This window comes from Populus nigra, chromosome 10 (genome assembly GCF_951802175.1).
Source record: "Populus nigra chromosome 10, ddPopNigr1.1, whole genome shotgun sequence".
NCBI classification, from domain to species: Eukaryota; Viridiplantae; Streptophyta; class Magnoliopsida; order Malpighiales; family Salicaceae; genus Populus; species Populus nigra.
In genome coordinates, this window is record NC_084861.1 from 13788809 (window position 1) to 13922284 (window position 133476).

The 133476-nt window shown below is 35.4% G+C and overlaps 15 protein-coding genes, 1 long non-coding RNA gene and 1 other non-coding gene across 33 annotated transcripts; 8 read left to right on the forward strand and 9 right to left on the reverse strand.

Moving 5' to 3' along the window:
• Positions 1–5954: 5954 nt before the first annotated feature.
• LOC133706113 (U2 spliceosomal RNA) lies at positions 5955–6150 on the reverse strand. The gene has a single exon (XR_009844457.1). It is a non-coding gene; the product is annotated as a U2 spliceosomal RNA (small nuclear RNA).
• Positions 6151–13024: 6874 nt separating this feature from the next.
• Positions 13025–13571, forward strand: LOC133704686 (uncharacterized). Its single transcript, XR_009844110.1, has 3 exons — positions 13025–13096; positions 13194–13332; positions 13417–13571. It is a non-coding gene; the product is annotated as an uncharacterized LOC133704686 (long non-coding RNA).
• Positions 13572–16145: 2574 nt separating this feature from the next.
• LOC133704051 (uncharacterized) lies at positions 16146–17063 on the forward strand. The gene has a single exon (XM_062128785.1). It carries the CDS (start codon positions 16269–16271, stop codon positions 16866–16868), a length of 600 nt encoding a protein of 199 aa, XP_061984769.1. The 5' UTR covers positions 16146–16268; the 3' UTR covers positions 16869–17063.
• A 1657-nt stretch (positions 17064–18720) lies between these two features.
• Positions 18721–28575, reverse strand: LOC133704633 (SAC3 family protein A-like). 3 transcript variants are annotated; one of them, XM_062129521.1, is made up of 14 exons: positions 28208–28575; positions 28029–28106; positions 26589–27551; positions 24858–25289; positions 23961–24062; positions 22908–23005; positions 22597–22756; positions 21965–22456; positions 21196–21336; positions 21046–21105; positions 20209–20339; positions 19857–19990; positions 19545–19777; positions 18721–19246 (listed from the first exon to the last, which is right to left on the reverse strand). In XM_062129521.1, exons 2-14 carry the CDS (start codon positions 28092–28094, stop codon positions 19145–19147), a joined length of 3114 nt encoding a protein of 1037 aa, XP_061985505.1. In that variant the 5' UTR covers positions 28095–28106; positions 28208–28575; the 3' UTR covers positions 18721–19144. The 3 variants fall into 3 exon arrangements, with proteins under 3 accessions (XP_061985505.1, XP_061985504.1, XP_061985506.1); XM_062129520.1 differs by having other exon boundaries at positions 28029–28575; XM_062129522.1 differs by lacking the exons at positions 28029–28106; positions 28208–28575 and having other exon boundaries at positions 26589–26957; positions 27056–27260.
• A 5111-nt stretch (positions 28576–33686) lies between these two features.
• On the reverse strand, positions 33687–40042 carry LOC133705950 (uncharacterized). 2 transcript variants are annotated; one of them, XM_062131409.1, is made up of 4 exons: positions 39879–40042; positions 38884–39123; positions 36185–38787; positions 33687–36055 (listed from the first exon to the last, which is right to left on the reverse strand). In XM_062131409.1, exons 2-4 carry the CDS (start codon positions 38905–38907, stop codon positions 34756–34758), a joined length of 3927 nt encoding a protein of 1308 aa, XP_061987393.1. In that variant the 5' UTR covers positions 38908–39123; positions 39879–40042; the 3' UTR covers positions 33687–34755. The 2 variants fall into 2 exon arrangements, with proteins under 2 accessions (XP_061987393.1, XP_061987392.1); XM_062131408.1 differs by having other exon boundaries at positions 33687–36079.
• Positions 40043–44011: 3969 nt separating this feature from the next.
• LOC133704371 (histone H4) lies at positions 44012–45442 on the reverse strand. The gene is made up of 2 exons (XM_062129180.1): positions 45297–45442; positions 44012–44842 (listed from the first exon to the last, which is right to left on the reverse strand). The coding sequence occupies exon 2, from the start codon at positions 44818–44820 to the stop codon at positions 44509–44511; it is 312 nt and encodes a 103-aa protein (XP_061985164.1). The 5' UTR covers positions 44821–44842; positions 45297–45442; the 3' UTR covers positions 44012–44508.
• A 693-nt stretch (positions 45443–46135) lies between these two features.
• LOC133704874 (ribulose-1,5 bisphosphate carboxylase/oxygenase large subunit N-methyltransferase, chloroplastic) lies at positions 46136–53301 on the forward strand. 3 transcript variants are annotated; one of them, XM_062129914.1, is made up of 16 exons: positions 46136–46471; positions 46548–46660; positions 48108–48171; positions 48271–48381; positions 48551–48610; positions 48785–48892; positions 49479–49548; positions 49902–49942; positions 50054–50134; positions 50483–50518; positions 50964–51047; positions 51347–51480; positions 51829–51917; positions 52028–52176; positions 52580–52655; positions 52721–53301. In XM_062129914.1, exons 1-16 carry the CDS (start codon positions 46325–46327, stop codon positions 52735–52737), a joined length of 1380 nt encoding a protein of 459 aa, XP_061985898.1. In that variant the 5' UTR covers positions 46136–46324; the 3' UTR covers positions 52738–53301. The 3 variants fall into 3 exon arrangements, with proteins under 3 accessions (XP_061985898.1, XP_061985897.1, XP_061985899.1); XM_062129913.1 differs by having other exon boundaries at positions 52580–53301; XM_062129915.1 differs by having other exon boundaries at positions 46137–46471; positions 46548–47675; positions 52580–53301.
• Positions 53302–53990: 689 nt separating this feature from the next.
• LOC133704875 (protein MAEA homolog) lies at positions 53991–58382 on the reverse strand. The gene is made up of 7 exons (XM_062129916.1): positions 57963–58382; positions 57374–57568; positions 57161–57283; positions 56053–56238; positions 55164–55297; positions 54578–54764; positions 53991–54489 (listed from the first exon to the last, which is right to left on the reverse strand). The coding sequence occupies exons 1-7, from the start codon at positions 58272–58274 to the stop codon at positions 54388–54390; spliced, it is 1239 nt and encodes a 412-aa protein (XP_061985900.1). The 5' UTR covers positions 58275–58382; the 3' UTR covers positions 53991–54387.
• Positions 58383–64492: 6110 nt separating this feature from the next.
• Positions 64493–72010, forward strand: LOC133704103 (uncharacterized). Of its 5 annotated transcripts, XM_062128848.1 has the most exons (7): positions 64493–64719; positions 65476–65574; positions 66395–66604; positions 66680–66863; positions 67019–68993; positions 69221–69427; positions 71437–72010. In XM_062128848.1, the coding sequence occupies exons 3-7, from the start codon at positions 66496–66498 to the stop codon at positions 71752–71754; spliced, it is 2793 nt and encodes a 930-aa protein (XP_061984832.1). In that variant the 5' UTR covers positions 64493–64719; positions 65476–65574; positions 66395–66495; the 3' UTR covers positions 71755–72010. The 5 variants fall into 5 exon arrangements, with proteins under 5 accessions (XP_061984832.1, XP_061984831.1, XP_061984836.1 ...); XM_062128847.1 differs by lacking the exon at positions 65476–65574; XM_062128852.1 differs by lacking the exon at positions 65476–65574 and having other exon boundaries at positions 67022–68993.
• A 2810-nt stretch (positions 72011–74820) lies between these two features.
• LOC133704766 (deaminated glutathione amidase, chloroplastic/cytosolic-like) lies at positions 74821–78573 on the reverse strand. Its single transcript, XM_062129731.1, has 9 exons — positions 78321–78573; positions 77807–77943; positions 77515–77643; positions 77289–77347; positions 76538–76650; positions 76366–76458; positions 76181–76283; positions 75844–75926; positions 74821–75149 (listed from the first exon to the last, which is right to left on the reverse strand). Exons 1-9 carry the CDS (start codon positions 78549–78551, stop codon positions 75108–75110), a joined length of 990 nt encoding a protein of 329 aa, XP_061985715.1. The 5' UTR covers positions 78552–78573; the 3' UTR covers positions 74821–75107.
• A 2214-nt stretch (positions 78574–80787) lies between these two features.
• Positions 80788–85489, forward strand: LOC133704444 (probable protein phosphatase 2C 38). Of its 2 annotated transcripts, none has more exons than XM_062129267.1 (6): positions 80788–81192; positions 81364–81427; positions 81948–82436; positions 83662–84044; positions 84375–84611; positions 84761–85489. In XM_062129267.1, the coding sequence occupies exons 3-6, from the start codon at positions 82112–82114 to the stop codon at positions 84989–84991; spliced, it is 1176 nt and encodes a 391-aa protein (XP_061985251.1). In that variant the 5' UTR covers positions 80788–81192; positions 81364–81427; positions 81948–82111; the 3' UTR covers positions 84992–85489. The 2 variants fall into 2 exon arrangements, with proteins under 2 accessions (XP_061985251.1, XP_061985252.1); XM_062129268.1 differs by having other exon boundaries at positions 80790–81192; positions 83677–84044.
• Positions 85490–85874: 385 nt separating this feature from the next.
• On the forward strand, positions 85875–88855 carry LOC133704446 (protein IN2-1 homolog B). 2 transcript variants are annotated; one of them, XM_062129270.1, is made up of 10 exons: positions 85883–86327; positions 86695–86769; positions 86938–86998; positions 87111–87197; positions 87269–87367; positions 87450–87549; positions 87633–87709; positions 87914–88021; positions 88195–88275; positions 88388–88855. In XM_062129270.1, exons 1-10 carry the CDS (start codon positions 86113–86115, stop codon positions 88397–88399), a joined length of 915 nt encoding a protein of 304 aa, XP_061985254.1. In that variant the 5' UTR covers positions 85883–86112; the 3' UTR covers positions 88400–88855. The 2 variants fall into 2 exon arrangements, with proteins under 2 accessions (XP_061985255.1, XP_061985254.1); XM_062129271.1 differs by lacking the exons at positions 88195–88275; positions 88388–88855 and having other exon boundaries at positions 85875–86327; positions 87633–87837; positions 87914–87944.
• Positions 88856–89415: 560 nt separating this feature from the next.
• On the reverse strand, positions 89416–92421 carry LOC133704445 (CDP-diacylglycerol--glycerol-3-phosphate 3-phosphatidyltransferase 2). Its single transcript, XM_062129269.1, has 7 exons — positions 91689–92421; positions 91171–91268; positions 91030–91080; positions 90802–90915; positions 90387–90443; positions 90165–90250; positions 89416–90015 (listed from the first exon to the last, which is right to left on the reverse strand). The coding sequence occupies exons 1-7, from the start codon at positions 92242–92244 to the stop codon at positions 89895–89897; spliced, it is 1083 nt and encodes a 360-aa protein (XP_061985253.1). The 5' UTR covers positions 92245–92421; the 3' UTR covers positions 89416–89894.
• A 3774-nt stretch (positions 92422–96195) lies between these two features.
• LOC133704375 (uncharacterized) lies at positions 96196–105714 on the forward strand. 3 transcript variants are annotated; one of them, XM_062129183.1, is made up of 18 exons: positions 96204–96584; positions 97172–97241; positions 97543–98148; positions 98243–98419; positions 98550–98663; positions 99375–99433; positions 99653–99719; positions 99844–99895; positions 99989–100081; positions 100245–100343; positions 100446–100840; positions 101626–101687; positions 102718–102787; positions 103117–103197; positions 103304–103405; positions 104093–104223; positions 104659–104776; positions 105331–105714. In XM_062129183.1, exons 1-18 carry the CDS (start codon positions 96532–96534, stop codon positions 105430–105432), a joined length of 2451 nt encoding a protein of 816 aa, XP_061985167.1. In that variant the 5' UTR covers positions 96204–96531; the 3' UTR covers positions 105433–105714. The 3 variants fall into 3 exon arrangements, 2 of the variants coding, with proteins under 2 accessions (XP_061985167.1, XP_061985168.1); XM_062129184.1 differs by having other exon boundaries at positions 100245–100328; XR_009844054.1 differs by lacking the exons at positions 103304–103405; positions 104093–104223; positions 104659–104776; positions 105331–105714 and having other exon boundaries at positions 96196–96584; positions 101626–101793; positions 103117–103184.
• Positions 105715–106150: 436 nt separating this feature from the next.
• LOC133704376 (probable serine/threonine-protein kinase PBL7) lies at positions 106151–110670 on the reverse strand. Of its 3 annotated transcripts, none has more exons than XM_062129185.1 (5): positions 110454–110670; positions 109185–109396; positions 107850–108039; positions 107216–107607; positions 106151–106837 (listed from the first exon to the last, which is right to left on the reverse strand). In XM_062129185.1, exons 1-5 carry the CDS (start codon positions 110533–110535, stop codon positions 106574–106576), a joined length of 1140 nt encoding a protein of 379 aa, XP_061985169.1. In that variant the 5' UTR covers positions 110536–110670; the 3' UTR covers positions 106151–106573. The 3 variants fall into 3 exon arrangements, with proteins under 3 accessions (XP_061985169.1, XP_061985172.1, XP_061985171.1); XM_062129188.1 differs by having other exon boundaries at positions 109185–109348; positions 110454–110669; XM_062129187.1 differs by having other exon boundaries at positions 109185–109375; positions 110454–110669.
• A 7105-nt stretch (positions 110671–117775) lies between these two features.
• On the forward strand, positions 117776–120215 carry LOC133704796 (elongator complex protein 6). Its single transcript, XM_062129790.1, has 5 exons — positions 117776–118110; positions 118559–118631; positions 119071–119276; positions 119394–119540; positions 119775–120215. Exons 1-5 carry the CDS (start codon positions 117874–117876, stop codon positions 119898–119900), a joined length of 789 nt encoding a protein of 262 aa, XP_061985774.1. The 5' UTR covers positions 117776–117873; the 3' UTR covers positions 119901–120215.
• Positions 120216–121864: 1649 nt separating this feature from the next.
• Positions 121865–130384, reverse strand: LOC133704946 (two-component response regulator-like PRR73). Of its 2 annotated transcripts, none has more exons than XM_062130015.1 (9): positions 130185–130384; positions 128571–129076; positions 126221–126382; positions 125971–126104; positions 125497–125658; positions 124006–124195; positions 123464–123908; positions 122632–123376; positions 121865–122260 (listed from the first exon to the last, which is right to left on the reverse strand). In XM_062130015.1, exons 2-9 carry the CDS (start codon positions 128920–128922, stop codon positions 122153–122155), a joined length of 2298 nt encoding a protein of 765 aa, XP_061985999.1. In that variant the 5' UTR covers positions 128923–129076; positions 130185–130384; the 3' UTR covers positions 121865–122152. The 2 variants fall into 2 exon arrangements, with proteins under 2 accessions (XP_061985999.1, XP_061985998.1); XM_062130014.1 differs by having other exon boundaries at positions 130103–130384.
• Positions 130385–133476: the final 3092 nt, after the last annotated feature.

The following is a 133476-nucleotide window of genomic DNA, read 5'->3' on the forward strand; positions in this document are numbered from 1 at the left end:
AGAAGGAAGGTAATCCTGGAAAAGACAACATCCGATTCAAAGCAAGATTGGTAGCAAAAGGCTATGCTCAGAAGGAGGGGATAGATTATAATGAGGTATTCTCTCCAGTTGTTAAGCATTCATCAATTCGTATTCTGTTAGCCTTGGTTGCACAGTTTGATTTGGAGTTAGCCCAACTTGATGTGAAAACTGCCTTCCTACATGGAGATTTGGAAGAGGAAATTTACATGTCTCAGCCAGATGGTTTCAAAGTCACTGGGAAAGAGAATTGGGCTTGTAAACTGAAGAAGTCATTGTATGGATTGAAACAATCTCCTCGCCAGTGGTATAAGCGATTTGATAAGTTCATGGCAGAACATGAATACACACGGAGTCAGTTTGATCACTGTGTATATTTTCGCAAACTTCTTGATGGTTCTTTCATCTATTTGCTCTTATATGTGGATGATATGTTGATCGCATCGAAGAGCAAGGTGGAGATTGATAGACTGAAAGCTCAACTGAGAATTGAGTTTGAAATGAAGGACCTTGGAGAAGCTAAGAAGATTCTTGGCATGGAGATTCAGAGAGACAGAAGAAAAGGCACAGTCTGTTTGACACAGACCCAATACTTGAAGAAAATTCTACAGAGATTTGGGGTAGATGGTAAGACCAAGCCTGTAAGCACACCTTTAGCTCCTCATTTTAAGCTAAGTGCTTCAATGTCTCCACACACAGAGGAAGAGCGCAAACAGATGGCTCAAATTCCTTATGCAAATGCAGTTGGTGCATTAATGTATGCAATGGTTTGTACGAGACCAGATATTTCACATGCTGTCAGTATGGTGAGCAGGTATATGCATGATCCTGGAAAGGGTCACTGGCAGGCAGTTAAGTGGATTCTACGGTACATTCATGGCACAACTGATATTGGTTTGAAGTTTGAGAGGGATGATAGACTCGGACAAAATTTAGTTGGTTATGTCGACTCGGACTATGCTGGTGACTTAGACAAGCGTCGTTCCACAACAGGCTATGTGTTTACACTTGCTAAAGGGCCTGTAAGTTGGAGGTCAACGTTACAATCAACAGTAGCTTTGTCAACAACTGAGGCAGAGTACATGGCAGTAACGGAAGCTTTCAAGGAAGCTATTTGGTTACATGGGTTGATTGAAGATTTGGGAATTGTTCAAGAGCACGTGGATGTCCATTGTGATAGTCAAAGTGCTATTTGTCTTGCAAAGAATCAGGTTCATCATTCCCGCACCAAGCACATCGATGTTCGATTTCATTTTGTTCGAGAAATTGTGGATGAAGGGGATATTCTGCTACAGAAGATTGGTACCGCAGATAATCCAGCTGACATGCTCACAAAATGTGTCTCAGGGATCAAGTTCCAACATTGTTTGGACTTGGTCAACATCTCTCGGTGTTGAGCACCTTCAGGGTGCAGCGCCATATGGCGCGTTAGAGGCAGCATTGATTGATCACGAGGATTGGATGGAAAAATCTTGCCAAGGTGGAGATTTGTAGCAAATTGTCAATATTTTTTCTCAACAACCCTCAACCACCCTCTCCTTTCCAACCACCCTCTCCTTTTCAGCCATTATATTGATGCTTCCCCTTCTCAAGAAGATACAAGAGAAAAACAAGAAAGAAGAGAGAGTGGAGTGTGTGTGCAGAGGAAGAAGAGAGAGTGCAACTGTGTGAGAGAGAGAGAAATACTGAGAAAAGAGTGAAACACTGGGTTTGAGGAATTGTACTGGGTTGAGTTGAGTGTTTGTATCATTCCTCCATTAATATACAATCTGCTGCCTCCGTGGACGTACCCGGTTTTGGGGAACCACGTAAATTTGCTTGTTTTGTGTTATTTTTGTGTTTGCTTTCGATCCAGTATGCACAACAGACTTGTGCAATGAATTATCAAAACTATAAACTAGCATGCAATGGTGTGCCGGTTAACTTGCCGGTGTTGATCAACACTGGTAATTGTCCATACATAGCATAGCATTTTCAAATTACTTGATCGATGGATTGATAAATTAAAACTGGATTCTCGATGCTATTATTATCGAGCATTTTGGATTTATTTTTTTTTAATCGAAGAAGTAAATTGGTTTCATGTTTTTAAATCGTTTTAATATAATAATATTAAAATAAATTTTAAAAAATTAAAAAAATTATTTTAAAAATTAACTTTTACCATACATTCGAACCGTAAATCCCATAAAAAAAGAAAAAGAAGAACACCAAGGTCAGAATCCTAGTGCACAGGTTTGGATCTTAGGTGCAAGGATTTTTCGGCTAAGCAGAGTAATAATAACTTGATGGAGATCTAGCGGTACTTATTATTGTACCTAATTTGAGGGTTGCGGGGGTTTTTTTTTTTTGCCTGTTCTTTTACAGATTAATGGTAAGATTTCATTTTTCCTTTTTTTTCTGTATCTAGCACATTTAAATAAAAATATAATTGGATAAACAGGACGTGAGGACCAAAGAGCAAACGCAAGTGGATTGAACATAGCATCCCTTTGTGAGCTTACCCTATACCATCGTCGCCCCTAAAAACTAGTACCAGTATCATATATTTATATAACCTAAGTAATTAATTTCCATGTTACAAAAATCCAATTATAAATCCACGTAGATTAATTCAGATACACAATCCATAAACATTTTCCACGCTCTATTCTTCCGTTTCCAGCTTGCTATTCTTCAATAATAACCTGCATGAATCCATAGAAGACTTGAAAAAAAAGAGCTGCAGCTGCCGATCATTTGCCTAAATCGTCTTCAAGGAAACAAACATTGAATGCAAAGAACAATAATCTTACACGTCGCAACCAGTAGACGTCAATATATCTATATCAGTATATCCCACTTTTTTAAAAAAAACTTTGCCGAAACTGTACCCAGGTCAGTATCTCCCTGGCTTCAATTGACGAATAAGTGGAGCTTTCGTGACCAAGTACCATGGCAAAATTGTGATACTTCATTTTCACCCTTCTTATCACGTCATTAATGTCAAGTTTAAGTTGCATTGGTTTGGAAAGGAAAGACTTTGCGCACCATTCATTAAATGAATATGTCCTTGATCTTTAATATGTAATTAATTAATTAGATACAGGTAGTTGGGAGTTTATTAATAATAATTAGTCAAGCGGCGGAAGTTATCGGACTAGAGCAAATAAACAAGAGGTGACAGTGCCTTCGAGACTAGTAGACAAGAAAGCTAAGTTGATGAGCATGCATGGCTAAGTAAGATCATGCCAAATAACATGTATATAATTTTATTTTTTTTATTATCATGAATGTTCGGACCAATTTGAATATATTCCGACTAATCCCATAAATTTTAATGTTAATGACCAAATAAATCTCTAATGACTCTGAGATTCGTAAGACTTGAACTGGTGATCTTAAAAAAACAAATTTAAAATTTAATAAATTGAGTCTTAGAATTAAAAGTTAACATGGATATAATTAACGAGGCAGGTAAACGGGAAAAGATTTGTTACATATTTATGATTTTTAGGCCTCGTAAGGTAGACCTTCCAATGGGTTTGGACCAAAAAGAAAAGAAAAAAATCCTTCACAAATTATAGTTATCTTTAATTTCAGAGACCAGTACACACCATATATTCTCGATGTGTAACTGTACCCAAAAAAAAGCACATAAAAGAGTGGTCATTCATTCATTGTTTTATTATTTCTTTATTAGATAAAACACATAAAAGCACCTCAAATAAATTTAATAGCAATTATATTTTATATTCTTTATTGGATAAAACAAAGAAAATCACATCAAATAAATTTATTATATTCATTACTAGATAGAACACGTAAAAGCACTCCTCATAAAAACACATAAAACCCATCTGTGCAATAAATCAGATCGAAATGTTTTATTGTTAACTCGTTGACAATACCTCGTGCTAGGCCCAAACTAGTTTTTGGTGTAAGAGATGTTGTGTTAATTTGCTTAAGTTCGAAGACTGGCCCAAACTCCCAATAATCTCGTGGAAGCTAAAACATGTGCAGCCCAAACCAATAACATCAAGCCTTGTTCTAGGCCCATCCACTGTATTTTGGGACTCCTAGACCCGCCCATTTTAAAATCAATTATTATTTTTTCACATGTGATTCGACTAGTAATATTTTTTTTCCAATTTCTAACAGATTGTTTAAACTTATTTATAAATTATCAATTAGATTTTTTTATTAAATATCTTTTAATTTTATATAAATTTTGAAGATCATGATTAAATTAATTTGATTAATGTTTAACTGAAGTAAATATTAGGTACATGAGTTGAATTATCTTTCAGATTTTTAAATATATATAACAATTAAAAATCTTAATTCTGAAATATTTTCAATTGATATTATATTTTCACGCCTTTTTTATTTTATCTACTTTTTTACAATTATATGCGACTTGATTTTAAATTAACAATAGATAAATGAATATGAATATTACAAGTTGAGCTTTTAATAAATCTTCCGTAGTGTTATCAGTGTTTGTCAAAAGTAAAAAATTAACCTATAAAAATGGATAGAGAAGGCAATTTAATATGTTGATGAATTTCAATGTAATATAATTATTACTTGATTCCAAGTCTTGATATGGTTAAAATAAGTTTCCAATATGGTATTGTATAATTCAAGAGTGATTTAAGTAGCTTATTTTATGTCTTTCGGTATCATATAAATTAAAATATTTCTCCAACTAAAATAAATATTATATTACAATAATTTTAAATCGCTTTTATTTATAAGATTTTGTTTGTTCATATAAAATATATTAATAACATGAATACATAAGTTGTGATGTGAATAAAAAACTTATTTAGAACTCTGTTGACTTTTAACTTAATAATCTAGGCATTGTGAATTAAAGAGTTCATTTTTATTATATGTGAGGAATATTAAAGATATGGGTATGGGTAAAAACTTTGTTACATGGGCTACATAGTCAAGGTCTCCTTTAATAATTCACTAAACTTTAATAGAATTTTTATTTCATTTTAATTGGACGATGAGTGGATAGAAAAAAAACATACGGGCATGAGAAATTTTATGAACCATCGCCAGTACATTTCATGCCTTGACAGATTTTTTTTTTCAATGTTAACAATTATTATAAAAATTAAAAATATAATAAAATAGACTATTTATTTTCAAAATTTCTTGTTTTCAAATACGAGGATGTGTAACGCATACGATCCTAGTTGCGGTCTACAAAGAACACTCAATTAAAAGATATTGAAAGGCACATCTATTCGTTGTCATAACAGAGATCAGACAAATTTTATTGGCCGCTTCAATTTCTATTTATACGTGCGGCTCTCAATATTACCTCTTGTTTCCCCGATGTGGGACTGAGCACCTCTTAATTGCATTGCTTTTTCCTCCATTGCCGCTTTGTTCATGACTCGTGATTTGCTGCTATTTTCTCGTTCCTACGATTATATACTTGTATCGAAAGAGCATGTGATTAGCTTGGAGATACAATCTAACCTCGTGCATTTGCCTTGATAGCTTTTGCTTTGAAGGCAAAATTATGGGAAGTCCTAACTTTGAATGGTCAAACGATATAAAAAAAAAATCACACATGTAACTCTGACAAACCTTTAGGATCCTTTGATATTCGCGCTAAATAAGGTAGGTATAACTTGATCAAAATATCCATGTTTGTTAGAAATTCAATTCATCCATTAACTGGTCGAAGTTATCTTGCAGTAGTTCTAGCAGGGACGAAAGTCGACTTGCAAACAATCGGTGTATCTTTATTATTTAGAGCTGAACAATGTCTTCGGCGACCGAAGCCTTTAATTTTCTTTTGAAAAGTCAAGTCACTCATCTCACGGTTCGAGATGACGGAGAATTTTCCCCATTTCAGCGTCTCAACAGCAACCATTGATTTAACAGATAACGACAAAGCTAAATATAAAATAAAAATTCGACATATTATTGGAGGGCGCGCCAGGCCCTTGCAGAAGTGCAACGCATGGGCGACGCTTGAGAATCCCAGTAGCAAGCTACTGTAGTGGACCCTCCCCTTTAAAAAATTAATTTAATATCGTGTGGACCTATGGCCCACGTATCAGATATTAAACTGATAAGAACAGATACTACACTTGATCTTAGCCAAAAGGCCGAGAAAGGTATGATTTGAACGTCCGCTTCGATTTCTTTTTATAGGCACAGCTCTCAGCAGTATCTTATGTTTTGTCGATATGGGATCACCTACCAACCTTTCTTTCATTTCTTCCTTCTCTGCTCCTTTGGAGTCCTCCTGTATTAAAAACATATTTTTTTATATCAGAAAATAATATAATTACATTGGAGATGTTAATCTGGCTTTTAGTATTCACTTTGATAGCTTGTTCTTAAGGAAGAGAAATTAATTAAAAATCTTGGAAGTTGTAAACTTCTTATAGATGGGTCTCACAAGTTATAAAATCCATGCTAAGTGTCATAGGTCACTACCAGAAAATCGGAGAAAAGCAACGGAATTACCGACGGAATTTTTCCGTCGGTAATGATTACCGACGGAAATAATTTCGTCTCAAAATCTGTCGGTGTATACCGACGGATTTATTCCGTCGGTAATGCCGTCGGTATCTACCGACGGAACAATTCCGTCGGTATATACCGACGGTTTCGCCAACGGGGTATACAGTTCGTCTGGAAATATGCAACAGCGTGGTGACGTCATGTGATTTTACCGACGAAAAGTACCGAGGGATTCAAACTGAGATAGCCGTACAGTGACGTGGCGCTGTCACCGACGGCATCACCGACAGAATCACAGACGGCAGGAGGCCGTTGGTGATTCCGTCGGAAAAAACCATTATATGCACCGACACTCTCTTCCTCTGTTTCTCCTTCTTCTTCTTTCCCATCCCACCTCTCCCCTCCCAAACTGCAGCCAAACACCCATCCCAAACTCTCCACTATTCTCAACACGAGCACTCAAGTTTCTTATATCTTGTACGTGGTCACAATATCCGTTTCTTGTAGATTTTATCATTTTTTTGTAAGTAAATCTATCCTTTTTAGTTTTAATATTTAATTGTGAATTTTATTGTTTTAGTATATGTATTTTGTTAATGTTTGTACTTGTTTAATTGTTATTTGTCAAAGAAACTTGTAGTATGAATGTATAATTTTATAGTTGTTAAATTGTTTGTATGAACGTTGATAGTTGATAATGAATATTTAACATAAGTGTTGTTTTAGTTTGTTGGATAATGTCGGGGAAAACCAATATTTTTGTTATGTTTTATAGAGGTTCAATAGAAGTCATGGATGATCGTTCATGGATGTATCGGGACTCACCCCAAGGATTGCGGAGGATGGATTATTGTAACGGTGTCCAGGGTTTTATTAATTTCGCAACATCTATTCCGAGGAATTTTACTGATGGCGGTATTAGGTGTCCATGCAGGAAGTGTAAAAATTTAAAGTTTCTGCATCAAGATGTTGTAACGATGCATCTTCTAACCAAAGGGTTCATGGAAGATTACCTGTGTTGGTATGCTCACGGAGAATTATTTGTTCCTGATGAGAGCATGGAAGAACAGGTGGTTGGGTCAACTTCTAGTGCTAGCAACATGCATGAAGTTGGAAATGAGAACAGTAATCCTTACAGGAATATGGTTATGGATGCAATGAGAATGAGTGAAGGTAATGTCAGGGAATGTCCAATCGTAGAAGAAGAACCTAATGCAGATGCAGCAAGGTTTTTTGATCTGTTGAGAGATTCTGACGAACCATTATGGGATGGCTACAGGAACCACAGTAAATTATCAGCCGTAGCACAGGTGTTCACCATCAAGTCAGATCACGGGTTGAGTGAGGCCGGTTATGACAAGATTATTGAATGGGCAAGAAGCATTTTACCTGAAGGGAACAGGCTGAAAGAGAACTTCTATGCTGCCAAGTCCATGATGAAGCCCCTCGGTTTAGGATACCAGAAAATTGATATATGCCCTAACTTCTGCATGTTATACTACCTTGAAAATGCTGAGATGACCGAGTGCATGACATGCGGGCATTCCCGTTACAAACCCAGAACTGGTAGAGGGAAGACTCTCGTGGCATATAAAAAACTTAGATATTTCCCAATCACACCTAGACTGCAGAGGTTATTCATGTCACCAAGGACTGCTGAGCACATGACATGGCACCAATCACACCATGCGGTTGATGGAGTGATGGTTCATCCTTCTGACAGTGAAGCCTGGAAACACTTTAACAGTATGCATCCTCCCTTTTCAGCTGAATCAAGGAACGTGCGTCTTGGGTTGTGTACAGACGGATTCAACCCATTCGGGTCATTTGCTGCTCCTTATTCTTGTTGGCCGGTCATACTGACGGTTTATAACTTGCCACCGGGGATGTGTATGAGGCCGGAGTTCATGTTTTTATCTATGGTCATACCAGGTCCGAGCAGTCCGGGGCGGAATATAGATGTTTGTCTTCGTCCGTTGATTGATGAGTTGACGCAGTTGTGGTCCCCTGGAGCTTTGACTTATGACATCTCGAGGAAACAAAATTTAGTTATGAGAGCGGCTTTGATGTGGACTATCAATGATTTCCCAGCTTATGGAATGGTTTCTGGTTGGAGCACGCATGGAAAGCTAGCATGTCCATATTGTATGGAGAACAACAAGGCATTCACGCTAACAAACAGGGGTAAAGCTTCTTTTTTTGACTGTCACCGTCGTTTCTTGCCACATAACCACAGGTACAGAAAGAACAGAAAGGATTTCTTTGTTGGTAGAGTTGAAAATGATGTTGCACCCCCGCATCTTGCCAGTGAAGAATTGTTTGATGTTGTGTCAGAGTACGGTGAAATTGTGTTTGGTCTCCAATCAGGTAAGCAGAAGTTTCCTGGTTTTGGTTTGACCCATAATTGGGTGAGGCGAAGTATATTTTGGGAGCTTCCTTATTGGAAGACCAATCTTCTCCGCCATAACCTTGACGTCATGCACATTGAAAAGAACGTGTTTGAGAACATTTTCAACACTGTCATGGATGTGAAGGGGAAGACAAAGGACAACATCAAGGCTAGATTGGATGTAGCGCTGTTCTGTAACCGTAAAAATATGGAGTTGGTTTATGATGGGTCACGGGTCGCAAAACCAAGAGCAAGCTTCGTGCTAGAGAAAAACACACAACTACTAGTCTACAAATGACTTAAGAGTCTGCGTTTCCCCGATGGACATGCCTCGAACATATCAAGGCTGGTTAATACGGAGGAATGCAGATTATATGAAATGAAGAGTCATGACTGCCATGTGTTTATGCAAACACTCATCCCATTAGCTTTTCATGATTTGTTGCCAAAGGGGATATGGGATGCACTAACGGAGATTAGTCATTTCTTCAGAGACATATGCTCCAGCAAGTTGAATGTTGATCACATTGAAAGGCTTGAAAAGAATATCGTCGAGACAATATGCAAACTTGAGATGATATTCCCTCCATCATTTTTTGACTCAATGGAGCATCTACCCGTACATTTACCGTTTGAGGTAAAAGTTGGAGGACCGGTCCAGTACAGATGGATGTATCCATTCGAGAGGTTAGATATTACAGTTGTTATGACATTTATAATTAAATGTTTTTATTTTTATTTTAATGTTTTTAATTGATAATTTTTTATTAATATATATATATACATATATATGCAGGTACTTGTTCAATCTTAAAAAAAAGGTTAAGAACAAGGCGCATGTTGAGGCGTCAATATGTGAGGCGTATATTGTTGAGGAGATCTCAACATTTATCTCATACTATTTCGAACCTCATTTGAGAACGAGGATAAACCGTGTTCCACGACATGATGATGGTGGTGAAGTGCATTCAAGTGGGAACTTGTCAATATTCTCCAATCCTGGACGACCCACACCTAAAAATGCCGTGAGGGGAAGATATTTGTCTGAAATAGAGTTCAGACAAGCACACAATTATGTCCTATTTAACTGTGATGAGCTTAGACCTTTTATTAAGTAAGTGGATGTTCGACTTAAACTTTGTCAAGAGTGTACTATTTATGTTTTGTGATACCATACACTCATATACTTTGGAACAACCTTGCAGGCAACATCGATGATACTTACTGTCCAATAACTCACAGCTGACCGAATCCCAGATCTTTCAATTACAAGATGAACAATTTGCCACATGGTTTAGAACACATGTAAGTCCTATCACAAACTCATTATCTCTTGCAATGTAATTAATTGTAGTCAATGTTATATAATATCCGTTTATTGATTATTGTTGTATTTAATTTACAAGCTAGGTTTATCAAATGGGAGGTAGTGCTGCTGTTTCACTGTCTTTACTATGTCTGGGCCCTGAAAGAAAAGTCAAGTGCTATAATGGATATGTCTTTCATACTGAAGAATACGGGCATGGAAGAAAGACATACAACAGCGGTGTTTGTATTAAGGGATCGACTTCTAGTGAGTTTGAAGTTGACTACTACGGTAGATTGGAAGAGGTCATCGAACTGCAATATAATAGCGAGCAAAATAGAGTGTTTTTATTCAAATGCTATTGGTATGACACAACTGACAGAGGAATCAGAGTAGATCCTCACTATGGTCTCGTTGAAATCAATTCAAAAGCTAGACACCGCAACGTAAACGACGTCTTTGTTTTCGCAAAGCAATTCCAACAAGTTTATTACACATACACCCCTTCCTTTAGAAAGGACCGATCAAGAGTTGATTGGTTATCCGTTTTAAAAACAAAACCCAAGGGTCGTGTCGAGGTTGTTCAGGATGAGAACGAAGACACAAGTGTGATAGATGAAGTCTTTCAAGCTAGTGAGTTGGTTGAACCATACCGAGTTGCTCCGTCGATTGACTTAGAAGAAAATTCGAATTTTCGTGTTTTCAACGATAGTCTTGTTGATGTTGACGCAGAGGAGTTGAATGTTGTTCTGAGCTCTACTAGTGGAAAAAAGAATGTTGTTGAAGAAGATGATAACGAAATTGAAGAGTGCGATGAAGCTGATGATAACAATTCAATAGAGGACGAAGATGAAAATTCCGACTAACTAAACATGTTATAAAGCCTTATTTTTATAATGTAATAATTTGAAACATGAAATATTTATTCTTCTTTAAGGGTCAGCCTTTGTTATTGTGTTGTGTGTGTTGTAAGATTGCAATTCAAGATTTTTTGAGAGGGTTACATTAAAAAAATAAGAAAAATTTACCTTTTCACCGACGGATTTACCGACGGCATATAAACCGTCGGTATTTCACAGAGAGTTGCAAAACAAATTACAGGATTTTGCCACATTCACCGACGGATTTACCGACGGCATATAAACCGTCGGTATTTCACAGAGAGTTGCAAAAAAATTACGGGATTTTGCCACATTCACCGACGGATTTACCGACGGAATATAAACCGTCGGTATTTCACAGAGAGTTGCAAAAAAATTACGGGATTTTGCCACATTCACCGACGGATTGCCGACGGCTTTCTGACGGCATTTCCGACGTCCACTACTGACGGAATCACCGACGGCTTGTCCCATGTCTGACACGTGTCCGTCTGCACTATTACCGACGGACTTTCCGACGTCCATTACCGACGGCATTACCGACGGATCGAAAAGTTTGGCGGGATTTCCAAACTTTTTGGTGCGAATTTCAATTAATTTCCGACGGAATTACCGACGGAAATTAATTGCACCGACAGCAATTAATTTCCGTCGGAAATTCCGTCGGAAATATTGCTTTATATACCGCCCATCCCCCCACTTTGTTCATTTTCTCCTCTTCTCCTCTTCTCCCTTTCTCTTCTCCTCTTCTCCCTTTCTCTTCTCCCTTTCTCTTCTTCTCTCATTTATATTTAGCTTTTAGAAGGATTTTATTGTTTTGGTGGTAGTTTTAAAAGGTATGTATTTTTTTTCTTTATCTTTTTATTTTTTTTATTTTAAATATGATTATTTTTTTTGGTGTTCTTTGTTTTGTATATTGTTTGTAGATAAAATCTTAAATTCAACACATTATTAAGGTAAGCATTTTTTATTCCCAAATTTATTTTGAATTGATATAATGTTTTTTAGTTTTGTGTATTGTTTGTTTTGTGTTTATGTTGTGTGTTGTGTAGTGTTTTTTAGTTTTTTAATTTGATTTATTAATTTTAGTTTTTTAGTTTTGATATTATTGTTTGTATTGCTATAATTGTTATTGTTGAATTTTATGTTAAAAATGTTAATTTATAAATATAATTGTTATTGTTGATTTATTTTAAAAATGTTAATTTATATATATATAGAATTGCATTTAATTAGTTTATCATATTATTGTTTGTATTGCTATAATTGTTATTGTTGAATTTATGTTAAAAATGTTAATTTATAAATATAATTGTTATTGTTGATTTATTTTAAAAATGTTAATTTATATATATAGAATTGCATTTAATTAGTTTATCATATTATTGTTTGTATTGCTATAATTGTTATTGTTGAATTTATGTTAAAAATGTTAATTTATAAATATAATTGTTATTGTTGATTTATTTTAAAAATGTTAATTTATATATATAGAATTGCATTTAATTAGTTTATCTTAATTTAGGATATTTGTATGACTTAAATCTAATGTTAGTACCAATTTAACAATGAATGTTCATAGTTGTAATTCTATATGATGTTATTGAATAAAATGTTGTGTTGATGATGATGAGTTGGGTTAAGATCCAGGATGATTGGATCGGGATGTGAAATAAAATTGGAAGTGTAATATGATTTTGTCGACAACTTGGGACCCTCCAGTACAGGGGAGACTCTGTCGAAATTTTTTTTAAATAATTGAAGTTAATTATGTAATTATTCGTATACATTTGTGTAGATGCGTAGAATGAAATCTACAACACGTCGTCAGAAGACGGTTGCAGCTAGTTCTTCTAGCAGCGAGGAGGACGTATCCTTAGGTGCTGATCACAGCGAGGAATCTATGCCAACTTGTGATGCTGCCTCTTCTAGCGCAGTTTCACAGCGCAGAAGCGGTGTGCCTTCACAGCGGGGTCAATTCACCCGCAAGTACCAGGCACAATGGAAGGATGACCTCTCAATGTAAGTTTGTTTAGGTTTTAGTTTTTTTTTTTATATACTTATAGCATAATTTATGAACAACTAATTAATATTAATTACTACTTTTATTTAATTTCAGGTTCACAAACATTGAGGCTGCAAGGACTATAACATTGGCGTTTAAATCGTCGATGGAGATTCCATTGTTTCAATGGAGCCAGGTTTCCAAACATCCTGAGTGGAAACCTAATATCGATGCATGGTTTAAGCGATTTCAGGTCGGTGTTAATTTTTAATAAATAATTTTTATAATTTTATATCTTGTACTATTTTTATTTTATATGAATTATTTATATACACAGAACAAATTTGAGTGGGATAGGGCGGACAACAATGTTGTGAGGAGGGTATGGGAGAATCACGCGGCAACTAGGTAACATCGAAAATAATATTTATTTTTGTTTTATAATTTTATGTTTTAAATTCTAATTTGTTACTATGGAAGTAGGTTGCGTGATTTTTGGTATGACACCCAAAAAAAATCAAAAAGACATGCGAGGGATAACGGTCTTGAAGGATGGAATGAGGTGGCGGTTTGGCAGGAATTCAAACCGCCATTCATCTCGGGGGAAATATGGACGGCATATATTGAGCACGTGACCTCAGAGCGGTTCTCACGGCACTCACAGTTTGGCGCCGACAACCGGAACCGGCAAATTTATGGTTCGGTGACCACGCACACTGGCGGATCCGTCCCATTCAGCGCACATGCAAAGCGGATGGTAAGATTAATTTTAATGAAATATATCATTAATTAATTTGTCGTTCCTTATAATATATTTAACTTTCAACCTATTTTTTCCTTACAGGCTGCGTCTCTTGGACGTGAACCGAGTCCAATGGAGCTGTTTCTAGAGACGCATGTGCGGAGTCAAGACCGCCAAAAGGGGGTGCAGCAGTTCGTGGACAACCGTGCTCAGCACTTCGTGGTATGTTCGTTCATTCATTTTATTTTGTAAGTTATTATTTTCTTGAATTGCATCTTGAATTGCATTTGATGATTTTTTTACCGATGGAATTTTCAGGACACCTATAATAGCCGGTTGAGGGAGAGATATGAGGACAATCCGTTGACCCATCCAGATTTCGATCTAGATTTGTGGATGGAGGCGGGATCGTCTGGTGGACTCGATAAAAATAGGGTCTACGGGCTCTCCAACACTACGGCTGACAACTTGCGGTCGACTCGTAGTGTCTCAACTGTTGGAAGCTCTCCATCAGTATCGAACACCCAGTCTGAGGAGTTCATTGCGTTGAAACAACAATATCAACAACTCTCGACGAATTATGATGAGCTCCGTCAAATAGTCATGGAGATGAGATCAAAGATGGGTGACAATACTTGTGCAGCTTCTTTTTGGCCGTATGGTCCCGGGAACAACCAGCCTCCTCCTCCTCCTCCGCCTCCTCCTCCAGCTCCGCCGCTATTCTAGTTTAATTTTGCTTTTTAAACACATTAAATTTGTAATGAATATTATTTAACATTACTTTTACATTATTAATGTTTAATGCATAAATCTATTTGTTTATTAAGGTTTTTTACAATTAATAATTTTTTTATATATATATTTTAAATACCTACCGACGGATACTATCCGTCGGTATTTAACAGAGAGTTGGCGAACAATTACCATCCATGCCATCATTACCGACGGGATTAAATCCGTCGGTGATTAAATTCTGACGGCATTACCAACGGATAATATCCGTCGGTATTACACAGAGAGTTGCACAAAAATTACCAGCCATGCCATATTTACCGACGGACTTTCCGTCGGTAATGCCGTCGGTAATTACCCTTGACATTACCGACGGATTGATTCCGTCGGTAATGTTCCCGCGGGAAACTTTTTTTTGGGCGCGCACGTATCCGTCTGTAACCCGTCGGCGTTTCCGTCGGTGGGTGGTTTTTTTTATTTACGACAGAATTAGCGACGGAAATGGGATTTACCGACGACTATTTTACCGACGGACGTGTTCCGTCGGTGAGGCCGTCGGTATTATTTTCACCAACGGACTTCATTGCTGTCACCGACGGAATGAGTCCGTCGGTAACACTGGATAATGTTGTAGTGGGTTGTGTATATGTTTTGAATCCTTTAATGACTAACTCATGAAGGAGAGGTTCATGAAACTCAAATCAGTTGAAGTAATGATGATAACATCTTAAGAGTGATTGGCAAAGTTTCACTTAAATCGATCTTCTTTGCTGCCATTGTTTTTTGTTTAACATCTCTATAGCATGCGGCTATATGTAGGCAGTAGTGTCATTGCAAATAACTTCCAACAAGAGGCTGGAGGTGGTTGGTGTGGCTCTATAATTTCAGTTATTAGAACCCTATTGTTTCCCGGTTAGTGTCAAATCTGATGCATATATTTTGTCAACACAACAATTGGATCAGATGCAGCCCTGCGTCTAGGATTCTTACGATTTGTTGAGTTGGGAGGTTGCCGGCCCATGATCATCGCAGATAGGTCCCTTCTGCTTCAGAGTTCGAAATGCCTGCTGTGCTAAAAGTTTCGGTGAGGTAGTCAGTGAGACTGCAGGAGTGTTGCTGATTGGATTGCAATAAAGGTAATTAGAAGTAATATAGTGCCTTAAAGGATGACTGTTTGTATATGATTTCTCAATTGAATAAAAGGATACAGCTCAAAAAAGTATGCTGTCAACAACAAATTTCCGTCACAAGTTCTAGGATGGCTCAATTACCAACAACTGCTTGGCACTTGGGTTACTTCATTGTACATCCACTCTCCTTGTTCACATGTTATAATAGTTCAGGATTGGTGCTAAATCTACGACAATCCTCACGCCACAGGAATCTCTCAGCTCTCCAACCCTGACATTGATGCAGGTATAGAAGAAGACTCTACAAATGTGTAGGCTCAATCCTCCTTGCAAATGGTACGAAGACCAATACCTATTGCATCAAACATCTTAGTAAGTCCATTTAAATACATTTGTGAGAGTAGGAAGACCATGACATAACCACGAGAAAGAATTTCATGACGACAACACTACCCATAAGCAAACACGCAACTCTCACTACGCCATTCACCAACGAACAACTCCCGCCACAGAAAAGAAAACGACAGGCTTATCCAAACAAAACAACACAAGCTAAGAGATAACACTTCCACCATAAATTCATCAATGGCTGCGCTACCATCCTCTCCTTCTCTGCAACTCTCAACAACAACCATATCAGCAACCCATTTCCCTTATCCACGTGCCGCGTTCCCAATCAAACCTCACGCGCCCAAACAATCCTCCATCACCCGCGCCACCACAGATGACAACAAAGGAGACACTACCCAAGAGCCCGAGTCGAAACCCGGATCCGCATCCGACGACCAATTTGAGAGCCGCCTGTCCCAGGTCCGACTCCGATACAGAAGCGGGACCGGCAAGAAAGCGGAGCTCCGGAAAGCAAAGAAAGGGAAATCTGGGTCCGGGTCAGGATCGGGAATGTACCTGCCTCCAGTTCCTTTAAAGAAATCGGTTTCTGATGGGTTAAAAGTGGAATTCGGGTTTAGCCCGTACAGTGAAAGGGTAAACGGGCGGATCGCAATTCTTGGGCTATCAGCTTTGTTATTAGTAGAGCTTGCAACGGGTAAAAGTGTAATTAATTATCACACTCCAGCAATTGTGGTGGTTCAGATTTATTTTGTAGCTGCGGTGACTGCTTTGTATGTTAAGTACGAGAAAGAGAAGGTTAGCATCTGGCCTGAGTCTGCTCCTAGTGAGGAATGAATGAGTAAATTGTTAGCAAAGAGAAATGATGTTTTAACACCTTTTCTTTTCTGTAATATTAGTTTGTTTTGAAGCCATGTTTAGGTTACGCCAGTTTTTAATTTCATTGTTTATTCGTGTATGAGGCAGATGAATTATGATTTTTTTTTTAAAAAAAAAATGACTTGATGGAAATAAATTTTAGACATTTTCATCTGAGAAAAATTACTTGGCGTGTTCTATTCTTTGAATGTGTTTCATTTGGAATGCTAGACGTTCTGGATGGAAAATGTAGGACCTATACGTTTCTGGAATGCATTCCCTCTGTTTACGGATTCATCGGATGAAAACAGGAATTAAAAAAAAAAAAAACTATGCATACTGGCAAGATCGGGAGAAATGCTGCAAAAATTACCCAGCATTTGACATATTTTAAGGCCTTCAGGTTATTAATAATAATAGAGACGGGTTTCTTAGGTGCTTCTGCGTCCATCGTTTTATTCCCAGTGATATTCCTAATAACGTAGATTTAGCTCAGAACCCAAGTTTCAATCACACACCATCAGATTGTGTTTGATATTACATTAGTTTTTATGATTGTAATTTTAAAAAAATTATTTTATAAAATATTTTTAATTGATGATGGTTTGATATTTATATATATTTGTTTAAAACTATAACTGAATTTAAGGTTGAATAAAAAGTAGTTAAATATATTTAGTTAAATAATTACTTTTCAAATTGAGGTTATAAAATAATTAAAAAATATATTTATTAATATTGATGGTTTGGAATTTAAATATTGTAGATTTAACTATTGCTATTATATCATGAAATAAATAATACATTATATAAAATATTTTTTATTGTTCAATTAAACTATCTACAATTCTATCACGTATGAAATACATCCGACAAGGACTATAATTTTCTTGGTTTTTTAAGTGCGCAACAACATCAAGGAAAATATAATCAGGAATAAAATCAAGATTGCAATCAAATTCTACAAATACTTCACATCAATAAAACATAATTAAAAATAAAAAATAATAGAGTTGGTTTGCGGTAATATTTCAGTGTTAAACACTAGCTAAATTTTGCAAAGCAGAGGTTGTTTTAGCTAGTGTTTAACATCAGGCAATTTGTGTTTACAACGAGAAATATTTTGATGGTCAAACCATCTGGACTTGAAAATAAAAACAAGAAGAGCATATGAACATTTGTAGGAGAAACAATTCTTCACCAGTTTACAAGGTCTTTGGAATTGCTTCTTAACAAACTGCAGTGCACAAAACAAACAAACAAAAAACAACAAAGAGTTGCGTCCATACCTTCGACCAGCTAATATCTTGGTTATATTTTCTTTGTTGTTGGTGGAAAAAACATCACTTCAGTCACGAACAATGGAGAAAATGGCGTCAACTCTCCCTTGATGGCCAATGCCTCTTTTGATTAAAAAATTGGAAAGAGGTTTTTGTTATTAGGAGTTTTTTTTTTTTGAAATATTATTTTTAATATCAATTCTAATGACCCTCTGATCAGTTTTTAGTAATTAAAATCCATTTAAAATTCAAATCAATACTTTTAAATCAATCGAGGATTCTAGAGAGCATGTTTCAGGCATCTAGGAATGATTCTTCTGAAATATCTTGTAAGGGAATTTTTTTACCGGATGCGTCACAGTCCAATCAGTAGGTAACAGGGATAGTTTATGTTGCAGGGGAACAGTGTAAATCATGTCATCGCAAAGACAATCAAAGGCATTGTAGAAGAGGGCTTCCCTAAAACTGACGTGGCACTCTCTTAAACTCGTGCAATATAAGGAGGAGGTCATCTTATAGAAGAAGCAAATCAAGCAACCATTGCATGTGAATGCCCAAAAAAATCATTGACTTTCATTAATATAAAATACAACAAAATTCATGTTTCTTATTTCCCTTCATCATCAAGTATATTTAACATGTTTTGTCTTCCCCGAGAAAGAATGAATCATTGTTAACAAAAACAAACAATCTAGTCATAAGTTATAGTGCCAGTTCGGTGCCCTCAGCAACCCTAGGCATATCATTTCCGAGGGGAATTTGTGTGCTCTATTTCATTTTGTGTTCCAACTCTATACATCTGTGATCTACCCTCTCTAAAGTTACAGGCAACCTCCACAAGCTTGAGCTAAACTCCTCAGGCCAGAAAATAGCCCCGCCCCGCCCCGCCCTCGCCCCTGCTTGTTGAAGGCAGCATAGATATTGCCATGGTTTTCTTACCATGCTGTCTATATAATTAATTTTCAATCACCTTGGCTACAAGGATGTCCGTGTCAGAAAATCATTGACAGCCAGATTAGCATCTCCATGGGCCACAGCATCTTCAGGTTCTGGCATGTATAGACTGGAGGATGAAGCCTGCACATCAAGAATCCAACATTTGGTCCTTATGAAACTAAAAAAATGTATAAACCAAGCACCCATAAGCTTCTATTGTGTTCGGTCCTTTTTGTACAAAGTGCAAACCAGAGAGTAAAAATTATAAAATGGACCAAAAAAACATGCCAAGGGAATGCCTTAGAAATTTAAGCTTTCTTTTTCACTGGGCAAGTGATGGGAAATAAAGAAGCATCCTTTCTCTGTGCCATGGCTGTAATTAGGCACCAAGCAAACGTTATTTGTTTTTGTGAAAATATTATGGTTCGATTGAGGATACCTTTGTATCAAGCTGAATCTCTCCACTGTTATCTGTGGTAAGGTAAGCACCATGTGTATTCATCCATTCCACACACTCCACTAATCCTGACCCATCCGAGTCCTTCTCATCATTTCCATCACTTGTTCTGGAGAAGCCCAAAACCTGTGCAATGTAAGAAATAGGTATTGTAGGGCGATATGACCGGGACATGCAACTCACAGCCTTGTAACGCATCTTTTCAACATAGAGATCTGTAAGAGGACAAAATTTCTTGTCAATAATGAATTGTCAATGTGAAATTTTGAAAATAGGAGAGTTACTAATGCCCACCCATAAGGCAGGTGTTCAAGTTAGGAGCCTCCTTGTAAAGTCTGAAAAACATAACATAGTTTCCCAAAGTGACAGCTGCACGAACAGCAAGAGCATGTTTAACAGCTTTATCCTTCTTCGCCCCCTCAGTTAATCTGAAAAATCAAAACAGTAGCATTTAAATTATAGAAAAATCATTTTGAGTCCATAATATATGAATCAAACTGATCTACATTGATTATCCTAGAGTCAGCAGGTGGAAATTAAACTTGGATGCAGTTACCAATAAAAAAGCTAAGTGTGCAATGAAAGGACAATTCAATACATAGAACATCAGTATAACCAAAATTCTCATTCAGCAAATGTCACCAACCTTGACATCGATGATACAAGATCTCTGTGGTTATTTGAGTGCAATATAACACATAGTAAGTTATAAGCTGCGAACTCCATATGACATCCTTCAATTCCTTCAGCATAGAGGGTTTTCAACTGCGATTGACACTGAAACAAAATAGAGAAAGTAAGCAAAAAATTATAAGCAGCTAAAACAATCACAATCATCATATGCAAAGAAAATTTAACATGGAATTGGAGAAACAACTGCTTCATTGTTTCTGATACCCCATTTACTTCAGACTCAAACTGCAACAAAGTACAAGCTTCTACACTATCAGAGACTTGACATGAACCAGAAAGAAAGAAACACTAATATAAGAACACCATGTCAGAGTAGAAGTTGCAAAGCAATACATGTAAATAAATTAAAGCAATGGGGTATGGATATGTCCACAATGAAAAGTTTCATTGATGACAGAACACACAACGAAAAGCAGCATGGTAGATAAAAGCTATAAAGCACCATTTCTTTTCAAATCGTTCAGCCACTATTAACGTAACAAAACATCATTTTTCTAACTAGACAAATTTTTATGGTCTTGCATGTAATGCTTAGGCATAACTATTAGCATGCAGACTCTTCTGCAAAGTGCACTATCCCAAAGGAAATTATTTGGCTGATTACTTGGAACAAAAAAAAATGTGCAAACAGAAAACCACTTCTAGTCTCAGGAAGGACATGGATGAATGAGTAACGCAGCATGTCCTCAACAGGGGTTTGACAAAAGTCCAGCCAACACAATGAACTAAAGAAAAACGAATTAAAAAAAGTGGTTTATCCGTTTATGGCCATGTTAATAGCCTCACCAACCTGATTATACTCAGGCAAGTCCCCTGCTTCCAGTGATAATCGAGCATGCGTTTCATACACCTGAATGTACAAAAACAAAACTAAATAAAGACTCAAAAAAAAAAACAGGAAAGTTTTCATGTTGCACGGCAACATAGGTATCATACATACCTTAACTGTTAGCTGATTCTGTATTCGTTGAACAGTTAGATCTTGACGAATAGACTTCAACTGATCGCATTTATACAGGTAGTTCTTCTGAGAATTCTGAACCATAAGCAGAGCTTTTTCTAGCACTTCTTCTGGTCTCACCTGTAAAGCAGTTTGGATTTAGACCAAACAAAACACATTGTGTGTGCATGTGCGCGCGCAACTCATCTTTCGCTTGAAATGTGAGAGGAAAATGAATGGAATGGAAAAGTATGAGAAATATTTTCTCCTTAACTTGCGCGCACGCGCGTGTTTGTGTGACTCATCTTTTGCTCGAGAGGAGAGAGGAAAATGAATGGAACAGAAAAATGTGAGGAAAGCCTTCTCCTTGGATCCAAAAAAGCCAACCAATCCAATTGGGAAAGAAAATGAGGAAGAGTTTGATTCAAAAAGATAGACTTCAAAGTTTAACTTGATTCTAAATTCAAAATAGCATCTCATGGGGAAAAAAAAGTTAACAGTAAAGTAAATCCTCCCACCCAGAAAACAAATTAAAAGGGAAAAAATCCTTCCCTTTCTTCTCTACAAACAAGGGAAAATAAATTTTGTCCTTCACTCCTCCCATTTCCCTCTCTTCCAAAAAAAAATAGGAAGATATGAATATTTTCCTCGTCTATTTTTCCCACCATTTTCCTTCCTCTCATCTTTCCTCTCTCCCAAAAAAGAGGCAACTTCTATTCATTTAAGGATGCAAAACAATGGAAACGACATAAAGATGTTAGATAATTACAGTGGAAGGATCAGGTGCAGAAGTTAGGCGCAAATAACGTTTCTCAATTTCCTGGCAGGTACCCTTGACAGTTAGTGCATCCCAATCAATGTCTTCAACGGCTTTGCTTCCACTGTCATCAAAACTTTTGTTAAGCATCAACGCACTAGCCCGCCTACCGTACAAGTTTCCAGCACCAGCTTTTTTTTGTTTGAGGTAATTAATTTCAGCTCGATGTCCTTGTCCTTTTTCAAATCGCTTAGTTCGACTTTCACGTCTCTTTTTTTCCTCTGGTGTATTTGCAATTGATATTGCACTAGAATAATAAGCAGTTAAACTTTGCTCCTTATCACTATCACTTGATGCGTCATCATTAGCAGCATTCAAACCATCAGCTAGATGCTGCCTCTTAGCTGGCCTCTGAGTATTTTTACTTGGAAATTTTTGCTCCGATAAAGAAAACTTCATATTATTCAAAGCATTCCACTTGCTCTCAGAATTCACACTTGGAGGCTGCATGTTTAAACAAGTTAATAAATTATTTAAACAAGATGCAGAGAACACTTCCACGCTGAAAATACAGAAGCCAACAATGACTCCAAAAAACTAATGAGTGATGAGAAGGGAGAAAAGATGAGAGAAACAAGATGTACCTTTCTTTCCCAACCATCATATTTTACAATATCATTACTGATGGAAACAGGCTTATCAACCGATTTCTCTTCTGGTAAAGGCTCCCATCTACTTTTAGATCGTCTACCTGGACTCCTTTTATACCTTGGTAATGAAGAAACAGGAGTGGGACATTGTGAACTGCAACCATAAAAGTTCAGCAAATATCTATTGGTGGATTCAAAGAAATTGCATATCAACCTATAATTGCTAAAAGGTCAGATATGAGATAGATCACAAGAATTATTTCAGCCGTAGTATTAAGAGGAGAGAGCAACTAAAATGGTCATACTCCATATTGACAGCCTCAGCATTTGGTATTGCAAAAAGAGGCTCTGCATCCCAGTCTCGAGTGTTAAGTGTACCATCAGCAGTTGCCTTCGTAATGATCTGAAAAAAAGAAAAAAATGATATACTTGCTATCAAAAATCAGAAAGAAGTAGCAAACTAGAAACCGTGGCAATTTAAAAATCTAGAGGAAAACCAAGTTACTGAAGCTCAATAAGACAGAAGACCGGACAGAATATGATGCAACAGAGAAGTTTCAGCAGATATAACCTCAAAAAGTTTAGAGATCAAATCCACAAATAGCTTTTAGAATACGGCACCTTCTGGATTTCGATGATTCAAAACTAAAATGAACAGACAGTTGATAAAGATGCAAGGCAGTTAGCAGAAATATGGCATTAAAGACTTGTGGAGTTAGTCGTGGACACTCCCAAAATAGTGTATCAGACTTCATACCAGAGTTTCAGATGGATGAGGACAAGCATCTACCTATAGTCCACTATTCTGAAATCTTATGATTTCTTTATATTTAATCAATTTCAGTGATTTATTTGAATCTCTAGCCACTATCTCACTTATCATAAGTCATAACACATATTGGCCAAGACATGGGCAGATAGATCATAGGGGAACAGGCAGCCCAACAAAATTTGAAACTCTATCAAATTTCTTCCTTGCAACAAGATGACTTCTTTCAAAATGCAGCCTCTAGTTCCACTATAAGATTCTGCTTGTCTAAAGGAAGGTATTTTTTCATCTTAATATGTCAATTTTTAAATAAAGTTTTAGCATCAAGAAAGACTTCTTTCTCGCTGTCCACGTGCATTATATATATACACACACACACCATGTTAAACCGTATGTTGACAATCTATTCGTTCCAAGTCAGGATGAATGGATTCCTAGAGATTATATAAGTGCTGAAGTATCAATTTCAAACTTAAAAATCCTTCCGAAGGAGAAAACGAAGGTGAAAAAAGGAAAATGAGCATATGCTATTGCACACTTTAAAGGCAACAGTTGATGCCAGAATAGCTTATAGACAAATGCAGTTTACCTCCTTCATGATAGCCTGACAAGCTACCCTTTGAGTATCATCTTTACAGAGATTGAAAGCTCTTTCAACATAACGACGCAGTGAGTTAGGAAACATTCCAGGCTGCAAGAAACAAGAAAGTGATTGATGCTGCATGAAATCAATATTCAGACAATAGTTTTTACAGAACAATGAATGATAAAAGACCATTTGTGAAAAAAGAAAGCTGCTTGGAAAAATTCCTCTTTTTCCTTCTTTTGAGGAAAAAAAAAGGTGTTTTTTTGTCACTGCCTATGGACAAAAACATGAATCCTTGTACATCTTCAAAGCATCATGCTTTATACCAAAAGCATAGAGGTTTAGTCTAAGTATGGAATGTGAACAGAGAAAGGAAACTTCTCTCCATAAAAATTGGTTAAGAGGGATTAAGTCGGGAATTGTTCTGATATGCGTATAGAGAGACATATAGCCATACACCAGCCCAACCACACAACCTCCTCTTCAATCAACCCTACTCGGCTACTACTCCAGGTCAAAAACCACCCACAGCTTCTTTCTCATCAATACTGCTTGCATAGATATTAAAGGATTTTTTTTTAACCATCACATCTACAAATACACACCTACCTTTTCAGCATAACCTAAGTCTTTAGCTAAGAAACAACAAAATAATTGGTAACACCCCTACATTAAACCACATGCTATGAAAACAAAGCAGATCTGGACCCTTCTAAAATCTTCTAACATCTAGAATACCAGGATCATAATCTGAAACTGTTCTAGCAAAATGCACTACAGAGACATTACTAGTAAATTACAATTTTTTTAGACTTTTTTGTGGGCATCTCAACAACAAATTATAAATATGTGTGGAAACATTAAATTTAGAAGGAAAAGTTGATAAGAAACCAATATCACCTTAAGAATGGAATTAGTCGCATCATTAGACAACACTTTGTCATTTGGCTTTGGCATCGACACACTGATATAAGCAGGTTTTGCTGCTGCACTGTTCGTAGGGCCATCCTTATCGGTTTTTGATAAACCCAAAGCCAAATTTGAAGCAATTCTAGGATTTGTTGGAATCTGCATTCTGCTTACCCTTCGAGTATCTAAAGATGGAGCATTTTGCAGAGTTGATTGATAACTCTGGGTCACCTGATGAGCTGCAGGAAATTGTGAATTAGGAGCTTGTGGAGCAGTCTGTTGTTGTTCCTGAATATTATCATATGAAGCCTTTGACTCATGAGAAATTTGAAAGTGTGGTTGCGTAGGACTAGCATGGTGATTTTGAAAACTTGGAGTCCCTTGTTTCCAGCCATCATGAGTGCTACTGATAGTTGCGCCGGTCTGACAATAAAACCAGAAAAGACAACATTAATTAGAGTAACCAAACTTTTGTTGTGAAATAATTGACTGATCCAACACAATGATACAGTATAATATGCTGCAAACCACAATAAAGTCAAATGAGGATTTCATGTATATATTGCAACAACAACTGCATGTCTGAACAATTAATTGAGGATTGAACTACAAAACATTCTCAAGAGATGTGAAGGAACCCATATGAAGAAACAAGCCACATAGAAACAAGAGCTGTGTAACGTGTCTGAACAAGTCATCTCTAGTAGAGGGCATCATAAAGACAGATTAAAAGCATTTGAAAGCTGTCATTGATATGAAATAATATCAGAATCAATTAGGCATATGACAATAATCTAGAGACCAGATATGAATCTATATCACAATCACAGTATCATGTTGTGACAGCAAACCTGAAAGAATCTATATCACAAAAAGGTTATCCTCTAATACCCATGCCTTCTGAATCAACACCAAATTAAGACATAATTTTAGAATACATATTTTAAATTAATAAAGAAAAACACCATGGAGTAACAAAACTCCACAAATCTCTAAAAGTTAAGCATCCCTTAAAAGCCTCACAATTTCTCAAGAACTGCAAATTTCACTAACATAAAACTTCCTCGCTCTCTTTCACCTGGTTCTTTAAAACCCACAAAGATAGCATGCTGCAATTATTTGGGAGAGGAAAAAAACAGACAATGTCCAGAACATTTCCACCAGTCTAGCCACATCATAAAATATATGCATCTTATTAAAACATGAGAAAGTGCATTGTACTTGTGTCATTTTACATTACAAGGGAAGCAATAGTCATGTTTGAATAGAGCACTTCAAAACTCTTTTCCCAACCCACTCTGTAATTTCAGAAACTACAACGCGCATTTTTTTAAAGTCTAGTGGAAAAATCATTCATGTTGGTTAGTAACAAATTTGTTAAATGTGACCCACACGCAAGGAAACAATTCTCATGCAACAACAGCATCCTAAATGCTCAAATACCAGATTCCAATCAAACCGAACCCGGGAAGTTATATACTAACCCTCCCTGATATCCTTCAGTCTAGTCCATGGTCATTGATCTCAAGGCCCCCCCACCCACCCACTGGACAGGACCTCAGATTGCAATTCAATAATAGAAAACTAATCAGGCAAAGAAAAAGGTCAAAATGCAAAGCTAATCATGCATTAATGATGGAAGTATGGGGAAAATAAGAACAGGAACAAGCATGGATATCTTCATGGTAGCAATTTGCTCTTACTAGCTCCAACATACTATACCTGCAAAGATGGCAATTCAGATGACGCAGATTCAGGCCTCCAAGATGCCGGGGTGAAAGATGTGGGAGGTTGGGTGTTGGAAGTAGGATACACACCAGACACTGCACTTCCCAGGTTAGATGTGCTAGCAGCAGACAAGTGTTCTGTCCCTGGAGCGCAACTAACTTCTGTTTGACTGTAATAATCAGCCCATTGCTTGTAATGCTGCTCGTAGTTCATTGACGTTGAGGCTGCAGTACCAGAACTATAAGCACTTGTTGAGTCTGGAGCATAGGTTGAATACTGCTGAGATGTATAATTTGCGTTATTGGGATCATTCCACAAGGAAGTCTGATTACTGTATCCACTACTTGGGTAACCTCCAGCTGTCTGATAATCACCAGGATTGTAGTAAGTGGTTGAATAACTTGTTGTCCCAGTATAAGACCCTGTATTCTGAAATGAGGAAAGAGGCTGATAAGGAGCACCTGTGTTTTGATATGCCCCTCCAGTTGAAGAGTACGAATGGCTAGGCTGCTGCTGGGAGTACGAGTGGCTGGGTTGCTGCTGAGAGTATGAGTGGCTGGGTTGCTGCTGAGAGTATGCCTGGTTTGGTTGCTGCTGAGAGTATGCCTGGTTTGGTTGCTGCTGATAACCATTATTATAGTAACTTGAATATCCACTGCTTCCATAACCATATGGATCTGTAGGATTGTATGCTGCATAACTACTGTGATCTTGGGTTACGCTCATTGTTCCTTGAGTCGATGAACTAGCAAGGGATGCAGTATTTAAACTATCTTGAGCACTTCTTGCAAGCTGCTGTGTTCGATGATCGTGGTGATAACTGGAATTTGAAAGAATTCCATTCTCTGTAGAGTGATTATCCACTCTATGCATGGTCCATGGTGCAGCTTCAGACTCATATGCCGTGGGATTATACGAAGATGTTTGCCCTTGGCTCACATCAACAACATATCGACCCTAAAACAGCAGCAAATAAAAATTATGCTTTAACAATGAGCTTCATAGATCAGTAAAATTTTACAAGAATTGACGAAACACACCAGTTTGGAACATCTAAACTAAACTAGCTACTGGCCCAAAAAATTACATTAATATCAGGATCTCAGATAACCTTTAGTTCGAATCCTTTACTAATCTTCGCCATGTTACTAAATAAAAAGATAAACAGAAAACTCTCAACTGCCACTAAAGTTCCTCTAAACAACATGATGACACTAGAGCCAATTCGTTAAAACAAATACAATTTACTTTTGTCCACCATTAGCAATCAATCATATCCAGTAAGTTCAACAATTAACTCAAAAAAAAAAAAACTCTCTTTGCCACCAACTTTCTTAATTTAATACCAAAAAAAATCGAATAAACCTCAGAAAGTACTTCATTTATCAGAAATTAAAGTTAATGTAAAAAAAAATCCACCTATGTGAAACTTACCTCAAGTGAATTAGGGTCAACTGAAGCTATGGTTTGCGTATTAACTCCTTGATTCATCATCAGCATCTACTCAGCATCCTGAATTCGACATATTAAGATCAAATTAAGCTTGAAATAGCATAATTAAGAAGGCCACGAAACCCTAATTTAGTTGCGATAAATTTAGAGAAAAATTCAACCCTCGATAAATTAACACGGAGAGAGCGACTGGAGAGATCGACGGAGCGAGAGGGAAGTAACAGAAAATGAATGGAGATCAACAAAATAAAAAATAGCAAAAAAACAAAGAGGAAGAAGAAATATTAATTTTGTACGTGTAAATAAACAAAATACTAAAAATAATAATAGGAAGGAAAAAAAACCGTTGAATGTGTTAGAGACAAGGAGAAGAGAAAAACTTAAAAAAGAAACAGAGGGACAGATTCAACATTCAAGTAAGGAGCAGTCAATGATAGGTCGTGTTTGGGTCCGTGCGTATGTCGTCGATGGCGGTGGAGGAAGATATGATATTGTGATTATTTTGGATTTAAGGGACGGAGTTAGGTTATTATAATTTATTTAGTACGTCAACTTATAAAAAATTGCAACTAGTCGTTCGTGTTTTTCAGTTTTTGCGTGGCATTTAGGACAAAGTTCATGTAGTTTCTGCTTTGTTGATTAAAAAGTTTCCTCTTTTTTTTTTCTTCTTTTCCTTTTTCTTTTTCTTTTTATAATAGACGTGCAGAATGGCTAGCAACAGTATGAAAATTCATTATACTGGCTTTGGTTTCCGATAATAAAATTCTCATTGATGGGATTTTTTGGGTGCCATCCCTCGCGCAAAAAATTAGATTCTTTCCTATAAAGAAAGATAATTAGATTCTTATGAACTATATTTTTTAAATAATGCAAACCATTATACAGATTTGGTAATAATATGTTAGATTGGATGTTTTTAAGGATGTTTTTCAGTTTACGCGTATTTCGATTAATCTTCTAGGATCCTTAAGTTAATAATCATGTGAATCTCCGGTGCTCCTGAGATTTATGACACTCGAATTGGTAATATTTAAAGAGTAAATTCAGAATTTAACCAGTTGAACTACATCCTTTAATAGAGGCGAAGACAGTTGCAAAGAAAATTTTTTTTCAACCCTTCTTTTAATAATATTTATATTTTAGCTTAAATAATAAAACAACTAATATTTTAGGTTTTTTCATTTTATTTTCTAATTCCGCCTCTTTCCTTCAAGATTTGAATATGTAAATTTTGGGCACCGGACATATGGATTGTGGACCTCCAATATATTAATATATTATGAGAAAATTAAAATTAGTATTTATTTTTGAGATTGTATTATGTCCCTCGTAAAATAATTTGATAGGATTCATTATAATTATAATATATCTATTTACAGACTCCGTTTTCATATGAGAGGTGGGAGTGATTTTTCCAACGCTGATTGCTCGATAATTGCTCAAACGCATTTTCCTTTTCAAGTATTCAGTCGAAGCGAGGAATTCAGTCTTCCATCCCCGAGTTTTCTTTTTGCTAAAAAAAAAATCAGCGATCTGCACAAGCAACGCATGCGGAGGTCAACACTCGATCGGCAAAGATTGACCAAACTCGACGTATATCCCAGCTTGCTTTAGGCCCAGACGAGGGGATGAGATGGTCCGTTTATAAATCCATGCGAGTCAAGGTACAATGGAATAGTTAAAAACATTTAAATTACTCTCCACATAGCATTATGCATTTTCTTGCGAATCAAGGTACAATGGAATAGTTAAAAACATTTAAATTTGATCATTAGACTTATTTTGCATAATTGAGCTTTTTTAACTTAAATTAATATCCAATCACATTTTTTTTTTACAAGAGATGATGAAATTAAAACAAATAGAATGAAAGTGAAAAACAAGAAGAGATAAGTGCCAATTTCGAATTTTATCCAAAATAATCAGTTTGTTCTCTCGTATCTAGTTGTCAAAAATTCAAACTTGGTACAAAACTTTATTTAATTTTTTATTTTTCAATTATTTTTTCACAAGAGAATAAAAACACTTGTTGTATTTCAATATAGAGATGGAAAGTTATTTTTTACAACTATTCCCGCCACCAAGATAGTTAAGATTGGTGTCAATGAGATTCATTCGATAAGAAAAGTCTTGTAGTGATTATTTTAAACTTTAATATTGCATAAAAAATTATATATAAATCAAGAATAAAAAAATTTATTCGTGTTGATTTTGTGATTTAGACCTTTTTTTTAGTTTACTGGGTTAATATGTTAGTTTGTTGATGTTTCAGGAGTGTTTGTATGATGTTTTTTAATTGAAAAATAGTTTTTTGATAAAAAATTCAGATGCTCGATTTCTCAACTACCATAGTGGTGATCAAGTTTTGAGTTTGTAAATGACATGACATTTGTCATAATGGATGATACGTTGTTCATCTTTTTTTCAAAATAATAAGCGTGGACAACGAGCTGTCCACCCCTTTAAATCATAAAAAAAATACAGGTCCAAACATGCGAACCCAGGCTTGAAGGCCCACATGTATGAGCTCTTGCTTTCATAAGCTCTAAGCCACGGGCTTGCGCTTTTAGGTTGCTTTTTGACCATTTTTATTTTGTTTTGTATATTTAGGTTAATTATAGATTCATGAAAAAAATATATTAAATCTGATTGAGTTCATGATACGAATCATAAGTTCGATCGGTTAGATAACAACATCTGGTATATTATTTTTTTTGTTAAATGTAATTTTTGTCCTAAAAAATTATTGAATTTGTTCACATGCATAACTTGCATTGCGATATTAGCTGGTTTACTAAAGTGCATGTGTTTTTTTAATGATTTTTTTTCCTATCAATTTTGTCATTTAATGTTGAGTTAGTTAGAGATTTAATTTTTTAGTTTTTTTTCCAAGATTATCCTTTCAAGTTTCTCATATCAACTTGAATAGATCCAATATATTTTTGTTTTAATATTGAATAAAAATATCGTTAAATATACAACTAATTTTAAATTCATGGTTAAGATCTATTTAATTTTCTAGAAGAAGTTAGTAATATTAACCTATATTTTTTTTTCCATCTAAGAAAAAAAATTTACTCCGACCGGGGCCAGGAGGCTAGTTAATACTGTTTTCTGACTTCTAATCAGCATAAATTGTATAAATCATGTTGCGACAGTTTCTGGATCAATGGACAAAAAAATGTTTAACAAAAACAAGAGCATTTGTGTTCCTTTCTCCAAAGAGAGATCATATTTTTAGAGATTCATGGTAATCCCACTAAAGTCACTTTTAGAATTACATTTCTTCAGCCATGATGGTCTTGTTATAAGGGCTGGGAACTTGGGATTTCGTACTTATAAATCCAAAGCCACAAATTAGTTAATATTTTTGCATCTGCAAAGTATTACAAGTTAATTGTTTGAATGACATGCTCCCAGCCTCCAACGACATTGTATTAATCCATGTGATTTAAACATTGAAGAGGGCCTGCGTGCGTGTGTGGAGGGCCACGATAGAAATATCACGAGACTTTTGTAATGTTATAAAAAACTTTGAAATTGATAGGAACTAGTAAAAGCCTTGGAATATTCTTTCAAGGGACTGTTGTGAATACATTACTAAAATTAAGGGACAGATAATTTTCTGAAAAATTGGGAAGAGCCCACTGCCCTACACATTTGGCTGACGCGCCGCCCCTGATAACAAATTTGCGATCGTTGTTTTTTCTCCTGTCCCTTTCCTTCATTTGGACGTGCTAGCATTGTTGCTCTTCGCGTGGGTCTTAATTTCCTGGCCTCGAGGTTAACAGCAAAATATCTCCCGAGACGTACGGCAATAAGCATGCATTGGTCTCACTTCTAGAAAAATATATTAAAAATGACGGGAGAGTTTTCAATTTTTCCTTCATTAAACTGGAAAGGCATCGACCTATATAGCATTGTTGTCTTGCCCGAAAACCGAATTGACTTGAAAACCATGAAACGTTTACCAGTAAAAAAACTGAAGATTCCTGTTATAACCCACTCCTAGCTAGTAGGCAGGCGACTTCATTCAACAACCAATCAGTTTATACGTGCGTCGAGGGTTCCAAAGAACGCGAAGACTTCATAAACCTTCAGCAAGTTCGAACGTGTACGTAAGTTAAGAAGTGTCCAAACCCACCCATAGAAATATAATTAGGCGAGGGGTTCTAGAGTCTGCCCTCCTGGATTCTAATATTGTAAAACACTGCAGTCTCCCTAGGAACCATGGAAAAGGGGGCATTTTAATGCAATCCTGGCCAAGGCAGCAATGGCTGACGCCTTGAAAGGAAACCGTCCAGTCAGTCATAAGAGGCTTGGACTTGGTGGCCCACATAATGCAAGACTACAGATGATACAGGGGAATATAACTACCGCTGTTTTCATGACTTCACCTCCCCTAGTCCCCCATGTTTTGAAACGTCCATCATCGGCATTGTTACTAGGAACTACCAGAGTCGGATCATCCAATCAAGCTTGAACACTCTTGTAAAAGCAGGGCCAATCATCTCGAACAAGTTTATACTCTACGCAGTAAAATTCAACTTCTATTGAGCAGGTAACAAACTTTTGCCAGCACAAAGTTAAGGCTGCAACTATGCAATTCTGGAATTCGGAGTCAATCTAAGCCGGCTATTCCTGCCTTCATGGCTCTTGCCAACATCACAGGCCCGCCCTCCACTCAGTCATATTGTCTTCTGACACCAGACAGATAACTACTAGGACTCTATTTCTGGTAGCTGAAAAAGAAACTCCCCACAAATCATTCCCGTCATTTTTCTCACCTCTTAGACTATTGAGATGGTCAAATTTTGAAAAGTCCAGTTTTCATTCCACATGCAACCCATAAGCTGAATTGTACTTGTCAACTATTGCCCAAAGTAAATGGCCAATGAATACCAAATCATTGTCCACAACATCCATGAACTATACACGTCTGAACTCTTCATTATGCTGCCCGACACTAGCTTCTTGGTGCAAAAACTATTTACATTCTTATTCTGCTCATTACAAATATTTTATTTTATCATTATTATTAAAGAAAGAAAGGACGACTAAGATGGTAACAGCTGGTGCATAATGATGAAAGGATGGACCTTATTCAACCTGGTTGCTGATCCTCAAGGAAGAATTAACCTACATATCGTAAAGGTGTGTTAAAACAGGGGAACAACCTTACCTGAGGTTTTGCACCACCGCCATTAGAACCAAACCCCTGGTGTTGACACCCACATTCAACATGTCTTAAAATCCTCACTATACTTGCTCTGTTCCAGTAATCATGCAGCAGTGAAAAGCACACAACATGCAGTGCATCACAGGAGTGCAGTGGCTGAATCATCCTATTCATTGTAAACAATGAAATAGACCGACATTCCTAACTAACTGTTTTCCCAAAAATTCCAGAAACTGCTACCAGTAACACAGCAAGCCGCCATCCAACACAACAGCAATCATATGTTGCCTTCCAATGAGAACCACAGAACTAATACTAACCAAAAAGCTAAAATTCCCAGAAACGATCCCCTTTCAAGAAAATGCCTATTAAGAGACAGTAATTAAACTAATTCTTTGATGACAAGACATCAGGACAACACTGGAATTGGCAAATGCCTGAGATTAGACACGCCACCAACATGGCCAATGAGAAGTTGATTTTCAAATCAAGGAATAAATAAAAGCATAGATAGGAAAGCCTGTGGCTAGTGGACATCCAAAGAAGTTTCTCGGCTAACCTAACATGCCATTGCCCACTGCCTCTTGAAAGCATTTAAGACTTTCTACAAGAAAATTGACAAAAGCTTAACCAAAGTTCAGTCGAACTTGTGTCCATAAAGAGTACTTGCAGCACAAGAAAACCATGGAACTCAGTAAAGTCTAAGATTCCTGCAGTCAGATTACCTCAGCCCACCAGACATTTCCAGATTCCAACAGTTGTACTGTAAGTTATAAGCAGCTGCAAGCCTGAAAAGTTCTCTATGTAATTAAAGCAGATAGCAACAACTAGTACTTTCTAAAAGCTTGAGCACTGTGCAGTAACTGTACGAGCTAGCCGCACAAATTTGGTAACATGATTGGAATGTTCATATTTGGGCAACATAACAAAGGGAAGGTGAAGCAAAGCAAAGAGCAGAAAGTCACTGATTTTATTGAAGCTTCCTTGATGACTTCAGAATCAGACTGAAATTACAACAATGCCTCGCTGCATGCCTGCTCCAACCCACCAAGCATAATCAGCATGTCAAGCTAAAAAAAATTGAGAAACTTGGGCTTTTCCGGTGGAGATTAGACAAACACTGATTTTAACTGATAATCTTGACCATAGATTTTAACTGATAATCTTGACCATATATAAAGTGCCACCATAATTACGAGGATATAAAACTTGCTAAGATGAAAAGTTGAAATGTGCACCTAACATCCTGAATTTAAAACAAGGAACCAGCAGATAGAATTCTGAGAGAGAAGCTATGTACATGACAGAACAGTCATCTGGTGGTTGCAAGTATCCAGAGTTAAAAGAAGCCAGCATCTGGCATTACATCTGCAACTTGATTTGAGAACCACAAAGAGAACAGCAACTTGATTTGTGCTTCGGGCAAAGAACATTTATCAATCCATCTGTGTAACCAAAACCAATTCTGTCTTTGGTCCCCTTTATGCTAAAAAATAACAAGCCCTGGATCCTGGCCTATTGCAGATGCTATTAAAACCTTTTCCTTTTCATTCTTGAAATATCAAACCCATCATCATACAATACCTGCCTACCATGCCTGTAATTTCCTTCCTGCTCTTCAATGCCTCGGGGTCTTCTGGGTGCATTTCCAGGACGGTTCCTAATCCGTCCATCAAACTCCCTTTCCCTCAAATTAGTTCTTTCATGGAACTCTGGATTATCTTCCGGAAAGAATCTAAAAGGTCGGGGGCCATCCTCTGGATTAAGATGAAAATTTTCACTACCAGCACCATTAAAAGGAGGCTTAAATGAACGGACAGGTCCCCGCCTCTCGCTAAATCTTCTTCTATCTTCCACATTCCCATCACCACCAAGGTCATGAAATCGACCAGAGTGTATGGGCCCTCCAAAGAACTCATCACTGTCTGTCCTTTCTCGAGGATCTGTAATACCAAACCTCCTACTGTTTCTGAGAAAAACCCTTCCTGTTTGGCCCCTATTAGAGATAATAGACCTTGAATGACCAGGATCTGTTTCCCTGGTATCAGGAGGTCGTGATAAGAATGGTGGAGAACCGTGCCTCCTAACAACCATTTCCCTGGGAAAACCAGGATGGTCAGGTGATCTGATCCTCCCCATACTGTAAATTGGTGATCTTCGATTAGACAATTCTGAAGTCCCACCAAACCCATCTGGAGATCTTCTGGCAGATGACCATGGACCAGGAGAACGAGATCTAATTGGAGATTTCGAACGAAATTGGGGAAGAGCCCTTCTATGAACAGATGAATAGTTCCTAGTCCCTTGGACAAAATGACCATCTAACCCTTCGTATGAAGGTTGGGGTCGCCTAAATGCCTGCTCTGTACCATCATCAGGGAATCCCCTCATATTCTCAGTGTGCCTTGCTCCAATAACTTCAGAACCCTCTTCGCCAATGTTTCGAGGAACTCTATGCACCATTTGAATGCCTCGTGCAGCAGGCACATCTCTCCCTTCAGGAGACCGCCTCCTTGAGGGTCCATTGCGGAAAACTGGTGTCTCATCATCCAGTAGCTTCCTCCCTCCCCGTGCAGTACCTCCAAATGAACCATCTGGTGCGATATTATAATTAATAGATTCAGAATCAGCCTCAGCAGCAGCAGAAGCATATTTATGCCTGCGAACAGCAAAATCTGATGAACCATTGTAAAATTCTGAAGCATAGTTACGTTCAGAATCCCTGTCACCACGAAGAGTGTCAATCCGGCTGGAAATCCTCCCTCTACCACGGACAAAATTCATTCTAGAGTTTCTGGGAAAATGCTCTTGGTGTCTATCTCTTGAGAATCTGCGATCAATATAAATTTCATCCCTGAGACCAATCATTACGAGGAAAAATCAGCCTATAATAGATATAGTAGGCCTTAAAAAAAAATAGAGCACAAAAGAGAGACAAATAATGGTAATAAATAATCACCTCCCTTGGGGATGTAGTTTTCCACCCTCAAGCGGCCCGTCAGGTAATCTTTCTTGATATGTTGAAAAAGGCCTGCCTGATATAGATCTTGTCTTGCCAGGAGATGATGAATTAGAAGCTCTAGGCAAGTTTATAATCCTACTCCGGCTGCTGCTGACATCCTTAGCCATATCACCACCATTTAAAGATGCCTCTAACTCAGGCAACTCATTCTTTTCCATGTTATTTGTCTTAATGTTCTCGTCTGAACCTTGCTCAACAGAAACTAAAACCCCTTGACCTGCAGTAATGTCTTGTCCAGATGACAGTTCTGTCCCCTGGCCCACAGGACAATCTTTCTTTCCAGATAAGTCAAGTGATTTTCTTTGAATGATTGTGGTTTCCCTCTCTTGCTCTGCCCCACAAGTTGACATCTCAACTGTTGGTGATTCTTTCACAGAAGCATTATCAGCATCTTCAATGGTTCTGGTGATGCATTCTTTCACAGTAACTTCATTGTTTTCAGAAAGTTCTATTTTAGAATCATTTTCCTCAACAAGGGATGAAATATAATGATCATCACCAGCAAGTCCAGAGTTTGCCTTTTCATGTTCAGAATTACCATGACTAACATCTTTTTCCTCACATTTCTGACACTCTTCCGCAGCTTGCAGATGCGGGTCTTGGACCTCGCCATCTTCATACTTGTGTTCTCGCCTCTCTTCATCTATATCCATAGACACAGTATTACCATCGGACTCATAGCCAGAGCCATAAGAATCTTCTTCTATCATATCACCAGACAAGTTAATCTTTTCCTCATCGGTTACAGAAGCCTCACCATTTCCATGTGAACCTGCAGGGACTTCCTCTGTAATTTTCAGTTCACACTGCTCCGGGGCATCACCATTTCTGTCCATAGTAATTGCAGTATCTATCTTAACAGAAGCATCTAATTCCTCACCACTGTGACCTAAAGGCATAGAAACCATTTCTGAAGAAACCTGCCCAGCACTTTCAGGTGCTTCCTTTGGCATGGCGTTCCTAAGAAGGGCACCTTCAACACATGTGGTATATTCTAATCGGTCTGATGCATTGCCACTTATAGACAAATCTGTTGAACAAGTAGGTTTTGCTAAGATATCTTGACCTTCCCTCACCTGGTTATCTGTTGAACATGAAGGTTGTCCTGTAGTATCCTGAACTTGCAGCACTATTTTACTTGCTGAACAAGGAGATTGCTCTCCAGTATCCTGACTTTGTAGCACCTGTTTATCAGGTTGGATTGACCCCCCACCTACCATCCTGGGTGTTTCTGGTTTGCCATCATGAAATGGTTCTGGTTTTATGAATCCATGACCAACTAATTTCAAAGAATCAAAAGCTGACGACTTCGAGGTTTCTAGACTACCCTTCTCTACTAACTCGCGCTTAACAAAAAAATCAAATGGATTGACTTTGGCTCCTCTAAGATCATGTTTGAGGCTCCCATCAAATGGTTCTGATTTTATGCCCCTACAGTTAGCCACGGTTGCATTGCCTGTTGACAACAAGCTCCCAGGCAAGCTAATGTTAGGAATAATGCAGCTTTCTTTATTAGCAGAAGAACTGGAATGCTCCTGGCTTAAGTTAAAAGAAGGAAAGGATGGACTGAGACGAAGATGAAGGGAATCCTCAGATGTATACTCCTTGGCACAATCAGAAAATGTTTGGGGGAAACTAGATTTGCACTCACTGCTATCAAGGAGTTGCCTTCCATTAGACATACCAGTTCCAACTATTCCAGTAGTAATATCACATTTGACACCAACTCTGTTCCACCCATCAGCAGTTTCTTGAGCAGCATGTTCATAACTAGAAGAACCATCCCATGTATCCATAGTAGTATTCAAATCCCAGTTCGATCTGTTAGCAAAAACATCAGTGCTGTCGGTAGCAAGAATATTGTCCATTTTGTGCAGAACACCAGTCTCACCCTCGCTTAAAGACAAATTCAATGAAACAGCTCCTACATTTTCATTAATTTGACTACCATCATTGCTATAACATTCCAAAGATGAAACATCGTGTTCCTTTAAACCTAAAGAAAACTGAGAAGTTACTGAAGCTATTGGCATCTCTGATTTACACTTTCCTTCCAATATTTGTTGGCCGCATATCTCTTTACCAACATTGAGTCCAGGACCTTTATCGGATTCTAAATTCAACTCAGTTTTCGCTGAAATCAACAACGTGTTGGCAGACTTTTCTTCCACCACAGGCTTCTCTTGTTTGCCAAACTTAGCCAAAGAATCAGGATGGGTTGCAAGGTTCTGTGCGTCAACTTTAACTCCTGCGCAGTTCTCAGCATTCATTTGCACAATGCTGTCCAACCTGTTCTTATTTTCTTCAGCTACAGAATTCTTGACTGGATCAGATAAATCAGAACTCGCTGCAACACTAGAATTGGAAGGAGTTGACTCATTAGATGTGCTGCCAGGTTCTTTCTGTGCAGAATCATTTCCCAACAGTGGCACAGATTGTTCTTCTGGTGGAGGCGAAGGAGGCCAGATGAACCTCCTTTTCTTGATAGGAACACCTGCAATGTTAAGACTAGAATGCTGGGCAAGGGGTTTAACCCCAGTCTGCCAATAAAAGATTAATGAATCAATATTCAGAGGAAAAACATTTTAAATGTTCTCTAATCTTAGTTAACAGTAACTCGAAAAGAAAATAAACACCTCTTCATTTCCTGACACCGGCATCCCTCCAAAGTTTGCACGTGCACAACCCTTCTCGATACCTTAACAAAAATGATTCGCGGATTAATCCCCCAGCAACGTGTCCTGAGGTGCCTTCAAACCCAACCTCAATAATTACAATCAAGTTTGCAAGTTTATTCTTTTAAATAACTAAATCAGTCAATTTCTTGAGTCTTTTAGCACCAACCAAGCAAGGTCATTGCCAATGGTAGTTAGCACCTGCAGACAACACAACACAATCCTTAATCAGTCCAAAACAAAACTCCATAAACAAAGAAAGACCAAGAGGAAATAAACTTCTGATCTTAAAATTCAACGAACTAGATCCAAATTATGGTTGAATTATCAGCAATAATCCATTAACAATTTCATAATCTAAATAATCCAGATAGCTAAAACTCTCTCTCATCTTAATACTGTCCTTAATATCCAGATCTAAAAAAATAAAACAAGCTATTTCCTTAGCACAAATAATAACTAACAAAAGAAGCCAATCAAAGTAACCGAAAGCCCAACTCATTCAATGAGACTGTGAATTACACAATAATAATTTGAGACCTAAAATCGAACAAAGTTGACCTAAATTCACAATCATCAATGACCAACTACCACTAATAAAACAGACACAGCGGATTATAAGGTGAAAAGAAAAAAACTGTGAATTAATTACAATTTAAATAAGATATTAGCAAAGATCCAAATATTTCACTTTTCAAATCAACAAATAAATTAATCATATAAATTAAATAAAAAAACAACAAATCTCCTTTAAACGATTTTTTTTTAGCATTTGATTGGATAATCTATACTCAGTTCCAGACATGTTCAGATCCAAAATCGGAAAAAGAAAAGCAAGACCATTTCAGGGAAGCTAGGAGAATAAAGAGGGAGATAAATGAACCGGGCCTGTAGACGGAATCGGAGACTAAGAGGATTTTAATTAATCAAACAAAAACACCAAACAGATTAATTACCTGATTAGAGAGAGAGAGAGAGAGAGAGTAAGTGATTTTGGAGAGAGAGAGTGAGGAGAAAGTGTTCTGGAGGTTTCTTCGCAACTTCAGCGAGAACACGGGGAGGAAGAGATGGAAAGAGAGAGGGTGAGGAATCCGAGATTGCTTTGATAAGTTGTTGCTTGGGGTGAGGGCCGTGGCGTTTAATAAAGTAGTCACGGTCTTTCTTGTAATTTGACTTTCTTTCTTGTTTTTATTTTAAAAAATATTAAATTAATTTTATTGAAATAAAATTTTATAATTTTAATACGTTTATAAAAAAAAACTAAAAAATACAATAATTCCTTATACATATTTAAGCTCATTTATATTTATTTTTATGATCCAATTATATTTTAAAAAAATTATATTTTTTATTATTTTAATACATTATTTTTAAAAATATATTTTAAAATTTTAAATATATTATTTAATATATTTTTATTTTTAAAAAACAATCATTACTCCATATAAAAACACCCATTTATATGTTTCTTTCGGAACATTTTTATAAAGATCAATGGATTTTCAAGGAATTTGTTTTTAAATTAACACGGGCAAAGAAAAAATTAAAAATAGCACGATAAAAAAAGTAGATTTCAAGTGTGGTATTTTATAATATCATGTATAGAAATCGCGATTTTCCTACCAGAATATTATTTTTTGAAAGAAAAATTGACCATGCTGTTTTCAAAAATAAAATATTCAAACTAGAAAAAACACCCATTTTCAAGCCTCGTTATTATTTTGTGCTCCTTAAATTTTAAGGAAGTTTGTTTGGATTTTGTCATTTTCTACCCTCGAAGCGAGAGAGCAGCTACAAGGAAATAACTATGTAAATTTCCATTTGCAAGGGAAAAAAAAGAAAAAGGAATGACCTTGCAGGAGCGCACTTGACAGAGCACTGGATTGCTTTCCCTCGAGGGGGGTTTGCCCCCTAAATAAATAGACTTTAATTAATTGAGGCAAATTGCAATAATTCATTTCTTAGATACCAAATCCAAACATTCAAGGAACCTTGAGGAATAAATTACAAAAAAAACAAATTATGCAAATTGGAAAAGGTTGCCGTGTACTTCATGGGTGCCGTTCGATTAGCATCAGGACAGGAAAAAATATTATTTTTCAATTGTATTTTATTATTTAGGGAAAATATTTTTTTATAAATAAAGAAATTTTATTGTTGTGTTTATGGCTAGCATGTATATATTCGCAAGCTCTTTCAATATCATGGAAAAAACTAAAATATGCCGTGATTTCTTGCAAAGTCATAACACTGGTTGGTCGAATATATAACTATTTCATTGTTTTTTTATATAAAATTATATTGTTTAATGTATCATCATTTTAATATTTAAAAATATGTGGTCTAGTTATTCATCATATTTAAAATTTATGGTTTCTTTTTTGCTAGACTTTGCATATTTTTTCAACTGTTACAAAGAAAATAATCCCACCCGCACATTTAGTTTATCTCGGAGAAAATTTATTTAGTATTTGTTTGAGAACATGGTACAAAACGTATTTTTAAAAAATTTAATTTTTTTTATTTATAAGAAATTAATTATTTTTATATATTTTGAATCGTTTTGACGTGTTGATCTTAAAAATAATTTTTAAAAAATAAAAAAAATAATTTTAATATATTTCAGTATGAAAAATTATTTAATAAGTAATAATAATCATACTTCCAAACACCGCCATAAAACAATTTTAAAAAGGTAACAACACCCTTTTAGCTTTTACCATTCATTTGGCTGCTCAATCAATTACATTTACCTTTTCACCTTCAAAACATAAACAGAGTTCTATTTTAGAACTGGGGACATGTTAAATTACAGCCTCGCAGAGGCGCGTAGAATGACGTAAAATTGGTTTCGATTTTGAGGTTGTTTTATCACTTGTTGCTCGACGAGGACCCCTATCTTATCGTCACTGCATCCACCACAAAAAGTGGCACGATACCTCAAGAGAAAATGACAATTTCAGAAGCAAAAGCAAAAGCAAAAGCATGTTTATCAGGGAGGACCACACTAGTCTTCTGCTCTTGAACTGTTGCCAGACTATACTTTCCGCGTAAAGACACAATTGCTTACCAGACTAGGCCTCACACAGAGAGATTACCCCTAATGGGCTAGAATCTCAATCAGAGTAACGCAGGAGCAACCAGTAAACAAGTAGTGAATTAGCACGCATGTAAAACTACTATTTTATCATCGGTTGCCGTGAAATCAAAAGAAGCAATTCTCCTAGTGGATACAGGAACCACTGTTGTAAACCTGGATTACATCGGTGAGTTTAACCCAAGTTTAAGAATATGTTTAGAAATGCAATTGAAATTGTATTTTTTAAAAATTATTTTTTTTTATATTTTTAAATTGTTTTGATGTGTTAATTTTAAAAATAATTATTTAAAAATAAAAAATATTATTTTAATATATTTTTAAATAAAAAAATACTTTGAATTACCACCACTATTACAATCTCAAATAATACTAAATCAATTAAGTTAATATATATATATATATATATATATATATAAAAACCAATAAAACAACATCAAAACATCATTTTAACCTATCTGTCTGCTAAAAATAAATTAGGTTGACTCTACTACTATTATTATTATAGAAACTCTAAAAAGTGTGGGGAAGTATTGTGACTTTCTCCACGCGTTTCACTTTCCCCATTATTAATATATTATATTATTATAATTATTGTATTATATTATATTATAACATATACTAAGCCTTTCACTTTCCCCATTGTTAATATATTATATTATTATAATTATTATATTATATTATTATAGAAACTCTAAAAGGTGTCCACGCCTTTCACTTTTCCCATTATTATTATATTATATTATTATAATTATTCTATTCTATTATTAAAATTACTATATTGTATTATAACATATTCTAAAAAGTAAATGAAATGCTAAATTGGTTTATTTTATTTTATTTTTATTTAGTTTGTTAATGTTAATTTTTTTATTTAATTATCAGACTTTCATGATACGGATCCCGGGTTTGACGAGTTATTGTGATTTAACGAATTAACCTGAATTTCTTTTCTTTTTAATTATTTTTTTTCATTTAATTTAGTTTGTTAATGTTAAATTTCTTTATATTTCATTATCAGACTTTCATGACATGTGTCCCGGACTTGATAGGTTAACCAAATTAATTCCAGGTAAACTCGTCAATTTTTTTTTTCTATTTAATTATCAAACTTTCATGACACGAATGGTAAGCAACAATTGATATTGGCTTAAATTAACAATGGTTTTGATATTAGAGGCTTCTATTTCATCATAATTTTTTTTTGTTTTATGTATTGCACAGTACAGTCCACGGTAAAAAAGCCGATGTCTTCTTTTTTTATTAATTTTTTTCTATTTAGTTATCAGACTTTCATGACATAGATTTTAGGTTTGACGGGTTAAACTAATTAATTTAAATTTCTTTTTTCTTCATTTTTTTTTCTTCTTATAAGTTTTTTTTCTTTTATTTTTTTTTTTAATTAATATTTTTTTATTTAATTATTGACTGATGTCTTTAGTTTTTTTTTTATGCATTTGATTATGGACTACACTATGAAGTCCATAATGAAAAGACTAATGCTTTTTGTTTGTTTTTGTTTTTTTTTAATTAATTTTTCTATTTAATTTAGTTTATTAATATTTAATTTTTTTATTTAGTTATTAAATTTTTATGATCAAATCTTGAATTTGATAGGTTAGCCCAATTAATTATAGATAACCCATCAATTTTTTTTTATTTAGTTATCAAACTTTCATAACAAAAATCTAAAATTTAACAAGTTCACTTGCTTTGAAAAATTAACCCAGTTAATTTAAATTTTTTTTCTTTTTTTGTTAGTTTTTTCTTTATATTAATTTTTTTAATTAATTTTTTTAATTTTTATAACACAATCTTACAACCAAAACCATATCCAAACTTATTCTGTCTGATATTGATATTGGGAAGAAAAAAAGTTTTTTAACCGTGGAAAGACAGATCACTATTAAGGGTGTGTATAAGAATATTAATTATTTTTCAAAATATTTTTATTTAAAAATCCATGATAATTTAAAAATACAGAAAAATTAATTTAAAGAAAAAAGAATAAATATTATTTTTTATTAAAAATACTTTTAAATAATAAAAAACACAAACGGGCTCCGTCATAGAAAAGGGACAATAATTTCCTTCTTTACAGGGTCAACTCATGTTCCCTGATAAGCGGAGCACATGGCCTTCAGGGTCCCAAAACTTTCAGAGTTGATTTCCGAGGAGACCCGAACACTGTGTGTTATCTCCAATCCCGCCATGCTACATTGATGTAACCCGCCTCTATCTATCAAAGGAGCTCGGTCCACAAATTGACAGAAAGTCCAAACCATTAAGTAAAAAGCAAAGGGCCCATCAAAATTTGATCCCGAACACCACCATTCCATTCCCAAACAAAAACCCAAAGTTAAATCCATCAACCCAAACCCTTACCTTACTTACAAAACAGTACCTAAAAACCCTAATTACCAATCTAATTACAATCCCCAAAAAAGGCAAATTTCTTGACAACAAGACTTGTTCTAAAATCAAAAGCCCTAACCACCGAAACCGTATAGAGTTCTTCCCTGCCTCTTGAGTGCGTACACCACATCCATGGCAGTGACAGTCTTGCGGCGAGCATGCTCGGTGTAGGTCACAGCATCTCTTATAACATTTTCAAGGAAGATCTTGAGGACACCACGAGTCTCTTCATAGATCAAACCACTGATACGCTTGACCCCACCCCTACGAGCAAGACGGCGGATTGCAGGCTTTGTGATACCTTGAATGTTATCACGAAGAACCTTACGGTGACGCTTGGCTCCTCCCTTTCCCAGACCCTTGCCTCCCTTTCCACGTCCAGACATTTTCTTCAGTTAATGAGAGGATCTGTGGGGAAAAATCCAACACAAAATTGGTTACCACTTTTATAAAAGTTAACACGCCCGAGAAATTGAAATCTAGCACAGGAGAAGGGAAAACAGAAAAACTCGGTGGAGAATTAATTGGAATATTAACAGCATAAATTGAGTCAAAACTCTGTAAGTTACCTGCATTTTCTCAGAAATGCATTGAAAAGAAAAAACACTTCTCGAACATTAATTGACAGGAATGGAGATTATTGAAGACGCAATTCAACATAATTAGTGGTAAACTGATGCCAATTTATTTAGCTGCTCCAACAAAACCCTAACGGGCAAATCACATGAAAACCTGATTTTCATTTTAATCGAAAATGAACGAAAACGATTTTCGAAAAATATCAGACAGTAAAATCAAATTGACCCGAGAATACGACGTTAGAAAAGAAAGGAGAGGGGAGAACACAAGAAGAGAGAAATACCTGAACTGCAGACTTGGAATTGAATCTCCAGGTGAAGAATCGAAATCCAGAGGGAGAGACTTGTTTGTTTGTGTGATGAAATAAAATGGGGAGACAAGTCGTATTTATAAGGACACGTGAAGGAGGGTGCTTAGGGGACGATCCGCGACGAATGTTTTGAAGAGGACTTCGGACCGTTTGTTTTTAAACTGGACGGTTGGGATTATAAGATTTGTGGCGATGCGGACCGATGACGTGGCGTTTTTAAAATACGTGCTAGCTTGGGATGGTGTTGGGATTTGAATCGTCGAGGGGAGGGGAAAAGGACTTGTGTTTTCTTGAGCGTGATTTGGATCCAAGTTCAAGTAAGATTTTGGAGAGTTTTGTTCAATTTCAGTTGATTTTGTTAGCGGGGAAGGTGATGCCTATGGATTGAAAATCAATTTGGAGGTTTGAATATCATAAACTTGGCAATTAGAGGTTGAAGGAACCTGTCAATCTATATGTTCTCAGTTCTATGAAGGAGTGATCAATAATAAGGTGAGGGTACCATTTTTTAAAAAATAATAAATTAATTTTTTTAAAAATATTTTTTTATGATTTAAATATATTCATATTACAAATTTAAAAATATTTTAATATATTTTTAAATAAAAAATATTTGTCTAAATGCATTAAAAGTTTGTTTGAAAACGTTATTCAAACTGAGTTATCTTAAATTTTAATATTTTTAAATAATTTTAATATATTAATTTTAAAAATAATTTTTTTTTAAAAAATAATTTTTTAATATATTTTTAAACAAAAATTCTTAAAACTGATACAAATATACAATCTCAAAACAGACGCTAAAACCTCACCTGCACAAGCATGAGGGAATTAGGCGGGCTTGCCACAAACTACACCCGCGCAACAGAAACACTGTGCTGAATTGGACCGGGCCTTGCCCGTTGCCACACCTCGGCCACAGCTCGAACCATCACCCTTCCTTCGATGTTCAAAGTTCAAACACCTGCTTCACCACAGCCAACGGTACCAAAAAAAGCAGGATGCTTGCGTGCGTTTTCTTCTCTAAATATCCGCAAATGCTATCACGCTCTCGCTTCATAAGTCCACGGCGGTCTCTTCTTCAGCTATTCACCACCGCTCATCGCTTCTCCAAGAAACTAAATTTCTCCTCCTCTCCCGCTCCAGAGGTTTTAAAAAAACACAGGTTTTTTAAAGTGGGTTTTGTTTAACGATTAATAATTATTCGATACTTTTTCCCGCTAGGTACTGTTAAATCATCTAGACGAGGAATGCGTTGATTTTTTGCCATGGTTGGAAAGGAAAGCTGGAGTCGAAATTTCTTCAAAGCTTTACGTTGGCAAATCCGCGTTCGGCAGGTTATTATCGTGCCCGTATTTTCTTAATTGGCTAATTTTACCATGAAATACTTGATTGATGATTAATCGAAGATTTAATTATTGCCTATTATCGGTGCTGGTGTGGATTAGGGTCAGTTATTTGATATTGAGATGGTGTTTGGCCAATTTCAATAATTTTTTACCTCTATATAACAATAGCCGGAATTTGTACCGTTTCCGATTGAATCGAATCGAATCGAATAGAATCTATTCGAAAGACATTGTGCGAATGGAGTGGTGTATGCAATAAACATAAGTTTGACTTTCGATGATCGTGATAGAGAATTCTGCAGCTAGTTGATCGCTGTTGAGGTGCGATTGGAGGAATTTTTGGTGCTTGTTGTTGTTGTGCAGTGCTCCATGGAATCATATAACAAATGCTTTTTCAAAAAGTGCTTACAGCTCTCTTATGATGGGGTGCTTTTAGTGATAAACAATATTTCATGGCATTTTGAAATTGAAATTGGAAACCGTGTATCTCAGCAGGATGAAAAACAGGGGAATCTCTTGGCGCTTGGATGTGTGAAGCACTCCTTAATTTGTATAAGGTGTGCAACACCTTGGATCGAATTCTGTTGCATAAAATGTGACAGCTTGTGAAATGAGCTCATCCTTTTAGGCCTCAAGTCAACCTGTCTTTGTGCTCCTGTTTGACTGTGAAATCAAAGCGTCTTGTTTCTTTTACCACATGAAAAGTTTCATATCAAATGCTCAAGATGTGTTTGCTGGATCTGGGAGAAATTAATGATATCATTGACCTCGATCAACATGTAAATTTGGTTATACTATCTGAAAGTGGTTCCAACTAATTACTTGGCCATTGTAATGCAAATACACATTCCCGTGCAGAACTTGCTAGTTTGTCAATTGGGTTTTGATTCTTATTCTGAATCTGGGATTGGGACCAGTTGATCAAAGATAGTTACTTTGGAAGGACTGACTATTTCTTGCTTGGTCAACTTGTTAAGTTTGAGCACTTCTGTGGCTGCATGAGGTAAGAGTAAACTGAAGGCATATCCTGCACTCTTTTGCTCCATGCTGGAGTGAACATCAAAAGAGTTCAACTGCACACACGTCCTATTTCAAGCAAATAGAGTGCCTTATCACCTTAGCTTGTGCCAGGCATATCTTATATGTGTGTCTTTGTCTGTCTCTCAAATAGCTCACTCACTTGAAGGAGAATATTTATAGTATTCAAAGGTCTTATTATTTTCAGCAATCAACTGGGTTTCCTGCGCCTCATCAGTAATGAGGAAATAGCTTAAGTATTGGAAGGCCTTTACTACAATATAGCAGCTGCAACTGTTGATGAAAAATATACTCTATCACTAAAACACATGGAGGGATGGATGCTCTCTTTTGTCACCAGCCTTGTCAAATTTCTTTCAAAAGTAAAAAAATTAATGATGCATGTTTTGGTATACAGGTCACTGTTTGCTTCTAAAAGCATACAAACTGGAGAATGCATACTGAGAGTCCCATACAACGTGGTATCCCTCTTGACACATAGTACTGCTGCTATAGCGGTTAGCAATTTTCTTACCTTTTTTTTTTAAGGTTGGCCAATATTTTCTTACTTGATTTCTCAGCAAATAGCACCAGATAATCTACTTCCAAAAGTTGCATCTTTGTTAGACAATGAAGTTGGCAATGTTGCAAAGCTTGCTATTGTCATTTTGATTGAGCAGAAAAGAGGGCAGGTAAACTCAATTATGTTATTTTATTCATCTGATAAAAAGTAGGCTGAAGGAACAATTTCTTGTAGTTGCATAGTTGTGCATTGATTGACATTGCTGCTATTTCTGATTTGTATGCTTAAATTCAAGGAAATATAAAGAAATTGATGGCCTAAATTTATATTTCCTGCAGGAATCGGAGTGGGCCCCTTATATCAGCTGCCTACCTCGGCCTGGAGAAATGCATAGCACGGTTTGCACTATCACTTTTTGCATTTTTTCATTATTAGGATCATTGGCTCTTGCAGGACACGAGTCTAATAAAAATATATAGTTCCTGAAGAACAAGATATTGCAAGAGTTATGTCTCTCTTATTGTTTGAATTTCTCCAGAAACTCGCCTCTCTTGTTGCTTGAATTTTTACAGATATTCTGGAGCAAAAGTGAGTTGGACATGATTCATCAAAGCACAGTATACCAAGAAACAATCAAAGAAAAATATCAAATTGAAAAGGATTTCTTGAAAATTAAATCAGTAAGTTTATTTTGTTTCTCTCCAGAGAATCTATAAGCTCATATGAAGTTGTAATCAAGAGTTTTGAAGAAAAATATGTCTAGATAATGTTGCAGTACAATTTTGCTGATTCATCATGTCTTTCTTGCTCTTCACTTGAAATGCTTTGGGACGAAGTGGGATGGTTGTGTTCCTCTTAATTTTGAGAGGTGGTTTACAAAAAATCTCTAATATAGGAAGGTAGGACACAATTTCAGGGAGTTAAACATAAAGGGATGTAGATAGATAGAGAGAGGATCATGGTGTCATCCATTGCTACTCTTGTTTGTGTGAAAAAATTGGGCTCAAGAGCACATATTAATCTGTTTGGTCAGGTTAGAGATATGCAGCAGTATCACATATTTTTCAACACATTTAACATCCATCTAACAATTCAGATTTATCTAACTTTTGGAACCATCAAAATTTGTAAAGTATATGCTGGTAACTGATGAGGGATTGATAGTTGCAAAGTTAACCTTGATTTTTGTTCACTCAATATACACATGATTGTCAGCTCTGCTTACATTGAGTGTTGTGATTGTGATTAAATTCCGTATGCTTTCAGGCTCTCAATCACTCCCTAGAAATTTTAGATGGTATCACACTTGAGGATTTCATGCATGCATATGCTTTAGGTGAGTGATTTCTGCAGAAGTAATTGCTATCCATGATTTGTTTTCCTTCGTGAATGCCCATATTTTGAAGAGAGAAAGGTATATTGTTTGGCCACTTTTGTGATTACTGGATTATTCTGAGAAACGCTTCATCTATATGTAATTAGTTTTTATGAGTCAGTCTGTCATAACCAAAATGGAAGGATGGGCTCTAGGTAAAGAGTTACATGGTACTATGCTACTGTACTGATCAACTATGATTTCAAAATACTTATGAAGCTTCTGAATTATATTTCCTTCCCTGATTTTAGCTGTAATTTTCTATGTCTATAATCTTTCAAATTCTCATGTCAACTTTCTTATGCATGTGACAGTTAGATCTCGAGCATGGGGAAGCACAAGGGGGGTATCCCTGGTATTGCTGTTATAATGACATCATTTATTTTGTAGAACATATTTTATATTTGCTTGTGGTGTATCCTTTATTTGTATAGTGTTTTATTTGAATTGTTTGGTTATTCCATAGATTCCATTTGCAGACTTTTCAAACCACGATGGGGTTTCTGAAGCATTCGTATTAAATGACGAAGACAAGCAGGTCTCAGAGGTATACACTTTCCTTTTCTTTTTCTGTATAAGAGTTTAATACTACAGCAAAGTGGGAATCTTTTTAAAAAAAAAATCTTTTGTCGTTTCACAAAATCTCCTGTTGTTATTCAAGAAATGATGGTTGAAAAAAACTGTCTCAGAGTACTACAAAGTTTGAATCACAAAGGGACCCTCTACGATGTATTGTTTTGGCTTCTATTGATCTCAAAGAAAAATGCCCTATAGGAGATTTTATTTATTGTTTGTTGGAGATTTTATTTATTGTTTGTTGGAGATTATATTTATCATTTATGTATTCTGCACATGTTTTCATTTCTAATTTAATTATTTAAATCCATGCATGCAGGTCATTGCTGATCGTAATTTTGCTCCTCATGAAGAGGTCAGATACTGAAACAGTTTCTTTTCTTTAACAATAATTATATTTTCCTGTCGTAAGTAGTCTTAGATTTTCTAATTAGAAAACTGAGCAACGCAGGACTAGTATTTCTGATTCAAAGTTTTGCTAAGAAATTTCTGCCATCTTGCCATTTCCACGTAAGAAAACTGTTATCAAATGATTAGCAATAAAGGTAATCACAAAAAAAAAAGTGTTCCTTTTGCAGTAGTTGCAAAATACTGTTAATTCTTATAGTCACAAGACTTATGCATTGTTATTGCTGTTCTTAATAGTTGTAGTACCATAGTGTTGATTCCATATGGTTTTGGTGTGTCACACATGCTTCTTATGAATGGATTTCTGGTTCTTTTGGGGGCCATAAGCCTGTACTTTTCATCTTCCATCACCCTTGAGCTGAGAATTTAGATCATCTGAAACACCTGTGTAGGTGCTGATCAGATATGGAAAATTTTCAAATGCTACCTTGCTGTTGGAATTCGGATTTATAGTTCCACACAACATCCATGACCAGGTTAGTCTTGAATTTAAAGCTGCAAAGGTGTCTAATGGCACTTTGTCATAGGAATAGTTTTGCTTACCACTATCTTGCCTGTCAATGTTATCAACCATAAATTATTCTATTGAGCAGAAACACTGTCATTCCTGTTGTCTCTTTTGGATTCTCTTAATTAGTATTTCCTTGTACTTGAACTGATTCTTTATTACTGCCTGATGCCCAAAACTATTTTTTATGTCATATTTTATCACTGCCTGTTTTTCTATGTTCCAAATTGTGGACCTATCTCTTACAAATGTTGTTCGTATTCTCAGGTCCAGATTCACATTGACGTGCCCAATCATGATTTTCTAGGTGAAATGAAGTTGGATATTTTACGAAGGCATCATTTACCAACCACAAGATATGCCAACGACTTCAAGTTTTCTCGGGATTCTTTCATAATCAAGTCAGTATTGTGGGTTGGTATAGTAATTGTGCTATCTTGAACTTGTTTTGATAAAAATAAAACATAGAATAAGAAGCCAATCTTGAATATGAGTAATAGTGATGCTTTTGGTGGACCCTGCTGAAATGTTTGCTTCACTTTAGACATTATTTTATGATCACAGCCCGATTTCTTCTGAGCTTTAGTAATTCAGTTCTTCCTTTTAGCATTTAGAAGTGTCAGCTAATGTTTCTTATGGTTATAACCAATGTGGGCAGTGAATGTTAGCTAATGTAACCTTATGTCTGCACTGGCATTAATACCTGTGTTGACGTGACATGATGATTGTTTTTGTTGATTTCATCACAGGGAAGTGAAGTCCGCTAGAGGCAAAGGAAAAGGTCTGCCACAATCACTACGTGCATTTGCTCGTGTTCTTTGTTGCAACTCTTCTCAAGGTGTGCCTCAGATCGCATTCTTTTACTTTGTATGAAATCCATGTCTCAGGACCTGTAAGTAGGGCCACACTAGTCTTGAAAATATTTCCTGATTTATAATTGCTCTTCAGATTTAATTGATTTGGCCATGGAAGCTGCACAAAATGATGGTCGTTTAGCTCGACGCCCTTTAAAAAATAGCAGCAGGGAGATCCAAGCACATGAGATCCTGTTGTCAAGAATCAGTCAACTTATTGAGGAATATAATGTATCTATGAAGGTGAACATGCTTATCTTCCCCTCATTGATTGATTGGAGCTGCAGGTTTAATTTTACTGTAAAGAGTCAAGATTAGGTATTGAAGTTTTCAAATGGGTGAAGCATCGGATTTTGTCGGCTCAGCTCCCATGGCAATTGGTTCTTAATACAAGTTGCCAGGATATTGACTGTTTCCTAACATGTTAATAAAAAAAATACATGATAGATATTTGGTTGGTAAGTGGACAGTAATCTCATGTTGCATGTTATTTGCACAGCTATTCCTTCATCAATTTGTTATGCCCCTCCATTCGTATCCCCTTTTACAGTTTCAGCCATTACTTGCTTGTTATGGTATCTGGAACAATTTTTTTTCCTTTACGGGCTTTTTTCATTTGTTTTAAGCCTTTTCATGCACTGTACAGTCATTGGAACCTGTTGCTGCTTCTGTGTGCAAAAGATTTGCTCTTCGAAGGCAGATGGCTCTAGATCTCCTCACTGGTGAGCTTCGTGTCCTTGAATCTGCATACACATGGCTGAATAATTACTGTGCTACCTTGTTACAGCATTCCACTACCAATGATGATGCCAGTGCCTGTGGGAATATTCGGGAATAAACAAGTAAATAAGAGCAGAATGTTCATTTTCTTCGTCACATCCTGGTACATGTAAATTCATTCAGAACTGCAAGAAGGAAATTCAGAAAGAAACCAGTTTCTAAAGCTAGACTGACGTAGAAGTGCCCTTCCTGGGTGTTTACAAACCTGCAGCATTATGCCGGAAATCCCGATTGCAATGAAGATAGTGCAAAGTACATCGGTTTTTTGCAACGTAGGATGCTAGTAAAATTTAGAATCGACTGTACGACAGCTAAGGTAATGCTGTTGTGTCCATAGCAATCACAGGATTTCGTTAGTGCTGCCCATATATTACGATATTTGAAGCCGAAGCAGCCTGCATTCACCCTTTTCTTTCTTTCTTTCTTTCTCTTTTGTGTGTGTAATTATGTGTTAGTTATCGGAATACATAATTATTCTTGTTTCCAAACAATTTGTTATGTGCTGTAGGCCACCGGTAAATTGATGACGGGTGGAACTTGGGCCTTTTTTTAATTGAAGACCTAAACGGCATATACCACCTTCTTTTATTCTTTCTACCGTATGGAAAGGGACCAGAGGTGGCCCCAACTACATCAAAACCTGAATATCATGGATATTCGAAGGGTTAAATGCCCCACGCTATGCTTCTCTGAGAGAGGAAGTGGGCACCCTGTCAAAACGGGTCGCCCCTTGCTCATATCTGGCAAGCCAATCACCGCAGGTGATCAGGCATTCACCTCTATGTACGCCTGTACACAATCTGAGTTCTTTAGTTATATATATTTCAAAAAAATATGTAGTTTTTAGCGTTCACCTCTTTTGAAAATTGTCGAGTGGCATGTAAAAAATTATAATGAGTGAGGATTGAAATATATATATATATATATATATATATATATATATATATAAAAGCAGATAATAACATTACCAGTATCATTATAAAGATTTTGTCGAAATAAATTCAAGATACAAGTAAAGATCATGAATGATAACCTGCTCGGTGGGCTTAACCAACTTTGGGAGCAACAGTCCCAACACATCTATAGTTGCTCTCCCTAGATTATTCTCGCTGGGATTGCCTATAGTTCCATGTACAATTTCAAACCTAAGCCTCCATGTAATGAGGGGAGAATCCCTTGTGCTACATTTTAGCGAAATTGATTGCTCGAGAGAAAAAGATGGCCCAATAACATACAGTTTGCTTTCTTCGCAAGGATGTGACCACATGCTGCAGACAGGTTTAAACGGTACATTTTAATTCATAGGAACTGGCTACATTTTGGATCCAAGCAACATGGAGAAAACGCAAAGCGTAGATGACTGGATATGATCAAATTCGCAATTGCAAATCAACTTTAGTCAATCGTGAACTGCTAAGAAACAAGCGGTCAACGCCAGATTTAACAAAAAAGAAAAAGGAAGATTCTTTCAGCATATATACAAGTGGGAAGTCTCCAACAAAGGTATCATCAGATCAAGGCGCGTGAGAAACTGCCCCGAGTTATTTGAGCGTTTAATGAACATCGCATCCTGTTGCTAGTATTCAAAGAAGATGCTAGAACTCCTCATCATTTCAGAGCCCAACGCAGAGGATATTTTCCCTTGAATTACGCAGTTTGCTTCAAGATGCAAATTTATGATATAAATGCCTTCACCACCTCCGAATAGTTGCAGACTAAACCTGTCCTTGGACAGGTTATTTTACCATCATTTCTCTTCGCCATTTCTTCAAGTGCCTGCAAAAGTAACAAAGACGTCAAACTAATCAGACTGGTGCAGCAATGTGCTCAAGAGGTATCTTTATACCACATGCAAAAATTGAACCTTAGTGCTGTAAACATAGCCGTTAGGCAAGACTTGGGGTGGGTTCTCTGTGTCCATTAGTTCTTTAGTTATGTAGCAAACAAGCTTTGAGTGGTGCTGCTTTGAGTACGGTAATGGCAATGCCAACTTCCTGAAGCTCTCCTGTGACAGTGGATCTTCCTTGGTGCAATCATCTTCATAACAGTAGCTAAAAAGGGTCAAGGCAAACAACAAACACTTGGATAACATATCAAGCAATAACTCCAGTACAGAATGCTGCCTCGTCGTCTGTGAGGGAGATACAAGTCATGATGTGAAAACTGTTATATCACTGTATCATTTATAGGCTCGAGATTAGTCCAGCTTATACTCAAAACCTCATTTTCTTAGTTTTTTAAGAGCTTTGCTAGCACAAAATATAACGTATTGAATGAGACTGGCAAGGGATAAACTCATCTTCTCTAACTTTTTATTGTTTGAAGCACTTTGCCACCATAATTTATAATGTATCAAACAAGAAAGGGTGCATGCATGTGCGCACGCGCGTGTGTGTGGGCGGGTCGAGGAGCAGTTGCATGCTAGCAACAAGTCAATTAATAATGGATACGGAGTTTTCAGGGCGGATAACCCTGCCTGTAGAAATATATTCAGCAACGGCTCTAGAGTCATGCCATATAACCTGCAGAATTCCTGTTTAAATTGCTCTACCAAGTAGTCCCATTGCTTTGGTTCAAAAAAAACCTGAAAGCAAAACACCAGGTATCAATCAGTTTCTCCCATTAACCTGTCAAGGAAGAAAAGAGCAATAGAAACAAGCATAGCAATTTCATTTCCACAATCTGTTAGATGAATCTACCATAGGAGAGAAATATCTGGACACAAGATAACGTGTAGAAGAGCCACAGATGTAAAATTCTCTAAAAGGTATTTCCAGGTCCATCACTGAATCACACACAGCCATTAAAATATCCAAACTGAGTTTTTTTCCTACCAGTGCATAAATGAATGTATATAGAAAACACAAGCAACAATAGATAGAATCAAACTAGAATACTAGAAAGCAATTGAGGAAATGAACAGGACAGGTTTTTTTTGAAGCAGAAACTAAGTTTACATTCACTTGAAGTCCAAAACGTTTCGTTCCAGAGAGGGGCCTGAATAAACAGAGTACAAATCCAGGTAACTTCAGATTTCCCTACTGTAATATTCATGGATGTTTTAAAATGAAAAATTCTGAGTATCTTATCTCAAGTTTGGTTTTGGTGCAGCTTGCTCTGGGTGTACTGCAGATCTCATTTTGGTCATTTCCATTGTTGATACATCTTCCAACTTTGCAAAAATCAAAAGATTTTGGGCTGAATTGAAATTCATCCTAACTGAACCACTAAACTAAATGCTTCCACATGCAGTCAATGTAACATTTTGTATACCAAAGTCATGAAGAATGGTGTCATTTGCAGTAAAAACATAGCCTTTATTCACTGAAACCAGGTTACCTTATATACAGCACATTCAGGATTGCTCTTAAAAGCCACTATTGCAAAGACCCGCTGCATTTCTTTCATATGCGTTGCTGCCCATGGTGCGAGATACTTCCGAGCATATGTAATGGCACGCAGGTGGTCTTCTGCTCGTACTAACTCTACATATTCTTGAAGTCTCAACTGGAACTCAAATTTGCTCTGTCATTCATAAAAGCAGTGGGCATTAAAAGCATGCCACCAAATTTTTTAGAATCTTAAGTAGTTGCGGTCCAATTTTGCAAAGAAACTATCAACATTGATTTAGAAGTATTTAGTAACATCAAAATAATTGAAGCATTGTCAGATAGGGGGTTCCTTCACTGCGATGCAAATGTACATTTTAACATGAGTTTAAAGATCAAGGTATGACAAATCACACAAATAATCCCCAGGAAAAAGAAATATGTTTTTCTGCAGTTATAGAACATTTCAGTTCTTGTCAAAATCAAATCCCCAATCCATAAAATTATTTACAAGAGAAGGAATAGAAAAGATTAGGTAGTAATCAATTCAATCCAAGACCATTTAACATCTTTTCCAGGATCAATTGCCAATCAAACACATTCATTTGTTTAATAATATAGAACTCGGTAACATTCATTCCAGGATCAGAATTTCATGCACTGTTTGCAAATGTTTCAGTTAGTGGCAATTCCTAAAATAAGTACAGCAGAGACCGCAACTTAGTCATGAATATACTTAGATACATTAATTATTATATTTATCTCTAAGTATGCTAGGATTAATGAATATACAGCATGTCCACAACTTAGTCATGAATATACTTAGATACATTAATTATTATATTTATCTCTAAGTATGCTAGGATTAATGAATATACAGCATGTCCACGACTTAGTCATGAATATACTTAGATACTTCAATTCTTAGATTTTATCTCCAAGTATGCTAGGATTAATGAATATACTGATGATATAGGATTTCTATTTTAATTCATAGATCTAATTCTTGCTGAGCACACACACCTAAAAGAAGCAGATCCAGCAACTGAGATAACAACAAGGGCAAATTTTTTTTGCCTCTATCCGAGAGTTGGCATTCAAAATTGATTAGCAATTACCTTTGACTTCTTCAACCTTGATTTGTTATCAGCACACCATGCTAAAGCAGGAGCTACCTCCCTTTTTTGAAGAGCATCAATAACCCTTTTCGACTCCAAAAATACATCAATGTCAACAAGATCCTGGCATTGAATTCACCAAATTATCAGAGCATGCAGTAGAGTTACCAGATATGCCGGAGCATAGAAGTCACATCCACAATTATAAATTACCAGCATATCGCTGCTTTCAGCTAGCTTCAATCCAGTATCATAATACGACATTCGTAGCATATAATCCACAAGAATCCGCTTCATCCGCATGTTATTCCACTCTGATAGATTCTCCGCATCAGCTGATTCTAAATGATCGATCCGTGCACGACACCTCTGCGCTTGTAAGTTCTCTGTCCGGCTTCCCTCTTCCAACTAAATAAATGTATCAAATATGTACACACAAAAATCACTATAGCTAAATCCAAAAAAAAAAATTAGAAATTCACCAATCACATCATTATATGTCACTCGAAAACACCAATAATTAATCAACTGACTAAATATTTCACTTCATAATTCGATCAATGAAAAGTCAATCAATTTCTCTATTTATTAAATCACAATACATGCAAAAAAAAATTATAGTAAAAATCAAGTAAAAAAAATCTACTAAATCCTTGCAAAACAGCATTTTCTTGAACTAGTTATACTCATCTCTAATCATTATTAAATTAAACTAAAATTAACAAAAAAGAACCACAATTAACTAAAAATTTAACTAAACGACATCGACGGGGTCACTTTCATTTTTTTTTAATCAGTATACCTTTCTTTTAAGACCTTGCAATCTGGAAACGAGAGAAGTGAGATGCTGAACGGCATCGTCGTTGGAGATGTCAGAGTCAGCGGCGTCATTAACGACGGAGATAACGGAAGAGACTTCCTTTTCTACGGCGCGGTGGTTGGTACGGATCGTTTTCTTGTAGTGTTCGAAAGGAACCCGCAAGAACTGGTGTTCTAGTTTCAAAGATTCAGTCAGTTGCGTCAGTTTTGAGGACAGAGCCGTTGACGGAGTGGTGGTTGGGATTGTTGTGGTTGGGATTGTGGAGTTGCCGTTAGGGAGGGAGTCCATTTCCATCGTGGAAGTAAAATCAAGATTCGCTGGGAATTGTTGAAGATGGAAAAGAAAGAGTGACCAAAGCAAGCAAAGTGCAATTATTGGTTTTGGAAAAACGACATGCGTTTTGGTCTTATTCTTTTTTTTTCTTTTTGGTTAATGGGTGGTGTTTGGTTGATGGCTGTTGGATAATCTGGGCCAGCGCAGGACAGCGGGGTTTTAAGTTTGGATTCGGTGGGATTGATATTGATACGAATACGATGGTTTCAATAATTTGGGTAGAGTTGTAAACGACGTCGGCGCTTATATGGGTTGGAAATGGACTTGAGGCCCATTCACTTGTATTCGCTTGAGATACGAGCAGAATCAGATTAGTAATGGCTTCCCGGTCTCTTTTGTAAATCCAAACATTCACATATGAGCAAACTCAAATTCCAACAACATCTTCAAAGTAACCAGATGATCGTACTACCATTTAAAACATTGTAAATGGTTACATCACATCATTCAAATTTTAAATGATTTTATTAAACTAGTAGGTTAAGATAAAAATACAGAACAAATGCTCACCTGAATCTGTTTCTTTTTATATTTTAAAAAAAATTATTTTATTTTTTTAATTTTCAAATCCATTTTGATGTACATTAAAATAAAAAATAATTTAAAATACAAATATAATATTATTTTAATATATTTCCAGCTAAAATATACTTTAAAAAATAATTATTATTACACTTATAAACACCACCGTATTAATCTCTATATTGACTCGTTTTACTGCCAATCCAGCATCACCGTGTAAAACTTTTTTTTTCCCGGTGTGCTGGACTCGAAACATGATCTCAATATACTTAAAAATGCGAAACAATAACATGGAGATACTCGCTAGAAGGAGCAAATGAGTAGATGCTTGTATTTCAGCTTGAATTTGGTGCAATATCCAGTTCGACAAGTGGATGGATGACCGTGAAACCGAACAACCGGTGACCTGTTGATTGTTTCTCGTATCACGTAAATATTCGGTCGACTTTTACATCACAGACATGGACCATGGTAGACGGGTAGCATTTTTAGGAACGCGGATAAATTTTTTAAAAAAAAAATCATTTAGTTTTTTTATATAAAAGATATCTAAATATATTTTAAATAAAAATTATTTTAAAAAATAACTATTATAATAATATTAAATTCACTCGAGATTTTTAAGGGGAAATGTTGGTGCTAATTGAAAACATGTTCATTGATTTACTTGTTCATTTTTTTAATCATTTAGTTTTTTTATATAAAAAATCAAAAATATATCTAAATGTACTTTTAAATAAAAATTATTTTTTAAAAAAATTATTACAACACTACTAAATTCACCCCATATTTTTAAGGATAAATGTTTGTGCTAATTAAAAACATGTTTATTCAGGGCGGAGCAAAAAACAAAAAATTTAGGGGGCCAATTTAAAAAAAATAAAAAAATTAAAATTTCAGTTATTTTTACTAAAATTATAAATATTTATAGCGGAAGGGATGGGAAAAACATTTCCTTGCCCAACCCCCTATGTCTCCGTCACTATTTTTATTGATCTACTCTGAATTTAGAACAATAGTTGAGCTGTGTGAAAGGATGTTAAGGATTGTTTTTTAAAGTTTTTTTAATAAATTAAAATAATTATTATTTTTAAAAAAATATATTTTTAACATTACATCTGAAATTATAAAAAAATAATTAAAAAAAATAAGTGAAAGGCGAGTTCGCAAAAACTAAACCATTTCCTATCATTGATGTTGTTTCACTGCAAACAATTCCAATGAAGCAACACCTCAGGCGAGGTAAATTCAGGACAGTTTACAGGGACTCAAGATAAATATCACGGATAAAAAGATAGAATGGACGAACAGTACGCGGAGAACAATATAAAAGTTGAGAGTCAATAGTAGCCAGGCATATTCAATGTTAATTTTAAAAAAAAAATTAAAAAAGTTAAAATTTCAGTTACTTTTACTAAAATTATAAATATTTACAGGGGAAGGGATGGGAAAAACATTTCCTTGCTCAGCCCCCCATGTCTCCCTCACTATTTTTATTGATCTACTCTAAGCTTAGAACAATAGTTGAGCTGTGTGAAAGGATGTTAAGGGTTGTTTTTTAAAGTTTTTTTAATAAATTAAAATAATAATTATTTTTTAAAAAATATATTTTTAACATTACATCTGAAATTATGACAAAATAAAAAAAAAATAAGTGGAAGGCGAGTTCGCAAAAGCTAAATCATTTCCTATCATTGATGTTGTTTCACTGCAAACAATTCCTATGAAGCAACACCTCAGGCGAGGTAAATTCAAGACAGTTTACAGGGACTCAAGATAAATATCACGGATAAAAAGATAGAATGGACGAACAGTTCGCGGAGAACAATATAAAAGTTGAGAGTCAATGGTAGCCAGACATCTTCAATGTTAATTTAAAAAAAAAATTAAAATTTCAGTTACTTTTACTAAAATTATAAATATTTACAGGGGAAGGGATGGGAAAAACATTTCCTTGCCCAACCCCCTATGTCCCCGTCATTATTTTTATTGATCTACTCCGAGCTTAGAACAACAGTTGAGCTGTGCAAAAGGATGTTAAGGGTTGTTTTTTAAAGTTTTTTTAATAAATTAAAATAATAATTATTTTTTAAAAATATATATTTTTAACATTACATCTGAAATTATGAAAAAATAATTAAAAAAAATAGGTGGAAGGCGAGTTCGCAAAAGCTAAACCATTTCCTATCATTGATGTTGTTTCACTGCAAACAATTCCTATGAAGCAACACCTCAGGCGAGGTAAATTCAAGACAGTTTACAGGGACTCAAGATAAATATCACGGATAAAAAAATAGAATGGACGAACAGTACGCGGAGAACAATATAAAAGTTGAGAGTCAATGATAGCCAGGCATCTTCAATGTTAATTTTTTTAAAAAAATAAAATTTCAGTTACTTTTACTAAAATTATAAATATTTACAGGGGAAGAGATGGGAAAAACATTTCCTTGCCCAACCCCCTATGTCCCCATCATTATTTTTATTGATCTACTCTGAGCTTAGAACAACAGTTGAGCTGTGTAAAAGGATGTTAATGGTTGTTTTTTAAAGTTTTTTTAATAAATTAAAACAATAATTATTTTATAAAAAATATATTTTTAACATTACATCTGAAATTATGAAAAAATAATTAAAAAAATAAGTGGAAGGCGAGTTCGCAAAAGCTAAACCATTTCCTATCATTGATGTTGTTTCACTGCAAACAATTCCTATGAAGCAACACCTCAGGCGAGGTAAATTCAAGACAGTTTACAGGGACTCAAGATAAATATCACGGATAAAAAGATAGAATGGACGAACAGTACGCGGAGAACAATATAAAAGTTGAGAGTCAATGGTAGCCAGACATCTTCAATGTTAATTTTAAAAAAATAAAAAAGTTAAAATTTCAGTTACTTTTACTAAAATTATAAATATTTACAGGAGAAGGGATGAGAAAAACATTTCCTTGCCCAGCCCCCCATGTCTCCCTCACTATTTTTATTGATCTACTCTAAGCTTAGAACAATAGTTGAGCTGTGTGAAAGGATGTTAAGGGTTGTTTTTTAAAGGTTTTTTAATAAATTAAAATAATAATTATTTTTTAAAAAATATATTTTTAACATTACATCTGAAATTATGAAAAAATAATTAAAAAAATAAGTGGAAGGCGAGTTCGCAAAAGCTAAACCATTTCCTATCATTGATGTTGTTTCACTGCAAACAATTCCTGTGAAGCAACACCTCAGGCAAGGTAAATTCAAGACAGTTTACAGGGACTCAAGATAAATATCACGGATAAAAAGATAGAATGGACGAACAGTACGTGGAGAACAATATAAAAGTTGAGAGTCAATAGTAGCCAGGCATATTCAATGTTAATTTAAAAAAAAAATTAAAAAAGTTAAAATTTCAGTTACTTTTACTAAAATTATAAATATTTACAGGGGAAGGGATGGGAAAAACATTTCCTTGCCCAGCCCCCCATGTCTCCCTCACTATTTTTATTGATCTACTCTAAGCTTAGAACAATAGTTGAGCTGTGTGAAAGGATGTTAAGGGTTGTTTTTTAAAGTTTTTTTAATAAATTAAAATAATAATTATTTTTTAAAAAATATATTTTTAACATTACATCTGAAATTATGACAAAATAAAAAAAAATAAGTGGAAGGCGAGTTCGCAAAAGCTAAATCATTTCCTATCATTGATGTTGTTTCACTGCAAACAATTCCTATGAAGCAACACCTCAGGCGAGGTAAATTAAAGACAGTTTACAGGGACTCAAGATAAATATCACGGATAGAAAGATAGAATGAACGAACAGTACGCGGAGAACACTATAAAAGTTAAGAGTCAATAGTAGCCAGACATATTCAATGTTAATTTTGGCTGGATTTCAGATTGTAGTTTAGGTTTTTAAATAGATTTTATTTTGTTTCTAATTCAACTAATTAACTAGCTTCCTTTTCTTTTTCTTTTTAACAATTAATTAACTATAAAATTTAAAAACAATAATACTAAAAGAAGCTATAATCAACGGATAAGTACGACGTAGAAAAAGGTTCGAGGGTCCACGCCATACACATGAGAAAGGTTCCAACAAGGCAACGACAATAGGATAGACCAACATGCCTTATGTGCACCTTTTTAAGGTGAACTTCCAGATTGCAAAATGCTTTTGCAGGGACAACAGGCGCTGCGAAGCTGCCGCATCTCGCCTTCTTGGATGCAGCTGTTGACCAACAGGATCTGTTTGTTTTTTTATTTAAAAAGATGTTTTTTTAAAAAAATAATTTTTTTTAATTAAATTAGTATATTTTTTATATTTTCAGATATTTTGATACACTGATATCAAAAATAATTTTTTAAAAATAAAAAAAATATTATCTTGATATATTTCTGAATGAAAAATACTTTAAAAAATAACAATAATTATATTCTCAAACACCCCGTTTAAAATAATTTAAAAGTATGACAGCGATTATTTTTCAAAATGTTTTTTATTTTAAAACACATTAAAATAATATTTTTTTATTTTTTAAAAAATTATTTTTAATATTAATATAATAAAATAATATGAAAATATTAAAAATATATTAATTTAAAGTTAAAAAATTAAATAAAATTTTTTGAAGAACATTTTTGAAATGCAATTTCAAATATTGCTTAAATGATGGGCAACATGTACCGACTATTGGTCCACATCCACACTGTCTCGTACAGCAATAATCTTCCACACAACATCCACTTGTCACTGCCAAAAGTCCCTGTAGGAGAAATTTCCTCAACTTGAATTGCAGCAATTGTATTGAGCAAATACAGGACGTAAAAAGTAAAAAAAAAAGTGGAATAACGCATTTTATCTTTAAGGCCACTGTGCCGTTTTCATGTTGATTGTGCTCAATTTTCAACTTAATCATCATTGTGGACGTCTCAACATGGGGAAGGAAGATGATTGCAATGCTTAAAAAGCTGTATGAATTATAAAGACTAATGATGTGGCGTAGAGGTGATGCCCTAACCCATCATCCAAGCTTCTCAAACGTTTCCTTTTCATTGTGTGTACTACAATCTTCTTCTTCTTTTTTTTTTTTTTGGCAAGAATTAGAGGTGTTTAAAAATATAATGGTGGTTGTTTTTAAAAATATTTTTTTGTTAATATATATTAAAATAATATTTTTATATTGTTTTTAAAATAAAATATTTAACTTTATCACAGTAAAACAATTAAGAAATGTAAAAAAATTTATTTTAAATAAAAAAATTTATTTTTTCATGAGATGTTGTTTGGGATGTAATTCAAAACGATATCTTAATCTTAAATATTATTCTTTTATTTTTCTATAACTTTTTCTATTAATCAATTTAAATCAAATTATAAAACAATAAAACAATACCTTTCAACACTTGTACATAGGTAGGTTTTAAGAATAATAGATGTTTTTTTTTTATAAAAAAAAAGCATTACAGCCTTTTGCTACAAATCGAAATTGTACACACAAAGGTCCACTTTAACTACCCTGAACAAGGCTCCACTAGATCCCAAATTCCATAATCACCCGCTCCTCCTCCGCTATATCCGCGGCAGCCAGGTATTTTAAAATTTTCTTTACTTTGTGACCAAATTGCCCTCCAGTATTACCCTCAATTTCTGTCTGGCTCCCTCACTTTCCACTTCTCTTTCTGGTAGCCCCTCTCCTTCTTTCTTTTTCTCACAAGTTCCTCTCGTAATCAAAATCAAAATCACTTCACTTTGTCACTGGCCCCAAACAGCAACCCCCTTTCTCCCTCTATTATTTCCATTTTGATTTCTGACACCCAAAAAATCGCATATTTTCACGTCACTGTTATTTCATTTCCTCCCTCAAAGCCGCCCTCTGACGCCGTTACTCACTGCGGCCCTGTAAGATTCCGTTTTACAAAAGAAACTTTCTTAAATTTCGGTTTCGTAGTTGTACTTTTTTTAAAAAAGAACTGTTAATTCTTTTTTGAATTTTGAAATCCGCTTGAGAAACTTGATTAATCACTCACTAATCGCTGCAGTATCTGCTTTTAATGGCAAGTTAATTAATTCTTAGATCACAATTTCAAAAAATATAATTACTGGCTTCTTGTTTTGGTTTCTTTTTAATGGCCCCAACCCCCAAGTGCATTAGAGATTTTTGACCGTTAGCAGTGCAAGAGAGGAAAGAAAGAACAGTGAACTTTTTTTTTCTTGCAAGTGAAGCTTGCATTTCCTTCCCTTCCCTTTCTTTTAATTTCCTTTCTTTGTTTCTTGATTCTGCTTGGTTCCTGAGAAAGTAAAGGGAACGGAAAGGATAAGCCACGAAACTTGTTCAGGTGCATGTCTTGTTTTCCCCCCCTTCTTTTTGGAAACTTTCAATTACTGGCAACTGAGTGATTTTTCAATATCAAGTTTTCTTTCTCTTTCCTTTTTCATAAGTTTCTCAGCAACCAAAAAGTGTTTTTTTTTCATTGCTCTTTAAAACGTGATTAAGCCAATTTTCTTTTCTTTTCCATCAGTTTCTCAGTCTCCAAACAGTGTCATCTCCTTTTCTATTTTACTTTCTCCGGAATTGCAATTGAATCTTCCTTTTCGTTAATCACGATGTTGTTTTGATTATTAAAGGCTAACAATATCAGATTCTGTTGGTGTCAGATTTATTTGATTTTTTAAAGTGTGGTGGTTGATGGAGATAGAGAGGGTTTTGGGGTTTTTGAGAACCGGAAATGGTGGGGTTGTTTGGTATTTTTGAAGGTATAGCTTAGTGAACTAAGGAACAGATCATAAGCCCTGACACATGCATTAGACAATTGTTTTGTTTTATGTTTTTTTCTTAAAAAAATTAATGCAAATTTATATTGTTGAATTTGATAGCTGCTCTCTTCTTTCTTGCTTCTTCGTCTACATTAAGTAATTGACATGTTTCTTTTGTTTTTTAACTACTCATATATTTTTTGCATGTGTGCGGGCGTGTTATTGTGTTGCTCTGTTTTTTTTTTGTCGCTCATATTTAAACTTACTGTTTTAATTCAAGTATTTATTCTAGCAATCGAATCTGATCACTTTTTGGATGTGGGGTTTCGAAATTAGATTCAGTTATGTACTTTTTGCTATGTTACTCTCATGTTTCTCAGGCCAGTATATCTCATGTTTTTCAAATTGTTAATTGGTTTTATGTTTGATAACATGATGGTTTTAAGGTACTGAACCTGTTTTTTTTTTTTTTTTTTTTTTGCTTTTAGTGTTTTCCAGTGCGAATTCATAATTATCACCACCTTGTTGCATGCTTTCCTTTTCACTTTGTTAGATATCTTGATCTTGATGTGGTGGTTGTGTATGTGGGTGGGGGATTGGAATCTTTGCTCGGTGAATGTGTTATAAGGTGAGGAGATCATATGTAGTTGTTTGTGGACTAATGACCGTTCTCCTTTTATTTTCTTTTTGCTCATCCCCTCTCCGGGTAATCACTATTGTCATTATTTGTGTATGAGTTGCTGCATTCCTCTTCAAATCTTTCTTCGTAAAATTATAATCCAGGTTTCCCCTTCTAATTTCTTACACAATTTAATTTCAGGTTCAGTGAGATCCCTTCTGTCCAAGGAATGATAAAGCACGGGATTGTGAACTACCATTTTTGATGAGTTACAAATAGTGGTTCTGGTTTGAGATAGACAGATGAAGAAACTATTCTTTTTCAGATCTTCTTCCTCCAGTGCTGGAAACAACAATAGTAGTTCTCCACCGTCTGCAGATAAGCAAGTTTACTGGGAGGCACCATTCCAAGGTAAGCCAAACAATCACAATGATGATAATGTTCAGTGTAATTTTTGGAGCCTAAGGGGACTATTGTCAAAATCAGGAAAGCAAGCATATGATAACCAGAGCACCAGCAACAGCTTGGGTCTTAGAAGGAGCCGCTCATTGTCATCAACTGCCGTTCTTGATGATGGGAAGGGGAAGGGGAATTTTCCTTGCATAGATCAAGCTAGAACTCCTCCTAGCAGTTCTAGTGGTGCTCATCAGAAACATGATCGCTCATCTCAGTGAGAATTTTGATCCCATTAATATCACATTATAAGGATGCATCTACAGATTATTTAGTGATCTTGAATACAAGTTTGTTTGCATATAACTCCTGTACACTTTCTTTTTGAATTGCTTCCTGAGGTTAATTCAAATGTTTTCCAATTTAACACAGCAGGAACAATCTTTTTCCTGAGAGGCGAGCCAAAACAAAACGATTTGAAGTGGCAGCCGCTGGTCTAGAGAGATCTGGTTATTCCAATTCCCATCATGATTCATCAGGAAATTCTACTTCTAGTAACGTCTCAAGTAAAGTTGTGGATCGCTACATTGATGGAGAACAGCAGCAGGAAATGAGCAAGCCCAAAAATAGTTCACAGAGAAGTTTTATTGGAAGCAGAAATGCTGATGGAAAACTTCCTCCACGAGTCCAATACATAGCCCCTACCTTACCAATGGATAACATCAAAGATAAGCCCAGGTCTCACTCATTTCGGGAATATGGAGGGACTCGGCAGAAGTTTTCTTCAAGAGATTGGGTGGCTAAAGGATTTGGCCATGAATCTCCACGGAAACTTGCAAGGAATGTCATGGAGAGACTCTCCTTGGGGCGTTCTTATCCTAAATCAAGTCCAAAGGAGTTCGCCTGTGATATTCCAATCACAATTGAAGATGTCTATGGTGGATCAATGAATTCATGTATGGATGTTCCTGCCCGAAAAAGTTACTCACTGGAGGAACCTTGTGAAACCAATAATGGCTACAATGGTGATGATTTCTCAGGTTATCAGAAACCAAATTACTTCCCTGGAGATGAATTTGAGGATATGAACTCTGTCAGTAGAGAAGACATGGTAGATGTGGAATTACAACAAAGATCTAAGGAAGCTGAGGAGAGGATTGTTCTTCTTTCTGAAGAGCTTGAGCAGGAAGGCTTTCTCCAAGATAGTCGATTTGATGCTCCACTGTTGATGCAGACTATTCAGAGCTTAACAGAGGATAAGTTAAGCTTGGCAATTGAGGTTTCAGGTCTTCTGAAATCTCGAATTGCTGACAGGAATTCTGCCAAGGAAGGTTTTCAATTAGCGAAGGCAGAATGGGAGGCAAGGAACCGAAGATTAGAGAAGGAGAAGAATGAATTGCAGACAGCCTTGGAGAAAGAATTAGACAGAAGGTCGAGTGACTGGTCACTAAAGCTTGAGAAATGCCAGTTAGAAGAGCAAAGGCTTCGTGAACGGGTTAGAGAGCTTGCAGAGCACAATGTTTCACTCCAGAGGGAAGTATCTTCTTTTAGTGAGCGAGAAGCAGAAAACAAAAGTGTGATAACATATTCCGAGCAACAACTCAGGGACCTGACTTCAAAGGTGGAGGAGGTGAGTGATGAGAATCAAGATCTGAAACACAATCTTTCTGAATTGCAAAAGAAGTATGCAGTGGCAGAAGAAGATCAAGATTGTATTAAAAGGAATTTTGAAGAGAAGAACAAGGAGTGCAAGGATTTGCAAAAATCCATTACAAGATTATTAAGAACCTGCAGTGATCAAGAGAAGACAATTGAGGGTTTGCGGGAAAACTTTAGCGAGGAAATTGAAAAGAAGCCACCATTGGACAAGTTTGATAAGAATGTGACACGATTGCAAATGGAGCAACTGAGGTTGACAGGATTAGAACTGGCTTTCAGAAGGGAGGTGGAATCTTGTAGACTTGAGATTGATTCCCTTCGGCATGAGAATATAAACTTATTGAAGCGCTTAAAGTGTAATGGTGAAGAGATTGGTGCTTTAACTTTCAAGCTAGATAAGGAAATGTGGACACGCACTTGCTGCCTGCAGAATCAAGGATTGTCTATGTTGAATGAGAGCACTCAGCTTTCTTCCAAGTTATTGGAAATCATCAAAGGGAAAGTGGGCGGCCACTTTCAAGAAATTAAGCAGGGTATGGAAGTTTTGGGGAATGGTTTAGATGAGCAGTTTATTGTTGAATCTGATATGAAAATTCAGGGCTTTAAGCGTGGAACTGAAAGCTTAACAAGGAGTTTGCAGACAATATCTTGTTTACTTCAGGAGAAGTCCAATCTTGGTGCTTCAAAATCTCAGCCCCCAAGCAGTAATGTCAATGGCTCTGGGAAACTTAACCATCATATCCCAGAGGTAGACTACTGCTTAAATTTGTTCTTGTGACATGCTCATCTTTTGGTTTCTGTGGAGGATGGTCATAATGCAAATGTATTTTCATTTGATTCGAATTTGCTTTTTAGTGACAGTTATTCAGTATGTTAAATTAAGTTGATCTTTGATTTGGGTATTGAACAGTTGACTCTTGGTAAACTTGATTTCAACCCTTAATGCTATTATTGATTTCCCTTTCATCTTCGCAGGAATCTTTGAGATTTGAACTTAAAGCTGAAACTTTGCTTACAAGTCTGTTAACGGAGAAGCTGTACTCTAAAGAGTTGGAGCTCGAGCAGTTGCAAGCTGAACTAGCAACAGCAGTGAGAGGTAATGACATCCTTCGATGTGAAGTCGACAATTCGTTGGATAGCCTTGCTTGTGTCTCTCATCAACTGAAAAATCTTGAACTTCAGGTATTCCTAGATCCCAACTGAAATTACGTATCACTTTAAATATTCATTTACACAGGGTGCTTTGCAAACATTGCTTGTGCTAAATGCATTTACAAAAGCACTTAATTTCAAGCTGATGCATTAACTTGAAGGGTTAAGGTCTGCATTGATTTGGTCAGCTCTTAGTGTTCCCTAAGTTCTTTTATATGCACGCCTACCTAACCTGTGATTTTGTTGAGTTGGGCTTCTGTAACCTGACATCTCCCTTGTGGAGTTGGAGTGATGTGCTGTCCTTGTGTAGCTGGTGATTTTTTGGAGATATTCACTTCATTTCCAACGGATAGTGAAACTGGCATGAGGTCATTGTCTGCCCTCGTTTTGCCATAATTGTTTTTGATCACCATCCTTGAAACTGTTTTTTCTGTGAATCATTATCCTTTAATTTAAAAGCAATATAAAATTGTTATTCTAAATGTTGCTTTTTATGGTTTTGCTTTTAGGCCATGTTTGTTTCCTGGAAAATAGTTTCCGAGAAATCACTTTCCAAACTTTTCTGTGTTTGTTTGCCATTAGAAAAGGTGGTCAACGGAAAACACTTTCCGGTCAAAGGAAAATTTGACTTGGTTTTCAGGAAAGTGTTTTTCTTTTTGGCTGTGTTTGTTTTTCGGAAAGTGGTTTCCGGGAAAACACTTTCCAAACTTTCATGTGTTTGTTTGCTATTAGGAAAGTTGGTCAACGGAAAACACTTTCCAGTCAAAGGAAAATTTAGCTTGGTTTTCAGGAAAGTGTTTTCCTGGAAAATTTGGGTGGAAAACACTTTCCGGAAGTTGTAAAAAATTTAGAAATGTCATTATTTGCTGATTATATCAAATTTGATCCTCAAACTTTTGATTGCTATATATATATTTTCTTTTGAATATTTATTTTTTAATTTCATCTCTTAAAATTTAATTTTTATATTAACTTTGGTCCTTATTTTTATAATTGTTATTTGCTTTTTCCTTATCATTTTTTTATTGAAATTTTTTATCTATCAAATTTGGTCTTCATTCTTTTGATTGTTACTTATTTTATTTGAAATAATTTATAAAATGTTAATTATTATTATTATTTTAATTTCTTCATCTTTTAATTTTTTTATTTTTTATTTGATCTCTATTATTTTGATTATTATTTATTTTATCTGAGATAATTTATGAAATTATATTTTTTTTTAATTTCATTCCCATTCAACTTTTTAATTTGTAAGATTTATTCCTCATTATTTTAATAAACTTGAAAAAAATAAAACATTAATAAGTTATTTTCCAACTTATTTTCCATAACATAACCAAACACTGGAAACTGTTTTCTAATTTATTTTCTATTATACTACCAAATATCAGAAAATACTTTTCTAGAATTTACTTTCTCCGGAATTTACTTTCTAAAAAAAACTACTTTCCAGCAAACAAACAAACGGGGTCTAAGTTTAGTTCCTTTGCTATGGCATAATTCGATGTTATTGTTCATTAAAGACTAATTTTGTTATGATGGACATCTGTGGCATGTTGACTCCCTTTCCTTCTTTGGTTCTTATGGTGATCGGCTTAGCATTTTCTGTCATAATTCATGAGAATAAATTTCTACTAAAACCATTTAAAGATTTTTCCTGTTAAATATTTTTTATCTTTTTTGGGATACCAAAAGCCAACCAGACGTGATCTTTTGGCACAACACTTTGTCAGACATCAGCAAAGAAGTATAATGAAGTGCTGTACCTGATTTGCAGTGCGATGTCTTTTGAATTTCTCTTGCTATCTTTGTACCTTCACGTTACTTGGGAGCTATTGTTATGCCTTCAAACTTTGGTATCCAGTGTACAGTTAGGACAATTAAAGTTAGGACAATTAAACAGACTCGTTTTTTCCTTAATAATTTTATTTCATAAGAAATTATTTAGAGCCTGTTGGTAACTGCAGCTGTCTTATTTTTTTGTCATGACCTTTTGGTGTCCTATAATATAACTAATGTAATTGTCTTTTTAACAGATGCTGAAGAAGGATGAGAATGTAGATCGACTTCAAAGTGACCTCCAAGCATCCGCAAAGGAATTAGCAACAACTAGGGGGATATTGGCCAAAGTTTCACAGGAGAGAGATATTATGTGGGAGGAAGTGAAACAGTTTAAGGAGAAGAATATGCTATTGAATTCAGAGATTAATGTATTGAAGAAGAAGATAGAGGCCCTAGAAGAAGATATTCTTCTTAAAGAAGGTCAAATCACAATCTTGAAAGACACCCTAGGCAGCAGGCCGTTTGATCTCCTTGGTAGTCCTAGTTGTACACGAGAATTCTTGCTAGAATGATTGCGAGGAAGCAACCTTTTCTTTTTGGGTAGGGTGTGCAGACACTGTCCATAGTTTGAAATTGTGTTCTTCGGGTTTCTTTACATTTCTTATACCTTTCCGTTTCTTTCCTCCATTTCCTTACTGGAGGCTTTGATGGGTAAAGTTGTTAAAGGGTGGAAAAAATCACACTCTGATTCTTTGTGTAATTGTATGTAGTTGGGGTTTCCTTGTTCCTTCTCTTATAGCCATGAATTGGTCTTAGCAATTTTGATTCTCCCTCCCGCTCTGAGTGTGTGTTTGTGGTTCAGCTTGCTCAGTGTAATCGGGAGAAATTGGGTTCTGGTTCCGTTGTTGGTTTTATCCCTTAACAATTTGTTTCCAAAATTTTGCTGGGAGTACAATACATTTGACATAGGCTTTTGGTGTGAAGCTTCAAGATCTGTTGTCATCTTGAACTAATTATTTATTCTTGATTCCTTTACTAAAAATTGCTGGCAAATACATCGGGGCCTCAGGATGCAACCTGGAATCGGCAAGTCACAGGTCAGACGATGGTAGCACATTTTCATTGATGACAAATCCTAAAGCTGGGCCTTTTGTTGATGCAATTGTACTGTTTCTTGTGATGGGATCAGTTAGGAGCCGATGTTGTGTCATTTTTGGTGTCCTTGCCATTAATTGGATAGCATTAGAATTCAAACTCTGACAGCTGTGGAACCACCTAGAACAGGTCAAATAGACCGAGGTTGCTGCCACCCTAAACAAGCCAAACGCTGAAAAGGGTTGGTGAAGTTTGCTTCACCTCGTGCTGGATCCCACGTTGGCCGGCTGCCGGAGGATAGATTCAGACAATATATATATATATATATATATATATAACAGAGGCTAAGCAAATGCTCTGAGAGCCATGGAAAATGGGTTCCTTGAGATGTTCTTCACCTAATTTGATCGTCAAATCTCCATTTTTGCGTGTCTTTTTTGCAACTTGCAAGGGTCAATCAGACTCAATTGGCATTAAGCTCCGATGGTTTACCTTTGCAAGTAAAGTTTCTTGCTAGGGAAAAACAAAAATATGGGATGGGTGTGGAGGTATGAACAAAAAAGACATTAATTAGCTTGTTTGGTATTTTTTTAAAATTGTCATTCATCTAGTTGCTTCACCGAGTTTGATCATGAAATCTCGATTTTTACGTGTTGTTCTTGCAAGGGCCAGAATCGATTGGCATTAAGCTACTCATGATTTATTTTTACAAATAAAGTTTTTTATCGAGAAATTAAAAAGAAAAAAATTAGCTAGATGCTCCCAAGTATACCAAAAAAATATTAAAGATATATTTAATTATAAAAAAAATTTTATCATCTCCTTTACGATAATAACTTTTGTTTTGTTTGTTATGATCAAAATGCTTATTCATCTAAAAATTAATTTTTAAAATTTTTTTAACTTATTTTAATATCTAATATTAAAAATAATTTATTTTAGAAATCATTTATTTTCATATAGACAAAAATAATTAACCATATTTCAGTGTCAAATGATAATAGGTTTGACTAGCAATCTCCCTCAGCTTGCAAATGAGGCATAAAACCTTCTTTAGAGTGACTGTAATCAAACCAACACCACACACTATCAATCACAGATGTTCTTTAGCGTTTATATTAGAAACTGGCACCAAATCACCGCTATTTTCTTGATAAAAAATTTTTTAATTTAATTTGTCAAATTTTAAATTTATATTTTTAAAATTACTAGTTCGAATTTAATAAATATTAAAGTTATTAAAAATTTATATAATGATTAATTTCAAAACTTATAAAATTAATCAAAATATACATAAACATTCATATTAATAAATTAAAAAACTAGTCATCAGATCCAACCTTCTTAAGGCACGCTCGCTTTCTTCGAACATGTCTACACATCTTTCAAAACCCCCCATTTGCACCGCCTTGCTTTGGAGCACATGACAACTTAATCTTTGGGGTTCTTTGGATGCTTCAGTCTTCACTATGATATTTAAAGTTTCCTGTAGAGTAGCTGAACCTAACACTGATTTGATCTTTTGTGTCAGCAGATGAGGCAAGCTGTCTCAATCTCAGTTGAACATGAACAATTTTTGGATGATAATGCTTTAAGGGTAACAACCCTGGCCATGCTTTCAATGGCTACAATTAAAGTGAACGGAGAGCTGGCTCTCCTCATTGAGACTTCTAAAATGGTTTCTTGGTTATAGTATCGAGGCCACTCTTCTCTCATGATTTTTTCGAGTTCTATTTTATTTTTATTTTATTAATATAGATATTTAGATTAATATTTACATGTATTTTAATTAATTTTATAAATTTTAAAAATTAATAATTATACAAACCCCCTCTAAAATTTATAATGAATGCATTTCACAATTAAAAAACAAAACAAAATAAAAATCCACAATTAGAATTACAATGATAGATTCTACACTAAAGCATGAAAAAAAATCCCTTAAATAAGAAAATGAAAAAAAAATTCCACAAACCAAAATGTAATTAACTACAAAAACCATTTTTATTGGAGAAATTGAAGGGAGTCAACAAGAGACCAGTTACTTTGAGCTGCCAATTTTCTATTTTTTTTTTTAAAAAAAGACACCTCCACGTTGTCACTGCCAAGTAATTTGATATATTTTCATCTAAAAAATATTTTAGAAAATAACCACCAGTTATCCTTCACTGAATTCTCCGAGTCTACCACACTCCTTAACTACGGATGGTCGAGAACAATTTGTTTCTCGTGAAAGTCACAACAGAGATGAGCATTGAATTAAGTAGACATGCCCAGCAGTAGAGTGAAAGTGTCTTGCTACAAAAGCGAGGGTCAAATGAATCTCTGTTTGCAAAACGAAAGCCCTTTGATGCTTTCTTCTTCAAACTCCTTCGATGTTGATGTCATACATTAATAGTTGCAGGCTCGCAGCCATAATCCACAACATTTACTTGAAATATTCACATTTAAATTTTACTTCATAATAAATTTAAATCATTTTGATATGTTAATATCAAAAATATATTTTAAAATATTATTTTAATATATATCAAGCAAAAGAATTATAATTTAACCAGGCATGCTCACTGACAAATGACATTAGAACTTAATTTCATGTTATTTTAATGACCCTTATCATCCTTGATATGGAAGTAAGAATATAGATCATCGTTCCTTGAATCGTATGCCACAACAAGAGTTGGATGCAAGCTTGGCGGCACATTGTCTGGACTCTGGACAAAATAGCACAGATGGAAGGCATAATGCCTTTCCTTGGAGGCTGGGGGATATATATTGTTGTTCCTTTCTTGTAGCTGGTTCATCCATTGGGGTTTCCTTGACTGGACGATCATAGAGATGCAGATTTCCAGAACTTGATGGGCTTCCTTTGCTGGAAGTATAAGAGATTGCATTTCATTAGCAATATGAGAACTTAAATAGAATGAATACACGCAACTGTAACCAAAAACACACACAAACACCGACGCATGATTGTATTATGGATTCACATGTGCAACTTCTAAGGCATTAGTATACAAATACTCGCACAAGACCACACACACTGACACCTGCACCTACGCAAGGGCAGGACACATGCATGCGTGCCAAGCTGAGTTTGAGTATACAGATGCTTACAAATTCTAATTCTGGCAGTAGAAATGCGCATGGGGGAGGCCAGTTGCTAGATTAACAGGCAGTACCAGGCCCAATGTGGCTCAAGCAGTTAGGTTAGACTCTAACTAGGCTATAGTTCAACATCAACCCAACCCAGCCTAATAGACGCAAGGCCCTGACATGCCACAATTACAAGCGAAACAAATGAATCAAGCACCAGCAGTGTGGACCTGGTCCAAACTTCAAGGGCTTGTCCCTAGCCTCCAAAGCAGATTGGCCATCAATCCAGGCTCAACTTTATATATGCATGTCTTTCCGCATCAAATCTCTCCGGGGCCAGGGCCACTCTTGAAAACTAGAGGGCTGCCTGGCTATTTCTACACCTGTGATTGCCATTTCTCCCCCTCCAAAATTTATTTTTGTTGCCTTAAATAGTCTCGTATCCTAGAGTTGAATAGAGTGGAATTTACCTTAGCAATTGGTATTTTTGCTCTTACTGAATCAATCAATGAGAAATCAATATCAGCCACAGTAATCCCTGTTGAAATGCGATCTGCAAAGAAAAAGTAAAAGTTAGTAACCAGTAAATTCATCAAACATGCTAATGGTCTGTAAACCAAAGTACACAGCACATACAATGACCACAAGATAGGGAAGAAGAAGAAGAAGAAAGGAGTAGAGGAAATTATCTGAGTCTGTTGAATGAAAACAAATAACATGTAGTACAAATAGAAATGCATTTACAATATCGAGACTCTTCATTCAAGGATAGGAAGACGTGCTAGAACGAGAGACAGTAATTCTCACCAGGCAATCGACCAACAACAGTTCCCCAAGGATCAATTATTAATGTGTCACCATAGCTTTCTCTTTTTTCATTATGCTTTCCAGCTTGGGCAGCAGCTATTACCTGACATGGGAAAAGAATTACAATTAATTGTGCGTGGTGGACACAAATTCACAATTCTGTTAAGACACAAATGAATTCATACATAGCATTGGGTCTCGATTGCACGAGCACGAAGCAAAATCTCCCAGTGTGCCTGACCAGTTATTGTTGTAAAAGCAGAAGGTACCAATAAAATCTGCAAATGATAATAAATGCTTCAAGTTTTAGATGCTTAAAGTCAATTTATACCAGAGAATACATAAACTGAATTATACCTGGGCTTCATGCTGGAATCTGAGCTGCTGGTATAACCCTGGGAATCTCAGATCATAGCAAACTGATAAACCCAGGCGTCCAACAGGACTGTCAACTGCAACTATATCCTTTCCTGGAAACATAATTGATATAGATGGGTTATGCACAGAAATTTGTGTCAAGAGGCACTAACTAGGAACAAGGGAGATGAAAATGCTAACAGGACAGGAAAATTTTACAAATGCATTACACATGGCTAATTCTTAATAGAAAACTGTATGAATTCAAAAGCATGGATCCAAGAAAAATAATTATTGGAGGGTCTTCATCAAGATCATCCAGAAAGCATGCCACGTTAGGCATATTGGCTGGCAGTCACTTGTTTTTCCATAGATTTGCAAGCATGAGGTTATGAAAGCAAAAACATCAAAAACAATCTATCATCCATCAGGAACCTTCGTACACTGAACCAAAAGCAGGTGTTGGCAGGCCGAAACACATAATATAAGATATTTGTTTATTCAACATGCAAGTCCGACACATGGATGAAGAGTTCGAGCCGATTTGAAAGTATGATGGAGGTTAGTTTCCAAAGTGCTTTTCGCTTGGAAATACATTAAAATAATGTTTTTTCAATTTATTTTTTTATTTTATTTTTGACATCAGCACATTAAAAAGATAAAAAAACAGTAAGAAAAATAATCTGAAGCTTAAAAAACAATTAAAAATTTTCAAAATGGCGGCTGCCCTGCAATGCCAAACGGTGCTCACCAGGTTCTGTAAAGCTGCTTTCCTTGTATACACGTCCACCAGGAACATCCACATCAAACCTTTATTTAGAGAGAAAAGGTTTGTTTAGCTCCCATATGGATAAATTAAATCAATATAAAGGAAAGAATTGACATATCAACTTCAAGCAAGCGATGCTCATATATACTCAAGAACTGCAGTGACAGGGGAAAACCATCGCAACAAAACATAGAATTAGCCATCTTACAAATGTATTTTACTATAACTGCTTCTAATACTCCCATTGTCATCAATGATAACATGTGTGTTGCGCAAGTGCGCATCATCAGATCCTTTTTCTTGAAATCCTCCAAGTGACAGCCAAATGCCCGACTCCCTGCAATTCAATAATCATAACCAGACGGCAACAAAAATTCTAATACTGTGCCAGCAAAGAAAGTAAATAAGAGCACGACGAATAAAATGGGCAGTGTCTATCAACTACGAATAAAGAAAGGAAGACCACAATGCAGAGAAAATAAAGCGAATTTATATATTACCTAGCCAACAAGCAATACCGTTGCATAATCGGTCCGTCCAAAGGTTCCGCAAGCTTAACACTTTCCCCATCCTTTGCCGCAATGAAAGAAAAACTTTCAGGAAAACAAACCAACTTTGCCCCAGCAGCCACTGCTTCCTTCACATGCACAACGCCCCGCCAAAATACATAAATTAGTTTAGAACCATTTCTCAACAGAGAGGTGGTAACTGCAATCGCAGGTAATCCTCACTGTGCTTGACACGCGCATATGTGGGGTCCACACCCAGTGTTCGACAAACATATCGAGGATTCAGTTGTTACATGATGAGAGCGAATAACACAACTATAATCATCGTATTATAGTTATCAATTAAATATTCACTGGTTAATAAATAAAAACGATTGTCAACGCTAATTGCACTGATTTTGATTAAGTCAGTGCTAGGGATGCGTAATCAAAAATGAAAACCAGAACAAACCAGCAGTAAATAACAAAAACTGTGTGCTGATGAGAAATTGAAAAGTGAGTATACTCTGACGAGGCGAGAGCAGGTTGCGAAATTGGCAGCCAGGTCGTTGATTGACGTCATCTGAACTGCAGCGACTCGGACTGAGTTCGATGCCATGGCTGGATCGCTGGAAATGATGCCACTTGACTGAACGGTCAGTGAGCGGGAGCGCACGTGACGGGTCGGGCAGAGAAGAAGAGTCCTGTTGCTTTTTAGGTGGACGTAGAAGCGGCAGTTGTAGAGACAAAATGGCATCGTTTAAAGAGAGAGAGAGATATTTTTTATAACGTAATCAAGGTTATCAATTCCCTCATTTTGTTTAAAATAACTAAAATATTTTATATAAATTTAAAAAATGAAATAAAATGAAACAATCTTTATTTTATTTTAAATTTTGGTCCATTTTTGGATTTTTCAACTAAATTTTCGTTAAAATATTCTAATTTTATTTTATATATTTCGTTTCATTTTTAAAAAACAATTGAATCAAATTGAATTAGATTCAATTTAATTAATTAAACCATATAAAAAGCTCTTTTTTATTATTATTTTTAATAGTAATAATATTAATAATAATATTGAAAATTATTATTGTTATTTTCATTAACAATCATATTAATTTTTTAAAATTAGATTTATCAATAATATATACAATTTATATTCATGTTATTTTTTTTCATATTTATACTTTGTATGAATTTGAGCAAAACAATGAATGTTTTTGATCTCATTAACCTTAATAACATTGACCTAATTTTATATTTAAAATATTTGTATTAAAACATTTTACTTTCATAATATTTTGATATTTTGTTCAAGTTGAATTACTTTAAGTTAAAGATCTATTTAATCTTGACTAATTATAAATATTTTAAATTTTAAAATTATATTTATTTGGTATTATATTTGTATTGCATAATTTATAATTAATGTATTTTAAATTTTATATATATATATATATATATATATATATATGAATAGTATAATATCAAAACAATACATTAAAATAATTTAAAACTAAAATATTTTATTCCAGTTAAAAAAATAAAACACCCATTGAAATGAAGATGACGACCTTATATCTAATCACTGATCCCTTTTTCACAGTTTAACTTTGATGTTTCTGTCCTTTCTGTTTTGATTTATTTGCATAATGGTGCTATAACTTTTCTTATCTTGCAGTCGGCCCCTGAAGAGCCATAAAGCCTATGCATTTGGCTATTTTATTTGCTTCTTATTTATTGCAACTCTATCCTTACAAGAGCGAGCATGGAAATACTATTTAGAAGAGCCCGATTGGCAATATAGTTTTTTAAAATAACATTTTAAAAAATAATATGATTTTTTTTAATTATTGTATCAATTTAATATTTCTTGATTGATTTGATGGGTCTAAAAATAAGTCGATGATTTTCAATCAACACAATAATAAAATTGATGAAAAACAAATATTGTAATTAATAATATTTTAATATTTTTACAAGAAATACAAGAAAATTATTTTTACAGGAAAAATAATAAAATAACATTTTATTTGACTCTACATTGGAACATGAAAAACAGGCAAAGAAAAGCGGAAATTTTTTTTTTCCTCACCATTTAGCACCTGGTTTGGAGCTGCTCTAATAGTGTGTGGTGTATGCTTATGCAAAGGGCAGCACTGTAAATCTATTATTTCACAGTCATGCTGTATTTTATAATAATTCTGGAAGCTTATTTTTTGGACCCGAAAAGAAATATCATCTATAAAAACCAGACTTATTAATTCTAGTTTTGCCTAGCAAATTGATTTAAGAATTAGCTAACCCAACTTATAATTCAGAACTAGCTTTTTAAAAATTATTAACTTTTAGTTATTTTTGAAAGTTTATATTTTAGGTTTGAAAAATATCATTTACAATTAAAACTAGACTTGTTAAATCAAATTTTGTATAACGGTATAAACCGTGTTATTTAAAAAATAATAAAAAAATCTGTTAAAAATTATTATTTTTTATATATTTTAAATCATTTTAATACGTTGATTTTAAAAATAATTTTAAAAAAATAAAAAAAATACTTAAAAAAATAACTAAAATCACACTTTCAAATAGACCCTAAAGATATTAATTCATAACTTAAATAGAAAACTCAATTTGATTTTTATTTTTTTCAAGATTTTAATTCCTTTTAAAAAATTGAAATATTTTGATTAACCTAATTAATTAATCAAATTCATAAATTTACCCAATCAATTCATCAAATTCATAATATTTTTTTAAGAAAGTGAATTCTTGAAATTTATTTTTAGAATTGAACATTGATTGATTGATAATCATATTCGTAAAAGTCCCGCTCAACATCCAACTCCAAGAAACAATTTCTCAAAAATTAAAATAAATATGATAGAAAATCTAATCATTTTCACAAAGGGCAGTTTTAACATTACTATAAAAAGGACAAAAGAAGATGAGCAAAAGCTGCCTAAAATGGCGGGGCTTTGTTATAAGGTCAAAGTCAAAACCCCTCCCATAAAGCAAACAAACTAGAAAAAGAAAAGAAAAAACAAAACTGAAAATCACGACCTAATAAGCCCACCAAGGAATCAGAGAAGAGAACTTTCTTATCAATGGATTTCCTTCAAAACCCAAGATTTGTTGTATGTATAAGTAATTACAGTCCTCTATTTCTTTAACCAATCACAACTCCACAATCCCTCTGCCTGCGTCTTTCTCTCTCTAGATCTATCTTTATTACAACCTTATTTTCTGTTAGAACATTCTAAAATCCCTTCCCTTGGATTTTTTTTTTCATCTAATAAGTCCTTCAAAGTTTGGGCCTTTTTGCTCTTATCTTAAGGCTTTTGCATTGAAGGATCATAAAGTTTTGTTCCTTACCTCTTCAAATTGATTACAAGGTATGTTTAGAAACTTCTTTGATTCTCAAAAAAAAAAAAAGTTTGCAATTCATTTCACGCAATTTTATGAGAAACCCGTAATGTCAAATTTCATTATTTCAAGGGGATTTGGTCCCAAGACATAATTTTTGGGCAGTACCTATTATCTGTATTTTTGTGTTTATGTTTCAGGGTGATGGTGTCTGCAATTTGACTGGCCAGAATCGCTCAAGGCAACTACTTATAGATTCTCGAGGTATACAGAATTATCGTCAGATAGCCTGTAATGTGCTGTGATTTTCATGTTTTGGGTCCTTTCCTTTACATGCCTCCTAATCATTAAGATGATCAATTTTTTATGGTGCCTGCATTTGATTATTGTCTCAAAACTTAAACTTCTCTTTCAAATATGGGGCCACACCATGACGACACAATTTTGGTTGATGCATTTTCTAAACTCTACATTATCCAGTTTATAGATATGCAAATTCATCTGGTTCATTAGATTGATAGTGTGTCGGAATATGAATTTTTTAGAGCCCGTATCATGCAGTTTCTGCACCTGCAAAGCAATATGTTTGTTGCATCTTGAAATTTTGATGAGGCAGTGCTGCTTGCGTTTTGGTGCCTACATAAATGTCATGCTATGCAGTTTGTGCATTATTTGTCAATTGTTGTATTGCGGATTGCCTGTGGATTTTAATACATGTCAAAATCATTTTTATGCAATTTCTTGGACATGTTCACTGGCTTCATAATATTGTACTCCTCTGCAGATTAATGGTGTCTGCGCTCAATAAGGGTTTAATTTCTGATACATCTTTTGTGGGGTTGGAGATTGGTGAGAAACAAGAGCCAAGAACAGTCTCTTATATACTTATTGATACTGATTCAAGGAATAGTTTGATTTCTGGGTTATTTGGGAGAGAATATGTAAGTAATGGTATCCGCAACATTGATGAGATTTGTTTCACCCTGTTGGAAGCCTTCCGTCGAGGGTGAAAATTCAAGTAATGGTGGGGATGCTGCTGGTAGAGCTGAGGGATTGTTATGGTACAAGGATTCAGGTCAGCATGTTAATGGGGAATTTTCAATGGCAGTAATTCAAGCAAACAATCTACTGGAAGACTGTAGTCATCTTGAATCAGGTCCAATGAGCTCAGCTGAATCAGGTCCTCATGGAACATTTGTTGGAGTTTATGATGGCCATGGAGGTCCAGAAGCTGCCCGGTTTGTGAATGAGCGCCTTTTCGAAAACATCAAGAGTATGTTTTTTTCCTCTTCCATGATGAATTTCATTCTTATTCAAATGATTGTATGCTGTCATTCATGTCATCCCAATCTGGATGGTTGATGGTTCTACAATTGCTCCATGAATATCATCAGTGAAATCTTGTTTTTCATGCGTGGTGATGATTATTGTTTTCCACTCATCTTGATGTTGGGCTATTTTGAAGTTCATGAGTATGATGGATACTTTTTTGTGTTTTAGCACCCCACCCGAAGTACTATTCACCCACCATGAAGATGCTTTTGTTTTTCACATGAAGAGGTCAAAACAGATTATCTAAGTCAAATTGGAGTGCATTTTAATTATTTCTTTTATTAAGGATCATCAGTTTTTGTTTGGATTTTGATCAGGGACAGAGATAGGTTTCAGAATATGTACAGGTTTAATAGGATCAATGGAAAATTAAAATTGATTTCATGTTAAAAAATCTTTTCCAGATATATATGAGTTGTGCTAGATTAATGGAAAGTCAAAACTACAACTTAAATGATCTTTTAAGAATAATGACAATGGATGCACCAAAACCTTTATGTTCTGAGCTTGAGAGCTTCATAATTCCTGCTTCAACACCTCATTTGCATTGAGTTGCAAGTGTACTTATTATTTGCAAGAATTCGTAAAGCAGATTGTGTTTCTGACGTGAATGGTGCATTATACTCGTATATATGTTTTATTCTTTTCATAATGTGGATGTGTATTTTATTCGTTTCGGGATATGTGGGCTAGATTGTTCACTTTCAGTGGAGAGTCTTGGGTTGTTGTGCAGGAGGTGGCAGACTACTTGTCTTTGACTTTGTAGGTTTCAAAGGAGGAAAGAGTTAAGGACTTTATATGGTTTTGTTTCTTCTGTGCTGTTTTTTGGTGTCCTTGGTTGGAGAGCAATGCTGGACTTTTCAGAAATTAATACTCTATGAAACAATTATTATGGGCCAAGATAGTTTCTTGTTCTTCCTTGTGATGTTATGCATCGGGTGCCTTTAGGTGTATATCCTTATTGGATATTGATGGGATTGGGCTGCTTTATTATGATTTGTTTTTGTTTGCTTTCTTTGGAGGATAGCTCATTCACCTTCGAGTTTTTGTATTTGTTTGGTTGATATCTTAATATGATTTTCTTTTATCTAAAAAAAAATTCTTTTCTTCTCCCTTATTTAACTTCTTGTTTATATAGCTAATGCGCATGTTCACTGACATGACAGCTATTCATGGTGCAGAATTAACGTCAGAAAACAATGGAATGTCAGCCAATGTTATCAACAAAGCATTTTTGGCAACAGAAGAGGAATTTCTCTCTCTAGTGAAGAAGCAGTGGCTAAATAAGCCACAGATTGCTTCTGTTGGTGCATGTTGTTTGGTAGGTGTAGTATGCAGTGGTGTTCTCTACATTGCAAACGCAGGAGATTCTCGGGTTGTGTTAGGAAGACTGGAAAGGGCCATTAAGGAGATCAAAGCAGTTCAGTTATCATATGAACATAATGCAAGTATAGAATCTGTGAGAGAGGAGTTGCATTCATTGCACCCTGATGATCCACATATTGTTGTTCTAAAGCACAAGGTTTGGCGTGTGAAGGGTCTGATTCAGGTGAATATGGGCCTCTCATATAGCTCTTTTATCATGCCTTTTTTTGAAACTGCAAATTGCTTATTGCCCCATCTTCATTCTTTTTTCGCAAATCAATTTCAATATATGACAGTAAAAAAAAATGTTTGCCGCGGTGATATCTTTATATGGCTTTGACTTTAGGATAATGCAACTTTATTTTGGCACCGTGATTGCCATTAAGCTTTTTCTATGTTCCACTAGGCACCTAATTTTTCTTTCTATTTCTATGATGATAAATGGTGGCATTTTATATTCATGATTGCTGATATTACAATCTAATCTGTTGGCAAATCTTTGTTGCTTCTTCAGATCTCAAGATCTATAGGTGATGCCTATCTGAAAAGGGCGGAATTTAACAGAGAACCTCTGTTAGCTAAATTTAGATTGCCTGAACCCTTCGATAAACCAATTCTTAAAGCTGAGCCAACAATTTTAGTGCAGAAACTCTGCCCTGAAGATCAGTTTCTTATCTTTGCATCCGATGGCCTGTGGGAGCACCTAAGCAATCAGGAGGCAGTTGACATTGTCCACAGTTGTCCGCGTAATGTAGGATTGCTGTTTATGGTTTCAACTTTCTCTTTTGTCTACATGTGACTTACTGTGTTTACTGGTTGTCTATAATACTTCTAAAACTTTCAGAATCAATCCTTTTCCTTTGCTTATGAAGGGACCTTAATTTATCCAAGTTTTTGCAGGGTGTTGCAAGGAAACTTCTCAAAGCTGCACTTTGTGAAGCAGCAAAGAAAAGAGAAATGAGATATTCAGACTTGAAAAGGATTGCTCGTGGTGTCAGGAGACATTTTCATGATGATATCACAGTCATAGTTTTGTTTCTTGATTCGAATCTTGTCAGTCGCAGCTCCTTCCGTGGCCCCCTAATTTCAATCAAGGGAGGTTGTGGTGTCTCTGGAAATGGCAACACTTAGTTTGAGAATTCTTGTTCCCTCTAGCCCCATTTCTTCATTCGTACTGAGAAACTCTTTTTTTTTTCTTTGAAGAGGAGAGAGTTGAAAGAATCCCCCCTCCCTTTTTTTCCTTGTTTTGTCAATTGTATAGCCACGCATCTCAGAAACCTACTTATGTAACGTCTTAAAAGACTTCCTTAGGTAGTATAGTTGATGCCTTGACTGACAGATACCTTAACTAAAGCCTTAGTTGCTGTCTGGTTATTGGCATATGATACTTGCTAAACTACCTACTTACAGTAGCTGTGGTTTTACTCAACTGCCTTGAGAACTCGAAAAAATAATCCCATTTAAATTGAGAGTCACTATGTTATTCAGTTTTAGTTCATTGAGTTGTCCATATCCGGTGTGAGTCACGTTCTGCCATCTGGCTCCTTCCAAGCTTGCTGTGTATATTCCCCTTCATCGTTCCTGGACTTGTATTGCAATTAGAAATTATTGGGATATTTCTGCGTGTCATCAGTTTGTGTTTCACAGCACTGTCTAACGGAGTAACAGGTCCAACAGCGGTTATTGTTTGTGCTTTTTTGGTGGGACAGCATCTGGATTTAGCTTTTGCACAGGCTAGATTAATGTGTTTATGTTAATTTTACAACTCTCATTGGATTCCAACCCGAAATGATATGTAATCCATGGGGTACCATCCTCTCCTGGCAAGCTTAGTGTGCTGTTTGCAGTCTTTAATACAGAATTGTGCCAGCTATATCAATAATGGGCCTAGCCTATAGTTATAAAGCAGAGTGATCTGAGATGGACACCTGAAAGAGGCCTCTAAACTTGAAACAAAGGAAAGAAGAGGATAAAGTCTATCGTATATGTGGTTGTAATAGCGTAAGAGACATCAAGGGTAATATCATTTATCAGGTGGCTAAGAACAAAATTTATTCAGACCAAGGTTTGAAGTTCGAGTTCTGTTCAGTAAGATAACATATCTGCATTCAATTAGCTGAGCTCACAAAGTTATTCTAACCTTGTCTTTATGTTGGATCAACGTTTGCCAATCTATGGCAATAGTAATAGTAATAAAAGCTATGGTAATAGTCGTTAGGATCTAACTACCCCTCAAAAAAACAATCGGCAACATGGCCACATTACTGCCCATGAACTATTCCAATGGTTCAGCACCACTGACGCCTTCAAAACATCTTTCTCTTCGTTGCTCTGTCCATCTGTCCTCCAAGAAAACAAGAAGATGGCTAGACGCTGATGCCGTAAAACTACCACGCTATCATTCGCTTCAACTTCAACCACTAAGCAAATCCAAAACTGGTCCCATATCAGCAACGATGGCTACTGGGTATGTCAATTGTCCTTACATGTACATACTTGCATGAATTGGATTGGTTGTTACTTGTTAGAGTTTCTGTCTGGTTGCTTGCTGAGAAAATAAAAGGAAAGGAAAAGGATGATGAAAAACTGGCACCTCCCATCTCTACTTCATGAAAAACTTGCTTTGTTTGGCTGCTTAGAACATCGGAACCCTGTTAATTAGCACCTAATAAGACAAATAAAAGATAGACTTCCTTTTTCTTTCACAAGTGTTGCAAGATTTCAAATCCGTTTTCTTTTCAATTGGCAGTCAAACAGGTCAGAGTGTTTTTTATTCTTTTAGTGGTGGATTTTAGGTTTTCTTTCTTCTTCTTTTTCGGCAAAATTTTGTACAGAAGCGGGAAAGAAGTTCTTCCACCAGTTCTTACTTCTAATTCAGAACCACCTCCAGTTTTTGATGGAACAACAAGGTATGGTCTCATTTAGTTCACTTGCTTCCAAATTCACAGCTTATGCTGTGATAAAATTGCTGAATTTCTTTATCCCTTTACCAATGCATTTCCTCCAATTCCTAAATGGGTGAAAATTAACTAGCATTTTATCTTACCATGTTGTATGTTGCATTCTCTATGTTTTAGGTTGTATATATCGTACACATGTCCCTATGCACAGCGTGTGTGGATTACCCGGAATTGCAAGGTTATTTCTACAACATTTCATGGCCTGTCCCTGGTTTGTTTAGTCTCTGTATAATTTCGTCAATACAATCAGTTTGTGGCTATGTTTTTGTTTCATCAAATTGAAAGAGCAGGGACTTCAGGACAAGATAAAATTGGTTCCTATTGATTTACAAGACAGGCCTGCTTGGTACAAGGAGAAAGTGTATCCTCCTAACAAGGTAAAGCTGTTTGATCCCAACTAGTGCTGCTGTCTTCTTTCCTGGATTGGTCATGCAAGGTTCTTGTGCAGGTGCCTTCACTGGAACACAATAACGAAGTGAAAGGAGAGTCTCTTGATTTGATTAAATATATTGACAGTCACTTCGATGGGCCGTCACTTTTTCCTGATGTAAGATTCAGATTATCCTCTATATCATGTGTTTGAGCCCTTCATTGAAATGGATAACTGATGTTCAGACTGTGAACCATAGGATCCTGCAAAGAAGGAATTTGCAGAGGATTTGTTTTCCTACACTGGTTCATTCAGCAAAGCCAATAATTCCACATTCAAAGGAGAAGCAGATGAGGCAGGTGAGAATAATGCTAGCTGCCTTTGATGTTTCTCTGTCCTCTAAAAACACAAATAAAAAGACTGAAGTGGTGAATTGCCCCAGGTGCTGCATTTGATTATATTGAAACCGCTCTTTCCAAATTTGACGACGGGCCCTTTTTCCTTGAGCAGTTCAGTCTGGTAAGAGAAGAGTCCTGCATATCCTGTGGCAGCTATACCTGCTATCTGCTACAAGCTAGCTTGAGTTTTATTTTCATCAAGTGTAGCATAATAATGCTTTATATGTCAGTGAAAGTTTATACCAGCAGGTTTTTATTTTCTTTCAAATCTCATTTATTTTGTATATTGTTGAAATCTGAATAATGAATGCTCTAATGTGCACAGGTGGATATAGCTTATGCTCCATTTATCGAAAGATTTCAGCCTGCCTTGCTGGAATTTAAGAAGTATGACATCACTGCGGGAAGGCCTAAACTGGCTGCTTGGATTGAGGTATGCTCAAACTGCTGAATCTTTCTTCTGTTCTATTCCCTGATGTCATCCTGTCAATGGTCCATATGCAGTGGTACATATCATAGTGAACATGCAAGTGATTCTATGGAGTTTACTGTTATGATTCAACAGTTGAAACATTGTGAAACCACAACGTAATTATATCTGTGTAGGAGATGAACAAAATAGAGGCTTACAACCAAACCAGGCACGAGCCAAAGCAGCATGTTGAAACCTACAAGAAACGCTTTGCGGTATGGCTCGCTACTGGATTTTGACAAGAACTTGGATTCCTGAAATGTTACAGATTATAAAAATGACAAAAAGAGTAGCTAATGCTCTTCTCTTGCCATGTTTCTTGTGCAGGCTCATCTTTGAGACTTTGGCGTTCCATCTCTTTTATAAAATAAAATAATTATGTCCAAATTTTCCAGTGGTAGCTCCAGGATTTCTTTCATAACAAATCGTTCGGCGAACCTTTGAGAAATCATCAGTGTTCTCTTGTCATAGTGGTTCGCTGTTTTAATACGGAAATATCGATCATAAGCTTGTCTTCCCAGAGGCATTTAAGAAAAATGGTACCTAATACACTTCTCTGACCATGTTTCTTGCGCAGGCTCATTTGTGAAACTATGGTGCCGTCACTACCATGAAAATAAATTATTCAGTGCAGATTTTTCTACGAAATCTTTGTGTGTGTGTGTGAGTGTGTATTGGTTAATGGTGCTAGTAGAAGTGAACAAATACTACGGGGCTAGTTTGGCCTCCTTTGTGCTTGTTGGGTGTGACTTTTGCGTTGTGCTTCGAGATGAAAAATAAGGAACTGTTCGATAATATTGTGTTGACAACAATTACTGAGGATGCAGGATGCTTCTCATTTATATATCCATGTACTCGTAATGTTTCTGGACATGATCAATGCGCATGCTCTAGTTGACAGCACAAACATCGAGCGGCAGGAAAGAATGCGTCACGGTTTATTTTTGTTTTTCAGCAATCAGATGCGGCCTCAAACAACCATAGTATGAACTATGAAATACGGTTGTTTAGAGTGTTAGCTACAGTAACAGCATCATCAACATGTGGTGCTTCAGATACTAGGGTAGCCGATAAACTGAAGAAGGCTCTTACAATTTACGAAGCAAAATATTGCAATGTCATGCAAAGGCCTTCGCATGCAGCAGGTTAGAGTACGGCAGTCAAATGAACAATGCTATTACTTGCAGACTTGAGGCACGAAGAATGATTCGCAGACAAGGATAAATCATCATCTAATGGCTTCCATTAGAGATTTGAAAACTTCTTCATATTAGTCGTTACTATGATCCTACTATTGCATCTCACTGGAGTTGAGCATCTCGGCAAAAACCTACTCCTAAACCTGACAATATCCAAGAGATAATTTTAAGTTGTTAATTCTCTGTAGTGGTTAATTCTTGATCGATTACAATGGACTGAACAAGAATTTTTCAGCTCCGTTGCAAAAATATCACAATGTTGTACAACCAGCATCCACCCATGGCATCAATGATCCCGGAGGGATCAAATCAACACTATCAATGGCTATGATCAGACTTTCTGACATCTACATCCTAACAATTCTTCTATATAACAAACTAACATGATTTTAAAAACACTAGGAAAACCCTGAAAGAAACAGGGAGTCTATGCTCGCACCACAAGCAACCTAAATATGAGGACCTTCCCAAGCAAGAAAAAAAAGAAGAAAAACCTTTCCCTTTAATTGCCGCCTACTTGAGGAACTCAATCTGTGAGAGCAATCATTGAAATGGGATATGTAAGAAAGTGTCTCAATGTCATCTGCATACATCCTCAGGAGCATGTGTAAGCAATGGGTGGCACGGCTGTCAAACTACTTCAGCAATACTTTCCATATCTTACTCATATATATAGCTAAAGACCATACAGAGAGACCTGCTGAGATATAAAGTAAAAGGACACCTGAAGGTACTAAAATCCCTGGTCCTCCAAGGCTGCACACAACAAAGAAAAAGGACAAGGGAACAAAGAAACTGTCAGATACAGGGAATGACACAAAAAAATCTTCTGAGACATCAATCACCAAGTTAGAGTAAATAAAACACATAGCAGGAGGAACCATGTGATAGGAAATAGATGGGACCTGCTGTCTCGGGTAGCCAAGAGGATAGTTAGTGAAATCATCTGGGTAGCAGTTTTCCACTTCCCTAAGTTATTTACAGCAACAGCCTGAGAATAGGAATCATTCTTAATATATAAATCACAGTTAATAGTAAGGCATTTTCTCTTAACAGCTGAATTTTTTTGAAAAGTTGGAGAAGAAAAGGGAGAGGTGTTTGTGGAGCTTGGACAGCAGCAAACAAACCTCTAAAAGTCTTGTATTCTGTGAAGCAGCCCATTCTCTAACTGCAGACATGGTTATCTAAAAAAAGAAGCAAATCAATTGGTCAGATTAAATCCATGATATCTCACAAGAATACATGATCACCTGAAGGGAGAAAGAAGAACAGCATATGACATAGGCACTCTGAAAACTATAATGATTCATTGATGCAATTGTCTATGGTTGAAGAGGGATTGACACGATTCACGATCACATAAAAAACAACCTACCATTGAGTTCCTTGAAAAACCCAACTAAAAGACTTGCAACAAACCCAAAGAAAACCAGAAAATGCATCATTATATTTCGATGAGCAATGCCACACAAAAGATGTTCTTGATGTCGGTTATGAATTTACAAGAATTACAGGTAATAGGTGCATTCATATCTGCATTACCTCCCGTCCAATAATTGCAATCGCCGGTACAGTGAATAGCCACGGTACTTCTCTAAACATTGCAACCTCCAAAGGTCGGGAACATAATAAGATCAAGGTAGCAGCAACCATAAGCTGCATTTAATAGACATAAGAATCAAATAAGAAATCTCAAACATTTCTCACAAGTTGAACAAACCATACATACTAATTCCACCACGCTTGAAAAAACACCATTAGGTCCATTACCTTATCAGCTACCGGATCCAAAAACGCACCAAAAACTGTGCCTAACTTCATCTGCAACACAACGAAACATTTAGATTTAACCAATCAAACAAACTACAACAGAATTTACTCTCTCTTTCTGATCGTATAAAAAGACTACACCTTTCGTGCAAGGTACCCGTCAAGCCAATCAGTAATTGCTGCGGCAACAAAAATACTTGTTGTAGCGGTTCTTGCCCACCAACTATCCACATAAAATGCTACAGCACAAAAAATTACAGCGTCAGACTCTTTGAATCCAAATCACATTTAAATTTTCATTCTACGAATAAAAAATATTCAATTAAATTTTATTTCTACAACTTTAAAATATTCAAATGGAATGCAAAACTAAAAACAAAATTTAGCATACGCTTTAACCACCAAAATGATAAACTAATTTCATGCCCCCATAAATTGCCAAAAAAAAAGGAGAAGCATTGCTCCAATAATAAAATCTACAACTCAAAATGCCATTAAAACCAATTAAATCAATACACATCTATACAAAAAAAAAAATATCAAATTACCATTAAAAATCCAATTAGCCAGTAAAAAACAAAATTAAAAACCCAAAACTAATAAACACGCGTAAATAAAAATCATAACTTGAAAAAAAAAATAACTAAAACGGCGCGTACTGGCAACAAGTAGCGGCACGGCAGCTACGCGACCGAGGGTTAAAATGGTAGGCAAAGTGAGCAATTTGGAATCGTGATTCTGCATGGACGGTGACACAGACGGCGGTTGATTTTGACGGTCATTTTTATGCCAATCAACATCGCCGTCGATTTTATTCTCGGCTCCCATATCAGAAACGAAACCCGACCCGGGAGAGGAAGCTGAAGGCGGCGAGTCGGATCTGGAGAAGCGGGTGGATGAACTAGATTTGCGAGAGGGAAATAAAAGAGAGCCACGAAACGTAGCTCCTAAAAAGTTTTTGCTACTTTTGTTATTATTATAACTAGTAATGTTGTAATGGTAATAATAGGGGGTATTTTTGTTATTCTTATTAGAGGGGAGGTGTGCGCAGGGTGTTAACGCGCGCAAACTTTTATCGCTATTTAGGGATGTAGGGAGAGAGTGAGGGTTGAGAAATGGGGTGGGGTTGGCGGTGGAGGTGGTGGTGGTGATTGTGCGGGCTATTTTTTTGTGGTGAAGGAGTGAAACTGCCATGCTTAGTTTAAGGGTTGGCATGATGGCGGTTGCGGTTGCGGTGGCGGTTGCGGATTAGGAAGGGATTTGAACTTTTGATTTTTGAGCTGGGATTTGAAATTGAAGGGAAAGATGGATTTTGTGTGTTCAGTGGAAGTTGGATTTGTTTCGGGGGTCCTGATTTGGGGGTTGGGGATTCTAGGAGTGGTTACTGGTTCCTACTTCCTAGGCATATTTTAGCGTTGTTTTTTCTGTGTCTTTTTTGGTCCGTGTATTATACGGTGTATTTCGTTTTAGTCCCTATACTCCTAACTGCATCAATAGAGTACCGTAACTAGGCTCCTAATTCTCTTTTCGTTCCTTGATGAATCGTTTTAGTGCATGGTGTTGGATAGGAAAGGACTGGTAGCAAAGGACAGGATTTGGAGGACTTTTTACTAGTTTAAAAAAGGAAGGGGAGTTTCTTATTGTATTTTCAAAATTACATTTTTAAATAAAATATGTTAACTCTATAAGTGATTTTATTTTTTTAATTACACCTTAATGCTTTTTGGAATAGATATTATTCACAGACTCTTCATGTAATTATGTAAATTTACAACTAAAAAACTGATCCATTCTGTAAACCATGTGCTATAAGACTTGTTAAAAAAGTATATAATAAAATTGTGCATGGAAGTCTTGTAAATTACCAATATCCCAAACCTAACCTATCCAAACATATTAAAAAATTAAAGTATTGATTTTTAAAGTATTTTTTTCTCATAAACATATTAAAATTATATTATTTGAATTTTAAAAAATTATATTTGACACTAACATATCAAAATAATATGGAAAACACTCAAAAATATAATTCAAAACAAAAAAATAAAAATATTTATTTTTTTAAAAAAATATTTTTAAAATGTAAAAACAAAAATTTATTTCATTATTCATTATATTGTGTGTGGGTGTATATAAAAGCCTTAAAAAAGCAAAGGTCAAGCTGTAGGACATGATTTGTACAGAGTTGGTGGCTGATGAAGCTTTTTCCTGTATCAAAATAGATTAACTCACCTTGTTATCGAGAAGTCAATTAAATTGGGTTTCGAGACACCTTTCTCTGAAAGTCAAATGAAATAGGCGGTCGAATGAGAGATATTAATCTGTTTTATAAGTTCCCTTATTTTATAACCCTTGTAGTCCTCCCATGTTTTATACATTGGCTTCTCAACTGCCTTCCAGTTTTAAGACAGGACAATGGCTTAGCATGAAAATATGAGCTGATAGCAAGTGAAGAGTCGAAGGTTAATTCTGCTCCGTCGGTTCACATGGCCTTTCCCTTAACAACCCTTTTAGTCGTATGATCGTATGATCTTATGCTGATTAAGGTTGTATTTAGAAAAGTGGTGCAATTTTTTTTAAAAATAAATTATTATTTTATATTTTTAAATTATTTTGATATGATAATCAAACATAATTTTTAAAAAATAAAAAATTATTTTAAATTACACTCGTCGATACATTCTCAAGCGATCTAAAAAAACCACGATTTGCGACGAAAAGGGACTTCTTGCCCACGAGACAGGAGCCAGATTAGCGCCTCGAACCACGTTCATGCAGGGAAAAGTAAGTGAGGGGTCGCATGGCAGGGCTTTTTCGCGAGGGTAACCCGCGAGGATATCTATGAAACTAGCGTCAGGATCCGTGATCCGCACATTATCTATAAAACTAGGAATCTAGGATGTCTCGAACTGAAATATGAAAAAAAAAAAAAAAAAAGTCTACAGGACCATAACGGAGAATTCTATGCAAATGCAATCGACAAGATCAGGTTACCTTGAATCCGTGATCCGCACATTCAAAAACAAAGAAACCAAACATGTGACGGAGAAAATAAAAATAAATACAGAAGAATTTGTTTGAGACGCTAAGATAAAATTGAACATCAATTACAATGACCTTTCTCGGTTCAGTGACTTGTAGCACCACACCTAGGGTAGCATATAATTTTATTTTTTCGAATACCTCTTGATCATATCCATTTACGCGAGTTAAAGAACCTTGTCCCATAATTTTTAAAGAAGCAGCTGGGTTTATGGTTGTATTGCAGCTAAATCGACTTTTTATTAAATTTTAAATTATTTTTACTTTAAATTAATTGTTTTAATATTTTTATTTTTTTTATGTGTTGATGTTATAAATAAATTTTAAAAATAAAAAATATATTTTTTTAATATATTTTTTTAAAAATTAATTTAAAAAACTTAATAGTGGTTTAACTACCGCACTGAACATGACTTGAGACATGGAGGGGAAAACTCCCCTATTTGTGAAGGAGTAGTGTGAAACGACCTCCATCAAGCCAAGTCATGATTCTTCCAGGTTGAATTAGATATTGTTTATTTTCGTATTTAAAATCATTTTAATATATCTTCAAATTAAAAATATTCTTGAAAAAAACACACTCCAACATGAACACACAAATAAACTGAAGGGAGAAACAGGTTCTAGAGTACGTGTCCCAGCTCTTTAAAAAAAGAAAAAGGTTAAAATTAATATGACTGATGTACAAACTATTTAAAAATAAATTTACTGTTAAATCAAACATTTTTTTATATTCACAAAAATTCAAGTTTAAATAAACTTAAAACAGAAATTCGCTTTACGTCATGATGAAGCAGATGAGCAAGCAATTAACATCAGTGTTACTCCATCTCCATGTTCACGAAGACCCGTCAAAAAAGCTACTTGTTGAGCACCTACTAAGCAAAATGGTCAAATTGGTAGTGACATCTTGCACTGGCTGGTAATCATATGGCACCAATGATAGCCGTCCTGGGCCTACTTGTTTGAAGGAACACCACTCATCATCTGCTGTCCATTCGGTAATTCTCACAGGTCGTTATGGCTATTAACTTCCTTAATATCATGTTCAACTGGATAAGGCATGAACGCCATGCATCATGCTAGGCATGCTTGATGTGTTTCTGACACAGTAAAAAGTCTGATTGCCGACACAATCTTTACCGTCTGAAGAAATTATTTACCCCGCACCCTTCAATCAAACTAGAAGCTTGCCCCAAATGCAGAACGCAACAAATTCTGCACGCTGCGTTGATACCATGTATTATATTGGAGTATCCGTTGTGTTTTTAAAATAATTTGTATTTTTAAATTTTTATTGTTAATATTAATATATTAAAACTATTTTTAAATATTGATTTGAAACAAAAATAAAATATTTTTTAAAACATAAAAACAATCCTACTTTAAACATTGTTTTCCTTTTAAATAGTAAATAATAAAATAAGAGGAAAAGCTAATGAAAATAATAAGAAAAGAGACATTAACAGCTTTGAATATGTTTGGAAACGCAGTGTAAATTGTATTCTCAAAAAATTAAATTTTTTTTATTAAAATTTAATATGTTTTGTATATTTTAAATTGTTTGGATGCATTTAAATATAAAAAATTATTTGAAAAGTAATCGCAATCATATTGTCAAATACACTTTTCAAATAAATCATGACATTACAAAACTTCTTTATTATTATTATTTTTTTAAATATAACAATTGGTTACAAAAATACATTACTGAGAGTATTTTGAAACATGTTTTTTTAATATTAAGATATCATTTCTCAATTCTACTACTTAATATCTATAAAAAAAATATTTTTTTCATGAGTTTCTTGCCTGTATATATATATATATATAAAGTATAAAAAGACATAAGCATAATATTATTCATCATAAAATAAGACCACCCATACCTCATTTGCATTTACAGTAAGCACCGATTGACAATAGGAAAAGTATTTTCTGTTTTACCAAATTAGAATCATAATAATCAACACAAAACCTTAATCAGTACTGCCTCACGGTACACACCGGCACCCATCCGGCATCACCGTCACCCGGACCATTTCAGCTCACTCGTGGGTCCATCAGCTCCCCGTCGTGGGTCCCTTATTTAGCCAAATACAGGCATCAAATTTACCAAAAAGCGCCCTTTTTCTCCCTTCTTAGTTCTTTCTCCCTCCGCTAAACACAACCTCGAACTCCGTGCTTAAAAAATGAAAAAATATCAAAAAACGGCAACTCGCCTCACAAATCTCACATGTAATGATGTAAACGACAATCTCGCTACTCGCATGTGCCCCTCTGCTCCTTTCTAGCCTCCCCCCCTTCGCTTAAAACTCTCACAAAACCCACACTACTTAGCGCAAACGCGCACACACACTCCCCCCTCCCTGAAAATCAGTTGCAGAGTGAGATCCTCTACCCGCATCAATCTCTCAACAGAAAGGCTGTGAAAACGGACCAATCAAATTGATCCAGCAAATGAAGTCCCAAACGAAATCTATCAACCCTCTCACCGCCTTTGAACACAAGAGGTACGCCTACAAATCCTCTCCCATCTTCTCTCGCCACGCGTCACTTTCTTTCTTTTTATTTCTGAGATGATCTATCGAATTCCGGCCCCTACAGTTTGCGTGATGGAGTTGAACTTCATTAGCACACACATTTCCCTGATCGATCGCGTTTATAATTACTCTTTGACTACTCTTTGACTTTGACTAGTTTGATCATTACCGAGCTTGATTTGTTTGAATTTGGTTACTGTAATGCGTGATGTTTGGCTAAGTTTAGGAATTAAGTGTGAAATGCGGTGATTTTTGGTAAATCTGAGTGTAATGTTGAGAGATATGGGGGGTAGAATTGTAGTTTTAAGTGGAATATGTTGTTGTCTAGTTTGAGCCAGCGAGATTTCAAGGTTGATTGCAGGTAAATTCATTTTATTTAGATCTGTCTTAATCCATGAGTTTTTATTCATTTACTTTAGACCTATATATTTTTTTCTTTGTTTATTTATTGCGGGCAGAAGGTTTGTGTGTATGTTTGTGATTTGCATGTCATCGGGAATTTTCCTGAATTTTTGTTGTGGGGGTGTTATGTTGTTAATGGATACTGGTGTGGACAGGGATGCGTATGGATTTGCTGTGAGACCGCAGCATTTACAAAGATACAGAGAATATGCTAATATCTACCAGGTTTGCTTTGCTTCTTTTATACTTAAAAAAAAATTTGAATAGTCTGTTTAGTTGTCGAGGAAGCTGTTAAACAGTGTTTCGGTTCCTGGAAGATAATTGAGAGCAGCAAAGGTCCGAACATTACCAAGATTGAAAAACGAGGCTTGTTTCATTACCTACCCGGAACTTTTTATCCAAGATTTGATTTATCTGCATCTCCTAATATTTTTAATGCAATCAAATGGAGTTTGAGATAGAGAAGTTGCTTACTAAGGCGAATAACTTTTTTTTTCTTGTTTTTCTGATGAACTTGTGATTTCAGGAGGAAGAAGAGGAAAGATCGGATAGATGGAAGACCTTCTTGGAACAGCAAGCAGATTCTTCTCAATTGCCGATAAATGGCACATCTTCTGAGAAATATAACAAGGAGTTGCATGCTGAAGCAACAGAGCAAGAGATAAATAATGGCTCGGAGAAGGGCGTTGATATAAGTGGTGAGGAACCTAGTTCTGATGTTTCACTGGAAAACGTTACAGAGGAGAAACAGTCTGCAACCAGTAAAAAGACTCATGGGATCCAAATATGGACTGAGATCAGGCCATCCCTCCATTTCATTGAGGATATGATGAGTCTTCGCATCATGAGGAAAGGAAACCAATCAAAAGACCAGCAAGAGACTAAAAAAGAAAGGATGGTACCTTCTTTTGAAGATGCTAAATCAGCAAAAGGAGCATCTGAAGAGGATTCTGAAGACGAGTTTTACGACGTGGAAAGATCAGATCCAAATCAAGACACCTCTTCCAGTGACAGTGCTAGTGCCCCTGCCACAGGTGCTCCTGATGCGCTGCCTCCAGAATCTTCATTTCCTTGGAAAGAAGAGCTGGAGGTCCTTGTACGCGGGGGAGTCCCAATGGCACTCAGAGGAGAGGTATATTTTGTGCTATTTGTTTTCCTTTTCTTCTCAAATTAAATTTGTTTCATGGTGCATGAGCTTCAAAATTGATTTGTGCTCTCAATTTTAGCTCTGGCAAGCATTTGTGGGTGCAAGGACACGCAGAGTGGAGAAGTATTACCAGGATCTGCTTGCTTCAGAAACTAATTCTGGAAATCATGTAGACCAACAATCAGACAGTGATACCAAAGGTTCAACTGCAGACACTGTTTGTGTACCAGAGAAATGGAAAGGCCAGATCGAGAAGGTAATGGCATGCATAGTCTTTAAATTTAGAATGGGACCTACTTTTTTCTATTTGGTATTCTCAATCCAAGTCATCACCCAACATATTAGTGGCTTTTTGAAATAAAATCTATAGCCCGTTTCACATGCAGGACTTGCCAAGAACTTTTCCAGGTCATCCTGCTTTGGACAATGATGGTAGAGATGCTCTGAGGCGATTGCTGACAGCATATGCTCGACATAACCCTGCCGTTGGCTACTGTCAGGTACTTGAAACAGCTTATGGTACTCAATGAAATCAACTTGTGTCTTTCAAGGCTTGGCCTGCCAGCGTGCTAAAAAAAAAACTACATCTGGAGATGTGATGAATTACGTGACACGTAATAAAGAAGATGAAACAGCTACAATGTGAATAAGAACAATTTGCATCCTTACAAATTTTTGGCCAAACTTCTTAAAATTTTGCTTTATAAATTCCATGAACACAAATGGAGATGATTGATCAAAATCGAGCAATTCCTGAATGTAGTTGAATTGAGTATTATTACAGCATTCAGAATCACTTTGAATGATAACATCATCATTAACAAGACATGCGATACATGTAATGAAATTATCAACTTTTAATTTAAAATCACAACTATATGATATTAAAAATCAGGCAATATCTACACAAATCGCAAAAATGATCTTGTAATCACAACAACCTATCTCCTGTCAGTTTCAGCTTTGTTAAAAGAAGTCATATAACTTTCAAAAGAAATTCTCTCATCTTATGAGATATATTTGGATAAAGAGGATATTAGTAGTAGATAAGACAAAAGTTGCAGCATTGAAAATGTGATTTGACAACATTATACTGCCAGTTCAGACAAGTTTCAACAAAAGTAACAAATTATTGAAGTTCAATAACTGTGATTTATTGCAAGAATATGCCATTGAATTTTAATGTGTTTTTGGGTTCTATATATATGCAGGCCATGAATTTTTTTGCTGCCTTGTTGCTACTTCTGATGCCTGAAGAAAATGCCTTCTGGTAGGTCTTGAAATTTTGTTTTTTCCATTGTAATTCCCCCCCCCCCCCCAATTGGATAGTCCTTGTATTCAGAATTGTGCTGCTGTAGTTTTATGTTGTCAAATGACAGGGAACACAATTTTATTAGTCCTAATTTTTTACAATACTTTTGGATTTATATTTCCTATGTCAGATCAATTTTGATATTGCTGTGCCCCTAAATTTTGGTTTAATTCCCAGGACATTGATGGGTATTATCGATGACTATTTTGATGGTTATTACTCAGAGGAAATGATAGAGTCACAGGTAATGCTTGCTATAGATCTGTCTTTCTGTATATCTGTGCCCTTCCCTCTGGCGATGCTTGCTATGATGCTGTGATCTGTCAGCAGATATGGATAGGTATCTGATCAACCATTCCATTTGTCAGGTTGACCAACTTGTTTTTGAGGAGCTGGTGCGCGAAAGGTTTCCTAAATTGGGTTTGTGCTGTTCCTAATTATTTATACATGCATAAAATTTCTTTGGTGATGCTACCTAGGAGAGTTCTTATGCCAGCTTTACTTTTGGTGCAGTCAATCATCTTGATTACCAGGGAGTGCAGGTTGCTTGGGTTACTGGGCCATGGTTCCTTTCCATATTCATGAACATGCTTCCTTGGGAAAGTGGTCAGGTTTTAAGCTTTAAAATATGAACTTAAGTCTATCTAGCATTGCATGATAAAGCTTTTCACTTCAACATTAACAGCATTTCTAATTTCTTCATTCTTATTCTCAATGTATTGTGCCCTAGTTACAAGCTTGGCATCTGACTGCTTTCTCTTGACTTCAGTTCTCCGAGTTTGGGATGTCCTCCTTTACGAAGGAAACCGTGTCATGTTATTTAGGACAGCACTTGCTTTGATGGAGTTATATGGTACCGAGGAATTACGTTGAGTTTTTTTTTTCCCTGTACAAACAGTGACTTGGTTTTCTGATCATCAAGTGAGGCTGTTATAGTTTATGGAACTTAATTTAGTTCAGTCTTATGTAGGCCCTGCATTAGTTACCACTAAGGATGCTGGAGATGCAGTTACTTTGCTACAGTCACTGGCAGGCTCAACGTTTGATAGCAGTCAACTTGTCTTAACAGCCTGCATGGGTTACCAAAATGTAAATGAAACCAGATTACAAGAGCTGAGAAATAAGCATCGACAGGCTGTTATAACTATGGTTGAGGAAAGAACAAAGGGGCTTCAAGCTTTGAGGGATTCTCAGGGTCTGGCAACTAAGCTATATAATTTCAAGCATGATCGCAAGTCGATACTGATGGAAACAACTAAAAAGACTAGTGGTGAATTGTCTCGTTCAGAGTCTGGATCCACCAATGCAGATGAAGTTCTTATTAGCCTGACAGGGGATGCAGAAATAGATAGTGTTCCAGATCAGGTAGCTAAACATTCCCCCCTTTTCTCGAGCATAATCTTTTCCTTGATGCAGAATTTGTACAAATCTAATGATTGTCTACCGTATAGTGTCCATATGATGTTTATTTACACAAGCCCCTTGAGTTGATGACCAGGCATTACTTTGGTTGTAGTAAAGTAGAAACTATATAAATGTAGATAAATAGATCGTCCTTCTTTTAAACTGACCCTTTTCTCCCCAGGGCTTTTAGTTACACCAGCATTGCAAAAATTTTGATGGGAATGAAGTGGTCATACTTTTTAAGTCATATGTGAGGGAAAAAGAATTGATGTACTCAGCTCTGATTTGAATGATGTGTAGGAAGATCACTATGTAAACAATGGCACTAGGGCTTTTGGGCAATTACTGGGGAGGGAAATGTAAACAGTCACTTTTATGGTTACGAACCTCTGGAGAAATTACTGGGGAGGGAAATATGTATTTGAGATCTGGAAGTTCTTGATCAGAGCTGATTTGATGTATTAAACATCATGTTTCAACCAGCGAAGTACAAACTGGACATGCTGGTTATATTATGCTACTATAATTATAGGTGCAGTATTTTAGTGGTTTCATTACTAAGCGTTTTCGTGTCTGGTTGGGTTGTGTTTGTATCCTTGCTTTATTTTGTGCCCCCCTTTGATATCTTGTTTGTGGAAACCTTCATGAAGCTTGGAATTTATATTCCCTTCTTTATGACATTAATACAAGTCTAGATAATTGTCTTATTATGCTAGATGGTGAAATGCAGTTCTTTTGTCATGCAGGTAGTGTGGTTGAAGGTTGAACTGTGCAAGTTGCTAGAGGAGAAAAGATCTACCATGCTCAGGTTAAGATTTTTATTGGGATGCATAGTCTCAATTTTAAAACCTAGGCTACCACAAGCTGCATACAACACATGGAGCATTTTTTGGCTGTCAGAGTTTGTATGTGTGGTGAGAAGGAAATTTCAAATTCCACTAGTGTTATTTGCATTGGGAACAGTTCTACAGAGATCATCTACCTCCTCGGGATTTCTTAGAGCTCTAGATAGTAGGAGCATTTATGTAGAAAAGCCTTCAGTGTTTTCCAAAGTTACCACTTCATCTTGGAATTTTCATCTTTTCTGCTGCTGTCAGCTTAGACTTTGTTTTAGTTTTCAGAATATCGCCGTTGGTTATTTTAAACTTTTTACTCTAGCTTTCTACATCCATAACAGGCCTTGACCTTTCTCCTGGTACTTTTCCAATTCAATTTTGTAAATGTGCCTTTCTGTTGAGTGACATAGTACCATTTTGGTCATTGAGGGCTATAATACGAAGAAACAACTGCACTATTCCGGCCTTGTAATCTTTGTTAGTAATTGTAAAGAAAATGATACCTTGATTCACCTTCAATTTTCAACGTGCACTTCATAGAGTGAGCTGAGGATCTGAATGCAGTACTTGGGTACAAAGCTAGCACTTGCTTCATTACTATCAACTAGCTACTTAGATCTCCAAAATTTAGCTTTTGCGTGGATGGAATTCACAGTTTGAACATGACTAGATCTCTTAAACATCCCCAAATAAATACTGTGAAGCTTTAGAACAGGTGAGTTTTTTGTTCTAATAAAAGAAGGAAAAAGAGCATAGCTGAGTTATGGATGGATATGGTGTCTCTGGCAGAAAAAAAATACGTTTTTGTCTCTAGGTGGGAGTCTCGTGGAAACAACATTAATACCAATTTATATCTCCTTGTGACAGTATAAAAAATAAAAAAGTTTCTGCAGTTCTCTTGCCTGCATAATTTGATGTAGAATTACCTCATTTTTAATTGTCGAAGTGTTTTTGTTTTTCCATAATATTACATTAAATTTCTGTTAATATCAATTCTGTCAGAGCTGAGGAGTTGGAGACAGCTTTGATGGAGATGGTCAAGCAAGATAATCGGCGGCAATTGAGTGCTAGGGTATGTCCAAACTTTCTTCTTCTTCTTTAAATGGTTGATTTTCTTGCAAGGCTCAGGGAAGTGAAATGATGCAAAATCCACAGCTATTCTGTATTATTTCCAATTCCCTTCTAGAACGGTTTTCACATTGTAGTTAGAATCCACTTCGTTTTATGCCCCCAGGAGTGATGGTAGCAATAGGGCAAATTTGATCATACAGTAGCTGTTATTGGACTTCACATTAAGCTGGGATTTTTTAAGCAATATGCAGTTAATCAGTTACTATGCTAGTTAAGTCCTTGCTATCTAACTTTGATCAAACGTGCTGAGCATCGACTTCTGATCTTCAGGTCGAACAGTTAGAGCAAGAGGTTTCTGAGCTGCGGAGGGCTCTTGCTGATAAGCAGGAACAAGAAAATGCCATGCTTCAGGTTATTTTTGCTCCATGGTCAATCAGTTTGGTTTGGGAAGATCGTATCTTCTCTCAAATCTTGGCCTGGTCTTTTCTTCATATTAGCTCACTTGTTTCTTGTGTAGGTCTTAATGCGGGTGGAACAAGATCAAAAGGTAACTGAAGATGCTCGCATATATGCTGAGCAAGATGCGGCAGCACAGAGATATGCTGCTCAAGTGCTTCAGGTTTATAATTTCTTGTTCTATTCCTAGTTCATCTTTTATATGTAATTTACATTCAAATAGAAGTCTTAACAATTCTATGATGATGTATGTGATGTTTCCTGAGCTTTACACTTGCAGGTCGGACATACCAATTATGCTTGCCATATTGTTTGATTCTAATGCAAATATAACATATCTATTAGCAGTTTATCAACCATTAGGAACTGGTGATGAATCCTTCACTACCCTAGTTCTGGAAGGTGTTAATTTCCATATAAATAGGAATCAGTATGTTATGCTGAACACACTTGATATGATTGACTCTGATAATTTCACATAAGAGGGAATGTGTCCCTAATAGAATCAGTGGAGGAAGGCCCATATCAAGAATCATGATTTCACATATGGCTGCAACTCGTCTTACAGCGGTGAATTGGTTCCTGGGCCTTGTACACACCGCCCGTCACACTAGCCCTCTTTCTGTGTGTTATGCAGAACACAATTGATATGACAGAGAGAGTCCTTTTCTACCATAGTTCCTTGAGCTATAGATTATTTGTGCTCCCTCTCCACTGAGGAGCGCACCAGATTCCCTTGTCATTCTTTAATTGATCTGTTCTGTGTTTCAACACTCTGAAAATGTTCACTTGTTGACATTCTATTTGTCTCTTTGTTTCACTAATCTCTCCAACAACTGTTTATATGCAGGAAAAATATGAACAGGCCATTGCATCACTTGCTGAAATGGAGAAACGAGTGGTTATGGCAGAGTCAATGTTGGAGGCCACTTTGCAGTATCAATCTGGTCAACTTAAAGCACAACCTTCTCCTTCTCCTCGGTGTGTAGTCAATTTTACTAGTGCCAAACATTTCTGAAACCTGTGTGCAGTCCTAATTTCTTGTTGACACGATTGAATTTTTCACCATTCCTTGAACTGTATGTGGTCATATTTACTTTGATTTATCGCTTGGGTCAGTTTGATGTACCGTAAAGGAATAGAGTGGATTGAACATAATGGGATGAGAAATGGAATTTTTCATATGTTGCATCAATTAATTAAAAGAAACGCCCACATTTAAGTAGAATGAGGTGTAGGTTGCTCTAACTTCCCATGCTGACAAATAAATTCTATTTGAATTGTCATCTCCCTCTCTGTCCCCAAGGTTTGATATGCGTTCCTGAGCAGAAAATGCATGAAGTATTGTCTGTTTTACACACATATTGTACCTACTTGGATAATTGGTGCTTATAAGAAACATGAATTTCTTTGTAGATCTTCACATCCAGATTCACAAACACGTGCCAATCAAGAGCCTGAACAGGAAATACCTGCGAGAAAGATTGGTTTACTAGCCCGACCATTTGGACTTGGATGGCGTGACCGAAACAAGGTTCAATTTTATTTTGCTACTGCCTCCTTAAATTCGTGAATGCTTTCACCACCTATATATTGTAGTGTGCTAATAAATAGGATTTTGATGTGTCCATTTTGGGGTAGCTGATAGTTATCGCTGCATTCAAGCTACTCATTAGCTTGGATTTCTTTTTCATCATGATTATCTGTTTTTCTGCCTTTTAATTTTGTTTTCTTTGTCTATAATTGGAGTAATAAGGAGAGCTAGCTGCCTAACCCTTCCAGGATTCCCCTTGGGTCTCTGGGGTGACACCCCCGTAGAGTTTGGCCCCGTCTGTGTACTTGGTTCAACACTCTCTTGTTTTGCCGTGGCTAAAACATTGCATGAGGCAGCTAATTACCAATTCTTTTTTTTTTTAATGCTGTGTACCATAGCACCTGTCCTTCGAGTGTAAAGCTGCTTGCTTCAACACGATGCTAGTTTTATTTGCCTAGTGCTAGCTGTCGATTGTTTTTTTTATTAAAGTTGCTAATTTGAATCATGAAAATAATAAAAATAATAATGTTGCTAACTCAAACTGAACTCAACAGGGGAAACCCGCTACTGTTGAGGAGGCAAGTGATGACAAGTCTACCAATGAGGGGCAGAATCCTGAGCAGGAGACTAATGGCATTTCAGCACACGACAAGTAATAGAAAATTGCATATTTATCATAATGATATGTAGATCGTGAAATATCCTATTTGTGGGCTTGGTAGATATTTTTTTGTGTACGAAGGTAAGTTCAGGCAGAGTATAGATTAGTTTCTTGTTTTTTTTTTTGGGGGGGTTTTTTCATTGTAGAGCCCATTTCCATTAATTGTTTGTTCATTAAACAATAATAACATTAGTGTAGAGGTGAAGAGAATGTAAGAACCATGATATCATCAGTGAAACAATTGCATAAATCTTTTAGTGGTCGGCATTTGAGTTCATTTTGTTGAAATATGGAGGAAATGCGTGGTGATACTTGGTTTGATTCTTGAAAATTCCTTTACGGAAGTTTTGACAGTAGAATAGCATGGCATGCCTAGAGCTGGTTCATTTTAACAACAAACAATGAAATAAATTCTGAAGGCTGTTCCAAGTCATAAGATAATGATTATACTAGGCTCTGGGTCCAATCTATATTCCTCGGCTTGCTTTTGTTGTTTTACTCTGTTTTTCGTCAAGGATTGAGGCTCTTGCTCCCCTGTCAGATGCTCAACTAGTTATGGCTATTGACAAAACATGTACACACCCATATTCCAGAAACACAAGTTCCTGTCATAGGAGAGTGCCAAATCCAAAACAAGCCACCCTGAGAGATTAATGAGTTCCAAAGATCCTGGGCAAATCAGGGGTATATAAAAAAGTACCAACACTGAGGCGTAATTCCAAGCAGATTTTTTTCAAGGCTGCACAAGTTTCTATTATGGAAGACAATTAGATACAAAGCCCCAAGCTCAATTGTACATGAAAAATTTTTGTACGAGGGTTGGAAGACGGGGGGGAATTATGATATTTGTAAGGCCAAGACGAATCTTACAAAACAGCGGCGGAGGAATTTTCTATTGCAGCACTGTGTCTGGAACTGCTGCAGGATTTCATCGACAAGTACCATTGCAAATGCAGCCAACAATTGCACACTACTGAACTCCAATCCACTGATCTCTGAATCATGGAAAGAAAGATGTTTGGGTGAAACATCCTGTGTTCCCATGGTTTGCAGGATGATAGCGGTCTAATAGTTGATTTCCAAGGATTGAACCATCCTTGGACAACTGTTCTCACTAAATCTCTCCTCTACCAACTTCATTGTTCTCTTCTAGTTCTGGGAGTAGAAGGGCCTGTGCGAGAGCCCTGGACTGGGTGGGTCTCTGGATCATATTTCTGCAAAGCAAGATAAGAAAGTGCTGTGACTACATCAGCTATAAGGGGTCGCATGTTAGGCTGTTCTTGAACACACATTGCAGCTACAGCAAGAGCTTGATACAAGCCCCTCGCTGGATACTGGCCATGGAGTAAGGGGTCAGCCATCTGTGCAAATTTCCTTCGATCTTTAAACAAGGGCCGTGCCTGCAACATGAGACAAATTAGATAACATTCACTTTACTAGCATTTTGACTATAAATAGAGTTCTTGGTGATCATCGCCTCACAGTAGAACTGCACTGCATGACGGCAACAGCATAGAAAAAGCAGATAAAAATACTAACTAGCTAAAGGTGAAAAAATTATGCTTGTTGTGTGAAACGGAAATGCTCGGAGCCTAATGATCAGCAGCAGTTCTCTCATATAATCCTGGGCTTATTACTACTCACTCTCAACCAAGAAAAATAAAATAGAAGACCAAAGTTACATAGATTCAAGGTCGTTGCACCACATATTTATTCAGATGAAGCATCTACACAGAAATGATGAAAATATCATTGCAGGAGGAAGACAACTTTCTTACCCATGCAACCAGGTTATGCTCCCCAGCAGCTCTTGAATTATCGATAGCTTTCCTTCCCGTGATAATCTCAAGGAGAACAACCCCAAAGCTATAAACATCTGATTTCAGAGTAAGCTGTCCTGTCATTGCATATTCAGGTGCACAATATCCATAGGTTCCCATCACTCTTGTGGATACATGGGTCTTGTCTCCAACAGGACCCAATTTCGCCAAGCCAAAATCAGATAGTTTGGGATGATAACCTTCGCCGAGTAAAATGTTTGAGCATTTCAAATCACGGTATATAACAGGGGGGTTAGCTTTATCATGCAAATGCTCCAAGCCTTTCGCAGCACCAGCAGCTATTTTCATTCTTGTATTCCAGTCAAGTCGTTTTTTATCAGGTGGCAGGTCTGAAATATAAGCATATAAGAAGAAAAAATGCTGAAGCATTGGTACAAGAAATGTATATCAAGCCACTGTAGTGATTAAACAAGAAATGATACTCTAGAACAGAAATCTTAGCTGCAACCATGTAATTTTTGCACCTCACCTGCCACCCATCTCATTCAACTGTTTAGTAATACATGCAATGGACAAAAAACACAACTTTTTTGCAGCCTAATTATCTAGAAATCAAGATTTGGTCATATACCATATAGATGGTCTTCCAGAGATCCTAATGGCATGTATTCATAAACCAAAAGTCTTTGATCTCCATCGGCACAATAGCCAATCAAGTTAACAAGATTTGGATGGTGGAGTAGGCTCAACATCAATACTTCAACAAGGAATTCTCTATTCCCTTGCAGCCCGTTACGATCAAGTTGCTTGATAGCTACAACCTACACAATCCAAAGAACATGGTTAAGGTCTAAAGCAAAGGTCTATTGCGTATGGTCAAAACCACATGCATTAAAAAGATATTATCCTGACAGCTATGGGATTATTATGAACTACACAAAGAACCACCACGGCTAAATAAAGATCAATATTTAACATTTCCAGTTAGAAGCACACAACTTTTGGAGGAAGTTCTTCACAAGCGTTTCCTTTTGGTGAAATATGCACCTCATAATTCCCATCACTTTTATCCCTCCCAAAATAATAAAAACTACAAAGAAAAACTCGTCTTTTGATGATTCTTATTTCCAGTTAACTTCATATTCGCTTTACATTATAAATAAATATTTTAGAAAAAAGCAACCACTAAGCAAGATCAACTATACTACATTAAGAAGCAACCCATACTACCTATAATGCCTTCAATGAGCTTGTAACAATGATTTCAGGGGCAGTGAAAGGGTAGCACAGATTCTGGTGTAGGTTTTGGCTTGCAAGGTGGAAGTGTATATAGATGAACACATGGGGATTTGCTTGATGGTAGGGTGGGTGCTGTGCAACGGTCATAATGTGAGGTTCTGGCACTTGAGTTGTGATGGTGACAATAGTGTCCAGGGATCATGGTAGCAACATTGATCACAGTACAGGCTAAGTCATGGTGCAGGACACTGGTGGGATGAGGTGACCATCATGGCATGAACGAAGTTGTGAGAAGGCAGAACTGCTGTTTGTTCCAGCCAATAATGATACGGAAGGTGATGTGTGGCAGAAAAATAACACGTGAAGCTGCAATGTCAGTCTTGGCCAGGTTAGCGTTACTTTCTCTCCTAAGTATTATCAGTGTTTGTTTTGTCCTGTTTGGTTCTTTTGAGGCCTTATTTCACTTCTTTTTTTATTCCATTGCTTAAAATGCACACACCCAACGTCTTTTTTCTGCTAGTACTATTCTTTTTAAGAACATGCAAAATGTCAGCCTAAAGGTCCACAGAATGCCTATACAATTTTCTAGGAGAACTTTCTATAAAATAACACTAGTACACATGCAGGAATAATTTGATCCTGAGTATACAACAGAATGCTTAAGCATATGTGCTGCATCTGAATTTTTTTGGTGAAAACTAAAATTTCAATAAGTTCTTCAACCAACCTGATTGGTACTCTCCAATCTCCCTTTATATACTCTGCCAAAACCTCCTTCACCCAAAAGACAATCCGCCCTGAAGTTCTTTGTTGCATTTGCCAGTTCGCGAAATGTGAATGTATGTGCTGCAATGTGTTCAGAGCCTCCATCCTTGGAAGCCTCCTTGACATCTGGTGCACCATTTGACTTAGTTTTATCTGAAATGAAATTAACACCATCTACAAATGAATGTAGAAAAGCAAGATATAGTACATACTACTACATCGCAAACATAAAGTATGTTTGAATATTGATAACGTTTCATCATGTCATTGAGAGTATAGAAAGAAAACAAGAATCATGAAAGACAAAACAGGCATCCAAGAAGGATCCAAGCTGGGATTTTTTTCAATCACACAAGACAAGAAAACGATCTATCTCAGTTACAAGTATTGTGCATTGCTTCCATATGCACCACCATCTATCCAACTGCAACGGAAATATAAACAGTTTCTATACTAAATGGTTGCTGTCCAATTCTTTTAAAGGCAATTGGACCTCAACACCAAATAACTTGCCGTTTTTTCAGAGATGTAGAAATAAATAAAAACTGAACACCTGTACAACCACTACAACATTAATTAAACCGCCTTTTAGAATTAGCATTGAGTGACTTCTTAAAAGTAAGGATTTCAAACAAATAAAAACATGAATAAGTGACGGAACCGACATGAATAACATTACAAATCCATCAAAACTTTAATCAATCCATATTTTACGATCAAGGTGGGCAAAGGCAAAAGGTAATAATGAAATTCAGCTTCATTAATCATCTGATTTCTTGAATTTGATGCTAATGTTTACTGTAAATCGTCCATGAATTGATCCCGGTAGTTACTGACAATCATTTTAAGCCAGTATGATCTTATATCACACAAAAGCAAAGACATGGTTTACACTTTTCATGATTATGGAAACTCACCATGCCCACGAAGCCATTATCGTTTGATTAAACCTCAAAACAGACCACATTAGCCTAAAAGGAGTTGAACATGGGTTAAAAGGAAACATCAATCTCGAATTATATCCTCCATGTCCAAATCCAGATCAATACATTATTCCCAGCCCAGAAAAGATTGTTTCACACAATTATGCAAAGGACGCGACTTCATCAATTCAAATCATTTTACATGAAAAAAAATGCATGAAAATCAGTCCAAAAAATATTAACTTGATACTGAGAATATGAGAAAAAATCTAAATTTTCAAGCTTTATAGCGTCTTTCATTGAAATACCTGAAGATGATGGGATCTGATCATCAGGCTTCTTCTTACTGTCATTTTTGCTGGACTTTCCGGCGCAGGAAAAGCAACCCATTTTAGTTGCCTCTCTTACTGCAATGGGTATTATTACTTCACAGGGAGAAAGAGAGGGGGGGGGGCAAAATCAGACCAAACAACGCTTGGAGGAAAGAGAGAGAGTGTCTGTGTTAAGTTCAGGGAGAGGGTTATTCTAGTACATATCTTTTCATTCCTGTGTCTTTTTTGCAGCTGTGCCCTTCTGTCTTGCCAATTTGTAAATGACGATCCGAACTTTTTATATTCTCCTTATTTGTTTTTAGTATACATCTTTTCATTCCTGTGTCTTTTTTGCAGCTGTGCCCTTCTGTCTTGCCAATTTGTAAATGGCGACCCGAACTTTTTATATTCTCCTCATCTGTTTTTATCACCAGGTACTCCCAGGTCTCAATATATGCTCCGTAAGCTTGTTATTCTTAAATCACTCGTATTTTACTTAAATTTAATTTTGCATTTTGATGATGTTATTATCACTTTATATTTTATTATTTTTATTATTACATTTATTATAGATTAATTTAAATGTTACTTTAAAGGAATGCTATTTTATAACTGTTAAGATCAAATTTATTATTGAAGGAATGCTGTTTTATTACTGTTAAGATCAAGTTTTAATTCATCGAAAAATAAGATTTAAATTTTAAATAAAAATTTAAGTTTTTTATTATTCTTTTATTAAAAAAATAATTTATTTATTGGTGGGTAGTATCTACAAGGAAAAACTGTGGCATCAACAATTTTAATTTCCAATTTGGTGATAGTTGATGATAAAATAGAGATAAAATTTGATTATCCTAACCACATAAAAGAACAATTATACTTTTATTTGTATGCTCTATGCATATAGATATAAAACCAAATATTTTTTAAAAAAAAATTATATAAATTGATGTGTTAATTAAAACTACAAGCAGTAAAATATACAGGCTCATAATATTTATTAGATAATAAGTAAATAATTAAAATAGCACTTGCCCATCGATTCGCATGATTGGTCGATTTGTTATATTAATTTTTTAAAAAGAAAATAATTTTTCAAGCTTTTAATTAAAAACCTTGAATTATAATTCGCTAGTAAATATATCGTTAAGCACTTGAACATGGTCATCACATGACTTCAAGGCTTTCCTCTTTTATTATAAAAGCATGTGAGCGAGGTATATATATATCGAGCTCTATACATGATCGAAGATTTATTTTATTTCTCCTGGTCTTCACTCTCTGGTGCGAGCAAAATTTAGATTCATGCCGGTTAGTATATCTCCGACAAAATTTACCGGCTAATAAAAACTAATCAAAAAAGCACGGCGTGGAGGAAATGGGAGTTTAACATGCTTCTAGATCACTAGCGTTTGGTAATTCTATATTTTATATGTTTGACTTAAAAATATATTAAATTATTTTTTAAAAAAAAATTATCATTTTAATATAATGATATTAAAAATAATAATAATATATTTTCAAATAAAAAATAATTTTAAAAATTAAGGAAGATGATTTCTTGATCAGTACTATCAAATCTATTATAATTCCATTACATGATATCAAATTAATGCTGTTATGCTGAGTGATCTCAGAATATATATATATATATATATATATATATATATATATATATATATATATATATTGAATTGCACGTTGAACGAGCATTATCAATGTCATGTCCTGATATGAGATTGTCTGAGGCAAAAAAAAACCCAACAAAGATTTCGGAAACATCGACGTCTTTAAGATTTGGTGATTGTTAGGTAGTTATAGGTGTTGCTTATGTGTTTATTTTGATAAAATATTCTTCATTTTTTTTTTTAGTTTATCGTAGGTATTCGAAACAGCTTACGTGCATCTCGACTAATCCCACGGGTCCTAAAATTAACGACCATGTAAGCCTCCAGTGGCCATCATATAAGCAATCACAGGATTCAAACCTGAAATTACAGAAAAAACAAATCTTTTAATTTCAAGCTTATTACTAGCCACCCTATATGGTTAAATATTCTCTACTCTTATTCTTGTGTGCAGTGGCAGAACTCTGCTTTCTCTCCGTGAAAACACAGGAGAGAGAGAGAGGGACAACCTCTGCGTTCTTCGTGCCATCAAGCTTCCTTCCACGGGACATGTCTACTGTTAAAAATACGACAAGCAAAGTGTTCTTTAAATAGATCCTCGGTGTGTGTGTTGATTCCGTGGTGGTTTTGAAGGATTTTTAGCTGTGAAATTGAAGGCACGTAAGCCTCTTCAATTATAATGTAATCCAGAAAAAAAACTAAAATTATTAAACTCAATTATCTCACTTGTTAATAATATATATATATATATATATATATATATATATATATATTATGAAACCACTTCATAAAATTCTGTTAATAAATATATTTTTTTAAAACAAAAAGTCAAAGTTTCCAAAGCTGCGGGTTGTTAGCAATAATTACAATGTTGTCACCTAACCTAATAACTTTAGTGCATTGCCGCCATGTGATCGATAAAGGGTCTTGTGAACGCCAACTTGAAGGTAAGGAAAACTTTCCACATAAAAGTTGTCGATACGAGTTTTATTGAATTATTTTTTATTAATTATATATATATTAGCTTTCGACCTGTATGAATTTTAATTAAATTATATAATAGTTCTATTAACTAAAAAATATCGTGTGGTGTTTTGATTGTTTTTTATTTTTCATATTAGTTTTTCTTATGATATTTATGTGTTTTAAAATAAATAACTCATTTTAAAAAAAAAATATATATTTTCTTAAAAAATTATTTAATTTTAAACCATGTCTTTAACAGTAACTTTAATTTAAGTGATTTTACTGGCAATACAGCATGAAAACCCGTTACCAGACAACTTGGTTTTATTTAACCCCACAACATAGCAAGGGCCAGACAAACTCTTAATATTAAAAATTAATTTTACCAATGAAAACAAGGTTCCAAGTAAATTGCAACGCTCGTTTATAAAATCCCAATAAAAATAAATTCCGCGGATGATCTTCTAATTAAAAACATCAATATTCAAGGATATATAGTGAATATTGTTTTTCTTTTTTTTCATCTGATAATTAATGAGGCCATATTTTTTATTTATATTTTGCACGCTGATATTAATTTCTTTCCGCTTGAGTTTTGAAAACCTACTCATTATTATATCGATCCATTGAACTCAATCCTGAAATGGAAAGTGACAATGCTCGTAGCAAGTTTACTTGCCACGCAAGTTAACACCTCAAAGATTCAACACTGATCTTTGCCTTTCACCAAATATATTTTAAAAAATCATTCTTTACCTTTTTTATATGAACTGGTCATCATTTGACGTGTAGATAATAACAAGGGGGGGGGGGGGGGGGGGGAGAGAGATGACGAGGTAATGAAAGAAGTCGTCACTGCTGATGGTAACGACTTGTATGATCCATTAATTGATCATGGAGAATTAATGTCCGATATATTGTCACTTGACTAGCGTGGAATAAATTATTAACATCCAAAACATACTTTCTATATAGTTTATGATCAGCACCAGCTCTACGTTAATGGGGGGAAAACACGAATCTATAGCAAATAATCAGAAAGGCAGTTATCAATCTTTTTTTAAACTTGATGGGCAAATATTATTACGCATGGTCACGTGTGATCCTTAGCAGAAGGGCACCCATCCCTTCCGAGGGACAATGATGGCCTCGTCAACAGGCACATAACATGGATTCACAAAACTCGTGACGAAACTTGCCTTTCGATCAGGTCAAATGAAGCTGGAAGTCACTGAGAAAATCAAGGGGCTGGATCAAATAATTCTGGACACGAGTAGACTATAAACTATGATTCTGCAGCTCAATTAATATTCATCCTCTCCCTGGTGGTTGTTTTTCATGTAGGAAATAGCTAGAGCATGATTGTCCGAAACATGCTTCGCCGGTGGTATTTTGGCGGTTAAGTCGAGGCTTCGAAAGAGCTACTTTTGTCAAAACCGTGTTCCAGGGGAAGGGTTTTTTTTATTTATTAATTTGTGGATTTGCCCGGCCGAAAAAAAACAAATAACTTATAAATAATTACTTTGCTCGATTATTTATATTATTTTCCGTAAAGTTTGTAGATATACGTAAAAGCCGTAATTCATCGTCTCATACAGCACCAATTCGGCTGGCGTAGCTTTCCTTCGAGAGAGAATCCTGGGTGCTTGTCTGCTACATCAAAAAAAATCTATCCATTTACGTGGACCCCATTTCAAGCATGATATTTGACCCTCTCGTCAAAAACAATGAACTGTTTTAGAATCAAAATTTCTTGTCAGCTTTTAATGGATTAGCTTTTCAGATGTTTGTTTAAAATTTAATTTTTTTAATATTATTAGATGGTTTTGATGTTTTGATATTAATAATAAATTTTAAAAAATCAAAACTATAACAGCAGCACGCACGGTATCACCTTGGATATAAATTTAAGAAGATTCTGAGGAGAAAAAAAAAATAATTTCTTATAAACATAATGCCCGTGACTTGTGTAGACTCGATGGATGAAAAAAATCTTTAAAAGATGAAAAATATATATATATATTCTTTTTCTAAATTTGATTGTTTTGAAGGAGTGATTAGTACGAAAAGCCATGATCAAACGGCCAAAAATAAAGTGTCTTTTGTTCTAATTAGGAGGGGCATGGGGGCTTTGTCGTTTTTTAAGTTTTGACTTGCCTTTGAAATAAAGGACCAGAAATGATGATGGGGTGCCAGCTGGTGCCAAATGGCTCATGACTCTAGCTTGGGTCGCATCTGAAGGGGTAAAAAAGAGAGAAGACAAGAGCTTGGTCTTCTAGATTAGTGTACTTTCACTGGTTATCTGTGGTTGTGGTGTCTGAAGACATGAAAGATGCAGCAAATGTTACGACCAAAGGGGCATCAAATGAATGAAGATGGGAAGCCAGCCAGTTTTCCTCTGACAGTGAGTGATGAATCAGTAATTTTGATCTAGATTTTTACATGGATTGAAAATTTCTTGAAACAACATGGTCTAGCAGATATGCCTGATGTGAGGCAATTAGATTTGATTGATTACTAAATCCAAGATAATATAAACCCAAAAAAACATACTAGATTCAAACATCTAGGTTTGACAATTAACCAATATATATGGATCTCTAAAAAATGCAGTGCATCAGGATATTTGATTATGGTAATTAGCTAGATCTTAGATAAATATGAATCAGTATATTTGGTTATGGTAATTAGCTAGATCTTAGATAAATATAAATCTATTAAAATATGTGAAATCTAAAATATTTTGATTCAGAAATTATCAAGTTCTACAACCATGTTTCAAACTATAAATGATTTTTTAAATTAAAAATATTAAAAATATAATAAATTATTATCTCTCCATGTAAAATAATTATATGATTCATTCAAGTTCAAGATAACAATCTCTATATATCCTTGTATATACAAAATGTCTTTTAAAAATCCCGTCACACATCTTATTTTATTAATAATATACAAGAAATGTTTGTTTTCATTGACGAAATATACTAGATTTCAACTCATTATCAATGCCACATAAAATAAGAACTTTATAATTTTCCTCTCTCTCCAAAACAACAATGTTTATGAGATATAAATACTTCTTTAACCATTCAAGTAAAAGATTTGGAACTTTTATTGTTATTATTTTTTTAAAAAAACTTGAATATATTTTAAAGCATTAACTAACATTAAATTTAAAGATACGTATATTTATTCTTTGAATTTAAAATTATTTATTGATGTTCTTATAAACACATTGACTTTATCGCAAGATCTTTAAATTTTTCGATTAAAACTGTTTTTGCATGTACTTATATTTTCACCATTAACTTGATGATCCCTACCTTGATGTATTAATTAATTATTATCAAGCACACTAAATAACCTATCATTTATATACTAGGAATTTGAAAACAATATCATCAAGACAAGTTGAATTATTGAAATACTGGATTAAATATGATTTATCTGTGATTTAACATGGGGTTCTTCATGAATTGTATCGGTTTATATTTTAAGATGGAGGATGAGGTTTAATTTAATCAGATAAAAATAAGTACAATGTCACTGTTTATTTCCTTCATGGTCCAGCTATTTGTTTTTAATGAAATTGATTGTTGCAACGTAGAGAAGAGGAGAGATTGCTGTAGATCCAATTATTTATCTTGATTGAAGTGAATTAATATATCGAGCTGAGCTAACTTTTATATAAATATTATAAATATTAACTGGACGAGCTCTATTGCTAATTTTTATGGGTTTATATTCAAAGAGAGATACACAACATGGACTATAAATATCATAACACCCATGATATTAAGTTTAATTTTTTCACCTCTCGTCACTGTAAAATTCTAGTTACATCCCACTAATCAAATAAATAAACAATCTTTTTTTTTTGTTACAACAAAAAAATATAATAAGAAGCCATTTGATAAAAAAATTTGAAGCTGAAATATTTATAAATAAAATAAAAATAAATTTTTAATTCAAAAACTATTAAATATAAAGATAAAATAAGTATAAAGTATACAAATTGAGTTAGGTTAATCTGTTTTAAAAATTCTAACCCATCACTCAACTTGTGATATCAATATTTTACATTTTTTAATTTATTATTATTTATAATATCTGTATTATCCAGCTTCAACAGGCTACACTAGATCAAATAATACAAGCTGTTTTTTTAGCACCTCTAATATGTGTGCTTTAAGGGGTGTCTAACACCGAGTTTCAACATGAATTTTATTAAAATTTAAATTTTTTCTCGTTTTAAATTAATTAAATTATTTTAATATGATAATATCAAAAATAAATTTTAAAAAATAAAAAAATATAATTTTAATAAATTTCTAAATTAATTTATTTCCAAAAGAACTATTTATTTACAGACTTGCCGTAATACAATTACAAACCATTGTTGGTAAAGCAAACCAGATCTATTTATAGGGCCTATGAATATGATTTATTTTTTCCGCTGTGATTAGGTGAAACCCGCAAGTTTAAAACCGGGGCTAGGGCTACAGCAGAGGCACGAGAGCCTAGAGAAAATTACTGTAGCCTAGCCCAAAGCTAATGAAAAACAAAATAATTTGAGTCCAGGTCCAGGGCTTCGGGCACAAAATGACTCGAATACATCCATTAACGTAGAATAAAAAATGTCGAGGCACTTGATTGTAAAACTCACTATAATTCAGGCACCGAAGTTTTAATTTCCTAAGCTAACTGTCATCAATCTGAAATCAAGAAAACAAAAATCCCTCACAAATAAAGAACAGGAACCCTCCTTCTCAACCTCCATTTTCTGCTCCGAAGACAAAAACCCTAAACCCTAATCACCGATGGAGAATCGAGCTCTAAATCTCCTAGACGAAGCCCTGGGCCTCGACTACCAGACTGACCCATGGCCTCTTCGTGGAAAAGTGGTTTTAATCGAGGACTGCGTAGAGACCAGCGGCTGCTTCGTGCTTCATCAACTCCTAAAGCGCACTCTCTCTTCCCAATCTCCAAACAATACAGTCATCTTCGTCGCTTTCTCTCACCCCTTATCCCACTACGATCGCATTCTACGCAAACTGGTATTCCCTCCTTTTTGGAGTAAGATAATGAATTTTTAATCACAGTAATTAGCGTTATTCAAGTTAATCATAGCAGTTAATTTTGACTTGGAGGACTGCTAGGTGCAAATAATGCCGTGTTCTGGTCCAGTTCCCTGACTGTTGTGAATGGGCAGTGCGGTCTTAATCAGGGGAAACGTTTATTAATTGTAAAATGAGGGTAGTCACGTTCTAATCGATCAATTTGCATGTTTAATCTAATCTAGTGAAACTAAGTAGTGAATGACTGACATTGGCCGTGAAATGAGAAAAACTTTGGTGTTCTCACCATCGTGATTTTAATATCTGTGGGTCATACCATGTAAAATTCAAAATACTAAAATCGCAATGCAAGAAGTATGATAGAAGGGAAGTACTTGAGTTTTATTTTTTTTTAACGGTATGACATGAAGGTGTGGTGCTGTGACAGGGTTGCAATTTGGTAGCACAAAGGGAAAATGGCAGATTCTTTTTCTTTGATATGCTTAAGCTACTGTGTCCAGGTGAGAAAATCAGGTAAATTGGTTATTGACAGAACTGCTTGCTTGCGATGCTACTTTAGTTTAATTCTTGTTTTAAATTTCCTGTGGATTTTCTTTCATGTTTTATATCTTACACGAAGTTATTATCTTTGCCTTAAAGGAAGCAATTGTGGGTTTTTTGTTTGGTTAATAGTTACAGTTAGTCGGTGTTTCCATGCACCCTGTTTACTAGAGCGACATTTGCCATGCTGTGATGCTTTCCTAAAAGCTACTGTTAATTTGATGAAGAAGTTCAAAGTTTTGATCGCTTTGACTCATTTCTTTCATTTTGCTTATAGTGTTATTAATTATCTCAGAGAAGTTGTTGTGAACCATATGATAAGATACAAGTTATTAATTTTAACATGTTTTTAGTGAAAATGATTTCATGCCAGTATGCTGTTTTCTGATCCTTGACTAGATGAGAAGGAAGGGAAAACTGGCAAAGGTGGATTTACTGCATTATACTGGAAAATACAGAATACAATATGTGCCTTGCCTGAAAACAACAAGAACCATGCTACCATAATGATAGATGACATGTCTCTTATGGAGGTGGCTGCCCATGGCTCTTCAGATCATGTCTTAGACTTCATGCATTATTGTCACACCTTAACGTCAGAACTTGTAAGAAAGTTTTGTGATTGTTTACTCCATTTATCTACCTCGTATAATATTTCTCTGTGTGTAATTACTTTGCTTTTTGGCTGAATTATGTGGCATCTTATTTTGTTCTTGTTATAGGGTTGCTCCTTAATAACACTTAATCATGAGGATATATATACAAGCATGGAGAGGCCTACATTTATGTTGCAGACTAAATACCTTGTGGATGTTTTGATAAAGGCAGAACCTTTAGCGACTGGGTTGGCAGCTGATGTACATGGGCAGGTAATACATGTCACTATATTTGTATGAGCATATGCTGTTTAAGTTTTGCTGTGTCTTTGACTTTATGCATTCAGGAAGAGGATATGTTAGATATGGAAAGCATCATCTCAAACTGACAAGTTCCCTTTTGCATTGACATAATGGTTTTGAGAATGCAAGCTAATAACTCGGATTTGATATTGTAACTAGATGTTCTCGTTTCGTCAAATTTTCTCATAAATTTATTTGCTGCAGTTGACAGTTTTGAACAGGGATTTTTGCAATGTGAAGGGGGGGAGCTCAAAGAACAAGATAAGCAATTTCCACTTCAAGGTCAAGGAAAATAGCGTTGAATACTTCTATCCTGGCACTCGAACTTGAGGAGCTAAACTATTTGTGTTTTGACGGACACCTCCCTATTGGGAAGGGAGCAAAGCTTTCTGGTTATCAGAACTGTGAAAGGAGGCTGCATTTTTTTTCATCGGGGGAGGCATGTGCCCAGTGATGACAATTACAAGAAAAATGCGGTCTTCCAGAAAAGGGCAAAAAATTTTCCCTTTTTCTGATTGGAATTGTCAGATTTATCTGTAGTGTTATTTTTCAACCAACTTTTTTCGTTTTGTTTGATCAGCATTTCGAAACCAACTTAACAAATAGAATTTGTAATACTAATGAAGTACAACTCATTTTCTCGTAGCCATGGTAATGCCTGTTTTTTTTAAAAAGTATTTTTTATATAAAAATATATTAAAATAATATATTTTTATTTTTTAAATAATCCAAAAACACACTAAAAAATTTAAAACAAAAAAAAAAATAAATTTTTTGAATGCTGCGTAGGTTCTTAACTGAATGTTGTTGGGCTTGTAGTATCTACGGACCTGTATTAGTGAATGCAATTTTGGAAAGCTGTTCAGTGCGTTCAAGATTCTTTGGTTTTTCATCTTCTTCATCTCATTCATAACCAACGATGAGTGCACATCATTCTAATGATGAGTGCATGTTATATTTGTTTTTATATTTTAAAAATATTTTTTAAAAAAGTAATTTTTTTTATTTTTTATTTTGTTTCAAATTAATATGTTTTTGGTGTTTTTAAATCATTTTAGTACGCTAATATCAAAAATAATTTTTTTTTTAAAAAAATATATTATTTTAATATATTTATAAGTAAAAAATATTTTAAAAAACAATTACCGAGACTCTAATACTGCTCTGTACTCCTACATGCATGCTTGCTGCAAAAAATAAAAACAAATGTGTATAAAATCCCAGTAGGAAGTTAAGTAGCATGGGCTCACAAGAACAAGCAGGGGAGAGAACGGGTACACAAATTGGTTGCAGCAGAGTGCAAGGGCCTTAAGAGATTCCTGCAGATGTCACGCTCGGGCTTGCAACTCACGCTGAAAGCTATTGCTGTTATGATGCCATCATTTGGTCTCCAGCAATAACGATATAGCTCAACGATGGTAGATGGCAGAGAAAGGATCTTCACATAAAGAGAGGCCAAACTTCTTACTTCTTTTGAATTTCTGTTTTCTTTTTTCATTCGGAGGTTCAACTATTAACCTGGAGATTGTCTAGGCTTGGCAACTATGCCTTGCATGCATAATGAATTCATGATTTTGTATACTCTGTAGCCCTAAACGGCAAATGTTATTCTACGGAGAGATTTTGCGACATCATAAAAAAATCATCAATTGCAAACGGGCCTATCCTCCACCTTGCTAGGTAGACGTTGGTTCAGTTTCAGAAGTCACCAGATAATTGGGTTGCGGGCCTGTTCAAGCATTCATGGTCCACCGACCACGAGGCCCGAGTAATCTCGTTGGGTTCCTCGATTGAACTCGCAGTTGGAGTCCCACCTCATGTTCAGGATAACATACACAGTACCGATAACAAAGACACGATTATTGTTCCATAGAAAGCAAGCAATTTCTTCTTGGTTTCTGTCTGCCTCTTCACCTGGATAACACTGGGTACCGAAGTTTAGCGACACTAGTGAGATTTCGGAGCATGGCATGCTGGAAGCACCGTTGCAAGGAAAGAAAATTAGCAACTTTTTCACAGCTAGAATTAGAAAAATATGACGATCACCTAACCAGCAAGCAAAACTTTGGACCAAAGAAATTGATAAAAACATGATAGTTGCTTGCTAATAATTTTTTTGCAATATTTCCCACATCAAGAAATGCGTTGTGTTTGCATTGAGGATATCCAATGCTAATAATGTTTCAAAGAATAAGACCGGACTATAGCTACCCTCCTCCCTACCTGTGTGTGAGGATTCTCAGCTACATTCAAAACCAGTTGACAGAAGAAACGAATTGTGAACAGAAACATCATGATCAGAACAGAATCCGTTGCAAGGAGAGCAAAAGAAATGGGAACCTTTCAAGTTTCAAGCAGTACCCATGGGACCGGGTTGGCAGTCCTTGGTAAACCACAACACAACAAGTCGATGAGCCCATTTACTGGAGAAGGCTACCTTGTGAAGGGTTACCTTCTGTGTAGTAGTAGCGATAGTCCATAACAGTAACACCTAAATGAGTCCACAATCATAGAACAGTACAAGATTTCTGAACAAACTCTTACACACAATTAATTTGTCCTTGATACTGGGAATGGTCAGATTAGCTACGTGCATCCTCATCTTTATGTTCAGGTCCCACTTGTCGCACAAATTGTCCTCGAATCCGGGGTCTTTGTTCTGCCAGCTTCTTCCTACTCTGGTATCGAACCTAGAAAAGATTATGGAATGTAAGAGAGAAACTTTAAATACAGTTTAGAAACAACCATCATGATAGATCCTTTATTCTGAATTTCACAAATTCACTTAGATGACTGTTGGGATAACTAATGTTTTCACCGGTGAATACTGCTAAAGAAAATTCATGGTGCTTGATATGTCCATGGTGATTGATCTTAGAGTTGGGTGTTTATCCATGCACGCGTAAGTGCATAACTGAGAGATCTTTTTGTATGTCACAAAGCTCAAGTACCGTCTTTTACTAAATATTATCTATATGCTAGGACTGTTTCACTAAAGGTACATTTAAGGAAAATAATTGAACTCTAAGCTTGTATCTAATGACGCAGCAATTTCAGTTACCTTCTTCTCAAAGCATCTCTCTTTCCTCTTCTGGCGGAATTTGCTCAATGCAGCCTCTCTCAGTGCAAAGCGATTTCGACCAACTCCACTCCTGCTCCCACTTTCGTCACCAGGTCCAGGAGTTCCACCTTTCTCAACAGCTCCACTCAAAGCGATGCTGCTTCCATTCTGGCAATTGCTCCCATGGTCACTTCCATTCAAACTGTAATTACCACCATTTCCTTGCGTGGGTGTGCTCAACATGTTAGATGACCCACATTGGGGAGCTGCAGCTGTCATATTCAAAGACAGGTCATCATGGTTGGTGAGCTGCTGCTGCTGGGGCATGTTATGCACACAATGATTATGGTGCTGCACTTGACCTTGCTGGTTCACACCTCTTGATTTAACCAGAGTTGTGTTAGCAATAGGAGCATCACCCTTACCCTGTATAACAGGCTGAGGAAGAGCTGTATGGTCATTCTGCACTGGCTGGAAGGCAGAAGGATAGTGACATTTAACTGTAGATTTGAGAGTTGGCTTGTCACTGATTACAGAAGGTTTGGCGAAAGTAATATTATTTGTAGAGCCCATGTCATTGTTGTGACTACTTCCATTGGAACGCTGATTAGGAGGTGTGCTATTTGAGTTAGATTGAAGATTTTGCATTGATTCTGTTTTTGCTGCCTCTGAACTATTGTCAAGTGGAGAACAGCTGCCTACATTCCCTGTTGGAGCCTGATCAGTAGTTGAAGCAGAATTATACCTGCATGGTAATGAAGATTCAGCTTTCAAATGTATCTTCATTGGAGAACAAAAGGATGGATATAGTCAGAATCTGAACTTCTCCTACCTTGAGAATGCTGAAAGGTCTGAATGCCTCAACACATTTCGGTCATGGGAACTGGCCCCGGCGTCTCCAATATCTCTCAGCCTTTTCAAACTCAGCTCAAAAGAAGGCACCTCCTTGGTCTCATAGGTGACCTCATTTTTTTGGTTAGAGGAGACACCGTTTGGGATGTCTAAGACTAAACTATCCATCCGAGGATTAGCACTGTTTGTGATGCCACCCTTAAGATCATTGCCTTGGTTTCTTAATTCTGTATTGCGTTTCTCACTGTTGAGCTCCTGTTGTCTTTTCTCTAAATGCCCACCATCGTGCTTTGATTTTATTTCAGGAAATTTCTCTCCATCATTATCTGCCATGTTGGTTGGTACCTTTTTTATCAGATCTTTAAGCTGCAAATTTGGAATTCTAGGTACTCCTATCTCCAAGTCCTTGCCCATAACAATATTATCTACAAATTCAACCAAAATTCAAGAAAAGGAGGGAGATAAGGGGACATCAGAGAGTGAAAATCCAAAAAAAATCACTGCATACAGAGCCATGCCTACCAAGTTCATCATCCTGCTCTCCGCACTTCTTCATTGTAGCCAGGGGCACCCAGCTGTTGTCACATGCCTCAGGCCTTGAGTGAATAACCTGGGCGCATGTACTATCAGGCGGATCAGATAAATGGTCCTGGTCCCAAGGTGACATTGGTTTGGGACTGTCAACTTCGACAGCCATCTTTGTCCAGGAACTCTGCAAAGACAGAACACAAGCGTTCATACAGATATTTGAATAACACTTCGTTACACGATGCGTGTTAGAAATCTGCCACGCAATACCATTCATGTGTTAAGAACCTTTCTTTGTCAAAAGTATCTTTGCATGCATTGTCTATAGACACATAAAACATATACTTGTGCACGCACATGCACATTAACAAACCCAATGTCAAACACAGGAAAGATACAGAATCATGCAGTCTTATCCGAAGTTGTGCTCGCTATATGGAAGCTTTAGCTGTTCTGCTTTATCTATGGTTGTTTTTTAAACCATTATTCTAGGGTTCATGCAATCATATCACACCATCCTATGTTTTCTCACCAACTTAACCCTTGCACATTGGTTTATGGGTTATCCTTTTCTGAACAAAATACATATCACTCGCTAAGTTACCATCATTGCTTTGATATGGCATATGAGCAAAAAATGTCTGCAACATTTGTTCTCTACTTTTAGCCTGTCATGTATTATGCTTTATTAGAGATACGTCCTTTTTAGCATAGTTATCTATCTACATCTACTCAAGAGTAAGCATATTTGCACAATAAAGTTTCTAATCAGTAGAAAGACATGCGGTTAACTTAATGACAAAAAGCTACTGGTGTTTTTTTTCAGAGAAGCAATGAATTTTCTACCATCTATGCCATTATCTATGCATCTCATTTGTATGTGGAATACATAGATTCAAGCAAATGTGTGTGCATGGACAATCGCATGTCTAATTGTAGACTAAAAGGAACCAACATTGTGTTGTTTTAGTGATACAACAAATATAAGTCAACTGAGCTACCATTCAAGTCTTAATAATAAAAAAGGAATCTTGCTGTGCAACACTAAAATACTGACATGAAAACAACACACTTAGAAAAAGATCATTCGCCCAGCTTGTACATGTATACATTGCACATCAATTCTAGGGTCACTGAAGCTTGATTTTGGAAATCCTGAAAATGCAAAATTTCCTTAGTAAAAGACAGGAGGCAAAATTTTCACTTGAATATTCTATCTCCAGCTTGACCACAGATAACAGCACTGAATATGGCTAGGTACAACATTCCAATAATTAATCACTGACGGGTGTGTTGCAGAGCCGTATCTATAACAGTTTCTAATTATTAAGTCCCAGATTTCAATGGCACAAAAAAATTGTAGTCCTCAAAGTACAAGGAATACCATTACCCACTACTCTATTACTATCTATATTCTTTTCATTATTCCCTACATAAATATCAAAGTATAAGCTTGACTATAAAAAAAAAACAAAAAAAAATTACCTGGGTACCACTTCCATTGTCACTTCCATCCCTTCCATTCAAACCAACGCTTCCAATGCCATCATCATCATTGCTGCCGGTATCGTTATCTGACTCATCAGCACCATTTGACTTTGTGGATTTTTGAGTCCGCACAGCACTTTCACTCCCACTACCACTAGCCTGGTGAAACGATGAATAGTAAATGCAAAACAGAATTTCAGAGCTTTGCATTTTTTTGTGATCCTATATCGCTGAAGTGGTAAATATTGTGAACATAAAAAAATGGCCAACAAAACTCCCACAACGTAAATGGTTCAAATTTGTATCCATAATGGTGTTCTAAGCAAAATTGACAACTTCCTTTTAAGTTGGAATTTCTCAAAAATTGACATGTAAAATGCATATATATAGGGGAGACTTGAAGTTAAGAGTCCAAATATCGACCCATATTATTTGTTTGATGCACAAATTGACGAAAGTATAGCAACTCACACTATGGCACTTCCTCCAAACATGTTGCCAGAGGATTTTAAGCTCATTTTTTCGAATAGGCTTCACCAAAAAGTCAACTGCACCCTTTGACAAACACTTAAAGACTACATTCATGGAATCATGAGACGACATCACTGCACAAAAGAGTCAACAGGTGTGGCAGTTAAAAGTGTCAATTTCTTAAGATGAAAGTCATAAAAGGGTGTCCGCTCCAAACAAAAAGAAGAACAAAATAGTAAAGTATACTCACTAATAACAGGAATATTCCGGCAAGTTTTGTGGCTCATAATCTTGCTTAAAAGGCCAATGCCTGATAAACAAGGCATGGCCACCTCAGTTAAAACAAGATCAATGTGATTTGTCAGATCTTGTAAAACCTTCCAAGCTTGTAGACCATTTGATACAGCAGTAACTAAAACAAAAAATAAGGGGGGGAGGTGTAATTGTTAGCTTATAAAGGAGGAACGGAAACAAATAGGAGAAAGTTCCATGCATTTGCTGGGATACTTAAAAGAGTAATTTACATTATCTGTTTACTTAAGAAAGTAAAACTTTTATCCATTACCAATCATTGTTTAAATATTACATCCAAGAGACTTATTTAAAAAGTTACATTAAGTAAATGGAGAAACACGCAAAAAAAAAAAAGATGTCAACCATTACATAATTATATTTTATCAAATGTGATAACTTTACTGTACTTAAATATATAGAAAATATTACAAAGAATAAAAAACCCAACTCACCTCCGACTCTTGAACCCAAACCGAGTACTTAAATATATATAAAAAATATATTTTATCATAATTGTATAAAAAGCTTTACTGTACTGAAATATATAAAAAACCCAAACCATTACATAATTATATCTTATCAAATGTGATAATGTACTTAAATATATAAAAAATATTACAAAGAATAAAAAACCCAACTCACCTTGGACTCTTGAACCCAAATCGAGTTTATAAATAATCCTACTATTTCCATTCCAAATCCTGAGGCGAAATTAAGTTTTTGGTAATGGTATAAGAAACTTTTTGATGGAATACAAGGAACAAGGGAAAAGTGTAAGAAAAATTAACCCGACTTAATTTTTAGATCTTTAGAAGAAGCCAATGAGCCTTGTGGTTCAAAGGTGGCATGTTCTCCTCCCCAAACAAGCTTAGGTAAGCCAAATGATAAAATGATCATGAGGCAAAGGCCTCCGGAATTTCGGATCAGGGGTGCTGATTGGATAATACATGATCTTTGGGGGTGCCAAACATTCCATAAAATAAACTGTAAATTGAAGGATATGATTAAAAAGTTTAGAAGTTTCGTGATCAAAATGTAAAATTTGCAAAGTTTGAGGTTGCCATGCCCCCCATCGTTCAACATAGCCCTGCCCTGCCTCTATCAAAACTCTTTGGAACTCTCATCTCTTATCAGAAGCTTGATAAGCATGATTGATGAGCACAAAAGTTTCCTTATTCGAAGATCCTTAAGGTAACGTGTTTATTAGAAGACACAAATCTTGTTCTTCTCAAGAAGAGCAAGGCTTGAGTATCATCCTAGAGGAATAACTATATTCTTTGACTGTTCTGAAACAAACACATACAAGATGGATGAGGAAGGCATCTTTATTTCCCAAAACGAGTTTGTGTTTGATCTTTTTAGGAGAATGAGAAGCTAGGAAACGAGGCTTCTAATACTGCCAGTGGACCTGACAACAAGCTTCACATAAACAATGAGGATAATCTGTCCAATTTTCATAGCAAGCCAATTCATGCATTGCTGATCTGCCCCGAAGATGCAGGAGGAGGAGGGATTGGAGAAGGAAAGAGAACAGGATGAGAGTGGAGGAGAAACCAAGGGAAGAGAAATATAACAGTCAAGATAAGGAGTAACTAAATCTCAAGTCCAATTGTTAATCGTACAAACATGCAACTTCAGGAAAAATAAATTATGGATGCTCTTATACAAGCATCAAACCCCATACAGAACAGGAATAGGAACTTTTACTCTTCTTTCTATAACTCTGAGGGCAGACTAGCCTTTATTTGAAATGGAATAGGGAGAAAGTCAGCACCACAAGAATTGAGATCCTAAATAAAACCATTTAAATGGGGAAAAATAAAAGTCCTAGTTAATAAAACCCCTAATGGAAAATCAAATATTATATAAATGAACAATATGAAATAGTTTAATAATGCTCATATATTTAATAATCCAGAGTAAGAGCTAGATAAACAATTTCTTCACATTTTCCATCACTTGAATTTTTATGTCTTGATTTAAGAGAAAGAGTATCTTCAGTTTCTTGAGCATCTCAGGACATTACTCATCAGACTTCCTTTTGCAATACATGTCAACAGAATGGGGTAGCTAAAAGAGAGAGATGCTCGACTGAAGTTGCCGAAGCATGCTATGATAAGTTATCACCCATGTATCTCTTTTTATATGAAGTTTAGGTCCTGATTCTCTGAGCAAAATAATAGAGCAGGCCATGACAATACTTTGGTCACGCATCATTTTCTTTGCATGATATGAAATGTCTTCTACAGATCACATATCAGATTAGCTCTTAAGCAAAAATAAGTTAGCAGCATAAAAATACTTACCTTCATAGCCACAATTTCTAAGCAACGCACTGACAACATGGCGAGTTGAATCATCATTTTCCACAAGCAGAACCTTAAGAGACCGAAGAGGCAGGAACCTCTCCCAAATAACCAAAGGCCCTTGAGACTGTTGCTGATGACTCTGAATTACAGCCTGGGCATCGTTCTGGACCTGAAGCAGTTCCATGCCTTTATCATTCATATCTTTTCCATCCTCATTAATCTGGGACTCATCTTCCTCTGATAGCTCCTGGCCCTCGCCCATGATCCCATCCCTTATTTCCTTCTGCTCATCTTCTACAATATGATTTTGTTCTGCGACCCGTTGGTCAATGGAAGCATTTTTATTCATTTGAACTATCAATATCAATCAGATTCAAAACGGCACAAATAAGGAACACATCGGACTGAGTAGGTGAGAAAACATTCTTTATTCTGCAAGAGAGATTGCACATTTCATTGTCTCAAAGCTAGTGATCACATCAAACACAATAGCTCAACAAGTCCTGCACAAGTTATGCAAGTCACACATCAGATGCTATACACAAAACCATCACCCCAGAACTACATTGTGATAACCTGTGAATGCTCAAACATTTTGATAGCGCAGCAATATCTTACACATCTATAGCCGAGAAAATATAGAAAAAAGAAAAGGTCAATATGTTTTTATATCATTAATGTTCAATAATTTGGGTCATAAAAACATTAAATGAAACATACAGTTCCTAGGTATTTAGCTCGGCAAAATTAGAACATTTTATTTTTCTTCAGACACAGAACACATCAAAGATAAGATTCAAAACTCATTCTTGAAAAAAAAAAAGTCATAATTTTGGTCTTCAATTTCAAGGCAAGCAGACAAGCCTGCAAAATGGAACCAATATCGATGTCTTGTCTCCCATCCCTCGCTCGAAATAAGAATTCAGACTATAAAAAGCAATAAAAAAGAATCCAAAAAATGGACATCAAACACAGTTTCCTTCATACAGCAATAAAATAAAACTAGATCTTGAAATTTTTATCCGCTAAATCGAATAAAATCAAAAAAACAAATTCATACATGTAATAATCAACCGAACTCTGATGAACCAAGGAGACTTTACTTCTATGAATTTGAACCATATGAAAAGATTGCAAGCTAAACTTTATTTTCCCTTTCTGTCCAAAATTCTTGAGTCTCTGTGTTTCCAAGCTTCTTTTGTTCCTTTATGTCAATTTTCTCAAAAACCAAACAGATTATAGTAACAGAGATCAAAATCTCTCAAATTCCGACCAGGTAAAAAAAAAAGCTTCAAAACAGCTAAGAATGCAAGAATTCATTTTTAAAAAAAGTACCCCTTCATTTCTTCGAAACAAACCTCAAGAATTCGAAACAAGTTTATTTTCCTCAGTTTTCTCAGTAACCAAACAGACAATAAATTATAAAGTTAACAGAGTATTACAGTTTCAAAATTTTCAACAAAAAAAATAAAGAACAAAAACTGAAAAATAAAATAATTAAACCCCGTATCTTCTCGAGAAAAAAATACCTTTTGTTTCATTTTCCAGGAAAAAATTGAGCTAGTAGCTCTGCAGCGTGTCAAACAGGAAAAAAAAAGATGATGACTTCACCTTTTAAACTTCATCCTCTCCCTCGATCCAGTTATCATCCTTCAAAAATTAATGTACTTGAAACAAAGATTAGAGACTGATAAATCAAAAACATTAACTTTTAGGGTTTCGTTCACAAAATCTGCAAAGAAGAAGAAACGACTCGACTGGTTGAGAGTAGCTAAATAAAATACTGATATTGCAGGAACGAAAAGAAAAGAAAAGAAAGGAAAAGATAACCGAGAAGATATTACTATACTCCCCGTTTTCTCCTCTTGATGACGTGGACAAAATGAAGGCTCCCAGCCCTGCCATGTCAGATACCACGGGAGAACATGATATATGAGCTGGCAAGGGATCAAAAGCTGTGCTGCGAATAAACTGTCACGAATCTCACGATACGGTGGACCAGAGGTGATCCTCGTGTGTGTTCATTAGAATGGCTGTTTCCAAGTGAGTTGATTGCAGAAATGTGTGGTGATAACTTCATTTAAGTTGGATTTTAAGATGAATATTGATTCAGTGACTAGTTAATTTTGTTATGTTTTTGATAATTTAATTAATTTGATAAACTTGATTTAAATTTGATCAAATAAATATTATATATATATAAAAAATTGAATTGAATTAATTTAAAAATTTATATTGCTTTTTTAATAAGTTTTCGAATTATGTTGTTTTTTAACTTTCTTTTTGTCTTTTAACCAAAAAAAACGTGACCATGCCTTAAAAAATGGATATCCAGACACGCTAGTCACATATTAAAAAATAATATTTGATAACACTTAGAGCTCGTGGCTTAGTAGAGAAAAAACCTGTTTCTTTTCTCTACATTTAGGTTAGATTTTTTATGAGAATATTTGTTATTTCTGCGGTGCTTTACATGTTCATTAAATTTGTAAGATGTTCAATAAAACTAGAAATTAGTCGTAGTGTGTATAAGCTGATCCGGACACCTGAGTTATAAAAAAATAATAATAATATTACATATTTTATAACTATAAATAAAATAAATGGGTGAATGATACTTGAACCGTAAAAAAAATTAAGATAGTTTAAGAAATATAAATGATCGTGGAACTCACATTCAAAATCTCATCTCGAATGTGTTTTTTTTTTTTTTTTTACCATCCCTTCAAATTTACTTTAGAGTGACTGTTAGGGAAAAAAAAACTCTGGAGTGACTTGACCGAGAATATGGATCGATTTCCTTTGCCGTATAAAAATCAAAATAGAAAAATAGAATGCCCGCGTTAGGAGGAATTTATTTGCTGACGTGGAGCGTTAATTGTGAATGATGAGATGATCTCGTGGATCATATGATGAAACGTGGCGCGGACTGCAGCGAGTTAAAGATGCTCTTGCATATGGGAGTACGATTGTGATCTGTAAAGACGGAATAATCTTAGTGGCTGCTGATTTTTTCGAGGAAGGAGACACGGAGCTGACACGCGAGCAAGAAAATATCTTTGATGACGTCGTACAATAAAGGGCCGGGTTATCGGGTTCGGTCCAAAGAGAATGTTTAGGAAACATGGAACTGGGCCACTAGCTAGCGCACCCGACCTCCGCGGTGAAAGGATTCTGAAATTTTTTTTAATGCAAGAGAAGAGGAGAAGGTTTCGATGTTATAAATACGTTTTTCACTGTCATAATTCTTTTAATCAGTAAATGGAAAGATAATGTTTGTTTTTAATAAAATAAAAAATAAAAAAATTAATTAAAAAAAATTAATGTTAATTAAAAACTTTTAATCAAATATAATGAGAAACATATGAATTAATAGATAAATAAATAAGTTATTAATTTTAATCAAAAACTAAATCAAGTAATCTTTCATGCAAGAATGAAAAATAAATGTAAATAAAAATATTTAACTTAGTATATCTTTTTATTTTATATATCTTTTCATTTATCTTAAAGATTAATTTTGGTTGCTAACGTATAGATAATTTTTGCTGATGTATCATGTAAATATAATTTATCTATTTAAAATTTTTTTAAAAAAATTAAAATAAATTATATTAATACAATTGGAGTATTGTAACTGACCTGTCTTGGGATTAGCTCAGCTCAACCCATGACAGGATCTAGTTATAATGATATTATTCATCTAAAGTAAACTATATAGTAGCCTATTTTATAAATAAAAAGGTCATGGCTAGATTCTTGCTTCTTCTTTTTTGTTTTTTTTATTTTACTTTGAAATTGAAGTATTATTTGGTTATTGGAACAAAAAAGATAAAAATAATTGGGATAGAGATAATAAATCATTTTATCATTCAGGTTTTAAAATAATAAAAATTTATTTTGAAATTATATTAAATATAGTTTTATTTTTATATCTCTATTTTTTTCTTTTCAATTAAATTCATCTTATCTCATAAGCTCTAAAATATTAACCAAACATAATTTAAAAATAATATCATGTTTTTTTTTTTAAAAAAAAATTACCGAGTAAACAAGTAATTTTACTATTTAACGGTTAATTATTAACGATATCAACAGGGAATTTATTAAATAAAAACTTTGTTGTGGAGTGAAAAAGGTATGGCTATTTGAAGGTTATGTGATCCATGCAAATATCGTAGGCAAACATGTATCATAATTCATAATAACCTTACCTTCCTGCAATCCTCGGCCGTCAAAAACTCCAGACGAGGAGGGGCGCCTTCCTTGTAGCTGGATGAACCTATCTGCTTCAAAGCACAGTCAGTCACAGTCAAAACCAATTGACAGAAAGTAGAGAATCAGAACGGCAGCATTATGAATCCACGCAAGGAGATCACAAGAAATAACAAAATTTCAGTCTTCAACCAGCCACAGTGGGACTGGTTCAAGTCCGGTAAAAGTCAATCATAATAAGTTGTTTATTTCTGTGTTTTAAAAATATTTTTAAAAAAAATTAATATTTTTATTTAAATTTTAATTAATATTTTTTAGATCATTTTAATATGCTAATATCAACAATAATTTTTTAAAAAATAAACAAATATTATTTTGATATATTTTTAAGTAAAAAATGCTTTGAAAAACAATTGCTACTATATTTTCAAATACCTCATTATTAAAAATAGAAGCGAGGAAAAAAATCAAAAAATCAATTAAACCGATAAAATCAGAAAAAAAATAACTGAAAAAACCAAACCATGAAAAAAACCGAATAGAATTTTTTAAAAAATGACCGGTTTGGTTTTGGTTTTATAAGCTTGAAACCGAAAAAACCGAGCCTAATCAGGAAAAAAACAAGTCAAACTGAAAAAACCGAGTCAAACTAAAATCAAACCGAAAAAGCTGGTTTTTGTTATAAGAT

Coding starts and splice junctions, on each gene's coding strand:
- LOC133704444 (XM_062129267.1), top strand. CDS start 82,112: ATGGTATCCGCAACATTGATGAGATTTGTTTCACCCTGTTGGAAGCCT. Junction 82,437..83,661: donor CCTTTTCGAAAACATCAAGA/GTATGTTTTTTT, acceptor CTGACATGACAG/CTATTCATGGTGCAGAATTA. Junction 84,612..84,760: donor TCCACAGTTGTCCGCGTAAT/GTAGGATTGCTG, acceptor AAGTTTTTGCAG/GGTGTTGCAAGGAAACTTCT.
- LOC133704633 (XM_062129521.1), bottom strand. CDS start 28,094: ATGCTGATGATGAATCAAGGAGTTAATACGCAAACCATAGCTTCAGTT. Junction 27,552..28,028: donor TTGACCCTAATTCACTTGAG/GTAAGTTTCACA, acceptor CTGCTGTTTTAG/GGTCGATATGTTGTTGATGT. Junction 19,778..19,856: donor CTTGAACACCTGCCTTATGG/GTGGGCATTAGT, acceptor GTCCTCTTACAG/ATCTCTATGTTGAAAAGATG.
- LOC133704875 (XM_062129916.1), bottom strand. CDS start 58,274: ATGGAAATGGACTCCCTCCCTAACGGCAACTCCACAATCCCAACCACA. Junction 57,569..57,962: donor TGCAAGGTCTTAAAAGAAAG/GTATACTGATTA, acceptor ACATTTATTTAG/TTGGAAGAGGGAAGCCGGAC. Junction 56,239..57,160: donor CAAGGTTGAAGAAGTCAAAG/GTAATTGCTAAT, acceptor TATGAATGACAG/AGCAAATTTGAGTTCCAGTT.
- LOC133704766 (XM_062129731.1), bottom strand. CDS start 78,551: ATGCCATTTTGTCTCTACAACTGCCGCTTCTACGTCCACCTAAAAAGC. Junction 77,348..77,514: donor AGTTATAGTAAAATACATTT/GTAAGATGGCTA, acceptor CTCTAAATAAAG/GTTTGATGTGGATGTTCCTG. Junction 76,284..76,365: donor CAATCGAGACCCAATGCTAT/GTATGAATTCAT, acceptor TTCCCATGTCAG/GTAATAGCTGCTGCCCAAGC.
- LOC133704371 (XM_062129180.1), bottom strand. CDS start 44,820: ATGTCTGGACGTGGAAAGGGAGGCAAGGGTCTGGGAAAGGGAGGAGCC.
- LOC133704946 (XM_062130015.1), bottom strand. CDS start 128,922: ATGAATAAAAATGCTTCCATTGACCAACGGGTCGCAGAACAAAATCAT. Junction 125,659..125,970: donor TTTGGAGGAAGTGCCATAGT/GTGAGTTGCTAT, acceptor TCGTTTCACCAG/GCTAGTGGTAGTGGGAGTGA. Junction 123,909..124,005: donor AGAGCAGGATGATGAACTTG/GTAGGCATGGCT, acceptor TTGAATTTGTAG/ATAATATTGTTATGGGCAAG.
- LOC133704446 (XM_062129270.1), top strand. CDS start 86,113: ATGGCCACATTACTGCCCATGAACTATTCCAATGGTTCAGCACCACTG. Junction 86,999..87,110: donor GGATTACCCGGAATTGCAAG/GTTATTTCTACA, acceptor TTGAAAGAGCAG/GGACTTCAGGACAAGATAAA. Junction 87,198..87,268: donor AAGTGTATCCTCCTAACAAG/GTAAAGCTGTTT, acceptor GTTCTTGTGCAG/GTGCCTTCACTGGAACACAA.
- LOC133704051 (XM_062128785.1), top strand. CDS start 16,269: ATGGCTGCGCTACCATCCTCTCCTTCTCTGCAACTCTCAACAACAACC.
- LOC133704103 (XM_062128848.1), top strand. CDS start 66,496: ATGAAGAAACTATTCTTTTTCAGATCTTCTTCCTCCAGTGCTGGAAAC. Junction 66,864..67,018: donor AAACATGATCGCTCATCTCA/GTGAGAATTTTG, acceptor AATTTAACACAG/CAGGAACAATCTTTTTCCTG. Junction 68,994..69,220: donor TTAACCATCATATCCCAGAG/GTAGACTACTGC, acceptor TCATCTTCGCAG/GAATCTTTGAGATTTGAACT.
- LOC133704376 (XM_062129185.1), bottom strand. CDS start 110,535: ATGGGTTGCTTTTCCTGCGCCGGAAAGTCCAGCAAAAATGACAGTAAG. Junction 108,040..109,184: donor GATTGGAGAGTACCAATCAG/GTTGGTTGAAGA, acceptor TGGATTGTGTAG/GTTGTAGCTATCAAGCAACT. Junction 107,608..107,849: donor TCTGGAAGACCATCTATATG/GTATATGACCAA, acceptor CTTATATTTCAG/ACCTGCCACCTGATAAAAAA.
- LOC133704445 (XM_062129269.1), bottom strand. CDS start 92,244: ATGCCAACCCTTAAACTAAGCATGGCAGTTTCACTCCTTCACCACAAA. Junction 90,916..91,029: donor TGGATCCGGTAGCTGATAAG/GTAATGGACCTA, acceptor TATTAAATGCAG/CTTATGGTTGCTGCTACCTT. Junction 90,016..90,164: donor TTGGCTACCCGAGACAGCAG/GTCCCATCTATT, acceptor TGTTGTGTGCAG/CCTTGGAGGACCAGGGATTT.
- LOC133704796 (XM_062129790.1), top strand. CDS start 117,874: ATGGAGAATCGAGCTCTAAATCTCCTAGACGAAGCCCTGGGCCTCGAC. Junction 118,111..118,558: donor ATCGCATTCTACGCAAACTG/GTATTCCCTCCT, acceptor GTGCTGTGACAG/GGTTGCAATTTGGTAGCACA. Junction 119,541..119,774: donor CAGCTGATGTACATGGGCAG/GTAATACATGTC, acceptor TATTTGCTGCAG/TTGACAGTTTTGAACAGGGA.
- LOC133704874 (XM_062129913.1), top strand. CDS start 46,325: ATGCTTGCGTGCGTTTTCTTCTCTAAATATCCGCAAATGCTATCACGC. Junction 49,943..50,053: donor GCACAAGGGGGGTATCCCTG/GTATTGCTGTTA, acceptor GTTATTCCATAG/ATTCCATTTGCAGACTTTTC. Junction 52,177..52,579: donor AATATAATGTATCTATGAAG/GTGAACATGCTT, acceptor TGCACTGTACAG/TCATTGGAACCTGTTGCTGC.
- LOC133705950 (XM_062131408.1), bottom strand. CDS start 38,907: ATGCCGGTGTCAGGAAATGAAGAG. Junction 38,788..38,883: donor CGGTGTCAGGAAATGAAGAG/GTGTTTATTTTC, acceptor TTTTATTGGCAG/ACTGGGGTTAAACCCCTTGC. Junction 36,080..36,184: donor AAACTACATCCCCAAGGGAG/GTGATTATTTAT, acceptor GATTGGTCTCAG/GGATGAAATTTATATTGATC.
- LOC133704375 (XM_062129183.1), top strand. CDS start 96,532: ATGAAGTCCCAAACGAAATCTATCAACCCTCTCACCGCCTTTGAACAC. Junction 98,420..98,549: donor GGAAAGGCCAGATCGAGAAG/GTAATGGCATGC, acceptor TTTCACATGCAG/GACTTGCCAAGAACTTTTCC. Junction 100,344..100,445: donor ATATGGTACCGAGGAATTAC/GTTGAGTTTTTT, acceptor AGTCTTATGTAG/GCCCTGCATTAGTTACCACT.